The sequence below is a fragment of the Vitis riparia genome, chromosome 16, assembly GCF_004353265.1.
Source record: "Vitis riparia cultivar Riparia Gloire de Montpellier isolate 1030 chromosome 16, EGFV_Vit.rip_1.0, whole genome shotgun sequence".
Classification (NCBI taxonomy): Eukaryota; Viridiplantae; Streptophyta; class Magnoliopsida; order Vitales; family Vitaceae; genus Vitis; species Vitis riparia.
Window position 1 is genome coordinate 1,098,965 of NC_048446.1, and position 144,179 is coordinate 1,243,143.

Here is a 144,179-nt window from a genome sequence, read left to right on the forward strand (position 1 = left end):
AATTAGCCAGGTGGCAAAGCCTATGACAACCCCAATACATGAATCAGCAGTCATTTGGCCAGGTGTCAAAAATAAAATAAAATAAAAATACAAAATGGAAACACATGAATCACTCAAATGCGCTCGAAAAACCTCAAAATTTTATTCTTTTATTATTAGAAAAGTAGGCCAAAAAAAAAAAAAAAAAAACATATGGAAGAGAGGAAAGGAGGACACATCACTTCCTTGAAAAAAACGCATCTCTCTCTCTCTCCCTCTGTTGGTTTGGGCTTGGAGGGAGGTTCGGTTGAAGACTTTTATGCAGATAAGCACAAACCAAACCAAACCAATCCCACCCCATCCACCACCCACCACTACAAAGCCCTCCTCCCCACCTTCTTCCTCCACCCTTTTGCTCTCTCTTTCTAAAAAGGAAAGTCTTCTCTCCTCTCTCTCTCTCTTTCTCTCTCTGTATTCCTCATTTTCATTCTCCTCCATCTCCAAACTGGCTATAGAAATGAAGCCCAAGAACAGAAGAATCATGGTAAGATTGATTAATTGATTGATTCCCACAGCAACATTTCCTTGCTTCTGTTGAATCCTGTGATTTGATCTGGTTTTGTTTTGTGGGTATTGATGGAATTGTAGGGAGCTGGAGGGCCAGTGGAAGAGGAAGGTGAGGAGGAGGAGAGCAAGTGGCCGCCATGGCTGCGCCCTCTCCTCCAAACAAGCTTCTTCGTTCAATGCAAGCTCCATGCTGATTCCCACCGCAGTGAATGCAACATGTACTGCTTGGACTGCATGAATGGAGCCCTCTGCTCCCTTTGCCTCAACTTCCACAAAGATCACCGCGCTATTCAGGTCCTTTCCCCCCTCCCTCCAATAATGGATTGTACCCCTCTGTGGGTCAGAATGATTCTTTTATTGGTTGTATCATCTCTCGGCTGAAATGATACTTCTATTGATTTCCTCGTCTTTATAATAATAAAGGGTTCTACCCGTCTCTGGTTGGAATGATGCTTTTATTACAATTTTGATATGATTGATGAGAAAATTATTCATTTTTTTTTTTTTTTTTTTGCAGATAAGGAGGTCATCATACCATGATGTGATTAGGGTTTCTGAGATTCAGAAATTTCTGGACATTACCGGAGTCCAGACCTACATTATCAACAGTGCCAGAATTGTGTTCTTGAATGAGAGGCCTCAGCCCAGGCCTGGAAAAGGAGTCACCAACACTTGCCAAGTTTGTGAGCGCAGCCTCCTTGACTCCTTCACTTTTTGCTCCCTTGGTTGCAAGGTATATTTCTATATACAACTTCAAAACCCTAATTGCTTTGATTCAATTCTTGCCCCAATAACAAAATGCAGGATAATTGAGATTTGACTTTTTTGTCTTTTTCTTTTTTTTTTGGGAATTGTGATAAATGAAGATAGTTGGGACATCAAAGAGCTTCAGGAAGAAGAAGCTGTGCATGGAAACAGAAGGCTCCGACTCGGAATCCCTGAATGGAGCCAGCAGCGGCAGCAGCAGCAAGAGCAAAATCCCGAGCTTTACGCCCTCCACGCCGCCTCCCACCGCCGCCGCTACTTACCGGACGGCCAAGAGGAGGAAGGGAGTGCCCCACAGAGCCCCATTGGGAGCCCTTATCATACAGTACTGATCAGAAATATATCTCTACTGATAGTTCACTACAAAAATATACCCAAAAAAAAGTGATAAGAAGCATGAATATACAGCAGAAAAGCCAACATTCCGAGCTGTTTCGCCATGGAGGCCGGTGTTGGAAGCTGAAGGTCTAAAGATCTTGACTGGGATAATGTATATAGAAGAAAGGCAGAAGAAATAAAATGGTGAAGAAATTGGGGGAGAAGATGGTGATGAAGATGAAGTGAAGGTATAGGCTTATTATAATAGTTGATGATAATGTGATTAGGTTATGGTGAATGTAGTTGTATGATGAAAATTAAAATGTAAATATATTTTGTAGAAATTAAATGGGATAGGATGGTGTATATTGGCATATTGTAATGTGATATGAATAATATGTGGTGTTTATACTATATATGGGATTTTCCTACTTGGATTAATCTTGCATTTTTCATTTTCTTGGGAAAAAAATCCTACTCAAAGGGTTTTGTAGATGGGTTGGATTTGCCAAATTTGTTAACTAATGTACTTGAATTTTTTTAGTGGGGTCACAATCCGAGGGTCATGGGCTGTTCATTTGGTACATGAACATGACAATTGGAATCGAAGTAGGATAAGAACGGAGGGGAATCATAGTACCAAGTAAAAGGACAATATGAATTCAAATAGAATAAGAACCAAGGTGAAATAAAAATACTAATAGTGAGAGAGGAATGTGTATCAAAATTAGGTTAGTTTCCTATTCTCATTCTCCGTTTCAACTTTTCAAATATGGTTAAATTGAAAATATATGAATTCGTTAGTATGAAACCAAATCTCGCTTTTACTAAGATTGATTTCTCTTTTTTTATGTGATATTGTAATTCCCGATGGTTGTCGTCTTATTTCCATTCTTATTCTTATGCATCAAAAGTATTTATTAAGGTGTCTTGTACAAGTTATCGTATATTTTTATCGAATCATAAGCTTTTTTTTTTCATAAATACTTAGGTTATGCACTTACATTATTATTAAATGAGGTAATATAATAATAAGCATGGCCATAAGCGCTGACGGAGACAGAAATGTAGGACAAGAGGGCAAAATAGAAAAAATTGGTTTCATAAGGGGCAATGTCATATAAAGAAGTAAATTTGGCATACTTGTTAAGCCATATTTTCCTCTATCTTAGTAGGAACTACCAATGAGCATGAGTACATTGATTATGTCCCTACCATCCATTTTTATGATCCGATGAATAGATAATTATCAAAGTTTATAATTTGAAGAGATTTTAAATAATTAATTATTTTTTTAATATTTTCTAAAAAAAATTATTTTTTTTAGGGCCATAAAACATAATTATGCCCTTATATAAATTTTTATTTTCTACACATAATTAAAAAAAAAACATAAATCACAAGACTTTTCAAGTGGGAAGAGTTGAAGATGGAGACACCCAAATTGTCCTATTAGCAAAATAAATTTAAAAAAGAAAAGAAAATTTTACCGGTAATACCGGTAAAGAAACCTACTAGAACAGGTGACAGCGACCGAGTACACGCGACCCTACCGAGTCTACGTCCCTTAAAACACGCCCACAATTATTTTATTAAATAATATTTTATTCATTTAATTTGAAAAGACCAATAAAGACATTCCACGTATCATAATGCTCCAATAATTGAAGTCTGACCCGCCCTCGGCCGTCCAATTCATCTGGACTCTTCCTTTTGCATTGTACTTTGCAAAAGAAGCTTTTTTTTTTTTTTTTAATTATTAAATTAATTATATTACTTTTGAATATTTATTTATTTGGGTTTGGTGGGTGGGTGGGTTGAATTTATGCCATGGCTAACGTCACCAATATATGACAAGTACAAAATGGAGCAGGAGAAAAAAATAAACTGTATAGCTTTTTTGTTTTTTAATTGTAAAAGGGTTATTTTTGGGTTTTAAAAAAATCACTAATGTGTTGTTTTATATGTAATTATTTATGGAGAAATCATTTTTTATTTATGTGTTAAAAATGAAGAAATTAAATAAAATAATTTTTTATTTAATTATTGTAAAACTAAAGTTTGTCTAATTTTGGTTTTGATGATAATACAATAAAAGTTTGAAATTGATAATTTATTCTAAATATGTTTAAATAAGATGATTTTCAAAGTGACCATAAAAAAATAAATCTAAGTCAAAAGAAAATCATGAAAAATAAAATTATCTCAAAGAAAATATCAATGCAAACCATTTGTTAAAGATTTTTTTGTAAGGTTGTTTATTTTCAGGAAATCAAAGTGAGACATCACTTAGTGTTTACCGAGTGTAAGGTATCACTTGAGTGTTCAAGAGTGAGGCATCTCTTAAAGTATTCATAAGTGTCCATAACAATTGATCCATCCAATTGTAAAGCTTGAAAGATCATATTAAAAACCTTATATTAATCTGAAGTTTGAAATTGAAGGTAAAGAAGAATGGACATATGTCGAGATTGAGTCAAATCACTATAAATCTTATATTTGCTTTATCTTCTCCCTAATCTCTTTAATTTATATGCAATTATTTTTTATTATGTTTATTATATATTTGTATATAATTGTCTCTTACATTCATATAGTTTAAATTTGTAAAAAGAAACTATCACTCTATTCATCCCTTCCTTCAAGGGTGATTACCTTATGTTGGCTTAGGTAAAATCCTAACACATAGTTAAAAAGGCTTTCAAAATAACAAAGAATTATTTAACGAGTTTCCTTAGGGATTTTATGTTAAAAATGCAAAAGTTGATAAAGTCCATTTATACATCTTTGAATGATTTTTATAAAAATTGAGATTAATTGTTTCAAGGATAAAAACTCATGTTTTGACATGCATTTCATTATTAATCGAGTTGTTAAAGGTCATTTGTGCATCATTTTCTTACTTTTCTATGAGGTTAACTTGCATTTCATCAGTACACCATTCAACTCTAATTTCTCTGTATTCCATTATGTCAAATAGTAAATTAGAAAGTTTATTCTTATCAAATCTTTCCTTATAAATCTTGTGAGAACAAGTGTAGGGAAAAAAATTTCTAAGTATGACATACTACTTAGGGTTTTTCAAGTGTAAAGTATCACTTAGGGAGTTTAAAAGTGAGACATTTTTTGAAGAAAATTGTAAATGTTCATTAATGTTGGTTACTCCAAGTATAAAGCTCAAAGGTTTGACTTGAAAGCCTTGGTATAATAGAACTTTAAACTTGATATTGAAGTTATAGGAAAGTAGATATAGATCAATATTGGGTTAAACTATTTTAAATCTTGAATTTACATTTCTTTCTTTCTTATTATCTTTATTTATATGCAACCGCTCTTCTTATAAAAGTACTCATCATCTTATTCATTTTCAAGGTAATTATCAGAGGTTAGTATAACTAGAATCCTAGCAATCATATATATAAATAAAACGGGTGAGGTAAGACAAGGCCATATCCAAACCTATCTCTAATTTAAAAGAAAAACAAAATTCTAAACTCGTCTTTAACATATTTATTCTTGTCTCAAATTTATCTTATTATAATTGAGTATTCCAAAAAAACTCATTTCATTATCATTATTAGTTAAAAATGATAGTTTAAATTTAAAAAAAGAAAATCTTTTAAAACATAAATTTAAATTTAATTAATCCATTAATTTTCATATTTTTTAAAATTTTATAATTATTATAAAAAAGTATAAAAAAGACTAAACATATGTTAACACGTGAGAATAGAAATGATAATAAAAGTGAATTATATATCATATAAGTGAAAAAAAAAATCAAAATTTTAATAAAAATGAGTTTGACATCCATTAGAATTTCTATGAAATTACTCAAATACAATAAATAATAATAATACATAGAAAATTAAAATAAATTTTTTATTCTAATTTTCTTATTTCCATTCTTTCAAATATGCTCTATAAGGCTATAAATACATTTCATGATAATTTAAAACGTGATGATTAATTTCTCAATTATCATGAAACCCTCCAACTTACTTCTAATAATTCAATAATTATGTCACTAATAATTGTATATAAATTATTATAATTTTTTTATTGACATAATTAATTATATTATCATATTCACATTTGAAAAGTATATGTTAAACATCAATTGCCAAATCATTTTAAATTAAAAACATTTCCCTAAGTCCCATCATATGACAAAGGCAACAATAGTAAATTTATAGAAATCATTTGACTTTCAAATTTGTTAACAACTCCATTAATCATATAATATATCTTTAAAATATAGAATATAACTTTAAATATTTAATAGAAATAGATTGTCATTCAGAACTTACCAAATGATCTTGACAAATATAAAATCTATTCAATCATATATATATATAAAGTGGTTGAACTTTTTATATGAAATTGAAAAAAGTATAACATTGTTACAGTAGGAAAACATTCGGATTACCTTTTTGAAATATTCAACCTTTGAAAAAATAGTTGTTTCACTATTCAATTTTTCACCCCCAAATCGTGAATGAAGCTATACTAAAATCAAGAATCATTTTCTTTTATAACACAAAAGTCTTTCACCTTCTTCATCGAAGAATTTTTCTTTTCAAGTTCTCTTAGTCAAAGTCTTTTCCACAAAAAAAAAAAAAAAAAAAAAAAAAAAGTTAGAAGTAAGAGAGAGAGAGACTTACTTTTTTTTTTTTTTTAATTGAGGTGGTTTTTGGATAGTTTTTTCCCGTTCCGGCTCTTAGAAATTGCTTCCCCTTGATCTTTTATTTGGTTGGATCAGGTTGAGTTAGCCTGACTTAAGCATTCACTCAACTCCAACAATTATAAATGAAGCATTTTAGTTTTTTATTCAAATCATATTTTCCTTTTAATAAATAATTTCTATTTTTACTCTAAACTAATCTCAATTTGTTGTCAAAATTACAATAACATCGTTTTATTTTAAAAACCAATTTATAATACATATATATTTAATATCATATTATTAATCACTATTTAGTTGTTAGATGAATAATTAAAATAAAATTTAACAAAGGACATAAATATCGAAAGTCATAATTTAGATTACAATCATACCGCTCTATTTAAATGATAATTAAAAAATGAGCTCAAATCATTCCAATTTATAACAATTAAAAGACATTTTTGCAATTTAGAAATATAAAAAACAAAAATCTTTTTTCTTAAATGATGCTTCTAAATATGGACGCAAACTAATCTAACTAAATGACATTTTGATGTTTTAAGAATATTTAAAACAAAAATATGTATAAAATCATATCTATATAAAATATGATTTCTATTCCACCCTAAAATAATCCCCACAAATAAATCTAAAATATATGCCATCAAACTAACAATAACTTGACTAGAGACATAGTGAATTATGTGGGTGTATGTCATCCATGGCTCCATTAGGCTCCATTAGAAACTATACATATATATATATATATATAAATTTTATATTTTCCACCTTCTCCACCATAGACAAAGCTAGGTGATTGAGGATAGAGAAGGGTCCCACATAGCATGAAGCTTGGGTAGGCAATGACGTAAGTTAGTTTAGTATCCTGTATCATATGATGCTATGTGTATAATAAATACAATGAGGCTACGAGGCCTTTAGACCTCATGAAACTTCCCACATTGCAACCCCACAATAATTCATTGACCCACATTGTTTGTTAGCTTACCCACATCACCAACTTTTTTTTTCTCAAATCTCTAGCTAGATTTAATACAATACTATTTATATAGTTATATATTATTTTTTATTAAAATTTTATTTCAAAGATATGTTTCAAACAAAATTTTTAATGACATGTTATCTAAAAATAGGATGTGTATTTATAGTCAATTTCGAATAGAAATATAAAATTATTCTTTTCAAAGATTCTCCTTTCAAAAATTGGTTTATTAGTCATTTAAATTATTCAATAAACAACATTATACCTCTATGAGACTATAATAATTATAAATGAATTTTAGTGATATTTTAAAATATTTTTTACGATATTTTAGCCATCAATGTAGTTATTTTCCATTGAACGTAATAACATTAAATCGATGTTTTTAAAAATATATACATTTTTATGATAAACGCTTTGTGATTAATCAATCAAACTCGTAACCCTTGTCACCCTAAGTTCATGAACCAAGTTGGAGTTGTGGTCGAACCATTTGACCATGGATTTCAATCTAGGGTGGGAAAATAAATGGGAAAAAAAAGGGGGATTTGGAGTTTTTTGAATAATGTGACAAGACTATATAGACCATGGTAGTATGCTTTTGAGGTTTTTGTTTTAAGTCCTTGGTCATTGTGGCTCCTATGTTGTCCAAATTCATTGGTAGATTTGGTTATTTATATGACCATTCAATGTCTAGACTTCTTCCCTTTGCTTTGATTACTAACTTGTTTTGTTGACCATTTCAAAATGAAGAAGTCACAAACATCTTCCAAGGACACCACCCAATTAAAAATGAAGAAGTCATATTCATCTTCCAAGGACACCACCCAAAATGTAAATAATCTATCTTTTAAATTGTCCCCTTTGTTTGTTCTTTTCAAAATAAGACCATAGATGAATTCTAATTTGTTGACTATTACTCATTAATTCTTGTTTATTTTGTAGTCCAAATAATCTCATATCATGACTATCTAAAATAATAATAATTAGTGGAGTAAAAATGTTTATACAAATTGTCGAAGTAACCCATTTCCATCCGTCCAAATATAAAAATCTTTATAATTTTCTAAAATATTTATTAACATTAGAGTATATATACTTCAAATATTCATAACTTTTATATGAATAAGAAGTTGTACCATAGCTACAAATTAGAAGGTTATGACGAATATTAGTTGGATTAAGAAAGAAAATGATAAAAAGGTAAACAAGGACATTTTTTTAAATTCAATAAACCTTTGGGTTGTATAATAAAGGAATGAAATTGGTAGCTTTTTTATATTTTCAAGCTTTATGAAAAACTTTTCATCAATTTTGAATCTTCAAGTCTTTTTGAAAAGAAGTTTCTTACAAAATAAAAATAAAAATTTAAAAGAACACTCAATTTTTTTTTTAATAGAAGTTTCTTAAGAGAAATTTACTTAATGGTTAAGAAAACTTTTCAACCTAATTATTGTAATTCTTAATTGGTGGTTAAACATATTTGACCACCACAACATAGAGGAATATATATATATATATATATATATATATGTAGAAAGGTCTATAATAGTCAAGGAAAGACACCCATTTTTGTTTCTAACATTAAAATTTTTTAAAAATGTATAAATTATAATCTAAAAACTATTCATAAATCAAATATTAAAAATAATAAAATAAAATTTAAACACTCCAAATTTCAAGCTTTATTAATGGAAAGGCTTATTTGGGAACATGGCTACATGAAGGAAACTAATTGGAAACTAAAATTCAACAAAAACTTGATGGTCACCAAATATGATGGAATTGTAGGTCATCATATGGCCAAAATGTCAATTTCTTCCCACAACTAACATTTTTATAGTTTGTAATGAATGATGAGTTAGTTGAGAAATTCTAATAATGGGGGCTAGTGGAAGTCATTGTTTTCCTTTAATATATGGATTGAATGAAATCTTTCGAAGTACCAATAAATAAGATCTTGAGAGGAGTTCCATTATGGGTTTTAATGGAAGTCAAATTTAGTTAATGCTCTCAAAATTATCTTCCTTTTTTTCAACCCGAATCTAATCCAAACTTAACTCATTGTCAGTGATTTTACATTGAAGATCTTGTATCTAATATAACCTTTTATATGTGGAGAAGTTCTTTTATGTATTTAGAATCTTTTGAATGGCTAGTTATAGAGGTAATATGATCACACTTAAAAGTAGAAAAAATATGTTAAAAAATCAGGACTCTATTTAAAAAATATTTTCAAAAATAGTTTTGAAAATTGAAAAGCAATTTTTTAAAATAGTTTTTGAAAACTGTTTCTTAATATTTTATTAAACAAAAATCTATTTGGGACTAAAATGTTCTTAACCTATTTTTTATGTTTTTGGATATGTTTAAAATTACTTTTTTATTATTTTATTTTAAATTAATCTATTTGGGACTTTAAGAGAGCTTTGTAGGCCATGTCTTTACAACTAAAGAACTTCAGAGTAAGAGGAAATCAAATTCCATTTTCATTTATTAATGTGTTTTAGATTGTTACAATTGTGTCAAACAAGCCTACAGAGTGAGTTTTTGGTTTTTGCAATGGAAAATCCCAAAAAAGCTCGACCGATATTTCCCGAGTTAAACTAGCCAAGCCTGACCTAACCCAACCTAACCTAACCTAACCTAACCTGACCATATTGATGTGCCATGAACCTAATCTCCAACCTTGGCTCAATTATGACCGACCAACCTGGACCCTTCTTACTCAGCTGCTAATGAGAATGTATGTTTGGATTGATTCATCCATGAGCCCATTGAATTGACAGGTAGTGAAATTAGCAGACAAATTGAATGGGAAGTTGCCAATATTTTAGGTTCTCTCTCCTCTTCACTGCCTAATACTCCTCTTTTTACCTCTTTTTGATACCATTGAGATGGAACCGAACCCACCTGCATTTAAATTCTCCACTACAAAGGTCATCAATCAATGAATCATTCACCATCCTCAAACCCCAGCATCTAAAAATATGCCAAAACTTTATGAGGAATCCTGAATATTTGCATAATCTGCAGAAGGTGAGTTTGGGGTTTACAGGAGGATACTTCAGGAAAGCGAGACAGTAAGGTTCTATTTTATATTCCTGTGGCAACTAAAACTGGTAGAGAGTATAAGATTCTTACCAGAAACTGAAAAGGAGGGTGTTGGGGGAGAGTATAGGATTCCCATGAACTATGTGTTTAAAAAACCTGAAAAGAAAGAAGTTCCCTGCAGAAAGAGATAATATTAAGAAAACTAGAAGATTTACATTATAGAATCTGCATATGATCCACAGAGCAAAGGATGGTTCCTGACATACGGTAATAATACAAAAGGCAGCTAAAGTTCCAACTCTGGAGAAAAAGAAAAAAAAAAAAAAGGGGGCCAAAGAACAGGTCAGAGATACAAAAATTTAAACAAGTTCGAATAACTTCACCAGTGGTGTCTTCCACCAGCAATCACCCTCTAAACAAGTTCTTGTGAGGCTATTCTTATTCGAGGTCATCAATCCAGTCACCATAAATCTTACTGATCTTGTCGGGCCCTTTCCATTTCTGAAGGGGCCTTTGGCCAGGCTTGGGGGCCACTACAGAAGGCCTTTGAGATGGAACTCCCACTCCCATGTGAAAAAGATCAGTAGCAGGAGCAGAAAGGGCTGGTGCTACCATGGTGTCTGTTGTTGCCTTTGGAGGCCCACCGCCCTGTTGCTTCGGTTCTGGAGGTACTGAAGAAGAAGAGTCTCCACCTTCCTCCACAAGACCCCCACCATATTTATGCAGTTCTGATACATAGACGTTTAGCAGCATGAGTTTAACAACACAGGAAGAGAAAAGGACACTACAATTACATAAATTTACAATGAAATTATGGATGAATCACAATTTGAACTTATTTTTGAATATTTCACAACCATTATGCACCACCAACCAAAAAAAAAGGTTCCAGAATGCCAGAAATTTACAGTACTGGTATTTCACTTCACTTGGAACATAATATTTAAGGCCAGAGGTTTTCCAGTAATATAACATGGAGGCACTCTTTAACATTCATTCTGAATAGGGGAGGTGCCATGGGGAATTCAACAAAGGTAAGGATGACAAAGAACTTTTTTTTGATAGGTAAACAAAGCAAATATATTAAAAGCGCTTAGAAAAGGTGCAAAAAGTACACACGGAGTATACAAGTAGCAGCCAAATACAAGGAAAGGGAAAAAGAAACAACAAACTAACACCCGATACAAAAGACTCCACCCTAAAGGCTAGAATTACATAGAACCCAGACTTAACAAACACTTGGGTGAGTCCAACCTGAAACAACCCACTACTACTACCACAACCACTCTTCCTTGCCTGAGAGTCGAAACAGCTAGCCTCTAAAATCTCCCATTTGAGTTTGTTAGCTAAAGCTCAAGGAGGAAGCCTGGCACTTTAGAGAAAATTCTATAGAGAACGTTCACTGGGCACCCTGTGATCTATAGAAAATTCTATCAACATAAATGTTTGATGATCTATCAGTGGGGAGACCCTAAATATCATGCCAACCTGGTGATCCAAACAACCAAAATTTCATGGTTTCAATCCATTTAATAGCACAATTCTAATTCCTGATCACACCTTAAGGTAAGTGTCTCTTCCACCTCACTCCTTTACCAATTGTATCTAAGAGCTAACAAACCTCCAAATGTAGAAATTGCTTGTTGTGTGGGTGTGTGGGTGTTCAACTAGCAGACATGAAACCGAGAAGGAAAGGGGAAGGCTGTATCAGGTTAGTTCCTCGGCTAAATTTTTGTGTAAAATGTGTTATCTGGAGTGCATGATAGAGCAAGCACCAGATATGATTCCTTGCCTAGCAAGTCACAATCACCTAGATGTTGTCTATATGTCATAAATCATAGTTACACGGTAAATCTATAGGAAGGTTGGTCTATCCATCCAAGTGGCAGCAAAAGGGGTGCAAAAATTCTTGCACCAAACTACATTGACAATGGTGCTTGTCCAATGAAATGGGTTAAATTTTCCCAACATAAATAGAAATACTTCAGAACAGGAAATGTAGGTTTATAAAATACTATGGTGAATCAAGCATAAGAAAAATATATAAATGAGTACTACGGGAGACTAATAGAAAGTATCTATGGTGTGCTGGAACTGAAAAACCTTCATCTTAGGTCTTTGTTTCAGTGGCCTAAGGTTGTCCGAAGGAGAAGAGGATTTGGTCTACAAGGCAAAATTTAATCCCAATAGACAGGTTTGGAAAAAACAATTAATTGAATAATTTCAAAAGATAAGGCAACAAAATGCTATCATTTCAACTAAATTAGGTGATAAGATGATCAACATAATCAGCAGTTAGGGGCTCCAGGGAATGAAGATAGCATCAAGAAGGGGGTTTTGGGTGAAGATGGACAACAAATCCAAAAAAATCCTGCTGACGAGGATATTTACAATAGGTTGCCTGATGATCATGAAGGATAACAAAAGGTAAGATAAGAGTATATTGATGGTAGACCAATGATTAAAATAAGAAAGGATATAATTCTTGCATAATGTTGTAATAGAAACTTGACTCATACCTAAGAGGGAAATACATTAAGAAAACAAGATTCACTTCCAAAGAAATAAAACTACAATAACTAATCCAAACCAACATAAAGAAATCTGATTGTGAATAAACCCACATAAATTTGAACCGCATACTTACTAAAGCTCACTAACCATAACAGATCCCAGGGACTTAACATCAATTAGTACTAGGCGAAGATTACAAAATTTGTATATATATATATATACATACTGAGGAATAAGAATGGGAGAGCCCAGCATATTTGAAAATAGTTCAAAAGCCAAGTTGCATGTGTGTATGTGTGCATATGCTGGGTAGAAACTGACAGACTTCAGCCTTAGGTTATTGTTTAAGCGGTCTGGGGATTCTCTAGTGATTGTTTGTTTCAGTGGCCTGAGAGATATAGGAAGAATAATCAAATTTAGTCTACAAAGCATGGGAGAGCCCAGCATATTTGAAAATAGTTCAAGAGCCAAGTTGCATGTGTGTATGTGTGCATATGCTGGGTAGAAACTGACAGACTTTAGCCTTAGGTTATTGGTTAAGCGGTCTGGGGATTCTCTAGTGATTGTTTGTTTCAGTGGCCTGAGAGATATAGGAAGAATAATCAAATTTAGTCTACAAAGCAAAATTTAATTCCAATACACTGATTTGTTAAAAACCAACTAGTTGAACAATGCTGCAGGTACCAACAGAAAAGGCAATATAATGCCCTCATTTAAACCAGTTTGGGTGATGAGATGATTAACATAGCTAGCAGTTAGGTGCTCCAGGGAGTGAAAATAGCATCAAAAGGCAGGTTTGGGGTGAAGATGGAAAGCAATCGAAGAAACCCTGCCGAATGAGAACATTTACAAGAGATTGCCTCATGATCATGAAGGAGAACTCAAGGTACGATAGAGTGCACTGATGGGAGCCCAATGATATAGAAAGGAGAAGGGATACGATTTTTAAATCATGTTGTGACAACAATGTTAAGACATTTAGAAACCAAGATTCACTTCCAAAAAACTAAACTTAGAGAAATTAATCCAAACCGAGTATGAATAAATATAATTGCAACTAAACCCTCAAAAATTTGAACCAAGTACTTCCTAAAGTTCATTAACTAAAACAAATCCCAGGGACTTAATATCAAGTAGTATAAGGCAAAAAAAATATTTTGTGTTTATATATATATATATATATATCCATGAATGTGTGCATGTGTTTATGCATTTATCAATATTTGTATCTGTGTATGGAACTGGTGTGCATTGTGTACTGCGTGTGGGAGCTAGTGGCACCTTGGCCCCATGAGTGACCTAGGAAAGTAACAAGGTGGCATAAGGGCGCAATGCCTTGTCCAAGGAGATGACTTGGTGAGTCATGGGCACAATGCCATGACTTGTTGCTGCACCAAGAGAGGATGGACATGGCACGGTGCCATAGCAGCAACATGAAGACATATGGGCTTGAGACATGAGCAAGGGGTGTTAGTGACCCTTGCTAAAGCACGCAGCCAAGGGCAAGGAGCTAGGATGCGATGCAACCCATAGGTGCAATGACATGGGGCTTGGGCACAGAGACGGATGGAAGCCTCAGCATGGATATGACTCAGATGTTTGGACCAAAGGAGAACTTGGAAGGCACATGAGCTAGATATAGAGGCATGGGCAGCAACATGAGGAGAGAGACTCCCGATGCACAAGACTCCTAGTCTGGATGGGAAGCAAAGTCCTAATGCATGAGAAGATAAGAGTCCTGAGACACAAGAACTCAAAATTGAGTAGGAGTCCCTATTTTCATTGTAATTGTAGTCGACTCAGAGTCCTAATGGTAGTGGTTGGTGCCACAACCTATGAGGGAGAGTCCTAGTTGAACAAGGATAAGGAGTCCTAGTCCAACAAGGAGTGGGTGGCAGCCACTCTATAAAAGGGAGACAGGAGAACCTCCTTGAGTACATGTACATTCACACACTCATACAACGGATCTAGAGAGGAAGATCTTGAGAGAGCATGAGCTCGCCAATGCTATTGTGGGAGCTTTGCTAATTTGTGTCTTGTATTCTTATTCGGTATAGTAATAAAATACAAGTTGGGGTTGGTGCCCTATAAACTCGTGTGTGCTTGTGTGGGTTCCTTGATCTAATCTCGTGTGGGTTGTTGGAAGGCTGGCTTAGAGCGGTGGCTAAGGGCCGCACATACGCAAAACACCTTCCATACCTGTTCTACTTCTTTCATGTCAGCTTTTGTGAGTTTCAGTCAATATTTGGAAATTGGGACAAGTATAAACCATAAGAATCACAATTGCACAGACTTATCAAAAAAAAAATCACAATTGCACAGGTGGGAAGATATTTTATGTTTGATGATCAAACAGCACCCCAATGCAATCACATCTAAATCCTGTTCAATCAACCACTGGAAGGGAGAGCTTGGGAAAAATCTTCCCAATATATAGACCTGGGCAGCTGAAACAGATAGTAATTGAGTCTATATCATTGCATTTCGAACAAACTGAAGGGAAGGAGTTATGTGACACTAATAAGGCAAACCATGCCAAGAACTAGATGTCAAAAGATGTGTGCATACAGAAAACTCTAGGGTTAAGCATAATCTGTCCCTAAATATCCTAATTTGGGTATTGTTATTAATCAATGAAAATATTGTTTAAACTTTAAAGTTAGACACTAAAGACATACTGGTAGTGGCGAAATTCCATGTTAATTTCACAAATAATGGGAATATATATATAAGAGCAGCATTATTTTCAAGGGAAGAGCCACATATTGCTATAATAAAGTTTAAAAGAACAAACAATGTAAGAATATTATAGACAATTTGGGAGCAACCACAATAATTTCATACCCTTTGAATTTCTCACAAGGTCTGTTCCCTGTTCTTTTCAACCTTAGAAATTATGCTGTTGCTTTGTTTGTACATTTTGTTAAATCTGATGATTTTTCTGCAACATTATCTTTTATTTATACTAGAAAAATTGAATGCAAGGTCATCAACATGTTGATAGCAAATACAACTTGAGGAACAAATTTGATGGTAAGTATAACTCAAGAATAACAATAACTCAACTGAAGGCACAGATGATAAAATCTTCTCAAAATAACTTTAGGTGTACCAAGAATAAAAAATAATACATGAGAAATGCAATAAATAGCTTTCTGATAAAAGAAAAATGAAATAAAAAATAAATAAAAATAAAATAAACCCTTATTTTACCCTTTTGTTGTACAGCAGAGGTGCCCTACAATTTGAAACTAAGGCCAAAGTCACTGGAACAGGATCAGAAAGCAAAACATACCTAATAAGGCAGGCCAAAGGATATGTGCACTTGTGCACACACAAGTGTTGCAAGAGGATATCCTCATTGTAAGCAAAAACTTCTAATTTTTTTCCCTTAAATGAGGAAGAAACTTCCGCATAGTTAACAAAACAAAGGAAGACATTTTTCCAAATAAATGAACAAATTTCCCTCTAATACTGTACAAGAAAAGTTTCATTGTAGACAGCCCCTAGTTAACCACATTTTTCTTCCTCAATATTTACACCTTTCGTAAATAGAATCACCTAAATTTTTAACCAAGAGACAAACTACAAAACAACATGGGAACCTCATTTTGTACTTAATAGCCTCATATGTTGTCATTTATAAGTTTAGTGCATAGCATGTGGACCTTTCTAGGTCTCAATTAATATATTAGAAAATTAGATGCTAGAAACATGACTATTATGGACAATCACCTATTTCATAAACAACACTTTAATATTTATTCAATACAATGAAAAACGAAAGAATTAATCAATACTTCCATACCCATGAGCAAAACTGCAATTACTCCCAAACTGAAATGTCCCACCAGATGCCCACATATAACAGATCTTTGTTTTCCAATTTGATAGATTTTGCTTCGACTTACTCTTATTATTCTCATGAGCACCATTACTGTCAACTAATGAAGTGAAATTAATCACCACACGTTCCCTCTCTTTCAAATATTTATCATGCAATAAAGTGCAACTATCCCCCATTTAGGCACACTTCATCTCAACAATATTTTAAATGGCTCACTTCATGTGACCTCTGTGATCCTCCACACAGATCTGATGAATAAATTGTAGGTATTGCTTGTATCTCACTTAATACCACCACATTACACTCCCTATTGGTGGCTACTGAAATTTGTTGCCAATTTGGTGGGGGTCGACGAAGTTCTTCAATTCTGTGAGCAAAATTGCAATTTGTGTACGGGCACACCCCAGTGAGGAAGTTATGACATAATTTGGTTTTGAACAACATTTTTACTTTGGACTTCGAAGGACTATTCGCTAGCCCTAGGAAATCATCTTGAGAAGTTCTTAGTTTCTTGTCAGAAGGATCACTCTCGGATCGACATTGAGATGGAAAAGGACAACTCTGACCTTTGACTGTCTTAACTGTTTGGTCACTCATACTTGGAACTCAATTGCCTACACCACTAGACTTAAAAACTCTCGATACCGTCGTCATTGGCACATCTTGTAGTTCAAACAACTTGGTTTCACCAATGAAAAGAACCATCAGCCCAAATGTTCAAGAGAAGGGAAGAAGTTGAAACTGAGGGGAGAAGAAATGTATGAGCCAAAAGAGCAAGAAAATGAACCTAGCTCTAAGCAAGAGTGACAGAGATTTTTAGTAGATGAAGCAGAAACAACGAAATGCCCAAAAGGCACAAGAAAATAAACCTAGATCCAAGAGAGAGTGACAGAGTCTTTTAACAGATGAAGCAGAAACAAAGAAATGCTCAGTAACAGCGCTATGGGGGTGAAATTAGGAGGAATTGCAAGGGGAAAAGGAAAGTTAAAAGCATCTTTGATACAAACGAGATAGAGGTGTTTAATGCTCTAGTTGCCACATCCATTTCAATCTTAAAATATTCATTATATGACACAACGCTTAAGTATCAACGACACTTTGTTATAATTATCAATAAAATTTAAATCTAATTTAAAAATAAGAATTAAGTATTTTTTACCTTATTATAGTCCATAATCTATTAATCTTTAATATCTAATATTTTCTCAAACAACAAGCTTGAATTATATGGTTTACCACTAATACTTATTATCAATAACATTTTTTCAGAATATTTCCATACAACATTAGCAAGAGTGGCACACAAGATGCACGTGCTCCTCATCTTACATAGTTTTGCTGCTTTTACCCTCAGCTATTTTTCAGTTAGTGTTAATAAAATTTATCTTGTAAAGTACAAAATGAGTTGGCAAAGTATACCTCTTGGTTTTGCCTATCAAAAAAAAAAAAAAAAGGAAAAGCAGACCTCTTGGTTTTTCTGTTTTACTTTTTATGATTCAACTAAGAAAAAGCAGTACATACATTTAATAATTCAAGTTGTGCATCTATAAAAAGAATTCACGTAATATAAATGTAGATATAAATATATAGGAGTATACTTCATATAGTGACATAATTTACATTAGATATGTATAAATGTTTATCAAATTATACTTTTACAAGTTGGTATCCTCTTAGAAGGAAACCAAAAGGCTCATTTCGGGGAATAAATATTATTAAGTTACTTTCCTTAAAAGACAATAAATACAATAACAATTTAATTACATGTGTCAAACGAAAAAGGTTCTCTTCGTATTTGTTTCAATAAATCAACTATTAAGGAGGTAAGGTGCTTTGGGGATTTTTCCCCCATTTTTTAGTCTTTTCATGTTTTTTTAATGATATTTACAATGAGAGTGACTCATTCTCTAATGTTCCACACTGTTATAACTTATTAAGGGACCTCCTATATCACACAATACACTAGAACCAATCTTCCATTTTATTCCCTTGGCTGAAATATAAGGAGATGTTATCTCCAGTTTAGAGCAGGACAATGAAACATAGGTTATATCTTCATCAATATGAGCAAAAAATTGAAAGGGCCAAAGGGAGAAGTCGTATTGTCTTTGAGATAAGCAAGATATAGTGCATATGTGTGTGCATTGTTTTTTTATGCTTCTATGCTTGTTCCACACATGCATTTCAAGATTTCAACATCCTTTATATAACATGTGCCTCAATTCTTAATCTATTTTTGAAATTACGGGCTTCATATAGTTATATAATATATCTATAAAGAAAGATGAGATTTTCTCTGTAAAATCCTGTTTTAATTCTCTTGACCACAGCAGTGCAGTCCCGTTTCCATGGAGAATTATTTGGAGTACGTTTGTTCCTTCCAAGGTGGGCTTCTTTGCTTGGGAAGCTTCTTGGGGGAAGGTGCTCACTCAAGACCAACTAAAGAGGAGGGGCTGGAATTTAGCTAACAGGTGCTCCTTGTGTTGTGATGAAGAAGAGACGATAAATCACATCCTTATTCACTGTTCTAAGGCGAAGGTTTTGTGGGACCTCTTGTTCTCCTTATTTGGTGTTAATTGGATCCTCCCATTTTCGGTTAGAGACACTCTTTTAGGTTGGCATGCTCCCTTAAAGGATAAGAAGCATAGTAAGGTTTGGCGGGCAGCTCCTCTTTGCTTATTTTGGATGGTATGGAAGGAAAGAAATAGGATAGTTTTTGAAAATGAGGTCCTATCACTTCAAAGATTGAAAATTATCTTCATTTGTAATCTCTTATTTTGGGCTAATTCTTTCATAGTTGAAGGCCCCCTTTCTTTGTTTAATTTTGTGGACTGGTTGGGTTCTTATTGAGGGCTGGTAAGGGTTTGTCTTTTTTGTTTCCAGTTTTTGTAGGTGATGCTTGTATACTCCCTGTATACTCTGGGTCGCCTTTCTTGCCCCTTTTTAATATTTTTCTGTGCGTTTATCTATCAAAAAAAAAAATATATATCTATAAAAAAAAAAATATAGTTGTATTATAAAATTTATGTTAAACTTAATAATAGGCATTTAATTCCCATTTATCCTCTTATAATTAATGATTTATAAACTAATAGCCTCTAACACCAAATATTTTCTCAAGGGGTTACTTTGGTTCCATAATTTACAACTAATTTTCTCCAATAATTACTAATTAATAATATTTTTAGAATATTTTTACATACCATTACTTCGCTTTACATTTTTTTTTTAATAAGTAAACGCACAGAAAATATATATATATATATATATATGAAGAGAGAAAAGGACGCCTTAAGGCTAATCCAAAGCATACAGGGGGTTTCAAGGGGCGCCAAAAAGCAAGAACAAAAAGAAGAGGGGATACAAAAAATCACCAACCCTCATCTAGAACCCAACCCATCAAAAAAGTGATTAAAGGAAGAGGTCCTTCATCACTTATCGACTTAGTCCAAGAACAAAAATTACACACAAAAGAATTTTTCATCCTATGAATCGAAAGCTCCTCATTTTCAAAAGCAATTTTATTTATTTCCTTCTAGACCACCCAAAAAAGAAATAAGGGGTCTACCATCCACACCTTACTACGCTTCTTGCCCATGTTGATACCATGCCAACCACGAAGGGTATCTCTAACCAAATAAGGAAGGACCCACATCACTCCAAAAAGAGCAAACAATAACTCCCATAAAACTCTTGCCTTGGTGCAATGAATTAGAATATGATCAATAGACTCTTCTTCCGCACAACGAAGGAAACATCTATTAGCTAAAGTTCACCCCCTCTTTTTAAGTTGATCCAAAGTTAACACCTTACCCCAAGAGGCTTCCCAAACAAAAAAACCCACTTTAGTAAGAACACAAGGGCTCCATATGATGCTCTTTGGAAACTAAACAACACTTCTTGAATCTGGAGCACTATAAAGAGATTTGATAGAAAAAATCTCGTCCTTAGTCTCTTTCCACAAAACCCTATCTTCCAAATTAAAATTAAGCCTCCTTCCTTGTATTGTCATAAGTAACCTCTCCACCTCCACCTCCCAATCATTGAAGGGCCTAGAGAACCTAGGACTCCAACCCCCTTCCTCGCCCGTTGAGTCCCACAACTCCACTAACCAAGCCTCTATAGAAGTCGTTAAGGCATACAAAGAGGGGAAAGAATCACAAAGAGCATTGTTCTAGCACCATTTGTCTTTCCAAAATTCCACTCTTCTATCATCCCCCACAGAAAATACAACTTTGTTTTGTAATAGAGACCCTTCCTTCCTAATTTCCTTCCAAAATCCCACACCAAACCCCTCCATCACTTCCCTAGTACTCCACCCCCTTTCTTCCTCCCCAAACTTCCTACTAATAACATGCTTCCAAAGAGTCTCGCTTTCATTCGCAAAGCACCAGTTCCACTTACATAAAAGGGTCCTATTGAGAGTAGAAAAACGTCTAACTCCCAAACCACCCTTCCTTTTGTCCAAACAGACAGTATCCCACTTTGTAAGATGAGGCTTCCTCTCCAAAACTCCCCCTCTACACAAAAAATCCATTTGAATTTGCTCTAATCTTAATCTAACCACTCTTAGAATACACAATAAAGACATCAAGTAGATGGACATACTAGACAAAGTATTGCGAATCAGAGTGATTCTAGAGATAAATTGTCTCTTCCACATGGCAAGCCTTTTCTGAAATTTCTCCTCCACCCCATCCTAAACAGCCACAGACTTGTGTTGCGCACCCAAGGGAAGCCCCAAGTAAGTAGTTGGGAGCCTTCCCACTTTACAACCAAACTCGAGAGCCAAAGCCTCCAGATTCTCTACTCTCCCTACTAGCAAAATTTCATTCTTATCCAAATTGATTCTCAAACCTGATATGGCTTCAAACCACATCAACAACCAGCTTAAATAAGTCATCTGATCTTGGGAAGCCTCGCAAAAAACTAGCGTATCATCAGCGAATAGCAAATGAGTGACCAAAACCCCATCACCACTTCTGCCCTTTATCTCCCCCTTCCCCCCACCTCCCCTTCTCACTACTCTAAAGATGAGCCTACTAAGAGCCACTATCCTGATCACAAATAAGTAGGGTGAAAGGAGATCTCCTTGACGTAGTCCCCTTGAGTTGTTGAAGAATCCCGACGGAGTGTCGTTGATCAAAACAAAAAACATTGCAGTGGAAAAACACCAAGATATCCAACTAGTCCACTTCTCTCCAAAACCCATTCTCTGCATCACTAACATCAAAAAATTCCAGTTTAAGTGATCATACACCTTCTCTATATTCAACTTGCACAACACCCCACTCTCATTCTGTTTCAGCAAAGAATCTATTGCCTCATTGGCAATTAGAGCAACATCAAGAATTTGTCTACCCTCGACAAAAGCGCTTTGAGCTGAAGACACCACCTTCTTTAACCTATTAGCTAACACTTTTGTCAACAACTTGTACAAGCCTCCCACCAAACTAATCAGTCTGAAATCTCTAAGGTCCTCCGTGCCTACTTTTTTTGGGATTAAAATCAAAAACATAGAATTCAAACTCCTTACAAATCTTCCCTGCTCATGGAACTCTTTGAAAAAACCCATAACCTGAACTTTCACATTCAGCTACCTTTTAGATACCTTACTGTGAGACTAAAAGTAAAGCAGAATGTATACAGCACAATGGTGAATGAGTTGACAAAATTTTGAACTCTTTGGTTTTAATATTCTTACCATTTTTATTCAATTAAGAATAAGTGGCAACAAGTATTTAGAAATTCTAGTTGTGCATCCATAAGGAAAGTTCCCTTGATTCACGTATAAATAATAGCGTACTTTCCTAAGGAGAATTGTATGTAGTTACACAACCTACACTACATATGTATAAAGGTTCGTCAAACTATAAGTTCATAGCTAATCCCCTGTTATAAGAAAACCAAAAGGATTAACATCCACACCTTGCATTTGGCCCCCACACCAAGTCAGCTAAGCTACATGTCTCTAACCAATCAGAGGTGAACTCAAGACACTCCGAACAAGGAGAAAACCCAAGACGTCGACCAGAAGCCCACTTGTAAGAATAAGAATATATTTTCACCATGATTATGAGTTACTAGAAGGCCTATTATATCATACACTGGCCTCTTAAACCTATGTCTACACTAGAACCAATCTTCAACTTCATTCATTCTGCTAAAATACAGATGATGTCAGCTCTTGAAGGGTAGTGCTATCAAGAGGGCAACCTTATTTTCTTGTTATGAGCTCCAAAATTCATTTCCTTAGCACAATATCCTTCTTATTCATTGAGTAAAAAAAAAAAAATACAAGACCATGGGTGCATGTTGAATGATGAAGCCGAATAATGTTTCCATCATTAATAATTAGGCTAAAGAGAGAGACCATTCAACTTAGTAATGAATAATAACACCAGAGGATAATCCAACTCAAGAGAGATAAAGATGGCAATACCAACCGACCCCCACCACCACATCCACACCCCCAACCCCATACACACACACACACACACACATATATATATATGGGAATACAATCAAGCTCTTTTGGGATCTAAGAAACCACTAAGGAAAAGGGTAAATAATTAGAACGAATATTAATTTCTCTTGTTTGGTTTAACGAAAAATGTCAAAGGAAAATGAAATATAATGCAAAACATTTAAAGTTTGCACATTTTTAAACTTAATCTCTGCTGAAGAAAGCAAATAACATTGCAGAGGGTTAGATAAAAATTTATTATTGTTCTTATTGTTGTTGTTGTTATTATCATGATTGACCTAAAACTTGTTTTTCCCCCCCTTCATATTTTCTTTCAATTAAAGGAAAAAAATAATTTCATGTTCATGCTAGTGTTTGAAGTGAGGCCAGAGTCATGTAAATAGGGGCAGCAAGCATAATCACCCAGTAGAAGCAAGACCCAACTGACACAAAAGGTTATAAGTGGAATTCCACAAAAAGGGAAATCTCCTCTCTTTCTATCTTGAGCCAGGCACCATTAGCAACTCTACGCTGGGACATCACCAGCTCCACATTACAATTTCTAATTTTTGATAATTAAACACTTCACGTGCATGGCATATTAACCATTGTAGTCCCTGACTCAATGCAGTAGCAGATTTAAGCTCTAATAGAAGTTATAACATAGAAGTTATTCAGAGGTTTAAATATTCTTTTGTTTGTAATATCTGGGGTTGGGCTAAATTGTATATGGAAGAGGTGCCGCATTCCCTTTTAGATTTCCTGGAGTGGATTGCCTCCAGTTGAGGGGTGGTTTGTTTTTTGGTCTTTTTGCTTGTTTTGGCCTTTGCTGCCTTGTATACGTCCTGTATACGTTGAGGTTTTTTGCCTCTTTAATGAATTGTGCTTGCTTATCAAAAAAAAAAAATTAACAAAATACTCACACAGGTTACTAACTCGATAACTCTAACTTCTACATGAATTATTACCAAACAAAATATTTTGCATGGTGTTAATAAGTATGCTAACTCAATAACTTTATATGTCAATGCATTAGTAACTTTAGGCACCTAAGACAAGGCCATTATGGATAATTCTGCACCAATACTTTAAGCACATTTAGAATTTAGAACAAATACTTCACATGGCATTACTCCCTCAACAACTTCAAATGTCAATGTATTAGCAACTCTTGTTTCAAACTCATTTGGAATCATTACCCGTCCCATGTTGCAACTCCTAGTTTTCAACAACTAAACACTTCACACTACCAGAATTTAGAACAAAATATTCATGGGGTTACTAACTCAACAACACTTAAATCTTAACGAAGTAGGAACTTCAGGCACCATCAAAGCATTCTAGCTTCTAACTCAATTATTACCAATTTTAGCCTGTAATAGAAATTACCACATCATTTCTACATAGAGAACAACTTCATCACCTCCCACTCCATGGGATTACCAAGTCTATAACTCTAAATGTTAATGCATTAGCAGAGCTGATTTCCCTGTTTGGAGTCATTATATGCAGCAACTTCTCATCTTCAAACTGAAAACTTCACATGCACAGCATGCAAACCATTTCTGGTTTCAAACTCGATATTCCATATATGGTTGAGACATCTATATTCTCCTACTTCATAAACAATTTCATATTTATTCTTACGCTAAAAAAGAAGCTGAAAATTGATCATTACCTGCAACTCCATGTGCAAAATGGCACTTGTTTCCAAATGGGCAGCTGCCCGTGGTCTCCCACTTATTGCATATCCTTGTCTTCCAATTCGACGGCTTCTGGTTCGGCCCATTGGCGCCGCTGCTTCCGTACCCGCCACCGCCCACCGTTGGGCTCAAGCTTATCGCCACGCTCTCCCTCGCCCTGGACTGTTCATCGTGCAAGAATGTACAACTATCTCCATACGGACACCCTTCTTCTGTGTAGAACTTCTTGCAATGCCTCCCCTTATACGACCTCTGCGACTCGCCGCAGCGCATCTCCGACAGGCTCAGTATCGGAATCTGGTGCTCCTCCCTTTGCGGCGGCGAAGGGGGAAGTGGCTCCGCCTCGTCGTAGTTGTGCTGCGCTGCCACAATCTCCTGCCAATTCGGCGGCGGACGGCGGAGCTCCTCCATTCCGTGGGCGAAGTTGCAGTTGGTGATATACGGACACACGCCGGCACGGAATTTGCCGCAGAGTTTGGTTTTGAAGAACATTTTGCCCATGGATTTAGAGGATTTTTGGGAGTTTTTAGACTTTTTGGCCGGAGAGATGTCGGGAGCGGTGGTGCCAGAGGAGAATTTGGGGGTCAGGGTGAAGGATCTGTAGTCATCGTCGGTGGCCCAGAGGTTCTGGTCGGCAGCGGACCAATGGTCGGGGACGGCGGTGCCGGATAGGTCAACGGCGTCACCGGCGGTGAAATCCATGGGCGGAGGAGAGGAGAGTCAGGAGACTCGGTGATCGAAACATTCAAATGGAGCCCTCGATTTTCATGGGAGGGAGAGAGCTTCTCCTCTCGAGAGAGCAAGCACCGTGACACTTAAAACGACGTCGTTTTTATTTCAAACGACGCCGTTTCAAGTTTGAAATCTTTGTAAACGTTGTCGTTTCAATTTCAAACGTTGCCGTTTAGTTCACATTCTTTGAAGACAAAGCCAGGAGGCTGCCGACTGGCTTATTGCTTCTCTGTTTCAACTTAAAAGCTATTTTTTAAGCCAGAGAAGAGATCTCATGTCCACTAATTTTATTTAAATAATTTATAAATTAAAAAATAATTTAATATAGAAACTAAAAAAATGTTCATCTTTTGTAAAAGTTTAATTTTTTTTATGGGTAATTTTTCCTTCATGATTAATAAAAATTTTATGGTACCAATTTTAAAAATCATTATTTTGGTTTTAATTTCAATTTCTAGCTAAAGTCATAATAAAAAATTATCTCAAATACATCTGCATTAATTAAAAAAAAATACCCAAAAAAATCATGTTAGAATTATTATAGAAAATATAAAAAATCAAATATAATTAAATTTTATTCATCTTCAAATTATTTAATCTTTATATATAAAATAATTTATTCATTATAAACCTATACTTTACTTTTTCTTATTTCTATTTTAATCCCTTATTTTCTTTCTTTCATTTTTTTCCTTTAAAATTTATGAAAATCAAACATCAAGTGTTTGACTTCCTAATTTCTTCAAAGAGATTGATTACTTTTAGAATCTCTTAATTAAAAATGAGATTTTTTCCAAATTTAAAATTATAGTCCTTGATAAATTTGATTCAAACATATCTTTTTATTTTAGACTTAAAGTTCATTTGGTAGTAATTTTAGGAAACGTTTTTTAGTCTAAAAAATATTTAAAAAAAAATAGATGTTTGTTAAAATTTAAGAAACACTTTTAAAATTTTGAAAAATTATTTATAGTGTTCAAAAAACACTTGTAACGTTTTATGGAAAAACAATAAGGTAAATCTATATGCCTTGATCTTATATAGTGACTTTAGATTTAAGGTCTTAGACCCCATAGTTTTTTATGTCATAGTTAGTGTAGGGGTTTTATATGTAAAAATTCCTATGTCTCTTGATCTTGTGATTGATTTTGAATATTTTGTTTATCTCTAATATTTCACATGTTAAAATTAGGTTAAAGATTCAACTTCCTATTTAATAATTTTTAAATACACCCATTTATCCCCCCTGATTTGCATTAAGGGTGATGGAACTAAGCGTATGTCACTCAAGTTCATTTACACTTATAAGCTCTAGAAGAGCGGTGAAATTATTGTTCAACAAGTAAGATTAAGTCATAACTTAACAAACTTATTCATAAAGACATTATCAACTCCAACACTTAAAGTTTATATATAACATTAGAATGCAATGAATTAAGGATCTTTATGCTAAGCCATAGGAGAAAATATAATCATATTAACATAAAAGAGAACAAATTGATAAGAATGTCACTACATTGGACTATTTTTCAGTTCCCTTAGGTTTTGTCCCATTGAGTTTTATTGATAAAGTTTTTAATGAGATAGTAATATCGATTCAAACTAATAATATACTCTTTTTATTTTACTAAGGTTTTTTCCATTGAGTTTTTTTTAGTAAGTTTTAACGAAACATGTTCTTATAACAAAAATACCCTATGGAAGCACCGTGTGATGCTTCCTAGGGTATTTTGGAGGAGTGTTACAAAATATAAGAATTTGTTGCATTGTGAAAACTTATAAATGATCATCCATAATGATGTAAATCTCTTTGTAACTTCTTATAAAAGAGAAGACTTCTAATGAAATATTCATGTCATTTCTTTTTTAGAATTTTATTTTTCTCTAAGCATTCTCATTTCTTCTTTTAATTCTTTTATTTTACAACATAATTATATTTTTTATTTTTTCTAATTTTTTATTTTCTTTTTCTTATATTTTCCCGCGAATTTTTTTAATCTTAAACATGCCCTCAAATATAAGGAGATAATCTTTTTCATTAATCTACAAGAATATGTTTAAATAACCGAGACATATTGAGACAAGAATGACTTGTCCAAAACCGTTGCCATCCCTACATCAATGGCCTTCATTGCAAACTTGGGAAGTTATTCCATTTTCCCTCGTTTCCCATTTAGGTTAAAACCTGCAATTTTTGCAATACAAATCTTGCAAGAGATCAAAGTGGGCAAATCATACCATGAAAATTTGGCAATTTTCCCTTCATTATAATCAATTAAGGGGGTGTTTGGTACACGAGAATAGGGAATGAGAATAGACATCTCATTCATTTTCTCCCTTATTCCTATGTTTGGATAAATGTTAAAAAAACAAAAATGGAATAAAAAAGCTTTTCTTTTTTACAAAGATAAAGACTCATTCATCATTCACTTCTATGCAATAAGTGGTTCTCTCAAACTGAATTTTTATTTCCTCTTTTGGAAATAGTAAAAACATTTGCTAGGTTTGAGAATTTAAATATTATAATATATATATATATATATTTTGGTAAAATATAATTTTATAACTACTTAAACATGACAAATTATTCAAATTTTTAATAAAAATAATAATTAAATATTTATACATTAGGGTTGTATGGTTTTTTATGATTAATTTTTTATTTATTGAGTATATTTATTTTTTTAGTCTTATTATTTAATAAGAAAAAACTCTCAAATTTTATTTATTTATTTATTTTTAAAAAATATTTTAAATTATATGAAAGGATATTATTATAAATTTATTTCTTTTTTATTTCCATTCCTATTATTATTATCAAACATTGGAACAGAAACGAATAATCATTCCAATCTTGCATTCCTAAGTTCATCCCAATGTTAGAAATGAAATCATCAAATTCATTTCTATCCACTAAGAAATGGGAATGAAAACAAAATATTCATTTCCATTCCCTATTCCGTACCAAACACCCCCTATATGGAGCATCATGTACAGAGTTGCAAAATGTTGTGAATTCAGTCTAAAAACAATTGACAAATCGACCAAGAATCGCCAGGGAATTATGTTGGCACCAATGCCTGGTCACGTTCGAACGGTGGAGCCGTTGTGGTAGAACCGGATCACAGACTAGAAATATGGTCAGAACCAATGTCCGACCGGATGGTGGAACTGTTGAGATGGAATGCAAATGACTCCGCCAGTTCAACGGCGTCATGAACACTAAGCCGGGTGCCCTGTTGGTGAACGACGGTGGCTGCCACCTTTGCGGCTAATGTGCCCATGCCCTTCACATCAGACACTCCCCGGAGAAAACTGTACAGAATACCGGAGGCATATGCATCGCCAGCTCCACAAGTGTCCACTGGCACACACGGTGAAGGAGGGATATATACAGCTTCTCCTTTTATGCCAATATACGAGCCTCTTGGGCCGTCAGTGACAGATACTAAGGGAACAAAATGGCTAAGATACCTAGTAGCCGAGGCCGGGCTTTCCTTCGAGGAAAAATGGCACAATGCTCTTGCTTCTTCGCTGTTTGCAAACACGATACCGGCGTAGTTGCCTATGATTTCCCTGAGAACAGAGGAGACAGGTATGATTCATTTTGGTTTTTTCAAACCATAGCGTTCCATAACAATCGTACATGCCCTAAAGTTGTTTCCCCAGCTATAAGTCAGAAGAAGTACGTAAAATAATTCATTAACTTTAAATTTATTTTTTATTTTTCTTCCTTTTTTCTTTCATTTTTTATTCTCTGACATTTTCCTCAAAATTTTCCAAGAACCAAACATCAGACTAAAGATTCAAATCCTTGTATCGAATGAGAAATGAAGACAACCTAAATCTAATAAAGCAAGATGAGTTAGAAGCTCACCAAAAATCGTCGTAATGCCTCTCAATGCAAGAGACGTCCGATGCTGTCACTGCAACTAAAGAACCATTCTGATGCGCCTCCCTGCATGCTTTTGTAATTGTTCTGATAGTGTCAGGAAGTTCAAACAAATATCCTTCGACAACAAGTATGTTCGTCTTTGAAATTGTGCTAGCCAAGCATGCATCATAATCAACAGTAGAAGATGTGCCCTGAAAATGGTAAAGATTTAAGCAGACATATTAGGATAAACCGAAAAAAGACATGTCAAAGTTTAATATGAAAATTGTAAAAGGCCATAGGCATTTAAGGATCCTCCCGGTTTTACAAGAAAGAACACAAGCAATTCCCAGTAATCTGGGAATGATCATGGACAAAAATTCTACAGTTAAAAATATTGGATAGATCAAAGCATGTATCTTCTCCAATTTGATCAGAGACAAAAACAGTTTAGTTTTTTAAACTCTTGAATAGCTGGTGGCTGAAATGTATGAAATTTCTTATCTTTATTCTTCTCCATCTACCGGGATATGTGAGAGTCCTCAAAAAAGTGTCTATGTCACTTCAAGCAAGCGGCGGAACAAATTTTAGACCACATGATTTGCTCTTCAAAATTTTAAGGCCTATTTGAAAACGTTTTCAAAAACAGTTCTCAATTGATTTCAACATCGAATTTCTATTTAGGAATTTAAATATTAAAATAATTTTCTCGACTTGTTCTCTATAAAGGTACAGTACACCTATAACCTGTTTTCAGAACAAATTCTCAAAAAACTGTTTTCCATTAACAGATTAAACCTGATATGCAAGCATCGTACGCTGAGCATCTGGAGTCGTGAGAACTATCACTGTCCCCGTTGTCCCATCCTTAACAGGTGCAGAGAGAAAATTCACATTTGCCCGACGCAATTTTGTTCTACAAACCATATCAAGACAGTATATAGTTAGTTAAAGAAGATCATTGGAGCCACACTTGTTCTTATCAGCAACCGAGACATCATAATTGAATGTATCTCTAATTGAATAGGTCACTGATTTTCTTTTAGTATATTTTCCTAATCAGATCAGATCGGCCAATCTCACCAGCTAGAAACATTCTTCACATGCTCTTCTCTTTTTCCTTTTTTCCCTCTTTTTTTATTTTATTTTTTTTCTAAAAAAAAAAATCATAGAAAACTATGAGAATGAAGTGTAAGCCAAGTGAGATCCCAACCTGTAGAAACCGCCCAAGGGATCACTTCCTATGCTGCCTGCCATGGCAACATTTAAGGGGGGGCCTCCAATGGACCGACCGCCAAGTCTTGCTAAGGCCACAAGGCTGTTGGAAAGGGATCCACCAGCAGCAGCCTTGTAACTGCAACCGTCCATCGCCTGCAAGACTCTACCCCTCTCCTCATGATTCACAACTTTCCTCGTCCCCTTCTCTAGTCCCAATCTCTCTAAAAATTCATCATCCACCATTCCAGAAAAATCTACCTAGAAACACAAATCAAGGAAAAAAACATACAAAAATTAATTGCTTTGTTCATGCTCCATTATGGGTTTTTCACTCCTCAATAACTGCATATACCGGAAAAAGAAAATTGAAATGAAAACAACAATCAGGTAAATAGATAACACATATTGCAAGAAGTTCTCGATTTGTTGAGAAGTCATCACTACATTACATGGATATAGCATGATTAGAAGCCGACACTTCAAAGCTCAAACATCACCATCAGATTCTACAAAAAGTAGGGGAATAAATAGCATAAGAATAGAATATATCCCCACCCTCCTGGAATCCCACTTAATTTCCACAAAATTCAACTAAATTCATTATATGGATGGCCCTAAACAGAAAACTGAAAATTTTTAGAGCAAACCATTCTTTATTTCCCCAACTTATATGCATACCTGTTCACCATATTATCCCAACTGAATCTGAAATTTGTCAATAAATTCAAAGGGCGAGGAAGAAGGTCACATTGGCATACACTAATTTGCTGAAAACCCCATCCTTTAAACAGAGACATGATCTTTCAACAAGTTAAAATTTTTCATGATCCCAACAAAACCCCGTCTTCTTTTGGATGTCCCTTGATGCGCTTTAGACAATACAGGCCTGATTGGTAACATTTCATTTTTCCCCCTTCCTCTACCATGAAAATCTTCCTTTCTCTGCTATTTCTGGTTTTTTTTTTGTTTTTTTGTTTTTTTGTTTTTTGTTTTTTTTTTTCCGATTTATCTGGTACAATCTTTATAGACTTTACCAGTAACCTTTTTGGCACCTACTCTTCTCCTATCATTTTTCTAAGGAATCACATTAAATCTAAATTCATTTTCTTAATCATTTCTATAACAGAAAATATATTTAAGAAGGAAATCCACACAAGCCCTAGCCTTTTATTTTCATTGTTTTTGGTAAACTATATAACTCAAAATTGTATCTTGATTTTCTTTCATTTTCTCCTAAATTTTCTCAACAACCAAGCAAGCCTTAAAGATTAATAATAATAAAAATAAAAACAAGAGTAAAAAATGGTAAGATTCAGTTGTTTTCTGCTATATTTTCTCAGACCCAATAATAAGGGGCAAAGATGATCACACTAACAATAAAAAGAAGACAATACTTTTCCTTTCTTTTCTTTCTTTCCCTTCTTTTCTTTTCTCCTAATTTTCCCAGCAACCAACCGAAGGCCCTAAAGGCAATAATGGTAAAAACAAGGCACAACATTGTAACTATCTTTTCGTTTCTCCTTTATTTTTTCACCAACCAAACAGAAAGCTAAAATTAAATTGTAACTTTTTTTTCCCACTCCCCAACATTTTCACCGGTCCAGACAAAAGGGCATCTGGATAACATCACTAAAAGCAAAAAGAAGACCCGAAATTTATAACTTTCCTACATTTTCTCAGCAATCAAACAGAAAACTGAAATAAAATAAAATTACCATAGCCTGGCCAAGACCCAACACATCCCATCTCTCAGGCACCACAGAAGCACCCATCTCTTCCTCCTCTGCTACTTCTTCTCCATCCTCATCCTCATCGTCTTCTCCTCCACCACTCAACCTTGAAAATGAACACCTTGGGGCTTTCATAGTCCTTGTAGAGCAAGAAAAAAGGGAATATGTGGTGGGGATTTGGTGGGTTTTAAGGGAAGATGAAGGGTGGGGGGAAAGCGAGAAAAGAGGAACGGTGGAGAGTAGAGCCTTGGTGGTGGCGCAAGGCGGAGAAGTAGGAGGAAGGATAGAGAACGACATAGTTCCTATAAATGACATGGAAATTTTGTACTATTTTTGAGGGTGGCGGTGGCCGTGGTGGTGGTGGCGGGGATGGGTGGAGGTCGCTTCCTCAGCCCACCTCCAGGGGTCTCCAAATCTATCCATTAGAGGCCTTTTATAGACGCACATTTTCATTTCCATTTTAGGTTGTGTTTGGATACGTGGGATGATGGTCAACCACAAACATTTTTTTTTTCAAAAATAAAATAAAATTAGGGATTCAAATATTGAAAATAGTGAGCAAGGAATTTCTAGAAAGATCGAATATTTTTTTTTTGATTCCTAATAAATTTCTATGATTGTGTTTCAACTTTCAATGCATGTAAGAATATAAAATTGTAATGATAATTTGTTTTTAGAAATAATCTAAATGTCTTATTTAAAAAAAAATTGTTTTTAAAAATTTATATTTTATTGTTTTTTGAAAACAAGTTTTAAAAAATAAAGAATTATTCTTTCGATATTTTTTATTACAAAAAAATGAATTTCAAAAATCAAATGAGATTTCGTATTGAATTTATTAATAATTTTAAAAAATAATTTAAAACTCAAAAAATATATATAATGACTATACAAATAATAGACGTAATTAATATTTTGAATTCTTTAATAAATTTTTTAATTTTTAAGAACAAATTGAAATTAAAAAAATTGATTAATTAATTATAGATTAAATGAAATAATTCATAACAACAACAATAACCTAAAAATGGCCATTAGTTCCAAAAATTGAGTGAAAAACAGTGAGCTGGTGTTGAATTTCAGATCCAAACCCTAAAATTTCAATCCAGAATGGATTGCCACCACCCCACCAACAAGATTTTCATATTCAACCTTCTGAAACCCTGCATCCGCGATCATTGAAGCAAATTTCTCCTGCAACCACAAATTAGAAATCGATAAAATTGTCGATTATAAATGCACTTATGTCACAATCTATTTTTAGAACAGCAAAAATCCGCTCGACTGATCATTGCAGAAGCTTTCCGAAGACGGTTGGAACATTTTAGAAGCTTCTAGAACAACTTGGTCCGTTCAATACAGAGTATTTAAGGCCGTGTTTAAAAAACTGTTTTTCAAAACTGTTTTCTATTTTCTAAAACAATTTTTTTTCTGAAAATTTGCTCTGAAAATTTTCAGTTTACTAGAAAAATAAGTTTAATGAAATATGTAAGCAATGCCAAAATTTTCTTTCGATGTCCGGGCAACAACCAGGCATCTTAGAGGATACACCGGCTTTGCAGAGCCCCAAGGTGCCTAGGCAGAGCATGCATGCATGCATGCTAAATGCTATTAAGATGTCAGGAGTAGGGATTGTAACCTGTGGTGGAAAACGGCGAATACTCTCAACTAAATATTGGTACGATGCCCGATCACCTGCTACTAGCTCCCCCATGGCTGGAATGACTGAAAACGAGTAGTAATCATACCTGCAAAAGGAAAAGAACATCCCTAAATTTCTGGGTAACCATAGAAAACAATCCTAACCAAAATGAATATATTTGTATCACAAAAGGGACTATAATTGGAGGTATCATTGTTTCCGGTACAAAAGTTTATGGAGAAACGGAAAATGCTCTATCTCTGAGTGTGGTTTGAACAAATTGATCTGATTAACGGAAATAACTAGTTATGTTTACAAATGAGCCAAGAAATCGATCACTGATCCAATTTGAATATCTCCACAGGATAGACCTTTCAGAAAACTGAAGAGTAATGGCAGCAAGTGATTTACTCCAGTATTACTCCCAACCATTTAAGATTAGGTGGTGATGCAGACAAAATAGTACAAGAGGAAAAGAGGAACAATCCTTAAGAGAGAGCAAGAGAACTCCACCCTAATAAGAATAGCCGGGGAAATTCATCAAAACAATGGCATGAAGAATATAGGTTGAGGAAGAGACGTTATATGGTTTAGGTGGAGGGTTCTGCAAGAAATGAGAGAAAATCCCATAAAGAAGAAAAAAAAAATGGCATTGAGTAGTGAGAATCACACACTGGCCAATGGATAGAAAATGTGCCCCTAATAAAGAGGATGCCAAAACAGAACTGTCCCTCCAAAACTGTTTGAACTTTTCTTGTACTAAACCTTGCAGCACCACGGCACTTCATGAATAATGGGGTCAAGGTGACTTCAAGGTAATTAAATCTAAAGAATTTCAAACCAGCATAGGCAAAAGTAAACCATAGAAACAAAAATAACAAACACTCCAGCCAATTCTTGTATCAAAAACCTAGGTGGCAAGGCAATCTATTGGGTACATAAGAGTTCTTGCATAAGTGAAAAGCAACAGTGATACTCACAACTCCTTAAATACAGGAATTTCCACATGGCTGAGCTCAAGGCAAAGGAATCTTCCTCCCCGTTTTAGTACCCTGGTTAACAATTGATGTTAGTTAAAACTAGCACAATAAAAATAAGAGCAACACATCAAAAAATAACTGACATTAATCAGATGAACCTAAAGGAAATTAGATGGAAAGGCTCTATGATAAAGTGCAACTAAATGTTTGTTACTCTTGATACCACAAATTTCTTACTCCAATACCATCAGCTTCCCAGAAAATTTGTAGTTTAGTACTAAATAAACACAAATGTTTTGAGTGAAGATGAACTCATTATTTCATTCCTGTTCTTTGCAATGGCAAATGCAAGCAAATTCAAAGTAGCTGGTAAGTCCAGGAAAAGAAACATTAAGATTAAATGACCAACCTAATTGACTTGATCCTCTGTCTCTCTCTCATGCTGCTTACTCTAAAACCAGAGAATTTACAGCCAGACATAAAAAGTCATACCCAGTAACAAGCACAGGATAAGTTTGCTCATAAAATAACAGTTTACACACATAAAACTGCTTTTGGTCCCAGCCCCATAACTCATACTAAGAGTATGGTATCTGCAGAGTTGGATTAAATAATTAGGATAACTATCATGATGGAATGGCATCTCTCTCTATGGTCATTATATCACTAGTTCTTCTAATTTCCCATATTTCAATCCAGATATCTTCAAAAAATTAGCCAACCTAATTGAGTTGATCTTCTCTCTCACTCTCTCTCTCATGCTGCTTACTCTAAAACCAGAGAATTTACAGCCAGACATAAAAAGTCATCATACCCAGAAACAAGCACAGGATAAGTTTGCTCATAAAATAACAGTTTACACACACAAAACATCATATCACTAGTTCCTCTAATTTCCTATATTTCAATTGAGATATCTTCAAAAAAATTGCCTATGAAACTAGGTGACATGTTCATTTGGAAATGTAATTGACAAAAATAATTTTAAGTTTTTAAGAATGGATTAGATAACAAAATACCGCTTACTCATTCCATTGGGATTGGAAGTTGCTGGTTACCAATTTAGTTTAGCAATCTTTTGCCTGTATCAGTATTAACTGCTCAGCTATTTTAAAGCTATTACTAGACAGAACAACCAGAGGCTTACCTGTAAGCTTCAGAAAGAACTTTTTCTATGTGTGTGACATTCCTAATCCCAAAAGCAATCGTATAACCGTCCATTGAATCATCATCAAAACTTAAGGCTTCTGCATCTCCCTCCAGCCATAAGAGAGTTGGGTCTTTTCCAAGACCTGTAGATATAAAGAGAAGTTTCATAAACGGGACGTTTTGTCCATAAGAAACAAGCAATTGAAGATTTCTAATACAACACTCTAGTGTGTATATTTAAGATTCTCTAATTTTATTCCACCTTGCTCTATGGCGCGCTTTTTACCAACATCTAGCATTCTTGGGTTGATGTCACATATGTATATCTGAGTTTCTTCCTGTAACTCGTCTTCAGGGACATTGTGCATGGTTCGGAGCTTCATTTTGTTTATGGTTTCTAGGATCTTGAAAGCAACATCCCCTGTGACAAAAAGAATTGTGGTGTCGAGATTATAATATAGGACTTACTTAAGATCTCACAGAGGAAGAGAGGGGGGGAGAGTGAATGTGCTCCATCGTAGCTAGCAAATTCACATTCAATCTAGAGAAGATAGAGAATATGTAAAGGTCAATTTACATCAAAAGAATAACATTTCTCTTCACTCCACAACTTCATTACTTATTAGTTATTACTATTACCTAAAGCAAAGGGCATCACATGCCTTTGACCACTGTCAAAGCAGCCTATTCTTCATATAACATGTCTGGGATGATTGATAGCTGTTTTTTTTTTTTTTTTTTTGATAAGTAAATAGCTGTTAAATGGCTCAAATCTCAATCACATATAGTTTTATGAACATTCTGATGCATATGTGTGAGTTTGTGTGCACAAGCATACTGTATGCACTTGACCTTCTAATAGTGAATATTTAATAAACTAATATTCTTTAATAACGACAATTTTATAGAAACAAACTTCATTCAACTTTGCATAATTCATACTCTTTTTTAGAAAATTTGTTCTACAACATTAATTAGTCGAGCAGAAATATGCTTGGGTTGTGGAATAAAATTATTAATAACACAAAATAAAAGTCACATATAAACAAGTCCTGGCCAATTCTCAGACAATCAAACCCTATGTCACAAAGATAAAAGCAAATAATTGTTTAATCAGAATTAGCCAAGCCAGACAAGATTCATCTTCTTCTCATTCCTTTTTCTTTTTTAAGAAATGCTGCCTTAGACTTTGAGCCTGTGACAAAAGACCCAAGAATTCCTATTAAAAATAAATAAAGCCCCAAGATTAACCATTGAAGCAATGGATTTTATCTCCTCAGGTCTACAGGTCGTTTCTCTAATCATTATGGACGCTTAGTCCACAAGCTTTCCTTTATTCACACATACAGTTGTTTAGAGGGAAGTTGCATACCATTATTTTTTTTTGCAAAAAGGTCAAAATATGGTTCCAAAAAATGTATAAAAGCTTCTCTCTCAATTCATTAAATTGCATACTTAGACACAAGTTTTGGTCAATGAAAGTTTAAAAAAAAGTATTTAATATTTACATGAACTGATAACTACAAACCTCCTACTGTTATTAACCATTAGAGTGTCAACTGTATACAAAATACAGTATATGATAAGATTGAATCTTATTAAAGATGTAGCTGGCAGTCATCACTCATCAGAACCGTCTAGTTCAGGGTGAGGATACCTTAAACATAAGACATTTCTAATCACAGGTCCATGTTCAAAAGTTCTTAAGCGAAGCACAAAAATAAAAATCTTTGACCTCAGTAGCTATCTGAAAAGGGGAGAAAGTCCTTTGCTCCCTAGGTAAAGAACTCACAAAAAGAAAAATCTAATTAGAAAAAGGCATTTATTTTCCTTTATAGTTTGCTCTGCTTCTTGCCCCATCCTTGTTGAGCTCCCTCAGTCATTTACCCTATCTACCTAAAACACCAAGCAAAAAGACTACATATAATAATTGTACAAGGTATGCTAACCTGTTCCACCAGCCACATCAAGATGCTTCATTCCAGGAAATGGATGCAATTTAGAGACCAACCTGTTAAGGAAAAATAAACTAATATAGAAGCAAAGCATCGTAATTTGAAATAACCATTTGAGCGCAACAAAGATTCAAACCTATCCTTCCATAATCTATGCAATCCAGCACTCATCAAATCATTCATGAGATCGTAACTTGAAGCAACACTGGTGAAGACATTACCAACCATCTGGCTTTTTTCTTCTTCTTGCACTTCTTTAAATCCTGGAAATATAATTTTGGTTACCAACCAGTCTAAAATTGTGAAGGGGAAGAAGGCTGCTTGTAGACAACATCTAATACATAGAACAAATTCTATTTTACCAAGGATAGCAAAAGCATGCTGTTTCAAATAGTTAAACTAGGTTCCCAGTCTATACAATTTGGCAATTGGATTTATGGATTTTCTCAGCACTTCAATATACAATAAAACAATAATGTGAGACTTTTCATTTTTTAAGACCATGTTTGGTTGGTTAGATATAGCATGGGATAGGGTAAGAGAAGAGACAGCATGAGCTAGGATAAGAGGAGATATTATGTCATATGCCATGTTTGGTTGAACATAAGATACAATAAATGATGGGATAACTTATCCTATCTTATACTCAACCAAAGTAGGATACATCATCCAACCTCTTTTTTATATCCATTGTAAAAGGGATATGTTAATCCTAAGCCAAGATATATGATATGCATATCCCATGTATCATAATTTTTATTTTTTAATCAATTTTTACTTTTTTATATTACTTATTTTGCAAAATAAATTTTTTATTATAAAATAAATTTATGCTTAAAAAAAAAGAACTAACAAAATATTTATAAAATATATTGTAAAATAATATTAATATATATATTATTTTTATATATTGAATAGTATAATATAAAATTTTTTTGTTAAGGTAAGAGAAATTTCATTTTTTTTAAATAGAATATATTGAAATCTATAAAAAATTTTATTTTAAACATTGAAAAATAATATATATTTTATATATTTTTTTATTCATTTCAATAACGAAATATAAACATGACATAAAATAACATATCTCATTCGATATGTTACCTTAGAATATCATGTTCATTAGATATAATATTCAAAGATATGCATATCCTAGGTTATACATTTCCTATCCAATGTGATATGATATTTTAAGATATACATATTCTATCTCACCAACCAAACATAACCTAAAAGCTTTGTAATGCAAATAGTTGTATGTATCAGTATGTTAACTAAAAAGAAAGTCAATCACTTACCTTTCTTGTGTTCTCTCTAGGATTAAGTAGATTGTATACTTTATCTAACCTTACCCCCTGAGTGTAGGTGTCTCTTAGGCTAACTGTTCTGAAAAGAGGACATCAATATCAATAAGAAAAGGTTGTTTTATGTGTGTTTCAGAAGGATGAATTTAAGGAAAAAAGTAGCAAATGCAATGTTTTCTAATACATCAAAGTGCCAAAGCACATAAATGATCTTGGCCCCTACCCTTGATAGGGATGTAAGCACATAGACTTCTTTACCAACTTTTAATTTCTCATGATACAAGTGAAATAAATAACACGTATTGTTTCTCCTTAATGATGATATAACCCAGCTGATAGTAGCTTTCCAATTTCAAGCATTCCTTGTTGCCAGTAGATATGTTTTAGGCTACTGCTTCTTATCGGCCAGTGTTTCTGAGTAGAGAAACTTCATTTATTATCCCCTATGGTACAGACAAACAAGTCAAAGCAAGAACCATGTAATTCCTAACAACAAAATCAGTCTTTCTTCTAGGTACCTTTTTTTTTTTTTAATATATATATAGGCAAATGAGAATATTGTTGATAGTGTCTATTCAAAAGAAGGTGCACCAAAGTACACAAAGAGTATATAGAGGTGCCCACCCCAAAAGGCAATGAGATGGAGAGAGTAACAAAGAGCACCTCTCCCATCAAAAAGAGCACAATAAATCAACAAAATGTAAAATAGACAAAGAGGCTTCATCTAAAAAACTTTCTAGCCCAATGCCAAAGAGGGCACAAGAAAGAGTTTTTCAGAACTTGGTTTGTTTTTTCCAAATTTTCAGATGTTGTACAATTCCTATCCCTCCAAATGGTCCAAAATAAGTATAAAGGGGCAGTCATTCATGCCTTCCTACACTTCTTCCCCACAAAGGTCCCCTACCAACGTGATATAATCTCTCAGATCATAGAGGGCAACATCCACTCAACCTTATACAACAAGCATAATAAGTGCCACAAAATCTTCATTATAGCACAAGGAAAGAAGACATGATCAGCTAATTCGCCAACTTTACAAAGATTACACTAATCCGCCAAGATCCATCCCCTTCTTTTTAACAAATCTAAAGTCAAAATTTTGCCCCAAACTACTTCCCAAATAAAAAATCCCACTTTTGTTAGCACCCATGAGTTCCAAACTAAATTTATTGAAAAAGTCCCTTCTCTTTCTAGCTCTAAGCAAGAGTAGAAGGCTTTGATTGAGAACAATCCACCCTTTGATTTCACCATAACAATTTGTTTTATGTGATTACTTTTGCAACTTTGATAAAAACGACCTCAATACTCTCTAGCTCCCAATCATTGAACTGTCTTGAGAAGCATGGACCCTAATGTCCTCCCTCCCTTAACTGCTCCCATATTTCCACAACCCATGCATGCTTTGAGATGGCTATAGCGAACAAAGCCCACTTACCAAACTTCTCAACAACTCTTTTTTGAGCCTCCACTTCTTTAGTTGACATGATTGTTTCTCTTTCCTTTAAATCCTAATAACCAATCTGAGCTATAGTTTTTTCTTTCCCTATAGCCACATTCCCAGATACCCCTTTATTCTACACCTCCATATCTCTGTTTAGAGCTTTTAGCTTACAGGCAAGAATGAAATTGGATCATCCCCTAAAATTGTAACCCATCCAGTAATTTTTTGGTTACTCTTGAAACCCCTCCACCTTTAGCCACATATTTTCAAACATGAAGGTGGTTTTTCTTCCCTTATCCTACCTCCATCGAATAGAATGGGAGAGTGATTTGAAACTTGACTAGGTAAATAGCTTTGCAACAGACCATGGTAATGGTTCTCCCAAACTTTTGACACCAAGAATATGGTCAACCTTGGTGAAAGCTGGTTGTTCTAACCTCCAAACCACATATAGGGTCCCCCTAGTAGGGAAGATCATGCATATTTAGCTCTTCTATCACCTTAGAGTATCTCATAGCCAGAGACAAACTGACACAATTCCTTCTTTCCCTCAGTACCGAACCACATTGAAATCCCCTCCTATACATCAGGGTCTTCCCACAGCCTTCTGATATCCCCTAACTTTGTACAGAACTCTTCTTAGTCTCTCTCTTGAGTGGCCTATAAACCCCTGTGAACAGCCATGTAAATTTATCCAACATGATACCAAATAGACACCTTCCATTCCAATTAGTTCCAACACTCTGTTATCCTAGAATACTACAACACCACTAGATGATCCCATAGCTTCCATGGAACCCCACCCTAAGAATCTCCCAACCCCTAAGCTCCTAGCTAATTTCAGTCATCTCCTGCACCTTGGTTTCTTGCAAACACACCAAATTTGCTTTATGTACCTCTAACAGTAATTTAGAAGCCTCCTATCGCATAAACGTTCACCAAATGGGGAATGGTACTGAATGACAAATTTACCTCAAACCATCACTGTTAACATTCAGCTCGGTTTTTGGGTTAACAGTCAAGAGCTTTAACCAAATATAAAATTTAAAATTTTAAGGATCTATTTGATTTAAAAAATAAAGGATGGTTATCATCACTGCCACCAAACAAGCTCTAAACACTTCAAAATCTTATACAACAATTCACACAGTATTTCCATTACTGATTCAAAAACTCAAACTTCTTTAACATCACATTTAGAATCTGACCGATCAAAAGAAGTTTGATTCTGTAAGAAATTTTCAAGCAATGCAAATCAATTGAAAGCTTGAATGAATGACTCTGAAATGAAAAAACAAATATCTGAATCTCATCTAATCAATAGCAAAGGATAAAGAGAGTTACCAAAGCTGGTGGCATGTGAATGCAACAAAGAAGTTGCAGAGAACATGGGCAATAGCTTGTTCCTCATATTCATTGAAGCAGTCCTCAACGCCATTGATGCTACCAAACCCTTCAAATTACAACCAAATAATTTCATTTTAATACGTGTAAAATTCACGAGAAATTGGGTTTCTTCCAAACGCATAAATTTTCCTATATCATACTTTTTCTCCATGTGAATCACAGCCAAACGAGGAAAACTGGTTTTTCCATCGTGTAAAAAGTTCAAAGAAATTGGGGATATGATTTCCATGAATTTCTTCGAATTTTGTCTACCCAACCAAACAAGAATTTTTTATTTTTCCTGTGTGTAGAAGCTAAAAAGACATTGGGGTTTTTTAAAACAGAAAATGGGGTTTTCTTTTCAAAAAACCAAAAAAATTCCCCTGAATTTCATCGAATTTTATTTTCCAGACATTTCCATCAAACCAAACAAGAAAACAGGCGAATTCCTTGAAGAACTCTGAGTAGAAAAGCTTTGTGCATTTACCAGGGCAGTGCAGAGAACTGACAGCAGGGTTTTGGAGGAGAGGCACAAGCGGAGGTCAATCAGGCACAGGGAAGGGAAGGTCACGTGCAAGCAACCATGGATTGAAAAATCGGAAAATGTCGCCGATATTTCGGAGAAATATCGGATATCGGGAGGCACCGAAACGATAATCGGCACCGATTATCGATCGACGGAAAAATGGGCCAAAAATCGGCAAAATCGCCGATATATCGGCGAAATATCGGTCAAACACCGATAAATCGGAAAAAAATCGCGAGTGGATCTGACGCGCGGAGCAACCGGGGGAGAATTTCAAAATATCGCCGATATTTCGGTATTTTTACCGATTTTTCGGAAATTTTCCCGACATTTCCTACCAGTCCAGCCCGCACACAGGATACAAAATCTGGCTCAAAAATCGTGGATTTAGGGTTCCTGAAATTTAAATACAATGGCACAACAGCAAAGAGACCCTTAAAACAGATCCAGAAAACACAGGGAGCAAAAGAAAAGCAATTTGTTTGGTTTTCTTTGGGGGTTTTGAATGGATTTTCTCGGTAGTCAAACGAGGATGAATTTTCCCGGAAATCGAATGGGGATGGATTTTCTTGGGAATCAAACAGGGGTTGCAAAAAAATAATATCAACGTGATTAGATTAGTACCTGTGAGGATTGAGAGTGGCAGAGGAAAATCGGTCTTTTTTAGGACTTCTCTCGGCTGGAGGGCAACTTCAGTTCAGAAAAGGGGAATTCTCTCGGCTGGAGGGCAACTTCAGAAGTGGGTGGGTGGCCTTTTAATTTTTAGATTTAGTAGAGGTAAAAAAAAAAGATAACAATTTTCCTCTATCTATATAAATAATTATTAATTATCGAATTTTATTTTGATTATTAAATAAATTAATATTAATAAAAAAAAGTTGTTACTATATATTTTTAATAAAATTTTAAAAATTAAATCTCAAATAAAATATTTTATATAAATTAATTTAATTTTCATTTAAAATATAATAAAACATGTTTTAATAAAAGTATTTTAAATTTTTTTAAATAAATATTGTTTTCAACAAGTTGGGTTCTCTTCATCTAACAATATAATGAAATTATATCGATCTCTTCCTTAGTATAATGACTATTGCAATCTCATATGTATTATATTTATGTATAAATTGTTTTTATTTAATAAAATCAAATATTTTTTAACTCAATTCTAATTTTATACACTTTCAAAATTCATATATATTATTTTTAAAATTTAAATATCGAATCTACCAATATATCTTTGTTTACGATATTTTTCTTCTTAATTATATATATGTCAATTACACTTACAAGATAATTTTAAAATGTATATTTTTACTTATTTTATCATTTTTTGAAGTTTTTTCAAGCATTCCTATTAATTTTAAATAATTTTCACTCTATCGATATTTATGAAAAAATATCCACCGATATTTCTCCGATATTTCCGATATATTCGTAAAATCAAAGTACCGATATATTCGTAAAAACCGATATTTCAATCCTTGCAAGCAACAGATCATGTGAAAAATATTTTAGATCTTAAAAGCTGTTTTCAAATCGAGAAAAACCATCGATCTAGTAGGTACCGAACATGATTTCAGCCGTTAGATAGGCGCAATCCTAGCCGTTTATGAAAAAATGACCATGTACAATAGCCGTTAGATATGATTAAAAAAATTATTTTGAAAAAAAAACATTAGCAAATGCTTTCAATTTAATGATAGTGTTTTCTAAATTTTGTTAAATATCGTTTTTTTAAATTAAAAACGATTTTTAAAAACACTAACTTTCTTTTTATGATTTATTATTAAATATCAAATATCATTAGTTATTTAATGAATACACAACCCTTTAACTTAAATAAAAAGAAATCTTGCCCAAAATAAAAATAAAAATTTAATATGAAAATTAAATAATTCTTTACATTATTATTCATGACATTTTTTAATTTTAAATTATATCTTTATCATAAAAACAAAGATAATTTTAAATTATATCTTTATCATAAAAAATATATGAAAAAAAATGTTTAAAAAAAAAAGTGATTGAGAATATAAATAATGTGAAAAATGGTACAAATAATAAAAGATAGTCTATGATAAATATGAGAGATGATACAAATAATGTAAAAGACGATAAAAGTATATTTGGTGGTATAATTTAAAAACAATATTTTATTTTTAAAAATAAAAAATTACTTTTAAAAATTATTAATATTGTTTGATAGTTATTATTTATAAATAATTTTTAAAAACAAAATGAAATAGAAAACAATTTTTAGAAAATAAGTAGAAATTGTTTTTACTGATTTATAAAAACAAAAGAAAAACATAAAAGAAATCAAATAAGTTTCAAATTAAGTTAGACTTGAGATAAATAAACTCTAAATTAAGTAAGACTTAATGATTCATTAATAAATCTAATGATTTTTTTTTTGGGAAAGTTAGGTTTTGGGCTCTTGATATGGAATATATATGGTTTTGAAAACCCAAGTCTATAAAATATGAGATGTCACTGTTAATTGGTAAAATAATATACAAAACATGCACTATTTCCTGTTTATTTTTATTCTTCCCAGATTGCCCCTAAATTTCTCCATCTCATCAGCAAATCCTTTCCATGTCAGCAGAACAATTTGAAACTTGAACTCGTTCTCAAAGCTGAAACAAACCCGACCCGAGAACCAAAAGTAGTGAGTCTCTCTCACTTCTGGTCATTTTGCCCTAACCCCATCTCATGAAATTCCCAATTTCGATATTCCATTTCCAGTTTTTGGGAGCCAATGAAAATCGTAAACCTAATGCTCAGTGCATCCACTCAGTTATCGTTGAAATCAATTTTGTTAGGGTGTATTCAGCGGAAGAATGCGAAGAGCATTTCGAAGAAGCTGTGCGACACCGTTTCGGAGTTGGCGTCGTCGATTTTGCTGGAGAACGGGTGGCCGAATCTGTTGTCGTTTATATTTCAGTGCGTGACCTTCGATTCGACGAAGCTTCAGGAGGCAGTGTTCTTGATTTTTGCTCAGTTGGCGCAGTACATCGAGGAAACCCTAGTTTCTCATATCAAGCATCCATACTCAGATGTTTTTGCAGAGTCTGACGTCGTCGTTGAGCTCCAATGTGAAAATCGCGGCCTTGAGCGATGCAATTAATTTCATTCAGTGTTTGTCGAGTTCGACGGACCGGGATCGGTTTCAGGACTTGTTGCCGGCGATGATGCGCACGATAACAGAGGCGTTGAATTGTGGGCAGAAGGCGATGACAAAAGAGGCTCAAGTTGTTGATCGAATTGGTCGGGACAGAGCCGTGGTTTCTGAGACTGCAGTTGGTGGATGTGGTGGGGTCTATGTTACAGATTGCGAAGGCTGAGACCCTGGAGGAGGGAACGCGACATTTGGCGGTGGAGTTCGTGATAGCTCTGGCAGAGGCGAGGGAGCGCGCACCTGGGATGATGAGGAAGTTGTCGTAGTTTATAAGTAGGCTTTTTGCTATATTGATGAAGATGTTGTTGGATATTGAGGATGATCCAGGGTGGCATAGTGCGGATAGCGAGGACGAGGATGCGAATGAGAGCAGTAATTACAGTGCTGGGCAGGAGTGTTTGGATAGGTTAGCTATTTCATTGGGTGGGAATATGATTGTACCTGTTGCTTCAGAGATTTTGCCGGCATATTTGGATGTGCCGGAGTGGCAAAAACACCATGCAACTCTGATTGCTCTTGCTCAGATCGCAAAAGTCTGTTCAAAGGTATTGGAATTGTTATTTTCTTTTTAATTTTGCTTTGTTTTTTTTTTTTTTCAAAAGTACTTTGATTAAAATCTCATAGGATTTTCTTGGAGTTGTTCTTTTCTCTTAAATTGTTTTTTCTTTCTTTCTTTTTTCCAAAGTACTTTTATAAAAATCTCATAGGTTTTTTTTGTATTCTAACTGCTCACTTGGTGGAGTTTATCCGGAATTTAGCATAATTCTGGTAATTGAGTTTGGTTGTGAAGTATTTAACCCAATTTTCATTAAGGAAAATTATTTACTACCTTTGTTAAAAACACATACTTCCCACACTAAGGAAGGTGAATATTTAACATTTTGGAGTATGGGTTGAAAGGTGGTCAATTTGTTTTGAAATGAGAGGAAACAATAATGGGAATACATTGTTAATATGGTTTGTTAGTATAGGTTGTTAGTTTGTCTGTGTTGCTTGTTTGTATTTATTAGAAATAAATCATAATAGTCCCTACATGCTACTATAGTTATTCATTCTGACTATTTTATTTTCAGGTGATGATAAAAAATTTGGAGCAAATGGTGACAATGGTTTTGAATACATTCCCAAATCCCCATCCTCGTGTGCGATGGGCAGCTATTAATGCCATTGGGCAACTGTCCACAGACATGGGCCCAGATTTGCAAGTTCAGTACCATCATCGAGTGCTACCAGCTCTAGCTGCATCTATGGATGACTTCCAGAATCCACAGGTGTAGGTTCGTAATTTTTTATGCGTGTTTTTGTCTATATCTTAACCAGTTATGAATGTTATCTTGCTATATTTTAACGGGCAAAAATTTTATCTTGTTCTCATGGATGCAAACTATTACGTGGTTATCTTATTTGTTTCTTTGTTTGTTTGTTTATTCGATGGCTACATTATGCCTTCTAGATGCCGAGTCACTTATATTTTTCTTTTTTTGAATTTTGTAAACATAGTTATAATTTTTATGTCTGGATCAATCTTGGTAGCTTTTTTCTCATAGGCAAAATGCTTTTCTAATTTTATTATCTGTAATGGGTGATTTTGTCGATGTAGAAGTCTGGATATTTCGGCACTTAGAACTAAAATAGGAAATGCCCCCAAGAGTAGTGAATAGGTTCTTTACAGTTTGGTTGACTGGACTGTGGTTGCTTTCCAATATTTGAATTTTTTGCCATCAGAATAAGTAGGTATTTCTGATCTGGTATGCTGGTGGTCCTTTTCAAATCTCTTTACGTATTTGTTAAATCTTGTTAACACAACATAACTTATTCATTTTACCTCCAATTCCATGAGATGAATTGTGGCAATAACTGATTATGCTCTTTATGAGGTGAGAAACCTAAAAGGAAATGTAATTGCCATATGGATTATTTTATAAGAGAAGATCATAGTGGGAAAAAACAGCACGTGGGAATCGTGGTATGGATGTATTTGATTGTGTTGTTGGAAAATTATGCTTTAGTTTTGAATGATAACGGGTTTGAATTTTTTTCCTGTTTAAAATTTTGGAACATGGTATGTTCAGAAATTATGGGGAAAAAGATTTTTTTTTTTTTTTTGGGTTTAAGTTCCTTTTGTCGGGGAGTTGGAAGCATTTGCAAATCAAGAGGACTGCCAAAGGCCTAATTGATTGATAGATGATATCACATTGCAAAGGGTGGAGGGTTGTATACTTGTATCATGCAAGATGTATCTATTCCTATCAAATCAATAGGAAAAGTAGGTTGTATTGCACAATATCAAATATCGTGTTATATATTATTTCATATCATGTGATATAACATGACACATTTTCACAAGATAATCCAAACTGTCCCTTTTCTTTTAGGTTTTCCCCCCTTTATATCGTAAATTTTCAAATAGTTCTCTCCAAGAAGCTTCAAATCCAATTTTATTTTGTTCCATATCTTTCTTTACATGGAAAATATTTTTTTGGACACAAGTTTGGAAGGATTTCAAGTCTTTTTGAGGTTCCCCATTAAATGTAATTTTCTTTATTTATTTGTTTTTTATGGGTCTCCTTTGGTTACCTTCCATTTCTCTTCCCTCTTGTATAAAAAATGAGTTGATAAAAGGTGCTTTTACACGCTTATAGTCTTCTTTCGATATATTGATTAGGTAATTTTTGTATGTATGTATGAAATATTTTTATGTGTGAGATAGTTGATAAAAGGTGTTGCACATTTTATATGTGAAATTTTTTTTTTCTCCTATCTAGTTTCTAACTACAGATTGGATTGCTAGGGTCATTGAACATGTTAGAACCAATATGACTTTATGAAAAAAATTACATAGAATTAGATAGGTCATTCATTAGAGAATTGGTTGCTAGAGATTTTGGTTGCAGTTGTGAATTTTTTGTTAATAGGAAAATAAAATTTTATTAGAAGGCGTCTAGCAAAAATGGAAGTACACCATGAACACAAGAATTATGAAGGGAAAGTTGTGTTTTGGGGCCCCATTTCCCAATAATATTGTTTTCAAAACCCAAGTTTGCATAACCCAAGATATGTCCACTATTTCAAGAAAATTTTTCCTTTTCATGCACTCTGGTCCGAGGTGTTATTTCATACCAAAAATGCCTTCCCCTTGGGCCAGCTCAACAGACTCATATGTGAACCGGAACAAATTTCTCCCGGATTTTGCTTCTTGGGTTCCCCTTTGTGACCCTTAGAGCATCCCATTATGTGGTTCTCTTGAGTGCTCAAGAGGTCCACCAAAGGTTTTTTGGGACTGTAACTTAGGTACTACCTTAAGGGCCCTTAGGTACTGCCTTAATGGCCTTTAGGTACTACCTTAAGGGACCCTAGGTACTACCTTAAGGTAAACATGAACTAAACCTCTCCCAAGCCTCAAGTCTTCCTTTGTGACCCTTAGAGCATCCCATTATATGGTTCTTTTGAGTGTTGAAGTGGTCCACCAAAGGTTTTTTGGGACTATACCTTAGGTACTACCTTAAGGGCCCTTAGGTACTACCTTAATGGCCTTTAGATACTACCTTAAGGGACCTTAGGTACTACCTTAGTTAAACTTGAACTCAACCTCTCCCAAGCCTCGAGTCTTCCTTTGTGACCCTTAGACCATCCCATTATGTGGTTCTCTTGAGTGTTGAAGTGGTCCACCAAAGGTTTTTTAGGATTGTACCTTAGGTACTACCTTAAGGGCCTTTAGGTACTACCTTAATGGCCTTTAGGTACTACCTTAAGGGATTCTAGGTACTACCTTAGCTAAACTTGAACTCAACCTCTCCTAAGCCTGGGGTCTTCCTTTGTGACCCTTAGAGCATCCCATTATGTGGTTCTCTTGAGTGTTGAAGTGGTCCACCAAAGGTTTTTTGGGATTGTACCTTAGGTACTACCTTAAGGGCCCTTAGGTACTGCCTTAATGGCCTTTAGGTACTACCTTAAGGGACCCTAGGTACTACCTTAAGGTAAACATGAACTAAACCTCTCCCAAGCCTCGAGTCTTCCTTTGTGACCCTTAGAGCATCCCATTATATGGTTCTCTTGAGTGTTGAAGTGGTCCACCAAAGGTTTTTTGGGACTGTACCTTAGGTACTACCTTAAGGGCCCTTAGGTACTATCTTAATGACCTTTAGGTACTACCTTAGCTAAACTTGAACTAAACCTCTCCCAAGCCTCGAGTCTTCCTTTGTGACCCTTAGAGCATCCCATTATGTGGTTTTCTTGAGTGTTGAAGTGGTCCACCAAAGGTTTTTTGGGACTGTACCTTAGGTACTACCTTAAGGGCCTTTAGGTACTACCTTAATGGCCTTTAGGTACTACCTTAAGGGACTCTAGGTACTACCTTAGCTAAACTTGAACTCAACCTCTCCCAAGCCTTGGGTCTTCCTTTGTGACCCTTAGAGCATCCCATTATGTGGTTCTCTTGAGTGTTGAAGTGGTCCACCAAAGGTTTTTTGGGATTGTACCTTAGGTACTACCTTAAGGGCCCTTAGGTACTACCTTAATGGCCTTTAGGTACTACCTTAAGGGACCCTAGGTACTACCTTAACTAAACTTCAACTTAACCTCTCCCAAGCCTCAGGTCTTCCTTTGTGACCCTTAGAGCATCCCATTATGTAGTTCTCTTGAGTGCTCAAGAGGTCCACCAAAGGTTTTTTGGGACTGTACCTTAGGTACTACCTTAAGGGCCCTTAGGTACTACCTTAATGGCCTTTAGGTACTACCTTAAGGGACCCTAGGTACTACCTTAAGGTAAACATGAACTCAACCTCTCCCAAGCCTCGAGTTTTCCTTTGTGACCCTTAGAGCATCCCATTATGTGGTTCTCTTGAGTGTTGAAGTGGTCCACCAAAGGTTTTTTGGAACTGTACCTTAGGTACTACCTTAAGGGACCCTAGGTACTACCTTAGCTAAACTTGAACTCAACCTCTCCCAAGCCTCGAGTCTTCCTTTGTGACCCTTAGAGCATCCCATTATGTGGTTTTCTTGAGTGTTAAAGTGGTCCACCAAAGGTTTTTTGGGACTGTACCTTAGGTACTACCTTAATGGCCTTTAGGTACTAGCTTAAGGTAAACATGAACTCAACCTCTCCCAAGCCTCGGGCCTTCCTTTGTGACCCTTAAAGCATCCCATTATGTGGTTCTCTTGAGTGCTCAAGTGGTCTACCAATGGTTTTTTCGGACTGTACCTTAGGTACACCTTAAGGGCCCTTAGGTACTACCTTAATGGCCTTTAGGTACTACCTTAAAGGACCCTAGGTACTACCTTAAGGTAAACTTGAACTCAACCTCTCCAAAGCCTCGGGTCTTCCTTGGTGACCCTTATAGCATCCCATTATGTGGTTCTCTTCAGTGTTGAAGTGGTCCACCATTGGTTTTTTGGGACTGTAACTTAGGTACTACCTTAAGAGCCCTTAGGTACTACCTTAATGGCCCTTAGGTACTACCTTAAGGGACCTTAGGTACTACCTTAACTAAACTTGAATTCTACCTCTCCTAAGCCTCGAGCCTTCCTTTGTGACCCTTATACCATGCCATTATGTGCTTCTCTTGTGTGCTAAAGTTGTCCACCCTTTGTTTTTGGGACTGTACCTTAGGTACTACGTTAAGAGCCTTTAGGTACTACCTTAATGGCCCTTAGGTACTACCTTAAGGGACCCTAGGTACTACCTTAGTTAAGGATTCCCCCATCCTGTGATACTGTAGAAAGACCTTTGAGGGCTTTAATATTTGATAGGTATCTGACTCACACATCATGGTTGAACTTCTCAACATTCATGAACTCAAGTTCAATTATGCTCTAATGGTCTGTCACTTGTCCTGTATAATGCATGGTCTCTCTTCTCTTATTATTGAATGAAAGTTTAGATCACATTCAATACTAGTATTCTTACATAATGAATAAACAAATGCATATCATACATGCCAGTTAATTATGTTATAATCTTAGTGATTTTATTGAACATGCAAGCTAATGAGTTTGCTAGCTTACATGACAAATTTTTTTATAGATACACATTTTCCAAATAGAAATTGACTACCATATACTTCTTATGGTGATACAAAAGGTTGTGTAAAGGTTGAACTTGGAAAAAGGAAGCTGTGTAACCTTGGCAATTCAGAATCCATTTCTAAAAGTCATGCCTTGTACATTGCATTTCTGAAATGTCTTCATATTTGAATTAGCTGAAACATATCAATGAAGTGGAACCTTGGATGATGCAGAAATTGATTTTTACCTTTTTCGATAGGCGTAAATCCGAAAGTAAACATAAGCATGAATGTGGCTGCTAAGAAAATAAATGAACATTTGAAAGACTGAAAGGAGAAGAGGCTTTTTTTCTTGCCTTTTTTATTTGTGTTGGGGGGTGGGGTTTGCTTTGGTTTGTTCTTTTTGGATTGAGATATGCGTAAAAAGAGGGATGCTGGTGCAAAATGTTGCGTGTCCAACTCTTGTGAATTTATTGTGGAATTAAATGCTGCTGTTGTCTAAATAACAGCTGATGTAAAAGTTTCAGAAAACATTTATAAAATTATATTTTCACAACATAAATAATAAACTTTCATATTTTGGCCCAAAATTATAGGGCTTTTTAATGTTGAAAACAAATTGTCCTATTCCATGCATTCTTCTTTTGTTTTCTCTTTGCTATTTTAATTTCAGCATATAACATATTAGCCTTTGCATTATTTGAGTGTGTATAAATATCATTTCTTCAAACCTTTTCAGTTACTATGATCCATATAGAGGAGTGATCGTATATTTTCGAGTCATTGATGGGACTATAAAGAAAGGTGACAGGATTTATTTTATGGCTAGCAAGAAGGTAAAGTAGTTCTTTCAAGTATTATTTGTTTTTTGTCTTTCTTTCCGAACTCAATTAAATTACATTGGCAGGCATTATTTTCTCATTGTAGATATTTGCACATGGTTCTATACACCACGTTCCATTTTCCATCAATGTAGTGTTATTCAAATAATTAACTTTGAAGAATTGTTGTGCATATTAAAGTTTTCTTTAGTGGTCTTTATGATCACTGTTTTGGTTTGAAAGATTCTAAATATTCGTGACATCCTTTATGCTAATTTCTTAACTGCTTAATCTTTGATTGCAGGATTATTATGCTGATGAAATTGGAGTTTTATCTCCCAATCAGTTCCAGGTTGATGAATTATATGCTGGTGAGGTACAATAATACATCTCAAACATTTGGTTCTTTATATGATTTCTTGGTTTCTGCCTTTTTTGATTCTTGATTGAGGTTTCTCTTATGTTTAGTTTTTGATGTGAAAAGTTGGTATGCATTTTCTAAGCGTACCATTTTCTGACTTAAATAGTAAATGTATATAGGAAATTGAGAAATGGTTCATGTAGAATGATGGCACTTTCCATTTGCAAGGCTCATTCAAAGCAAAGTTCATACAATAAATATACTTTAGGTAAAAGAGCAGACTAGGTTTAATGTGGGCTTACCCTTACTAGATCCATTTGTACATCTGAATGAATCATCTGGTTTGCATCAGACCTAGCTCATCTATAGATCATTAAATGTATGCTCGATTTGATAATCCAAATGAGGGATGATCCTGAAATCGAGGTAAAAGGGATATAGAGTGAAGCTGAGAGAGTAGTACATCCTGAAATGGAAGCAGGATGCATGGCTGGGAGTGACCAAAAGATTGGCTGGTAATTGGATCACTGCCTGAATATTGATTTTACCTTATGAGGAAGAATGTATCCACAATTAGAATCATCATTTGTTAATTTTATGAATTTGTATTAGATATTTGTTGTTGTTATTGTTGTTATTGTTGTTGTTACTGTTATCAACCAGGTGCAATGACACTATTATTTGATCTTGTGATGGTGTAACAGGTGAATAACTATGCACTCTCAATGCACCTGAGGCAGGCTCAGCAAAGTAGCTCCATCCCTGGCCATTTCCATCCAGATGTCTTCTAAAGAACATGCTATTGTGCTTTTCAGGAGACAACTGTTGGGAAGCACTAAGAATATATAGACTGGCTTTTAACTTTGTAAGGTGTTGTCTCATACACAGATTATGCCTACGATTCGAAGACACTTAAATTAGTCTAAACTTACATTGTGAAGGGGTGCTTTTTGCCATCGTTCTCCTTGATTTGAAAATGGATGTGATGCCCATAAATGTTTGAAACTAGATGTTCAATGGTAAACTTCGTTTTTTTTTTTGGATAAAGACACAATTACCATATTTGTTTCTTCAACTACTTTTGTTTTGCCCCTTGATAGCCGTCTTTCTCATTGAGAGTTCGCCAGAGCCCATATTTATTCTCATGAGTAAGATTTTGCCTTCTTTTTTCCCTGGTGGGATCCACACTTGTTCATGCCTGGAATGAATATACCCTGAATGTGGGGTTAGGGTATCTCTTTTTACACAAGCAGAGCTTTGATTGCTCACATCACGAGCTATACCCTTGTTGCGCATTACGCGTGAGGTGATTCTTGAGATGGGATGATCACATTTTACTGTGTGTTGCCACAGGCATGCCATTGTTCTGTTTGGGTGCGAGTGAATTCGGTTTTGAATACTTTGCCCTTGATGCCTTTGCCTGAAGTGGTAATGAAGAGGACTGGGTGGGGTTGTGGGAGGCTTAAGGTTCCGAGTCCACCAGGAAAAAAATGTTACATACTAAAACGATCGTATTGAATTAGCTCATAATTAACTTTAACTATACATCTGGATGGTTCTTGGGGTTCATTATCATACAAATTCAATCAATACCTAGGTAAAAAATAGTACCATTTTGTATAAGAGGCTTCAGATATTAATGGTCCCATTTGTGAGACCTGAGTTCATCCAAATAGATCATCTCATCATAAGCATCTGTAATCAGTACTTATAGGTCCATCGTTTTCACAGGATACTTGAATGCTCATTCTGGTGTTTGATTTAATGCAAGTTCAACATCAATTTTTTTTTTTAATGCACTAAGGGTGCCCCTTTTGCTTATGTATACAATGGAGAAGCCAACAGAAATAGCAGACAAGATTAATATATATATATATATATATATAGATAAAAGTTTTACACCACAATGTACGGTATCACCCAACCTTAAAAAGATGGAAAACTTTCCATGCCAAGCTGGTTGATTTGTCAACATTTTGGGCAGTACCAGGCTGTCCATCACTCCAAATTTTCAAACCATATTGTATTGCCCTGCATATCTTATCCCTAGCTTCAGCTTTGTTCAAATACAAAATCACAAGAGCAAGTTCTGCTCGAGTTGCATCCGGAGTACTCATCTTTTAACCTAAATTCACCTGCTAAGTCAAAACATCAGCGTTCATTTCAAGAGAAAAGCAAAAAAAAAAAAAAACATAATGAGGTTATAATGTAACATTAAATAAACATAATATACATGTAGAGAAAATTACATTGACCAAAGCAACAACAATAAAAAAATTAAATAAGAACCAAATGAAAAATCATGCTTTCTTGCCATTAAATAAAATGATATTTATTGTCCAAATCAAATGAAGCTAGCACGAAGTCAACTTGTTCCCAGAATCAGATATACAATCAAAGCTATTCTTAATAACAGTAAGCAATATTTCCATGCTATTCAAAGTGAAGTATTAGACACTGCAGGGTACAGAAAAATGCTAATAGCCTAGTTATTTATGGTCCAAATAACATATTCCAAATCATGGTTTACTCTCATTCCCACAACATAACTAACAATCAAAAGAATCACTCTCCTTCAGAATCATTTTGAGAATTAAAATATATTAAAAGTAACAAATTGAAATATAATAGAACAGAGAGTTTCATTTTAAATAAAATGTTTTATTAATCCACTTTTTACTAATGGAAAAAGCAAATTGATATTTTATTTGAGATTGTTTATTGTTTTCTAAATAAATACTCTAAATGAACCTACACCATCATGCCACATTTCAACGTACTGGTGCAACACACACCACATTGATCCATTTTCTAGATCAAAAGCCTGTGAAACCAGAGGCAAAATCCAAGTGTTTGGGGGAAACCCATGTCGAGTCTGCTTTCATAGTCATGTTTTGCCTAGAGCAACATTATCAACATTGTCACAACCCCAATATTTTGGAGCTACCCTGTCTTACTTCTGCTCTTTATCTCCTTATTCTCCCTATCCTTATTGTTTACCATTAATTCTCTGAGAGCCTCGAGAATCCTTTTAGCAAAGGTGGATAGGCAGATTCTATTTGATCAAATTCCTAAGAAATTATACTAACTTACCATTGCTTCATTCATAAATTCGTATAAGCTAGTAAAAAAGAGATATTTGATCCCTGTATAAGTAAGGAGACTTTTGAGGAACATTGGACACGTATCCAAGAAGTTTATAGTCTGAAAATGTTAGACCTAAACACGACGTGTAAGAATCAGAATAGTTCCCAATTCAAAAAATGTCTAACATCAATGATGGATCCCCAAAATTACTCTATCAACCAATTAATAAGGATTTTCCAAACCACAAAAACGTAATAAATCTCGATTCAATCTTCTAAAGAAAAACTAGTTCAGCCCTATCGAGAATATTCTCCACAAACTAAGGACCATTCGGATGAAAGAAAAATAAAATGCTTCAGAATGGTCCATTTTGTTAAGCATTTTCTTCTCTTTTACTTCAAAAAATCCCCAGGTGTCATGTAATCACAGATTCAATAACCAGAACACACCAATTTCATAGCACCGACTGAGGAAAAAGAATACCTTCTGGACGAGTTTCTTCATATTCTCGGAATTGTTTGCCAAAGTATACATCAGATCAATCGGGATTGAGACATAGAAAGCGAACTTTCCGATTTCCAGGATTCCCTTTGAAGTTCCGATGGAAGACATTTTCGTGAGGAAATTACGCAAGTGAAAATTTTTTTGGGCACTTTAAAATTGGAGCAAGTGAAGCAGGCGTATTAAAAAGGGAAAGTTGTGATTGCAGGCTGCTATGGACGATATATGGTTTTGAAAACCCACGTATCTGAAATATGAGAAAGATTTGATTGAAGGGTTGTCGACCGAAATGCCGCGACATGAAGAGGTAGCTAGCAAATTCAACGAGGGGCTTGTGGGAAGAAGATGAGAAATTTAGAAATTGGGAATTTCCTGAGATAGGGTTAGGGCAAAATGACGGGAAGAGAGAGAGATTCCTGGTTCTCGGGTCGGGTTTCTTTGTGTTATGCTGACATGGGAGAATTTGCTGATGACATGGAGAAATTTAGGGGCAATCTGGGAAGAAGAAAAGTAAACAGGACATAGTGCATATTTTGGATATTATTTTACCAATTAACAGTGACATCTCATATTTTATACACTTGGGTTTTCAAAACCATATATATTCCATATCAAGAGCCCAAAACCTAACTTTCCCTTTTTTATTTTTTTATTTTTAGATTTAGTGGAGATAAAAAAAATAAATAAATAAAAAATAAAAATCATGAGAATAATTTTCCACTCTCTATATAAATAATTATTAATTATCAACCTTTATTTGGATTATTAAATAAATTAATATTAATAGAAAAAGTTGTTATAATAAAATTTTAAAAATTAAATCTCAAATAAGATATTTTATATAAATTAATTTAATTTTTCATTTAAAATATAATAAAATATATAAAAAAAATCATGAGAACAATTTTCTACTCTCTATATAAATAATTATTAATTATCAACCTTTATTTTGATTATTAAATAAATTAATATTAATAGAAAAAGTTGTTATCACATATTTTTAATAAAATTTTAAAAATTAAATCTCAAATAAGATATTTTATATAAATTAATTTAATTTTTCATTTAAAATATAATAAAATATGTTTGAATAAAAATATTTAAAAATTTTTAAAATAAATACTGTCTTCAACAAGATGAACTCCCTTCATCTAATAATATAATGATTCCTTAGTATAAGAACTATTGCAATCTTATATGTATTATATTTATATATAAATTATTTTTATTCAATAAAATTAAATATTTCTTAACTCAATTTTAACTTTATACACTTTCAAAATTCATATATATTATTTTTAAAATTCAAATATCGAATCTACCAATATATCTCTATTTACGATATTTTTCTTCTTAATTATATATATATATATATATATCAATTACACTTACAAGATAACTTTTAAAATGTGTATTATTACTTATTTTATCATTTTTTGAAGTTTTTTCAAGCATTCCTATTAATTTTAAATAATTTTCACTCCACCGATATTTCTCCGATATTTCCGATATATCCGTAAAATTGAAGTACCGATATATTCGTAAAAACCGATATTTCAATCCTTGCATGCAAGCACCAGATCATGTGAAAAATATTTTAGATCTTAAAAGCTGTTTTCAAATCGAGAAAAACCGTCGATTTAGTAGGCACCGAACATGATTTCAGCCGTTAGATAGGCGCAATCCTAGCCGTTTATGAAAAAATGACCATGTAAAATAGCCGTTAGATATGATTAAAAAAATTATTTTGAAAAAAAAACATTAACAAATGCTTTCAATTTAATGATAGTGTTTTCTAAATTTTGTTAAATATTGTTTTTTTAAATTAAAAACGATTTTTAAAAACACTTTCTTTTTATGATTTATTATTAAATATCAAATATCATTAGTTATTTAATGAATACACAACCCTTTAACTTAAATAAAAAGAAATCTTGCCCAAAATAAAAATAAAAATTTAATATGAAAATTAAATAATTCTTTACATTATTATTCATGACATTTTTAAATTTTAAATTATATCATTATCATAAAAAAAACAAAGAAGTGAAAAAAAAATGTTTAAAAAAAAGTGATTGAAAATATAAATAATATGAAAAATTGTACAAACAATAAAAGATAGTCTACGAGAAATATGAGAGATGATACAAATAATGTAAAAGACAATAAAAGTATGTTTAGTAGTATAATTTAAAAATAATATTTTATTTTTAAAAGTAAAAAATTGCTTTTAAAAATTCTTAATATTGTTTGATAGTTATTATTTATAAACAATTTTTAAAAACAAAATGAAATGGAAAACACTTTTTAGAAAATAAATAGAAATTGTTTTTATCGATTTTTAAAAACAAAAAAAAATATATAGAAAAAATCAAATAAGTTTCAAATTAAGTTAGTCTTAAGATAAATAAACTCTAAATTAAGTAAGACTTAATGATTCATTAATAAATCTAATGATTTTTTTTAGAACAACTTAAAACTTAATTTTTTTTCTATATAAAATCATTATTTAAATGTTGATTCTCACCATTGAATGTGTAAATCCAATCATGACCATCCATTAATTGAAGAAAAAATTAAAAAAAACAAAACCTAACCGTTGACGGCATAGCAGGTTTCTTCTTGACGCTTCAGCCGTCAACAACAGGCTTGAAGTCAGATCCGCAAGAGCTTCGAAAACTGCCACATGCGAACTGATCTTCTCCTCGTGATGCGACTGTGGTTGATTTTCTCCATTTTTTTTCTTGTGAAAGGAAGGTTGTAAATCAGTTTGGAGACGGGAAATAAACCATAACTTTCTTTAGTTTGGATGACATGAAAAATACGATGGAAAAAAAATATAAAGAAAAATATTATTCCTACTATTTTCCTTAAAAAATAATGGGAAAAATAAGAGAAAAGCGAGGGGAAAAGTTGGGGGAAATTTTATCGGGGAGGGGGTGGGGGGTATCGGCTTGCTAGACGTGAAGGCTTTGCAAACAAAGGGACCGAGATCTTCATTGTTGCTAATGGCGGAGGAGAGGAGAAGTTGATCAAACTTCTCAGATGAGTCGCCGGGACCACGTTGCAGCGCATTTTCGACGACTCCATCATTGTTTAATCATTGGAGACGGCGAAGGAGCAGTGGTTGTATCGCTCTGGGTTTCATCAGGAAACTCATTTTCTCGCACTTTCACTTTCTGGGTCTCTCTGATTTCCTAGAAACCGACGTTTCGTGGTTCGAAATGCAGACGCAAGTGCCGGAATACCCCGGTATAGGCGGTTCTGATCCGTGAAATCCTGCCGGTGATGAAGTTCGGGGAGGCGGTTTGCGGCGGCGACGCGCCGTATGTCTGTACAACTTCGAGGTAGGAGAAGAGATCAGGCAGTTGACCAATTGTAAACACATTTTCCACCGGAGCTGTCTGGACCGTTGGATGGATCACGATCAGAAGACCATCTGCTTTGTAGGACCCCATTTGTGCCTAATGAGATGCAATATGAGTTTAATCAACGGCTCTGGGCTGCCTCTAGGATCACTGATTTTTACAGTGAATACGGTACCGTTTTTGGCTTGTAGGTCGGAGATATTTCATGGGTTTTATTTTATTTTTAAAATTTTGGTATGGTGAGGGTGAGAGGGTTGAACTTTATATACACGAAGAAAAAAAAAAATTTGCCAGGTACCATTAAAAAAGGGTAAGTTTTCAATAGTTATTGAACAATGGACTCTCACAAAATGCATTCTTCTATAATTATTTTTTTGAAAATAAGAGCACAAAATTTATTTTATTATTTAACAAATTGATAATCATTTAAGACAAATTCTTGATTTTGTTTTCCTTCTATTTTTTCCTTTTAACTTTTTTTTATGGTTAACCAAACAAAAGAAAATTTATATTGTTTTCCTTAGTTTTTTCTTTTCTTCTATTTTTCCTCCCAATTTTCTTTCTCTCACATTTTTCGGGAACCAAACATAACCTAAGACAACTGCGTCAGTTTGCATGTCTTCTTAGTCTGACCTGAGAACAAATCTTCTACTAAAACTTCCCTCTTGTGGCCCACCAAAGATTTTCAAATGTTTGTTGTTGCATGTTCAAAACCATGTAGGGTCGGCTTCAGTTTAAGCCAAATCCGTGCTTTTAGTGGATCCCATTGTCTGGGCGAATCCAACTCCAATGCAAAACCGATCACATGATATTGACTTAGTGTGTGTGTGTGTGTGTGTGAGAGAGAGAGAGAGAGAGAAAGTTGTATCCATTTGGGCGGTATTGTATGGGGAGATGATATTGGCTTAATGTGAGAGAGAGAGTTGTATGTATTTGGGCGGTATTGTAGTGGCTTAATGCGTCTCTAATGAGCCCCACATGTATTTGACGTGTATATATACCAGAGCCTCTGGAATTGTAGGAGTTGTCCATCTAAAAAGCGCACATGACATAGTCTGTACAATTGAAATTAATTTTCAATATATTGTATTTTAAAATTTTTTTTAAGAGAGTGAGGGGGCGGCCCGCCATGATGTTGACCACAGGGGATTGGGAAATTAGGGAACATATCTGCATGTGTGGGGAGCTTGGGTAGGCATCTGCATCAGTGGGGTTCCTCATTAATGTGAATGGGTACGTACATGTCCTTATTTCCCAACACCCTTTTTAAAACCCAAATTAGGTTTGAAATGAAAGCATGCATGAAAACCCTTTAGGCATGAATTAGAAGAGTTTGTCAAATTTGTGATATACTTTCCGGACAAGGACGAAGGAAACAGTTGGTTCAAACTTTTGTGTGAGGAGAAATGCAAAGAAATGGTAAATAAATTGACATAAATGAGAGAAGTGAAAGCAAATATCAAATCCCATATAGGACTTAAAATCAACAACCTCATTCTCTGATTCTTTTCCTGCTGGGATGTTGAAGACCTCATCCCATCAAGGGGGCTTGTCATATCCTCCATTCACAAGCAAGCCAAGTGCATTTAACATAAAAGTGGGAGATAAAAGAGGAAAGGGGTTTAACATAAAAATGTTGTTAATGATTTTCCAGTCTAGTAAATCATTGAATTTGTATATGTTGATTCTCACCATTGAATGTGTAAATCCAATAACCAAAAAAACAAAACCTAACCCTTTAACGGCATAGCCTTCAACAACAGGCTTGAAGTCAGATCCGCAAGAGCTTCGAAAACCGCCACATGTCAACTGATCTTCTCCTTGTGTTAATTTTCTCCATTTTTTTCTTGTGAAAGGAAATTTGTAAATCAGTTTGAAGATAGGAAATTAACCATTTTTTTGCTTGCCAGCTTTTCTAGAAACGGCAAAAGGAGTTTGCTTTCAGTTTGGGTGCCGTGGTGGTGGAATTGGTCCTTCAAGTCTGAAATTTTCCTCCTTTGTCAGTTCCATGCCACCTATTATAATCATTTGGGTGTTTAGATTTTCGTGTAACAGGGCCTGTTGGAATATGAGAAAGATGGTATACTATTGACTATCCAACTCTAGTATGCAACTTATAGTCTTATACTAACTAATCACTAAGAGAAAAATCCAAAGAACAAATCTGATTGATTAGACTGTGTCCGCTGGCGTCAGTTTGTTTCAATCTGACCTGAGAACAAATCTTCAGTTAAGAAGTCCCTCTTGTGGTCCATCACAGATTTTATTTGAAATGTCTGCGACTGCATGTTAAAACCATGGAGGGTTGGCGTCAGTTTGGGCCAAATCCATGCTCTTAGCGGATCCCATTGTCTTGGCGGATCCCATTGTCTCTAATGATTAAATTTCAACTCAAAAGTTTGCTAAAGGCATCTCCTCGGTGAGATGGCTTCAGTTAATCTCCTGAAACGGATCATCAACTGAAGGGCACTCTCTTGTATATAAATTTCCCTCACAAAACTAACCACTATATATATGAAGCAAGCTCAGCCAAGCATTGGATATCAATCACATTGTTTCTTCAAGGTCTCAATCTCCTCTTGACAGCTTGCTTTTCAATGGCGCTTCCCTGGTTTTTAAGCACTCATCGTAATTTCTTCCATCTTTGCAGGGAAATCCACCATGGCAAGACCAGAGCAGCAGAGACCACGATGGACCGAAGAAGAAGACCGGGTGCTCTTTGAATGTAAAAGCAGAAATAAGAATCAACCGTGGCCAGATATCGCAAAGCTGGCAGGGCTGAGTAGGAGTGGTAAGAGTTGTAGGGAGAGGTGGAAAAACCACCTGGAGCCTAAAGTCAAGAGAGGCAACTTCTCCCAAGAGGAAGACGAAACCATCATCCGCCTACATTCAAGTCATGGGAATAGGTAATTAATGAGAATGACCCATTATGATATATATGATATGATATGACAATGTGGTCAGTTTGAGTTTGAGCTAGGAGTTGGTTCATGTGTTGTGTTGCAGCTGGGCATTTATAGCAAAGCATCTTTCAGGGCGAACCGATAATGCTGTCAAGAACCACTATAACCACCATTTGAAGGATAAGCTAATTGGGAGAAGTACTGATCATCAGAATATTCCTCATCCACAAAGTAGCACCGGGGATCAGCCACATGCCACACAACTCTTTGATTTCAACCACAATATTGATCCATATGCAAGCTCAGGCTCCATTCCTACACCAGTTTCAGCCTCACAAGAAATCGCCAACCCTTGGTCCACTTCTCAATTAGCCTACCCAGAATTTCCAAGGGGGTATCTCCCGAGTGATGATGAGACTATCCATTACTCTTTCGGGGGAGATTACTTTGGGTTTGAACCCACACAACTCTTTGATTTCAACCACAATATTGATCCAAATGCAAGCTTGGGCTCCATTCCTACACCAGTTTCAGCCTCACAAGAAATCGCCAACCCTTGGTCCACTTCTCAATTAGCCTACCCAGAATTTCCAAGGGGGTATCTCCCAAGTGATGATGAGACTGTCCATCACTCTTTCGGGGGAGATTACTTTGGGTTTGAGCCCACACAACTCTTTGATTTCAACCACAATATTGATCCATATGCAAGCTCAGGCTCCATTCCTACACCAGTTTCAGCCTCACAAGAAATCGCCAACCCTTGGTCCACTTCTCAATTAGCCTACCCAGAATTTCCAAGGGGGTATCTCCCGAGTGATGATGAGACTATCCATCACTCTTTCGGGGGAGATTACTTTGGGTTTGAACCCACACAACTCTTTGATTTCAACCACAATATTGATCCAAATGCAAGCTCAGGCTCGAGTCCTACACCAGTTTCAGCCTCACAAGAAATCGCCAACCCTTGGTCCACTTCTCAATTAGCCTACCCAGAATTTCCAAGGGGGTATCTCCCGAGTGATGATGAGACTATCCATCACTCTTTCGGGGGAAATTCCTTTGAGTTTTAGCCTTGGATTTCTGGATAGGTTTCAGCCTCACTGGAGAGCGAGTTCATGCCAACGGAGGAAGTCACCATAAAATGGTCCGATTGAAAATATATATATATATATAGGCGTGTGTGTTTGTTCCATGTTCATGAATCCATCTTATAATAAAGCTGTGTTTTGTATTATGTTGAAGGGTGTGGACCCGCATTTTTCACGTGCGTCCCCACTCGATCGGCGAGACTCGCTTTTTATTTGTGAAAAATTAATTTTTAGAAAAATTGGAGTCGCCACTTATTTTATTTTTTATTTTAAAGGGAAAATAAAACAAGAAAGAAAAAACCCTAAAATGTGACTCCATAATTTTTGGAAAAAAGGCATGTCTTTGAAAAACCCGAGTCTTGGTCCGGGGATCAGGTTACTTATTGGGAAGGTACCTCTAAGAGGTAGCACCCCTCTAAGCCCTAAAAAGGTCTCTACTGACTAAGTTGAGGGAAAGGTGGCAATTAATCGGTTAATTATGGATACCTAAGTAGGCTAGGCGATTTCAAATATATAACATGCCAAACAAGATTTAATCATAATAAAGGAGGGTTAGGATGCGTACCCGGATCACTTCTCGAGCGCTAACACAAGACATCAAAGATTAGTTTGGAAATATGACACATAGTATGTATTTTCATCAAGGACGATCAAACAAGCATCAAGGCAATCAATTATGGCATCAAACATGGTCATGTCTCATGAAAACATACGCATTCATAGAATTTTAGGGTTGTGGGGTAGAAAGGGCGTACCTAATTTGCAAGCATCCACATCTTTATGGGAAGCAAGGATATCTCAATATTAAATATAAAACAAATTCATGTATGCCATCAAGGGAAGTCAAAAATCAATCAGATATCAAGCAAACAATATGGAAGAGGATATCATGAATGTCGGGCCCCCACCAAAGCCCTAATTAATTTCGCATGAGTTGATTTCATAAATTCCATGATTTGGAATTATGAAGTTTATTCATGCTTGTTGAAAATCAAGAAAATCACGAAAATAGTTAAAAATCAAAGAAGATAGTGCACGGCCGAAGGAAAGTGGCAGCAAATAGCATGTTAAGATTTGGATTCTATACCTAGAAGCTCCTAAGGAATTTTAAAGAAAACCAAAGTTATTTTGATGAAAAAAAGATTTTGAAATTCATATTTAAGATGTATAAAATCTCAAAATAAAGGAAAAGAAACATTAGGAGTATGACATGTGGCAAGGTGGCAATTATGTGGGTGGAGCCTGGAGATGTGATTGAGGCTATGACACTGGCATTGAATCCCAAAAACGCATTCTGCCTTTTTCTGGCATTTTCCGAGGCTGATCAAAATTCGTATACTGGATTACAGGGTTTATGGTCAGAAGAATTTCCATGTATAAGGTAACTTGGTCCGTAAGCTCAAATGGATTCTTCCCAACATTGATCAAACACTGAACATAAAATTCAAAATCCCCAATTTTTTTTGTATTGACAGATTTCCTGCATTCTGTGTTAATTTCTCACCACCAAGATTTGATTCAATGGTTCTACTAGAATATGTACCCTTGTCGTTGTCATCACCAAGCAGACTCCTCATTGTTGTTTTTCATCCATAATCGGACCGAATCTGTAAATAAATGATTTCCTTCACTTTGCGAAATTCCTTCACATTGTCGCTGCTCTGTTCCCGCTGCATCTATGAGTCCTTGTTGGCTGCTTCTATTCCGGTTATCCCTGTCAATCTCTGCAGCCAATGGCGTGATCCACTGATCGTCAAGTCTTCCGTTTAAAGTTGTGGATTTTTCTTGTTCAGACCATCAGACTTGAAGACTTGATCACTCAAGAATTCTAGTTAAGCACTGAACCATTCCTCCATCTATCGTTTTTTTTTTTTGCTTTTTATCTGGCAATAAAATACTCTTCGAAGAATTGCACTCCAGCTTTGAAAACAAAGATAATGCTTTAACAAGTTCACTGATCACTCGCCCATACCCTTCCTTAAGACGACTGCATAGAACGACCAGAAAACACGAAGCTTTTTCAAACAATTTGTCTCTCCCTTCATTAGGCCTTGCAGTCATACCTTAACGAATCCTGTAGATTGCTTGGGATGACTATCTGATCCTTTATGCTATGTATGTCTTCTTTCAGTTAGTATTCAATCGTTTCTCTTCTGGTTCAGATTTAACAAGAGACTTTCTAGGTAATTCTTTCTACTGATATTCTGATACGAGTAGAAAAGTTGGTGCTGATAATCTTCTGTTCTAATTCCTTCTTGCAGTTTGTTGAAATACCAAGCCTACCTAACTTAGCATTGTCTTTGATCCTTTTCTTTTCATCTCTTCTTTGCCTTTCCAAGATAACCTCAAACTTCATCCCCTTTAAGCCTTTCATTCATCACCATAAAATTGAATTCTTCAGTGAACTACGCTGTAGATTTCTTAGGCTATTGAGCAGAGGCTGGCAATGGTAATAATTGTGCTTGAAATGCTGGAGTAGACATTGTGCTCAAAGTATTAGGTGATGTTGATGTTGAGGCAACCTTATCCATTTGATCAAGGTATGCTCTCTGTGAGGAAGAAAGAATGGGTGACATAGGCTGTGCTAATTGATCATGAGTTAATAAAGTTGGTGGTAGATTCAGCACCATTTTCCACTACTTGATCCTCATTGCCAATAGCTTCTTTCCCATTATACACAGGTTGTACTCCATCAACAACCACCTTTGTAATAGGCTCATTCCTCGTGGCTTCAGGATCAACTTCTGGTTTGGTTTCTGTTTCTTGTTTCTCCTCATTATTAATCAGACCAGCAGTTTCGCTTCTATCAGTACGAATATCCCCTTTAGTACCATCCTGGTTATCAACCGTAACAGCAACTCGGACAACAGCACAGTTTCTTTTACAGTCATTGCAGAAATAGATGAATTGTTTCCTTTATATGTCAGAACTGGACCATCCTCTGTAGTTGATTCTGTCACATCATCACCTACGCTGTTATTGCAAGCAGCTACTGCGAACATCTCAATGCCAGAAAAGTCTTCATCATCGCCAATCTCTTCATTTGTCGCCTTTGAAGAATATTGACTATCTACGAACTGTTCAGAATCCTCATAGGGAGGAGAAGGAGTTCATGGGGGTGGTAATGAAGACTGAAATATAAAGCTCCTTTTCTTAATCGGTGCATGCTCTACTTTATCACTGAAACGTCTCCCAAGAATGGCAACACCAAGCTTCTCAGATTCGAAAACTGAGGCATTCTCTGTTTTTTCGATGAATTTCCATTACTCTGACAGCATCATTGCTGTTGCATCTTGAGATAAATTCATCTTATTGCTTAAGCATACATCTTCGGCTCGAAAGCTTCTCATTTTCGTCCTTCATGTTGGTCAGTATTTCTTCACTGCTCGGCATAAATTAAAGATTAAAACGATCAGGCACATATTGACTTGAAAAATAAAGAAAAGAAGTGAACCATCTGCACTGATACTGGGCTGCATAGCTGAATAATCTTCACTAGTTTCATATACAACATCAGGATTTAGATAAATGCTGAACTCTGTATGATTGACATTGGGTGAAGACATATCTGTATCTCTGAGGGATATTGTCATAGATGTACATGAGTATTTTCCTCCCGTAACTAGGTTCCCCGTACTCTTTTCAATTGCAGGTCCATGACTCCCCGAGCCTATATACGAGTTTTCTATGACTATGCTGTGAACCGGTTAATTCATTCTACAATGAACCTTTGATACTCTCCACTTTATCCAGATTAATTAAAATTTCAGTTGAATCACATTCCACAAGGATTGACATCTGTGTAACAGAAGCTTCTTCACCAACATTGACTAGACCACAAGCTGCATATGATAATTTATTTGTCACTTTATAAGATGATGCAAATCATTGCACTGAGAACTGCCCAGATTGACGGTAATAGGTGATGGACAGAGGTGGAGGAAGACGCTAAACTCAGAATCATTTCCTGTCGTGTGAACAAATTTAAATCTCCCAGATTCTTCAAAGTATTCACAGGAGCAAACTCATGACCTTTCCTCTTGAATTTATTTCTGGTCCTTAAATCCTCTGAAGTAACTAATAAACTTGGTTTTCTTTGCTATTCAAGGACCAACCATAGGTCTCCTCTACCAAAGTATGTTAATGATTGAAGAACTACTTATTCTGTTAATGGCAGAGAGAATTCTATGAGCGGAAAATTCATGCCTCTACACATCATAGAAATCAACCTCGAGGAAAGATAGATCGCCTATGTCTCGCTCTTCCTGTTGGACCTCGAACTCCTCAAAACTGAATCTAAGAACCTTAGGATCCACCAAAAACTCGAAAACGTCCTCTACCAGTTCCCCTCTTTCTTTGCTTTGTTTCGTCCTGAAAGGACCAATCTTTGAGAAGAATTGCTTGGCTTCCACTGAGATGAGGACTCGTACTGCCAGTCCTTCCCTCTCCCTTTGTGCTTCTCCTCAAGACAATCCCCCCAAAAATCACCAGAATTCCTTCTCTCCCTGTTCTCAGTGTGTCCTGCCAGTCCCCTCTGTGCTTCTCCTCAAGATAATCCCGGAATCTCCCAAAAGAATACTCCTTTCTCCCTCTTTGCTTCAGTCAGATCACCCAAAGCCTCCTCCAGTTCTTTCTTCAAAACCACCACATCTAGATCCTTGGTATCTGGTGCATCTATGGCTCTTGGTTCATCACTAGATGTATCAGTATTTTCGGTATGGCATTCATCAATCCCTTCCCTAAGCACAGTTTTTTCCCAAGGAAAGTCTAGTGTGATTCTCTATAGACTTCCTCAGCATTGCAGGCAGTGTGTATAGATGTAGAAGGATCTCTTAGTGCGTAAGTTACATCTCCAATGCATCCATGTGTGGTATTGAAAGGTGGCAGCCTTCAAGTTTTGAATGTTGCGGCTGTCTTCGAATTTGAGATGGTGCGTGGTGTAAGTGGATGCAGCCCATGAAGAAACCTGTGCATAGAGTCCATTAGTGCTCACAGCTTCTTAAAAAAATTCTGGGGGTTCCTTTAGAAAGTGGACTGTGCATGTACGTGTGTTCTCTGAAAACCAAAACTGTGCGTGGACTTCTTCATGCGGCTGTGAAGACTTCCCGAGGTGGCGTGTTTCTGTTAGTGCATGGTCTCCATGGGAGTGCAGGCTGCCCCTCAATCCGTGCTCTTGGATTTCAAGTGTCCATCCAAAGTGGCAACGTGAGATGTTTGCTTCTCTCAAAGTGGGTTCAGATTTTTTTGTTTCTCTATATTGATGATGCGACTGTTTCTTAGAAAATCCTCACTTGGTACCCTCTCCTCCATATTCAGGTACGGAGCAATGAACCCTCAAAGACTCCTTGGGATCAAGCTTTAGGAGACTGAACGTGAATACCAGAAATTCTGATAAGCTATGACATTGCGTTTAAGTCTTTTGGAAAGTGACTTTAGAAAAGACTTCAAGGCAGAATTCTGAACCGCAATGTAACGTGCATGACAACCTTGGAAGTCTCATCAGAAAAAGTTCAAATTTCTTCCATTGGAGGCCTCAAATTCAACTTCTTGATTCGTCAAAGAGGGTACCCTCATCACTAGAGCTTTCCATTACACTTTGAGAATTTTCTAGTCCGTATTAGCTTTGAAATTTTTCTGGTCCATGTTCAGTTGAATGACGTACAGTGTGGGACTGATCTGGTACTGACCTTCCACAGCAGTAATGGCTTTACAATTTGGTCTGCGTAAGTGTCAAATTGTAGTCTTCCCACCATCAGCTTCGCCAACAAGAAGGATGGGCTCACACACTCTGTAGCAGAGCTCAACAAGAAAGTACAACCCCCACATAATTTTGTCTAGATAATATCTCCAAGACTTTCAGAAGCTCACGCGTGTTTGCTTGAACTGAAAACATTGTTCCCTGCACCAAGTTTCTGATAGTAGAAGTTATCTCTGACAAGTTTAACCCGGAGATGTTTCTCTAAAACAGTCAGAACAACCTTTTTCTCACCCTCATCTCTGAGTCCTTCTGTCAAAAGATAATAATCATCTCTGGCCAAATCTTCATATGAATTCCTAAAAGTCCTGAAATGATCAGCCCACCAAAATGAGTCTCTAGAAATTATAAATCCATGTTTTCCAGCATTCTTTTTCTTTGATCCACCTTGAAGATTTCAAGAGTTGGATATTTGTGATCCAAATGAGTGAATCTTCCAGCAACACTTCAATACTAAAAAAAGAAGAAAAGAGATCAGAATGTTCTGCTTCCTCTCAATTGCAGTGATTTCATTTAGCATTCCGCTAGTAGTGAGTAGTTGAGAACATTATGCTTGAAGTGCTTGAATTGAGGACACTTCGACACCTTAAATCAAGGTAAGTGGCTGCAAAATAGGACATGTTCAGTCTTGTTTTGAAGCTGAGGATTTCACATCAGTTTTCACATAAGACTACTGCACACCTATAGGCAATGGATACTCGGAATGGAGAAGTATTGGCATAGCCACCAACAGATATAGGAACTGTAAATTCTGCTTCAAATATATGCAACGCTCCTAAATTCCTAGAGAAGATAAAATCAAACAAAGACCACAGCTCAGCCAGCTTATCCTGAATTAGCGTACTAGTCACTATTACATGATGAACAATCTGTAGCTGTTTACAAATCATGGTAACTTCAGCATTCGGGTTCCAAATTCAGTGTCCTTCACTCCTGGGAATTCATCTAACCTTTTAAGATCCCTACCCCGCCAATCTGATCAGAAGTTTTCTCCGAAGCATGACCCTCATCCACAAACATGCTAATCAAGTTCTGATTAAACGACATGCATCCAGATTCTGTTTTGAACTCTGCCATCAAAGCATTTTGCTATTATGAGCACTAGGTCAGAATCTTCATCCTCCCAACAGACTGCGTGAAGTTGTAGGGCTTTCCATTTTATTCTTGTGCATATGAGATCAAAACTCTTCACAGAACCTGCACAGCCAGCTGCATAATGCCTAATGGTCGATAGAATAGCCAATACATTGCATAATTTGGCAATATTTTCAATCTTTAGAAGTGTCTGCCTACCTCTTTGCAGTAGATCTGGAGGAAGAACAGGAACTGGTAAGAGTTCTGCCCTTAGGCACCCAAAGAAGGGATCAATGAAGTCCAAACCTAGAATGTGGACCAAGAGAACCTTGTCATTACTGGTGAAACCATTATTCAGGATCTCTGAGAGGTAGTTGAAATGCTCTGCGCAGATAGGGACTCAGCTTGTTCACCAAAAATACTGTTTGAACCCATCCATGTTCTTCCATCAATTGCTGCTTCCCAAGTAAACTTGAATCACCACAAATTCTAGTAATTGACTGGAACTTAGTATCCCTATCAATGAAGTATGGACTGTAATACATAGGCTATTGCCTCCTATCAACAATTCTGGATGAGGCCTTTTCTCAATGTGGTTTCACCAATATTGTGAAATTCAAAGATACCCTCAAATCAACATCAGTAGAAAGACCTTGGTGATCAAGAAACACCCGAGCAACATTGACACCATTACCAACAATGCCATTCCAAAGGGAAGGACACCCATTGAAATCTATAGACTCCTCATTCCAATAAATTAAGCACATAACCAGTTGGATCATGCTGGATCCCCTTCTTGAATTCGAGCAGTGCCACAATGTCCTGTGATGGAAGCTGCCTCATTGCAGATACAAACAGTAGGGACACCAACAGAAGTGTACAGAGCTCCATCATTAACCCTAATGGGCTCAATGAAGTGAAATTGCAAAGCTTAATGCAGTGAACAAAACGTGGCCTTCAATCATTGTAATCTAAAAATTCAATACAAACTTAGCTAAAGGGTTGTTGGGCTTTCAATCAGCAAATTTGAACCAGACCATTCATAGCGAAACGAGATAAAAACCTAACATCAATGTCATGAAAAATCACCACTATGCAAAGCACAAATAAGAACTTGGCAGCACACACTGACCCAAACGCCCCAAATATTTTTATATGCTCAGCACACTTTTCTGATGCTCAAAGATATCAAAACCCTAAAAGATTAAAAGAAAACAAACCAGATCTTTGTTGGAGGCAAATGCTTCAGGAGATTGATCCCTTTACATCAAGAATCGGTGGCAGAACCACAAACAGAGCCAGAACATTAGATGTGTAGACATCCAGGGAACAACACAAACGGAGTAGGCATGGGAGTTTCAGCATTTGTTTGCCCAGAATCGGAATCATTGGGATTAAGGGTGATCGATCTCCAGTAACACTTGAAAGCTCTCTGGGTATTAACGGATATCCTTGCATAATAATGTCCCAAATATCTAAAAGTGTTCCCTTTCTGCGGATTTAATTTGGCTGATCTTTCAAAATGCTCCGTAGATTTCTTTTTTTCTGCCACTCTTGTTCCTCCTTTTCCCACAAGAAACCCTGAGATTAAAATGAAAGGAGGTGTCTTTGGCTCTGATTTTCCCACTCTACTCCACCACGATGCTTCAATTTCAGTATCGATTTCTAGTTATTATAAAAGGCGCTTCTGAAACGATTTCTGCTGGATGGAACACAAAGTCCTCTCTATTTTTATCTTCCCAAAAGAATCGACTCATATGGAATGTTTATAGACAATCACCAGGAAACTTGGAGGAATGATCCAAAACGGAGAAAACGAGGAGAGAACCAATAGGCATCATAAAATCCAAACGATAAACAATAGAAGGAAGTCGATAAAGCCACATCTCATGATTTTTAGATAGGCTCAAGTTAGTGGGAACAGGCATGGAGTTATATGCTTTCGAAGACATTAATGACATCCAAAATCAAAACAAGGCAAACAGGCAAGTAACCAATCTCAACAAAGCAAATTGTGGCCCTTTTCGTCCACACAAAAATCAACAAAACAAATAAATATTCAAGAATCGGACACACGGAAAGAAAATCAAATATAGGTAAGAATTCCAAAGGCAACGAGGTGCATACCTGGACAGCTTTGGTTGCAATGGCTCGGCTTCTGACTATCTTTCCCTTTCCTTCTGAAGACAATTCCCAGATAAAAATCCTCTTTTTTTTTGTTCTTTCTTCCTCCTCCTCCCTCTCTAGACTCCGATACCTGTCTTTTCTTTCCCAAAGGCCTAAATCTGTTCTTAAAAAGGAAAATTCTCCTATTTCCTTTCTTCTCTTCTTCCTTTTTCCTTTTTCTTTTTTTTTTAAATCTTCCAATTCAAATTCCCCTCCAAAACCTTCCAAGGAGAGTCCCACCTTCCTTAAACTCCAATGGTAATTTTCCTTGCAAAAACATGAAATTTTTTGAAGTTAAATAATTGAATGAATAGATAAGTAAGTAAATAAATTAGGAAACGGTAAAAAAATAAAAAAATAAAAATAAAAAAAATCAATAAATAAACAAATAAATACAAAAATGGGCCCCACTAGCTATGCAACCACACAAGTCATACAAGTCACGCTAAAAATGTCCGAATAGGCCAAGTGTGCCTAAACGGGCCTATGATGAGACTAAGTGGGCCTAGGGTGGTGCCTAATGGGCCAAGTGTATCTAAGAGCTATCCTAAAAAAAAACAAGAAAAGTCTAAGTCTAAGTTAGAGCTATCAAAGGTCACAATAAGGGATCAAATAATCCCTTAACCAAAATCTCCAAGGTGACTCAGAAAAAGGTAAGTGGTGAGTAGTACTGGGCCACCAAAGAACTACTGTGGAGCACTGAAAACGAACTTAAGGACATGTGTTAAAGGGACAAAATTGAGGGTCTACAAAGGGTTATTAGACCGTTATCAGACCCATTAATGTTATAAAAGTCTTTGATTTTATCTTCTGTCTGTTATTGTTGTTCACCGGTCAAACATAGAATTCTCTTCGATTCAAAAAGTAATAAATAGACAAGTAGTGTATGTTTTGCATCTAAACTAGTACTATTATTGGCTTAAATAGCATACCCAGTGGATGGTCGAAGAAAACAGAGAACTTTGTGAGAATTTAATTTCCTGTTTGAGAAAATGGTTGACTTCCTCATGTACTAGAATGAATCCAAACTCCCAAATAAAAACAAAACAAAAGACGATCATGTACCATTAGAGGACCCTTCCTAGTAATTTCCCTATTGATCATATATAATATAATATAATAAATCAATGGAATTGAATTATATAAACCTTTAGTCCAAACATAACCCAAACTTAATTCAAATTAATATTTTTTATATATAATTAATTAATTAACTAAATCCCACCTCCTTTATTCTTAATTTAATTCAAATTTGAACCCCAGTGAAATCCACTTATACAATGATTTTAATAAAAAGTTTTATAAATTCGAGGAATATTAACATTAGAATCAATAATGAAAATCAAAGTCATAATATTGATGTATTTACGCTAATGTTTCAACACTACTCAAAATTAATTCAAAAAAACAATTATTTTTTAACTCATTTCAATTTACTACAAAATATCATTAATCAAAATGAACAAAAAAATTCTTGAAGATATTCCATGGATAATCACACTTATTTCAGCTCATATATCTTCCATTCAATGTATATGCCTAAGTAACCAATGATATCAAAACTGAAAATAAATCAAAGAGTAAAGTGAAAGAAAGAGACAATTGACATCGGAATTTAACGTGAAAAACCTCCGAAGTGATAAAAAACCATGGGCCTATAACCTATCGAAAACATCCACTATGAAGAATAAAAAACCGAATACAAAGTTTTATCTAACTCAAGTCAACCAATCCTTCTCGAACCACTTAACTAGTATCTTTCCCTTTCAGCTTCTCACCTTCTTCTTCCGGAGCACATTTGGAGTCCACACCAAGCTCGATCTCAATCTCTTCTTGAATCCATACAAGAAGAAAATGGGTTTTTGCACAAAACCAAGAGAACAAGAGATTAATATTTTAGAAATCAACCCATGTTCATTTTCAGAAAATCCATTTTAAAAAATTTTATTGGAAAACTAGGATGGGATTTCTTAGTAGGCAAACACCCTCAAAATGGTAAGGAATGGGAAGCTTTCCCTCACGACTGCTGTTGTCTCTCCTTATCAGAAATAGGAGAAGTTTGTATTTAAAAAACAAAAGAAACCCTTAATCTAATGGCTGAAATTTGATCTTAAAAATAGGTTAGTTGGTTTGATCTGCCTCTGCACCTAGATCGATCAAGAAATAGGGGAACAAAAACCTTTTAGCAAAAATGTTTCTCCTAACTTTCTTAACGATTTTTAAAGATGAAAAACAAGGTTAATTCACTTCATTCAACACACACTCGGCTACAAACCTCGGCCTCTTAGCAAATCCAAAGGCTTAATTTCCAAAGGTCAAGTAGTCCAAAGAAGAATTGGAAAATTGAGTTAAAAGACACTTAAGATTTTTGTTTGAAATTGCCAACCTATCTAAACACTCACAGTCTCCTCCTTTTGCAATTCTAGGACAAAACCCTTTACAACAAGAATGAGTACAAGTAAGTAAGCCCGACCCAACTCTTATACAAGGCCACTCACTCACACCAAAGATACTACCACACTTGCAATTAAATCTCAAGAAAACCATTAATAGCATCTGCAAATATTACCAAGAAACTTCACAAGTTCCAAATGAATGTATCCACATTCAATCGTAGAACAATATCCATTAAAAAATGATCACATGTCTAAAGATAACAAGCATGCATTTAGTACCATGTCAAATATCCATATATATATATATATATATATATATATATATATATATAAATGATCACGATCATCATATCAAGTATCTACAACAACAAAACACAAAAATACTGACCATGATCACTATCAAATATCTAATATAGCAACATCCATGTATAATGTCTTCCCATTTTTGTCCTAAAAAGAGATAAAGGTCACATGTGAGCTGTCCAAAACTATCGAAGTATCCAAAACAAACAAACCAATCATGATACCAAAAGTAAGTTGTCCCAAAAGATAACTAGTTGTAAACAAAGCTAAGGGAGATGCTTGTGGACAAAATCTTCAAAAGCTTGTAACTGATCCATGTTGCAAAGCATTTCTCCATCAATTAGAGAGAACCTCTTTTCCATATAAGATTGAAGTTGGGAAATTTGCTCAGAAAATAAAGTAGACTATACAAAAATTTTCTCATCCAATACATCAAACTCAGCACAAAGTTTAGCTAAGACACTTGATTTTCACCAATTTGGACCTTAGTTCTACAACGACACACCTTCTTCCTAGAAGAAAGAGCACCCTCAATTTGTTCCTGACTTCGACTCCATGATGAGGTATTAATGGAACCCATTGGTTTGAGAAATGAATAATTTACAGGAAATTCAAGAAATTCAACCCTAACCCTTTGGCAAATTTTTGTGATTAAAATGCCATAGGAAAAAACCTCCTTCTTGAACACAGAAGGATTTTTTCGAACAATTATGATATCTAATTCTCCCATTCTCTCTAAGTTTACGTTCTCTCTTTTTCCAATGAAGAGCAATTCCTATATTAATAGAGATCAATAGATAAAAAAAGGTTGAGACTTTATCCATATCAAAAGTCATAAAGTGATGTTGTCTCATCTTTCTTTCTTCTTCAAGATCTTTTACATTCACCTCTCTTATTGTTTTTAATTAGGCTTTTCTTCTTGTTTTTGGTTGAGCTTTTTGTGTTGGGATATTTTGGTAGTTGCATTTGAAATTCCACAATATTGAAGATTTGATCAAATAGAAAATTGTTGTTGGCTAATTCCCCAATCCAACTTTATTTTCTTTAATTTCTATTATTTAAGTCCATATGAACATTCTAATTAAAAAATTACTTTTAATCAAATTTTTATAGATGAAATGGGAACTTAATCCTAATTAAATCATCTTTTTAATGAAACTTAACCGTAATATAATTTAGATAATTATTATTAATTTTTTCTAGATGCAACAAAAATTTAACCTCGGTTCAATTATAAAGATATTTAAGTTGAGATGCTACAAAACCCATAATTGGTTTGTAATAATAATACATTGGAAGGCATTGTTTGGCTTATAAGGCTTTGTTTTACTTTGAGTTTTGCATACCATTAAATAAGGCATTGTTTAACTTTGAGTTCCACATATTATTTTAAATAAGACATTACTTAGCTTTGGCTAAAGTTGGCTTATTACGATAAGTAGTGGTCCACCTTATCAGCGTAGACCTTCTATGTGAAATGTATACCTCTTGCTATAGACCAAATGTGATCTACACACATTTTTATCATTTTCTGAAGTTTTAATAAATTTTCATTCATTTTTATCAGAATTTTTTATGATATTTTTCGACATATCTATAAAATTCAACTATTCATATATTTGAGAAAATCAATATTTTTATTCTTAGGCACCACCATTGTCATAGCTTCACCTTGACAAAAATGTTGGCTGCCACTCCATTGTTTATGGCTTCAAGAGACATGGGTAAATTTGTTTAGATCTTACCGTGCATGTTTGTGGATATGGGCTTGAGCCTATTTGCATATTGGATTTTTTTCCTTTTTTTAAAATGAATTCTAGGCTTTATTTGTATCATGGGTGATTATTTAATTTTGGATATTTGGACTTTAATGATTTAATTGAATTAGGCTTCAGTTATTTATTTGAGCTTGTTTACTGATGTTGGGCTTGGGATCTGAATTGCATTATTTTTGGGCTTAGTTTGATCTTCATATGGCTTTGGACTTATATGATATTTGATCCTCATATGGGATCTCGGCTTTTATGCTATCTTTTTGGTTATCTTGGGTTTGGGTTGGGACTAATTTGAGGCATTGAGATGGGCTTTAAGTTAAGGATTTCTTTGGGGCTTATTGTTATTTTATTTGATTTGGGCTTTCAATTGACTTGTTAGGTTGAGCCCAATATTGGAGGCATTTGAGAGCACACAAATCTTTTGAAGCTGACTACCGGAACCGATGCACCTTGGATTACCACTTGCCATGCGCTACCACTAATTTACTCTCCAAGGCCAAGAGAGGACAAGGTGGAGAAAATCCATAAAGCCAAGTGTTATCATCCTCTCCATTGAGAGCTCTACAAGAGGAAGGCACTGAGATTGTTTAATTGGACAAGGCATAATTTTCTAAGGGGAGAAGGAGAAGATGCCGCCAGCCTTTCTCCCCGGCAACAACACTAAAAGGAGTGTTTTTGTAAAAATCCCTCTTGAAGATATTATTGGCTAACTCGTGACTTTAAACTTGTGTACTTGCTTATATATATATACATATAATGTCAAATGTGTCTCCTAGGATTGTAGTGTCGAATAGACATATAGTCCTTTCGAAACTAAATAAACTCTCACAAGGGATGTAAGGTTCCAATTTCGTTGGGCCCAAAGGTGCAATGCCTCAAACCCAATTTAGGAGTAAAATCGTAATTTATAAATTATTAATTAATTAAAGTAATTAAATAAAAGTAAAAAAATCTTTTCGTATTTAAAATCTCTAAATATAAATTAGATTTTTCATATCTTCTCTATTAAGAAAACCTTTTTATTCAAATATCAGAAAGATTTTAAGGTTCAAGATTTGAAGGTTTAGGGTTTAAAGATCAATTTTTCTAATAAGATTTTAATCCTTAAATTAATATTTTATATTGGTTAATTAGTTTTAAAAACTTTAGATATTTTTTTAAAGATCTCAATCTAGATTAGGGTTTACTAAATTATTTTTTAGATTGAAAATTTATGAATGTGGATTAATTTGTCATGAAAATAGGAAAATTTAAAAAATTTCAATTAAATAGAAAACAAAATCAATGAAATATCAAAGGAGGAAAAAAATTTTAGATTTAGAAAATAAATAAATAAATTATTTGTGTAGACTTTAGATTTGAAAAAAATATATATGTACTATGTGAAAAATTAAAATTAAAATAAATAAATAAATATAATAAAAGGCGTATAGGTAGCTCTGTACAATGTCATGGAATTAAAAAAAAAAATGAAACAATGGGAGTACGCGTGTGTTGCTAAGGTGTTACCTTACTACATATAAGGTTTTTCAATCTATATTATATTAAAATTACAACTACTTGTAAAACTTTTGATACCTAAAAAGTCCTTTAAAAAATGTTTATTGTCTTAAATGTCCAATAAAAAAGCTTTTCAATTAATACATACCCAAAAATTTAACGTTCCTCCAACAAAAACCCTTCAATCATCATGTACACAAATCCAATCACCATGTTGCCTTTTTTACATTTCCATCATTAATTCAATTAACAACAGTTCATTACCTCTATTGCATTGTCTTTTGGAAATCTCACTAACATTAAAGTGAGGTTTTTTATTCTCTTTTTTTTTTCTTGGTTATATTATGCATTCTCTGTTTTCCTTTCGTATTCTATATTTTCCCATTCACTTTCCCTCATTCCAATTATATGTTTTCTTTTCTCTATTTTTCCCTCGTTCCATATGTTTTCCATTTTTAAGGTTTTTTTTTTTGTTTTTCCCTTCTCTATCTATTTTCATTTTTTTAAGGATGTGAGTTTTCTTATTCTAAGGAATTGGTACTCGGTCTTCTATTTTTTTTCTCTAATGATATTGATGCTCGCTCTTTTTAATAGTTTTGATTTTTCTCTAATGCTACTAACATCCTTGCTCCATTTTTTTTTAAGTTACTACCATTTTTGCTCCATCACCCAAGTTGGAATGGGGTTTTTCATGCCTTCTTTCTAACCATGCTCAACTAAAACACTTAGTGAATTGAGTTTTGATTGGATTGATGTTGATTGTATTGGATTTCATTTTTATCGAATTTCATTTTTAAATATTAAAGATTGTACTTTATTCATTTTAAGGATTATATTAAATTTCAGAATTTGCATTATTTAATAAATAAATAAATAAATTTTAAATACTTATTAATTATTTTATTTTTATAGAAATATAAAAATTATTAACAACAAGAAAAAAATCTTTAATTTTCAAAAAATAAATTATCTTTTAAGAATCGAATATATATGTTTGAAAGCACATAATAAATACCTTATATTTTTTTTATTAGACTGAATTATTAAAAATGAATATATTTTATATTAAAATAATTTATTTGATTAATTTAATTATAAATATATCAGAAACTTTTATTAAAGTATTTTAAAATTTAAAAAAATAATGAATAAATGCAATATAATATTAAGGTGTATAAAATACAATATATGCTATAATAATATATAAAAAATAACTATTATTATTATTATTAGTACTACTACTACCTAATATCACATTATGTATCTTATAAAAGAAATAATATTATCGAATCTAACAATAGATGTCATGACATATAAATTATATAAAATTTTACTTATAAATATTTTCAAAAAAAGGAAAAATTAAATGAAAGCTAAAATCAAAATAGAAAATTAAAACTAGAAAATGTTGTTCGAACCAAATACAATTTAATTATTAAAATCAATTTTCAAACATTAAAATCTACATCTCTATAATTACAATAATAAATTTTAATTTATGTATAAAATCAAATATTATTGGATAATATATTTGATATCTTTAAATATTATTCATTGATTAATATCATATTCTTAATTGAACTGTTAGTATATTATATCGTTTTATATATTATTTTAATTAATTTAAAATATTTAAAGGAAATAATTTATTTCACATTAATATTTGTTTAATAATGAATATATCTATGAAAAATTCTCAAATCTAATTTAAATTATTTCATTATGGTCAAAAAATAATTTACAAAAGTTCATTTATTTAAAATAATAAAACTCAATCTTCATCATGGCCAACTCTACCTATACCACATATGACTAATGCAAAAATAATTTTTTTTAATGAATAAAATAATATTTTAATATCTGTATTACTAATTTAAAGAATATAATACGAATTTTTACTAATTATTAAAAATTAAAAATTAAAATTAATTTTTAAATATTAAATGATCTAAAATCTAGAGTTACCATAATAAATTTTGGATTTAAACAATTTGGTCGAGACAATGATTAAACAAAAATCTATATGAGTATAAGAAACAAATGCATAAATTAATTTTAGTTTTTATATTCTAAATTTATTATTTAGAAGTGAAACATCTGCATCCTATGTGCATGACATGTGTTCACCTAGTAATTTAAAAAATGGGTAAAACAAGATAATTTAGATAAAAAGGATGTTTATTAGAAAATAAGATTTCTTTCTATTTATCCATGGAAGCAAAATTAAAAAGCTTCATTTTCATTAATGGCAAATATGCATAAAAACAAGGGATTAGCTTGCTTGAATTGAATTTCACCTCTCTCTAAATATCATTAATGCTTGGGTAAACTACTTTTTAATCAAGGGTTTTATGTCATGTGGACTAGGTAGGGATAGCAAGAGAGTTGTATAGAGAGGTGGACGACGTAGACAAAGTTGTTGAGATAAGTTTTATTCAACCCAAGAAAAGTTTTCTAAGTCCACGGGCTATTTTTATTTAGGTATTCACTAGGCTCAAATATAAATAGCATTTGAGTTTTGGAATATTGGTGAAAGGTGGTAGAGAAAAAACAAGAAAATAAGGTTGCAGTATTCTAAGTGATGAAGGTTCATGTTCTTTGATCAACTTTTTAGAGAGACTCATGTGGTATGATTTTTTCTTGATTTCTTCATGTTCTTTATTTTTTTGTAATGGATTCCAATCTTAAGTATTAATACATGTTTCTAATAGTTATCAAAATGAAGAAACTAGTGAGGATTTATTTATATTCCTATTTTTATTGAAGTGGAAGAAATTTTTTTCGACATGATCATCAGTTTTAGGACTTTTTGCATTTCCAATTACAATATGAATGTTTATATTGTTTCCACTTTGAGCCTTTAGGCTTAAGGTATGAACTGACTGTCATGCCCTTGGAGCGGTTTTGGGGCGTGACAGTGTTGCAAGTGGAATCAAGCTCATTCCAATTCGACCACTCTAAATAATCGAAGAGAAAGCCCAAATTAAACAAGAACATGTTCTCCATCAATGATTTAACCCAAACCATGAACTAAGTCCAAATTAGATTTTGAACTCAAAACTGAGCTAGGAATTTGGAACAACCATCTTTATAGAAATGAACCTTAATGTCTCTAATATTAACATCACAATATACAATTTACACTATAAAATCCTGTTTTTATTAGCATTAATTTTGTAGTAATTACTTGCATAATCAAATTCTAATTCCATTAGTATCAATTATATGGTACTCAATTCATGAAGTAAGTTCTAATTTTCTCATACAAATCTAAGAAAAATTAAATTCTAAGTCCGTTATTATATATTCAATTTCATACCAATCACCTTATAAGAATCAAATCTTAATCATTTAAGTTTCTAAAAAAAAAAAAAAACTTTAACTATTTATAAGTATATTTTTGGAAATAAACTCTAACTTCATTAATTTCTAGAATGGTAAGACAATTTATGTAATCAAAATTTTATTAAAATGATCAAAATAGTGAAAAAATACATTTACTTTTAAGGTAAGTTTTTACTTAACCATTTGTAGTTTTTTTTAATTCGTTAGAAACATATTTTATATTTTGTAAATATAACTAAAGGTATTATTATAAATTTTGAATAAAAAAGGCAAATACGAGTCACAATAAAAAAGATTGTTGGTTTATCATTCCTTTTAATAATGTTTTAAAACTCGAACTAATAATTAAATTAAAAAAGTTACTAATTCAAAATTCAATGATCAAATCAATAGAACTCATAGTCGAACGTTTTAAATATATAATTTATGTATTATTACATTTTTAAATAATTATAAAATTTTTAAATATATATAAATAAATGAAAGATAATAATATTTATTTTTATATTATCTAATTCGTATAAAAGTATTACAATTTTAAATTTTATTAAATATTATATATATAATATTTAAATGTGAATATGTTGAAAATGAAAAAAAATTTAATTATTTAAATTTAAATAAGTTTTAAATTTTAAAAAATATTATATTATTTTTATTTAATATTATAATTTTTTTAAAAAAGAATATGTTGTTTTTGTTTGCTATGTTTATCAGTTCATAGACTGATCTTTAAACTAATATCATCATGCCCACATCGGACGGTGACAAGGTCTTTGAATGCATCATTACTCATCCAAGCGAAGTCATGTCCGCTAGTTCAGGCGATTCGTGCCCAGTTCGAAAGCTAAGCGATTCAATGAAGGAAAACCGAAAAGGCCATTGGTTGACATCCGATCCAGTATTAAAAAAAAATGAAAACCTCATTAGTCATAACCACTTACCAGTCTATCATCACCCCACCTTTTCCCCTTCCCCAGTATCTCTCTCCTTGACATTAGTCTTTTCCCATTTTCTTACTTTATCTCTCCCCTTACCCATTCCCTCTCTCTTTCCCACCATTTTCCACATCTCCACCCACTGCATCCTCCCCTCCCACCTCCCTCACTCCACCACCATAGGGATGACAAGATGACGGAAGCATGAGAGAAGTGAGATTAAATATTAACGTAAATTATATGAGTAAAAATTCAATTTTGGGTCCCTTCAACCCAAGAAAATAGACGCATTAGTCATGTTTTAAAATTATTGTTCAAATTAGCCCTTTCAAGAGGCTCTTTTGAACAAAAATCTCATAGCATGTGTAGAAGGGATGGTTTGTTTAGTAAAATTAAAGATCATTTTGAATCAAAACCCCACGTTTCTATAGGACTACCTTGGTTTTAGGATTTGGTCTCATGCTTTTTTACAAATAGGTCAAATTCGGCCCACTTTAAGAGGATTTTTGTGGTAATAAGGAGACTAATAATGATGAATTTGATCAAGAAAATCAAAGTAAAAAGATAAGTTTTGAAGAAATGTAGAGTATTTCCTTAAAGAGGGATGAGATGCCAAAACATTTTGTCAAATCATTATTTAGGAATGTTTATAAACACGTAAAAGGTCATTTGGTTTGTTTTTTATATAAAGAAAAAAATTATGATACATATTTGGTTTTTTAAATGAGTATAAGATATAAATAAATATATTAAATGGAAAATAATGAAAATATTAGAGTGCCCAAATAGGATTGATCGGACTCGATTCAACAAAAAAAAAGATGAAGGGAACAATTAGTGAGATTTAAAATTGTCCAAAAATTATCCATACATATATATCTTTCTCTTTTAATGAAAAGGTTAAAAGAACACATTTATACAAAAATAAATAAATAAACAAACCTTTTTTTTAAAAAAAAAATTTATTCATTTTCTTTTCTTCTATTTGTGCTAGTTCCCAAATTTTTGTAATTTAAGTAATGATTTGGGGTAGAATTCATTAGTGGAACAACCTATTCGAAATTTAGGCATTTTAAAACGTAATCCAAAACCTTTTTTTCCACACATGTTATATAAAGTAATAAAAAATGAGATTATATAACACCTCTTGATTAATTGTCTTAACATGCTATTGCATGCAGTTAAACCCTTCCTTATACGATAAACCGCATTTTGACCTTTCAACAGAGGTGGGGTGGGGCCCTCCATGCCAGCCTGTGGGGGTTGGTTGACTTTTGGTATGGCCTAAATTATTTATCATTAAAGGTCCCAATAGATAGAAAGTTTCATGATTCGGCTTCTTGATGTTAAAAGTTTTTCAACACAAAACAAAATTAAGGATGGTTCTGCTTCATTTCTAGGTTGGTTTGATAAAGATAATGAGTATTCACTAGGCCCCACATGATGATGATTGTGATGAGTATTTGATTTGTATGCTAACTAAATCTTCTCATCATCATCTACTGCATCAACTCCAACAGGATTCTTCTTAATTTTAACTGTTAACTCCACCATTTAAAAAATTATTTCATAAGAAAATATTAAAAAATGATGTTTTTTACAAGTGTCGTTATTAACATTCGTCAAAGATGATGCTTATTTAAGCGCCATTAAAAGCATTTATTAAAGATCATGTCGTCCAAAAATATCATTGTTGACTAATATATGTAATGACAGGTTAGAAGATGATGTTTTAAAATAACATCATCTTTTACCTTTTTGACACATAGAAAATGTCACTGATTACATTTTTTCTTGTAGTGTGATTACTTGTATATGTCATAAGCATAGAAAATGTCATTGATTCCGTTTTTTCTTGTAGTGTGATTACGTGTATGTTACGTGTATATGTCATAAGCATAAAAAATATCATTGATTCCCTTTTTTTCTTGTAGTGTGATTACGTGTACATTACATGTATATGTCATAAACATAAAAAATGTTATTGATTCCCTTTTTTCTTGTAGTGTGATTACATGTATATTACATGTATATGTCATAAGCATAAAAAATGTCATTGATTACGTTTTTTTTTATTACACGTGTATGTCATGGACATGTAGGTCAAAATCACCCCACCCCAAGGCAGAGAGAAAAAGAGAAAGTCAATTGTACTCTAAAATCACCCCCACCACAAACACAAAGAGAGAAAGGGAGGATCAAGTATGTCATAAGCATGAGGGCCAAAATCACCCCACCACAAGGTAAAGAGAGAAAGAGAGGATCAAGTCTACTATGTCATAAGCATGAGGGTCCAAATCACCCCACCACAAAGCAAAGAGAGAAAAAGTAGGGTAGAAGAGGCTGGCTTTTTTTTTTCTCCATCTTTACTCAACGTACATATGGGTAAAGATAGTCTATCTTTCCCACATATAATGGAGAAATTAACCATTTTTTAATTGAATTATCAAAAGAATTGTAGTATTTAGCTTTTCCTACCCCTTTTTCAAAGCCCAAAGTTGATTTTGAATGAAATTGTGGAACCCTTTAATTATGAATTAGAATTGATGGTTTAGTTTGAAAATTTAGAGGTTTATAAAAATTTGGTGTGAATTTGATGCATTTTCCCCTATTGTGACAAGGATGAACGTAAGAAACGAGTGGCTTAAACTTCTTAGGCATTCATGTTATACGTGCAAACTTGGTATCTTTTTGTCTGAGAAGAAATAAGCTAGATTGATATAAATGAGAGGAGTGAGAAAATATTAAGACCATTTTGAGCTCAATTTTGGTTCATCTATTTATGACTTTTTCTGTGGAGACCTTTCACTCCACTAGCATACGTGCATCCTCTCCATGCATGGTAATGGTCATGAATCATATAGAAAATTAAACCTGTGTTCAGTGTTATGATGAGGGTGTATTTGGACCCTTTTCAACACAAAATAAAATAATGGATCGTTTCTGCTTCATTTCTAGATTGGTTTGATAAAAGACAATGAGTATTTATTGGCCCCACATGATGATGATTGTGATGAGTATTCGATTTGTATACTGCATCAACTCCAATATTCTTCTTAATTATAACTGTTGACTCCACCATTTAAATGGGCTTGTCATCTTCTCCATGGTCATGAATCTTATAACAAACCTTGTGGCCAGTTGCTTCTCCTTAAACAGACCTAAATGCATGCCCTTCATTAGAACAAATCTTCTATCAAAATTTCCCTTGTGGTCCACCATTTAAATGAGAGTAATTATCCTCAAACAACTTTGCCTCTTCAACTCTTGTTGGAGCCCATCTCCAATGAGAAAATTAATTTCTATAAATTAAGTTATTACACATCTATACATAATCCAATCTTCCACCAACGTTTTGTAGATCAATTCATGAAGTAATTCTAAGTTGTCCTTACTTTTTTCATATATCAAATCTAAGAAAAATTAAATTCTAAGTCCATTATTATCAACTTTGTAAGAACCTATTCAAGTAATAAATTTTCATTTTTTATTTTTTAATTTTAATTTCATGATAGTTCATTAATAATATAAAAAATCCATAATTAATTTCTTTAACATCCAATTTGGTAAATAACGAAATAAAATTTTCATTTCTTCAATATCTAATATCATGGTAATTAATCAATTTTATGAAATAAATTCTAACTTCATTAATATATAAATTAGAAGACAATTTACATAATCAAAATTTTATGAAATTATTTGAAAATTTGATCAAAACAGTGAAAGGGTACATTTATCTTGGTGTAAGTTTTGACTTGAATGTTTATGGTTTTCTTAATTCATTATAATTAGATTATAACAAAAAGCTTACATATAACTTTTTCTTTTTATTTATTTAATTGACATTGTCTAATGTTCTATGTTGGTCATTATCATTTTGAAAAAAACACTTAACAATTGTAACATTTGTAACAAACTCTGATGTCTGAAGGACTTTATTTCAAATTTAATACTTTTATGGGAAATTGGAAAAAATATTTCTTTTTTTTTTTTTAAAAAAAAAACTTGAGATTATTATTTTAAAAATATCTAGAGATCAAAAACTTTAAAATAAAAATTGACAAAAATTAAATATTTGCTCAATTGAGTATTTGTTTTTAAACTTTTTTTAAAAGAAGAAAAACCTTAACATTTAAAACAATTGTGAAAGCCGGTGTTTTTTTTTTTTATAATTTGAAAGAAAATTTAAAAGATAAAGTTATAGAAATTAATTTGATTTTGAATTAGAAAAAAAACAATTTTAAATGAGATATCAATACTTGTAACTCATCACCATCCTATTCTTCTTGTTCAAATCTAACCACCAAAGATTAGTAAAAGACTGTTGAAAAAATCATTGAATTTTTCCTTTATATTTGTTTTTAAAAATAAAAATACAATTAGAAGTGTAGTGATTAAAATATTACGATACATCACCAAAATATCGAGTTTTGGTGGACCTCAGAATATTGTTACCTCAATATTTTGATAATTTATCGAGAATTTCATTGATTTTTCGACTTTTATTGACATTTTATCAAATTTTCACAGATATTGTGGCAATATTTACACCTGTCAATGCAAGTCAACACAGGCAGGGTGGTCAAACTTAAAAAATTTTCCAATATTGAGGGGAATTGAACCCCTGGTTCATCGAGCCACTAGGCCAAGCTTGCCCTTGTTATATATATATATATATATATATATATATATATATATATATATATATATATATATATATATACTAAAACTCATTATATAAACATAATATTAAAAGAATGTTTTATACAAAAAATTAATTATAATTATTTTATAATTAAATAAATTTTTTATTTAATTAATTACCAAAAATATAAAAATTATTGTGATAAATTTTTTATAGTGTTTTTAATATTATTAATATATCAATTAAATATTAAAAACTATACATATATCATAATTCATTTTATATCATTTAATACAATTGAATTAAATGAATTATAATTATAATTTTAATATTAAATATATTTTTAAATTAAACATATTTTAATCAAATATTATAATATTATTATTGAATAATATTTGATATAATTTAATAATAAATATATATTTATAAAATTCATATTTATTTAAGAAATTGATACATGATATAATTTATGATATTTGAATGACTTGGGTGTATTATAAACAGTACTAAGTGATTAAACTAAGGTGGTGTTTTTTTTTTACTTAATTCTAAACAGAACCTTAATGCTTAATAGTGAATATTAAGTTGTTTGTTTTTGTAGTATTTTATTTCTATTAAGTATTAAAAAGTAAAGAAAAACCAATATGTTATTTTTTCTATTCAGAAAAAGCTACATATTTTGGTTTTTTCTATTTACTAAAAAGTATATAATAAGTCATAAAAATATAAAAAAACAAATAACCTAAATTCTGAAAACAAATTACTTTTAATAAATAAAAAAAAAATACCATCTTGGCGTTAGTTTCTCTCCCCAATCTGACCTGAGAACAAACCTTCAATTAAAAATTTTCCCTCTTTTGGTGGTCCACCAAAGATTTTATGTCCAAAACCATGTCCATTGGTATTGGCTTATCTCCTCAATCAGACATAAATCCATTGTCTCCAATTATTGGAATCTTGTAATGGGTTAATTGATAGAGGTTTTTCGTCAATATGATGGACTTTTTTTTTTTTTTTTTTACAGTCAAAATGATGACCTCAACATAACCCTTCTTAACAATCTTGCCCCCACTATCTCTTGGTGGTCCACCAAAGATTTTATGTCCAAAAGCATGTTCGTTGGCATCGGCTTATCTCCTCAATTAGACATAAATCCATTGTCTCTAATTATTGGAATCTTGTAATGGGTTAATTGATAGAGGCTTTTCGTCAATATGATGGACTTCTTTTTTTTTTTTTTTTTTTTTTACATTCAAAATGATAACCTCAACATAACCCTTCTTAACAATCTTGCCCCCACTATCTCCCAATCCCTTTTTGGAATGAGAGCATGGAAACCCTTTATGAGTGGAGAAGAGTTTAAAATTTTAGATATGCACTCTCTCTGTTTGTTAATCGTATGCAGGCTTTTGAAAGCTTTAGCATTGAAAAGGAGAAAAATGAAGCAATGAATTATTTTCTCTCTTGGAAAGTTTAATAAATGTCACAGATATGATTCTTCGGCTCAATAACATCAATGTAGGAACACAACAATGTAGTTTTACGAAAAATTTAAAAGGTATCGAATCAATAACTATTGAATTAATTTTAAATCTAAATTTTTTAAAATACTAGATTATTAAATAATAATATAAATATTTACGATAATAATATAAGTAAATGAGACCATAATGGTACTCAATTACAAAATAACGAACCCCATTTTGAGGAACAAATTATGAGAATTGGGTACAAAATGATGAAATTCGTGGACACGCATCCCAAAAAAAGTACATTTACATGCTATACTCACGGTCGGAACTTCGACTCATTAGGCATAGTCCCAGCCACATAATTTAACCCTTGAGTTAGAGCTCGGCAAAAGATGACCAGCAGTTGTGTGTTCTGGGTGGTTGGTACAGTTTGAGGAGCTTGTGTTGAAGTGGGCTTGGGATCCTGGGGCTCTAACGCTAAACAGTAAAGCATTTCCACCAACCACTTACCAACAGATACTTCTAAAGCATTGTGTCATCATGCATGCCTTCTTGGTTGGGGTTGCCTCGCTTTTGAAAGATTTGAATAACTTGATTTGTTTTTCCTTTGCTTTTTGTTTTTTGAAAATAAAAATACAATTAGAACTATCAAGAATATTTATAAAAATTAAAACCACATTTGTCTATTGTGGTCTGCCATCCATTCTCATATATCCAAAAAAAAATAAATAAACAAAATATGGACTTCATTATGATATGTGTAATGAAAGGCTAAGACTTCTCTAAAGTAAAGGCAGCTCTATGTTTCATCTCAAAGTAATCTTTTTACTGTTGCTAAAAAGAGTCGTTTTTCTAACAAAATTCCATGAACATATAGGTCATTTTGAGATCAATTTTTCGTTCGCATGTAAATGGTTTTAAGCATGTAAATACATTATCTTCATGTACTCACATAGATGAACACATTTCAATGTCATCCTCCCTTAAAATATTTGTGAATCTCACTCAAATTTCATCTCAAAGTTATCTTTTTTATCATTGTTCGAACTATCATTTTCCCAACAAAATTCCATTAAGGCATGGGTGACTTTGAGCCCAATTTCTCATTCACCTATAAATGATTTTGGGCATGTAAATATACTATATTCATCTACTCGTAGAGATGAACACATTCCAACATAGACCCACCTTAAAATATTTGTGGGGCGCACTCAAATTTCATATCAAATTTATCTTTTTCCATGAACACATAGGTCACTTTGAACTCAATTTTTCATTCACTTATATATGGTTTTGAGTATGTAAATACATTACGTTCATCTGCTCATGGAGATCAACGCATTCTAATATGGTCCGACCTTGAAATAATTGTGAGGCTCACTCAAATTTCATCTCAAATTTGGCTTTTTATCATTGTTTAAAAAATCATTTTTTTCAACAAAATTATATGAACAAGTAGGTCACTTTTGAACTCGATTTCTCATTCACTTGTAATGGTTTTTAGCATATAAATACATTATATTCATCCACTCACGGAGACGAATTCATTGCAACATGGTGCCACCTTAAAATATTTGTGGGACTCTCTCAAATTTTAGGTCGAAATTGTCATTTTGTCATTTCTTTAAAAACCATTTTTCTAAAAACAAACATATAAGATCATGGTATAAATAAACAAGACCAAGATATAAAACAATGAAGCTCAAATGAGACCCAAGTTAAGGTATAAAACTTTTGACTTCGATGGATCCATCATGACTTGGTTGGAAAAGGGGCTATCTTCCATATGAAAAGGAGCTATCTTCCATATCTACCACGCACCTCTTAAATTTATTAATTATATGGAATTCTTACTGAAGAGAAAGGACCTAATGACTGACAGAAGCCTAGCCCAACATGTATAAATCCCACATTAGTGAACTGCTTGCTCACATAAACATCCTCTTCTTCTATCTTCAAAGGTCTGAAACTTCAATTATTCTTTGCTCATTTCTTTGAAACTTAGCAGTCTTTGTACAAATGTTCAGCATTTCATGCAAAATTTATAGGGTTTTCTTCCATCTTTGCAGGTTTTTTATCGATGACGGCAAGATCACAGGCACATGAGCAGAGTGATAGCGAGAAGCGTCAATGGACTCCAACGGAAGACGAGATACTCACTAAATATATGAGAAGTAGTAGGACGCCTGGACGGTGGAGAAGTGTCCCGGCTAAGACAGGGCTGAAACGGACTGGAAAGAGCTGTCAACAGAGGTGGACAAAATATCTGAGGCCTGATATCAAGAGAGGGAACTTCTCTCAAGACGAAGTGGCCACCATCATCGGCCTCCAATATAGTCATGGCAACAAGTAATGAGAATCTCCTCATTTTGTTCCATCTTTTTCCATTACGAAAGTTTATATCATTTGAGGAGCTCTTCTTGTTTTTTTTCAGGTGGGCACGTATAGCAGCTGATCTTCCTGGCCGAACAGACAACGAAATTAAGAATTACTGGAACACCCGTCTGAAGAAAAAGGTTCTGCCAAAGGAAACCCCCGTTGTCACTCAGGCAGGGTCGCAACAGTTATTAGCCGCTGCAGATTTATTGGCTTCTGCTGCGACTTATGTAAAGAACTACGCCCTGGCGTTGCACTCAGCTGCAGAGCTACCCAATCTTCACTTGCTGCTTAGTTCAGTACTGCAAGGCTTCGGGTACGCTATACCCTATCCTGAGGCTCAACTCCATGGACTCGGTTTCAATTCAACAGGCCCTCAGGATCTCTCAGGTACTCTTCCTCAAGGAACCAATTTCAATTACCAGGCTATGGAACACCCAATCCCACAACTAAACAATAACCATGGAGTGGAGTTCATCAATATGTCTACAGACCCTACTCGATCCAGTCTTCCTCCCCAAGGACCCGGTTCCAATTATCAGGTTATGGAGGACCCAACAGTCCACAACTATTCAGACATGTATGGTCCTTCGATTGCTGACATTCCAAATACAGGTTCTATTCCTGACCCACAAGTCAACAACAACTATGCAGCCGATCTTGATTCTTTATTTGTGAATGTTTCAAATGAAGGTTGTATTCCTGCTTTAGAGGTTTCAGCCCCATTGGAGTCCTTTATGACTAATCGAGTGGAAAACGGGATTATCTCCCCTTTCTCCACTCCTACCACCTTTGAAGCCTGGTCAGACTTTCCTATCTTTTCACCGGAGTTCCACTAATCAAGTGGAAAACGATATCATCTGCGGAGACTGCCCGAGTAGCTCTCCTGCATTACGTTGATTGTTGAGGGCCAACTAGAAAGACATGGTTCTATGTAAAATAATGGCCCAAGGCTTGGTGATTTAGCTTTCTGAGTAAGTTATTGTGCTAGGGTTTAAGTTGAGTGGACTACTACGTGTATGATGCATGGGCCCATGGTGTTAGTGCACCTGGGAAAAGCATTTTCCTAAATAATAAAATAATATAATTGCGTTCATAAATAATCATTTTAATTAAAATCATAATTTTACATGAAAAATGTATAAGCTTATATGGATAAATATATCAGGAAAAGTGACAAGAATTTAATTTTTATAAGGAATGTGCTCTTGTTAATTCCAAAATTAGACATAAGGCCTTAGATATATTGATTTGAAACTATAGAATTTTGGTCCTACCCTAACCGTCCATTACAAGTTTTGACTCAGCTGCAGTGAGAGGAGCATCCACGGCTGTCCTCTCTCTCTCCCTCACTCATTTTTAATACCTAGTGCTCTTCCTCTCTCCATATTCATATTCCTCTTTTTTCAGCCAGTGCATACCCTAAAATTCCGGCAGTTGCATTTGATTTTATCATTGATTGTTTTTACTCTTTATAAAGTAAAATATAACGTAAGCCTATATATATATATATATATATATATATATGTTAATGATAACCCCATGTTGTTGAAATCGAATTGAGAGGATACGGGATGTTGACGTATATAATTTTAATAATAAAATAAGAAAGAAGATTCCACAGAGAGGCTGTCTCAGCCCTCGGGCTTATCGGACGGATGGGAAAGAGTGATGCGCACACAATATATGTTATTTTTAAAGCTTTAACTTAGACAAACGGATTTTTTTGTTGTTTCCAACAGGAGTTGGGATAGGATTTGGGTGGTGTTTTTCCCCCTAAATTTCGTCCTCGTCCTCCCCCATCTTCCTTTTTCTTTTCTTTCTTTTTTTTTATTTTTTTTTTATTTTTATTTTTTTTATTTAGAAAAATAAAAATATTTTTTTTATTTTAATAAAAAATAAATAAAAATATTAAAAAATAAATTTCATGGTATCATATCATGAAATTTATATGTCAAACTAAACTTTAATTATAATTATATATCACCATTGAAAGTTTTGTATAAACCTTCAATGACCTTGAAGAAGTATATTTTATTGGTGATTCATGATTGTCCCAAAAAGTATGAAAATGTATTTTATTGGATATATTTTCAAATTTCTTATACATATTTTTCAAGAATGGTTATGCATAAATAAGAATAAAATGTTTTTATCAACTAGATAAGGAAATATACATTTTTACATAAGCAATCAAGATGAGCAAATTTTTTTCACATGCATAATATCCCAAGTTTGTAACCTGCAACAAAACAAATGAAATAATAATTATATTACTATTGCAAAAAAAAAAAAAAAACAGAAATAAAATAACATTAAAATTTAAGAAAAAAAAAGAAGAAAGCATAACATATTTTTAAGATTATCTTCTATTCATTCATGTATTTAATAGGATTAATTTTTTTAAAAAAAATTATGAATATAATTATTTTAAAAAAAAGAAATATTTAATGGAAAAATTTTGTACAAAAAAATTGAAGTGAAGAAAAATATTTAAATACCAATTGCTTTTTCAACCATGATGCTCCAAACTCCCTTGGACACTTTGACAGAGAAGATATGAAAGAAATGAAGAAAATTTTAATAAATAAAATAATTAAATTGCTTTGCTAAAGAGAAAAATAATTCTAAATGGAAATAAATAATAATAAAATATATAGGTAAGATCTTTTAATAAAAGAAGTTTTTTTTCTCTTTTATTAACATTTCTCTTGACTATAACATAATTTTTCTCCCCACATATGAACATAGTTGTAGAATAGATATTATATACATTATTATTGGATAATTATCTTTAATCAAAATATAAATTAATCTTTTAAGTCATTATAAATATGACATACTAATTAGAGCCAAAATATGTGTTCTAATGGCATATATTCTATATTATTTATACATCATAAATATGACATACTTAAATATGACATACTTAAATCATACAACTTGATCTAAATCAATGTTAAGGCCCCAATCATGAGTTTAACTTATATTTTGGAGATTCATCTCAAGTTCAAGTGAAGAAAATGGTGCAAGTTCAATCATTTTAGATTTTGAAAGATCAAGAAATGGTTAAATAAGGAAATGAGTAAGTCAAGACTCATGAACTATGAGAAAAGACAAGCTGAAGATATCATGAGTTTGGGAGATGAGAAATGACCATCATGGAGTAAGAAAGAAGGTAAGCGAACATGCATAATGAGACATAAAGCAAATTCATCAAGTTGCATGAAAATTTGGAACTCAAAATCTGGTGGCAACATGTACACTAATTTTGAGGCAAAATTTGGAGTACTTTCCAAAGTTCATTTTGGTCAACCTATATATCGTTTTAAAGCTCTAGAAATCACAAATCCAACGCTTCAAATAGTACGTAAATTGGAGCTAAAACAAGGAAGTTATGTGCATTTAAAGTAAACTAGTTAGAGAAGAATACTGAGTTCTAAATCATTGTGCATTTCGAACTCAATCCCTTGATTTTGAATTAGGCTTCCTTTTTCCACTTATGAGTTCAAAATTGACTCCGGACTTACCCAAATTTTGAACTCAACTACTAGTAATAGAGTTTGAGCCTTGAGACATGTCAAAACAAGTTTCAAATGCCTTCATCTAATTTGAAATGCATTGTACTCATTTAGAACTCCTAATTTTTTAAGCTTTTTAGGTTGTTTGTGACTTTTCCTTGTAATAAGTAGCTAATGAAAGTGTGTCACATATTAGTTCATTGATGATACTATATAAACTCTATTAGTTCTAGGATTTAGGGATCATTTTCCGAAAATTTGATAATTTTGAAGGGAAGAGGACAAGAACTTTGGTTTAATTGTTTCTTTTCTTCTTTGTTGAATATATTGCTTTTAGTGTTTTTTTTTTTTTTTCAAGTTATGAATTTTTACCCTATTATGGATTGTGAATGTAACATCACCCCCATGAGAGGCTAAAAACTCAACTTGTGGTTTGAAGCATGAAAACCTAAGGTTATAGTTACAATGGATAAATTGTTATAACAATAAGATTAATTATTGGTTGAATTAAAATTTATCGATTTCGTTTTTACCTTATTCTTGTAAGTTAGTTTAGGGAATGATACGATAGGTTATTACCCAATATTAGTGATTCTTAATAACTTTTGATCATTAATTATCCTAATCTTTCCAATAATTACCTGCCCCATAACAAAGTTATAAGGAGTAGAAATAGTTAAAAAGTCAAATCTTAAATTGGTAATTCATCTCATTTATTTGATGGTTTTAAGAGTCTATTTTAAAAAATAAAATTAGGGTTCTGATACAATCTTGAGTTTTAGAGCTCAGAGTGACCGCGAACGACCAATGATCCAAATTGGTTTGGTAGAGATAGTGGGTATTGGGCTCCAAAGGATGATGATGATGACTCGTTCTCATGCTAGTTGATGGGACCCAACCCTTCAACATCCAAGGGAAAATAGTCAAAGAATTAAGTAGTTGATTTTCAATGATCCATTCTGCATTTTTTGTCTTCCCTGTTTAATTATTTGTTCTCATTATGGTAATTCGTTATCCATGAAACATTATTTGTTAAAATAAGGTGGTGTTCTTTTTTTTGGCTTTGATTACTACTCAAAAAGTGCTATTTCATAGCTTGTAATTAACTCTTTTAAATACTTTTGAGTAGTAGTTATCACCTTTTAACCCAATTAACATGTTAAGGACTCTTGCAATCAATTCTAATCAAATTGAGCTAAGTTTTGGTGTTTTGATAGCTTTTTGATCATCAAAGCAATCCAAGATTGAGGAGAGTTCTTTGGAATCCATGGCAAAAGATGTCCGGACAGGGCGTCCGGACACACCATCAAAGAGCGACGGAACATGAGTTGTGGCAGGCTGTCGGAATGACGTAGCAAGGCTTGCTCACTTTAGTCAATGATCCGGACAACATATCCGGATAGGATATGCTATCATCCGGGGTATGATGTTCGCGAGTGCCGTGTGCTTCTCCCTAAGGAAGCCCGGATAGGGGAGTGCTGCCATGTGTCCTCTTGAGGAATCTGGATGGAGTTGCTCCGGATAGCGATGCACGCTCCGTGTCATCAGGGGGAGGGGTCCCTACACCTTGCACACGCAGACGGTCCCCCTTGAGACGCGATGCATAGCTCATTCCACCAAGGGGTAGGAATTCTGTCCGGCTGAAGTTTCACCTTCTCCAGATGTCTCACATCCGGAATTCTGTCCGCCGACATTCCACCCTTATCCGAATATTTCACATCCGACACCTGACACCGGATGGGAGAGGAAGCGTTTCAACTTCCTCGGACAGACATGTCCGGATCCTCTGATAGCGCTTACCCGGAGAGTTTCGCAGCCATTTTGCACAATGCCGCAGTATTCTCCTGAAGCTTCCCAATATTTGCGACCGACATTTTGGGATATTTTGCTTTAGATATTTGATGTCTAAATCCCCAAAGTCTCCTTGTAGCCCACCTATCATAGGATTCCTTAGTCTTTAAGTAAGAACAAGGGGTAAATAAACCCATATATATAGTTTGTAATCTTCTTTAGAAACACATTCTGGAGAGCTTGTTCTCATAAACAACCTTTTGTATAAGTAATATATCTACAGAGCACTTGCTCTGCTTTTCATATATATATTTTTGTTTTCTCGTTCTTTTTATTTCTAGCTAAGCAAGCTTTGAGGAAGTTTTCTCAGAGAATGAGTGGCTAGACTTTTAGTTCCTTGGAGCTAAGGTTGCCGGGAAAGGTTCCAAGTGCAAGAATTTATAGCTTTGTGGTTTCAGCCATTAATGAAGAGAAAGTGTGATCCTTTAATGATTTCTATGTTTTTAGTTAACTTAAAACACCTTCAATTCACTTGAGCCAACACTTGGTAAGGCAAGTGATCTCCGTCCATGGAGATGCACTAGTTTATCTCTTGCGAGCTTTTGGGAAGTGACTTGAAGGTAGGATTTCTAGAATTGCCAACACTTGGTAAGCTTTTGGACTCCAAGGAGACATCCATTAGTTATCTCTTGCAAGCTTGAGAAGAGAAGTCCAAAGTTAAAGATCACCTTGAGTGGCAAATGCTAAGTGAGAGGCACGAGCCATTGCAAGTTGCATCAGTGAAAGAGAATTAGAGCTGAAATCCATTTAAAGGATACATCTGTAAAGTACCGGTTAGAGAATTGACTATATGTTAATTCTCTAATGCGAGGAAATGAACCAAATGACCGGAGGTCTGTTTTTGCATAAGGAACCTCCCCTGTGAACCCAAACCTCCAAGGAATGTTTTTCTTCATAAGTAATTTCCATTACTTTCTTTTTAGTTAGCTTGAAACAAAACCTCATTTAACCAAAGTTTGTGTTTTATTTCTTAAGTTAACCTTGAAATGAAAATGCACCAATTTAACTTTGAATTAGTATCAGTTGTGAGTTGAAAACCCTTCCCAGAGAACGATCCTAGAGTCACTATGCTATATTAACTAAAGCTATCCTAATGCATGGTGATATAGGTTATAAATTTTGTTGATTACTCTCTCAATCAAAGAGCATCAGCTGGACATGAATCAGTCGAGACACCAATTGAGAACGAATCAAATGGCGCCGTTGTCGGGGAAGGTGCCGACTTCATAGTGATATTATTTCAGTATACTTGTGGTTTTCATCACAAGTTTGGTGAGTTTTCTGTCATTATACTAACTCTTTTAGTTGTTTTGTTTACTTGTTTATATTCTAGCATAGCTTTTAATTTAGTTTTAGTTAAGCGAACTCTTTTTGGTAGTTTTGTTTTTTGTGTTTTCCTCTGTTTTCGTTTTTTTTTAGTTACAGTTGATACTAGTTGTGTATGCCAAAGTGGATACGAGATAGTGGAGGAAGGCTTGTTAAACTTGAAACACCTCATAACAAGGAGTTGGAATTGAGCTTGAACATCATGGAAATTACACCTGAGGATCAACAGAGTCAAATGGTCATCAGGACAATCCCAATGAATTCAGATCAATGAGGGACCGCATGCATCCACCTCATATGAGTGCACCATCATATATAGTGCCCCCTACAGAGTAGCTAGTGATCAAACCCCATATTGTGCCACTTCTACCAACTTTCCATGGAATGGAAAATGAGAATCCCTATGCCCATATCAAGGAATTTGAAGATGTTTGTAATACATTCCGAGAGGGAGGAGCTTCTATCGACCTGATGAGGCTTAAACTATTTCCTTTTACTTTAAAGGATAAGGCTAAGATTTAGCTTAATTCTTTAAGTCCAAGGAGTATCCGTACTTGGACTGATTTACAAGCTGAATTCCTCAAGAAGTTCTTTCCTACTCACAGAACAAATAGCTTGAAAAGGCAAATTTCAAATTTCTCAGCTAAAGAGAATGAGAAATTTTATGAGTGTTGGGAAAGATACATGGAAGTCATTAATGCTTGTCCTCACCATGGCTTTGATACATGGCTGTTGGTGAGTTATTTCTATGATGGGATGTCTTCCTCAATGAAGCAACTCCTCGAAACAATGTGTGGAGGGGATTTCATGAGTAAGAATCCTGAGGAAGCTATGGATTTCTTGAGTTATGTAGCTGAAGTCTCAAGGGGATGAAATGAACCGCACAGAGGAGAAGTGGGAAAGATGAAGTCTCAACCAAATGCTCTTCATGCTAAGGTTGGGATGTACACCTTGAATGAATATGTTGATATGAAAGCAAAATTTGCAGCTATGACAAGAAGAGTGGAGGAGCTAGAACTGAAAAAGATGCATGAAGTGCAAGCTGTTGCTGAAACACCAGTGCAAGTAAAGCCATGTTCTGTTTTTCAATCTTATGAACACTTGGTGGAGGAGTGCCTTACAATTCCAGTTGCTAGAGAAATGTTTGGAGAACAAGCAAATGTCATTGGACAATTCAAGCCCAATAGCAATGCTTCGTATGGCAATACTTACAACTCAAGTTGGAGAAATCATCCAAATTTTTCATGGAAGCCAAGAGCACCTCAGTACCAACAGCCGGCTCAACCATCTCAACCATCTAAACCATCCTGATAAGCTTCAAGTCTTGAACAAGCAATAGTGAATCTCAGCAAGGTTGTGGGAGATTTTGTTGGAGACCAAAAATCCATCAACTCTCAACTCAGTCAAAGAATTGACAGTGTAGAGAATACTTTGAATAAAAAGATGGACGGGATGCAAAATGACTTATCTCAGAAGATAGATAATTTCCAATACTCAATCTCAAGGCTCACTAATTTGAACACAGTGCAAGAGAATGGTAGATTTCCTTCTCAACCTCACCAAAACCCCAAGGTTATCCATAAAGTGGAAACTCATGAGGGAGAATCTTCACAGGTGAGAGATGTTAAAGCCTTGATCACTCTAAGGAATGGTAAAAAGGTTGAGTCACCAACACCCAAGCTATATGTTGAAGAGAAGGAAGAAGAAGAGACAAAGAAGATGGAGGAAATGAAAGGAAAGAAGAAAGATATCAGTGAAGGGAAGGAGGACCATAATTCAACAGTAAATGCAAATCCCGAGAAAGAGCTTATTAAGGAAGAATTGATGAAGAAACGCACGTCTCCACCTTTTCCTCAAGCTTTGCATGGGAAAAAATGGATAAAAAATGCATCAGAAATCCTTGAAGTATTGAGGCAAGTGAAGGTCAACATTCCATTATTGGACATGATTAAGCAAGTTCCAACATATGCAAAGTTCCTAAAGAACTTGTGTACTATCAAAAGAGGGTTGAATGTGAATAAGAAAGCCTTCTTGATTGAGCAAGTGAGTGTCATCATACAATGGAAATTTCCTTTGAAGTACAAAGATCCAGGATGTCCTACCATTTCAGTTATGATTGGAAGAAAGGTAGTGGAAAAAACTTTGTTAGATTTAGGAGCAAGTGTGAATTTGTTACCATACTCTGTTTATAAGCAATTGGGACTTGGTGAATTAAAGCCAACATCAATCACTCTATCTTTAGCTGATAGGTCAGTGAAAATTCCAAGGGGGATAATTGAGGATGTTTTAGTTCAAGTTGATAATTTCTACTATCCAGTAGATTTTGTTGTTCTTGATACTGATCCGTTAGTTAAGGAAACTAATTATGTTCCTATCATCCTTGGAAGGCCATTTCTTGCTACTTCAAATGCAATCATAAATTGTAGGAATGGACTTATGCAACTCACTTTTGGCAACATGACACTTGAGCTTAATATCTTTCATATGTCAAAGAAGCTAATTACTCCGGAAGAAGAAAAAGGTCCAGAAGAGGTATGCATTATTGACACTCTAGTGGAGGAGCATTGTGATCAGAATATGCAAGACGAGTTGAATGAAAGTCTTGAGGATCTTGAAGAAGGGTTGTCTGAACTCGCTGATGTCCTTGCTACTCTACAAGGTTGGATGAGGAAAGAAGAGATCCTACCTTTATTCAATAAAGAGGAGGGACAAGATGATGTAAAAGGATTATTCTCGAAGCTCAATTTGAAACCTCTGCCTATGGAGTTAAAATATACGTACCTGGAAGAAAATAACCAATGTCCTGTTGTTATATCTTCATCTCTTACCGGTCATCAGGAGATATCTCTACTTGAAGTTCTTAAGAGGTGCAAGAAAGCAATAGGATGACAGATATCTGACTTGAAAGGAATCAGTCCTTTGGTTTGTATGCATCACATATATATGGAGGAAGAAGCTAAACCAATTCGTCAACCTCGAAGAAAATTGAATCCTCATTTACAAGAAGTGGTGCGAACTGAGGTACTGAAGCTACTCCAAGTGGGTATTATTTATCCCATATCTGACAGCCCTTGGGTGAGTCCTACTCAAGTGGTCCCAAAAAAGTCAGGGATTACTGTGGTTCAGAATGAAAAAGGAGAAAAAATAGCTACACGCCTCACTTTAAGTTGGAGGGTGTGTATTGACTATAGGAAATTAAATGCTGTGACAAGGAAATATCATTTTCCACTCCCGTTTATTGATTAAGTGCTGGAGAGAGTCTCTGGCCATCCTTTCTATTGTTTCTTGGACGGGTACTCAGGGTATTTCCAAATTGAAATTGATGTTGAAGATCAGGAGAAGACCACTTTCACCTGTCAGTTTGGAACATACGCCTACAGAAGAATGCTTTTTGGTTTATGCTATGCACCTACAACATTCCAAAGATGTATGTTTAGTATCTTCAGTGATATGGTGGAGCGAATTAACATACTGTAGGTGCTTAGGTATTAAAATTCATTTTCAAAAGTCCGGGGTAAAATCCGAGGAGTTAGTGGTTGAAAAATCCTTAAAGCTTGATGCCCTAAACCTTAATTGGTTGGGAGTCATCGATGGACCCCCATTACATGGACAATTTATAAAAGAATACCTTTAAGCCTTGTACTCCTACAATGAAAAAAATTGTGAAACAAGAGGTGCGTTCTTAGCCTATTGGAGGTTGATCAGTTTGCTAAGCTTTGAAAAAAAACTAGTTTGGGGGGAGAGATTAGTTCAACATACTATATTCGGAAGCTAATAAGTAACACTTAGATTTTTGTGGAAGAGTAAGGTTTGGCCCTTTGGGAGTGGAAACTCTTTTAAAAGCTTAAATTTGCATAATGCCTTCTCTTTAAGAATTGTGATTAGACAAGTTATTTGATAACTCTTGTTGAAATTTGAGTTTTATTTCTTTAATGTTCTATGTGAGAGTTAGATCATCATGCCACCTGAAAATTGTTTTTTGATCAGCATGATGTTGTAAATTATAATACTTTTTATTTTTATTTTTCCCTCCTTCATTGCTAAGGGACTAGCAATATGTCGGTTGGGGAGAGTGATTACTACTCAAAAAGTGCTATTTCATAGCTTGTAATTAACTCTTTTAAACACTTTTGAGTAGTAGTTATCATCTTTTAACCCAATTAACATGTTAAGGACCCTTGCAATCAATTCTAATCAAATTGTGTTAAGTTTTGGTGTTTTGATAGCTTTTTTATCACCAAAGTAATCCGAGATTGAGGAGAATTCTTTGGAATCCATGGCAAAAGATGTCCGGATAGGGCGTTCGGGCACACCATCGAAGGGCGGCGAAACGTAAGCTATGGCAGGCTGTCGGAATGACGTAGCAAGGCTTGCTCACTTTAGTCAATGATCCGAACAACATATCCGGATAGGATATGCTATCATCCGGGGTATGATGTTCGCGAGTGCCGTGTGCTTCTCCCTGAGGGAGTCCGGATAGGGGAGCGTCGTCGTGTGTCCTCTTGAGGAATCCGGATGGAGTTGCTCCGGATAGCAATGCGCGTTCCGTGTCATCAGGGGGAAAGGTCCCTACACCTTGCACACGTAGACGGTCCCCCTTGCGACGCACTGCATAACTCATTCCACCAGGGGGTAGGAATTCTGTCCGGCCGAAGTTTTACCTTCTCCGGATGTCTCACATCCGGAATTCTGTCCGCCGACATTCCACCCTTATCCGGATATTTCACATCCGGCACCTGACGCCGGATGAGAGAGGAGGGCGTTTCAACTTCCTCAGACAAACATGTCTGGATCCTCTGATAGCGCTTACCCGGAGAGTTTCACAGCCATTTTGCACAATGCCACGATGTTCTCCTGAAGCTTCCTGATATTTGCGACCGACATTTTGGGATATTTTGCTTTAGATATTTGATGCCTAAATCCCCAAAGTCTCCTTATAACCCACCTATCATAGGATTCCTTAATCTTTAAGTAAGAACAAGGGGTAAATAAACTCATATATATAGTTTGTAATCTTCTTTAGAAACACATTCTGGAGAGCTTGTTCTTAGAGACAACCTTTTGTATAAGTAATATATCTACAGAGCACTTGCTCTGCTTTTCATATATATATTTTTGTTTTCTCGTTCTTTTTATTTCTAGCCAAACAAGCTCTGAGGAAGTTTCATCAGAGAATGAGTGGCTAGACTTTTAGTTCCTTGGAGCTAAGGTTGCCGGGAAAGGTTCCAAGTGCAAGAATTTATAGCTTTGTGGTTTCAGCCATTAATGAAGAGAAAGTGTGATCCTTTAATGATTTCTATGTTTTTAGTTAACTTAAAACACCTTCAATTCACTTGAGCCAACACTTGGTAAGGCAAGTGATCTCCGTCCATGGAGATGCACTAGTTTATGTCTTGCGAGCTTTTGGGAAGTGACTTGAAGGTAGGATTTTCTAGAATTGCCAACACTTGGTAAGCTTTTGGACTCCAAGAAGACATCCATTAGTTATCTCTTGCAAGCTTGAGAAGAGAAGTCCAAAGTTAAAGATCACCTTGAGTGGCAAATGCTAAGTGAGAGGCACGAGCCATTGCAAGTTGCATCAGTGAGAGAGAATTAGAGCTGAAATCCATTTAAAGGATACATCTGTATAGTACCGGTTAGAGAATTGACTATATGTTAATTCTCTAATGTGAGGAAATGAACCAAATGACCGAAGCTCTGTTTTTGCATAAGGAACCTCCCCTGTGAACCCAAACCTCCAAGGAATGTTGTTCTTCATAAGTAATTTCCATTACTTTCTTTTTAGTTAGCTTGAAACAAAACCTCGTTTAACCAAAGTTTGTGTTTTATTTCTTAAGCTAACCTTGAAATGAAAAGGCACCAATTTAACTCTGAATTGTTATCAATTGTGAGTTGAAAACCCTTCCCAGAGAACGATCCTAGAGTCACTATGCTATATTAACTAAAGCTATCCTAATGCATGGTGATATAAGTTATAAATTTTGTTGATTACTCTCTCAATCAAAGAGCACCAACTGGACATGAATCAGCTGAGACACCAATTGGGAACGAATCAGACTTTTTGCTAAAAGTAATTTGTTTTTAAAATTTAGGTTATTTGTTTTTCTACTTTTTCATAATTTATTATAATTTTTTTACTAAATAGAAAAAGCCAAAATATGTAACTTTTTCTAAATAGAAAAAATAACATATTGGTTTTTCTTTACTTTTTAATACTTAATAGAAATAAAATACTAAAAAAACAAACAACCTAATATTTAACAATATTAAGCATTAAGGTTCTATTTAGAATTAAGTAAAAAAACAAACACCACCTAAGTCTCAAGTGATTGATTTGAACAATTCAATGACTTTGCAACAATCAAAACCATTATAAAGCTAGCAATCTTGTTAATGATTTTTCAGTCTAGTAACACAATAATATAATTAGAAGTGTATAGGATACTAAATGAGTATATACCTAGCGAATTTTAAATCTAAATCTTTTAAAATTCTAGGTTATTAAATAAATAAAATCAAAATATAAAATGATGGAACTTGAGTACAAAATAATGAGACCCAATTTAAGGTATAAAGTAATAAGATTCCAATGAGAAATAATGAAATTCTTATTACACATGAGGTTGAAAATCAAGTTGATTGGTACTCGATCAAATGATATTCAATCTCGACCTATCAAACAAGCATTCTGGAAAAGAGAAAAAGTTTTTTCACCCCTGGATTAGTGAAGTTGATCAGGTTGACGATTCTTTATCTGATTCAATCGGTTAAACCGTTTTTTATTTAACAACCATATTTTTCAACTTAAAACATTTTAAACAAATTTAAAAAATATTTACCATAAGGTTTTAATTTAAAACCTTATGTTAAGCTGATCAGGTTGACGATTCTTCATCCGATTCAATCTGTTAAACCGTTTTTTATTCAACAATCATATTTTTCAACTTAAAACCTTTTAAACAAATTTGAAAAATATTTAACATAAGGTTTTAATTAAAAATATGAAATCATCAAATTTAAAATAAAATTACTTTTAGATGATTTTAGTGTATAAATAAATAATATAATAAATGAAAAATCTAGTACATTTACGGCCTTACACAGATATCTTATCAAGTTTAAGTCTTTAAAAACATAAATAAATCAAGGAACAAGAAGTGCCGTAATAGGGATGGATGAGACATCTACTATTATTGTTGCACTGTATTTATCTGTTTAATAAGCACTGAATAAGGAATGAGATGTGAAAAGCTAGCATGTTCCTAGAAATCAAGATGCCATAACTTTCACTTGAGGGATCATGATCTGTTCGGTTTGCTGCCGTGGTAAGCAAGAAAACACATGGACACTAAGCAAGGGTCGCTTGACTTTTGGTATGGCCTAAATTATATATTATTAAAGGTCTCAATAGATAGTTTCATGATTCGGCTTCTTGCTTTGAAAGTTTGGATCTTCAGAACAATATTCTTGATGTTGAAAGTTTTAGATATCCCACGATTTATTTCCTAGAAGAAGGAATATCATGCGTCAAAGAATAAAACCGTGGAGCCACTGCTTTTAAGGATTGTTTTTGTTTTTGTTTTTTTGTTTTTAAATAAAAAAAGGTAAAATAGTCAAAGAATTAAAACCTCTTTTGACTCGTTCTCATGCTAACTGATGGGACCAGCCCTTCAACATCCAAGGGAAAAGAGTCAAAGAATTAAGTGGTTGATTTTCAACCGGAAACACATCTACAAAACCTTCGCATGGGAATCCATAAAGAAGCGATCCAATTGATTTTACTTTTTTGTTCTCATTATGGTAAGTCGTTATCCATGAAACATTATTTGTTAAAATAAGTCTCAAGTGATTGATTCGAACAATTCAATGACTTGGGCAACAATTAAAACCATTCTAGAGCTAGCAATCTTGTTAATGATTTTTCAGTGTAGTAACACAAGAATATAATTAGAAGTCTATAAGATACCAAATGAGTATATACCTAGCGAATTTTAAATATAAATCTTTTAAAATTCTAGGTTATTAAATAAATAAAATCAAAATATAAAATGATAGAACTTGAGTACAAAATAATGAGATCCAATTTAAGGTATCAAGTAATAAGATTCCAATGAGAAATAATGAAATTCTTATTATACATGAGATTGGAAATCAGATTGATCGTTACTTGACCGAATGATATTTAATGTCGACTTATCAAACAATCATATTTTTCAACTTAAAACATTTTAAACAAGTTTGAAAAATATTTAACATAAAGTTTTAATTAAAAATATGAAATCATCAAATTTAAAATAAAATTACTTTTAGATGATTTTAGTGTATAAATAAATAATATAATAAATAAATAATCTAGTGCATTTACAACCTTATAAAAATATCTTATCAAGTTTAAGTCTTTAAAAACATAAATAAATCAAGGAACAACAAGTGCCTGAATAGGGATGGATAAGACATCTACTATTATCGTTGCAGTGTATTTATCTGTTTAATAAGCACTGAATGAGGAATGAGATGTGAAAAGCTGGAAATCAAGATGCCATAACTTTCACTCGGGGGATCATGATCTGTTCGGTTTGCTGCCGTGGTAAGCAAGAAAACAAATGGACAAAACATCACTAGCACGAATGTATAAAGATTTTGTAATCGAGATTTAATGAAGAAAAAGTTATCATTATTAAATATGATAATGTTTAATAAAATGTCTTGCTGTCTAAGAAAACTAACCAAATACACGATCAACAATCATCACTTTCATCCAAGATCCCTGTGCACCTAAAGTCACGCCTAGATGTTGAAAGCGCTTTTACTCTTACAACAAATTTGCGGGCCTTTTTAACTTATACGGATATTTTTAAAAATAATTCTTAAAATATGATACTTTGAAAAATAATTCCAAATCTACGATTTTTTTTTTGTAATTTTAAAAGGTATTTCTTGAAGAGACATCTTCTATATTTTCCATATCAACCATAAATATTAAAAATAAATTGAATTTACACTAAAGATGTCTCTTCAAGCGACACCTACAATTCCATAAAATTGAATTTATATTAAAGGTGTCTCTTCAAAATACACTTTTTCATAATTTTTTTTATTAGTTATATGCATTAAAAAAAAATTGAATTTGTACTAAAGAAATATCATTTTCACAATACCACAAAATCAAATTAATACTAAATCTGTCTTTTGAAAAGATATCTTTAATAATTTTCATATAAGTCACACTATGAAAAAAATTGAATTTACATTGAAGGAATTTATACAATTTCATAAAATTGAATTTATACTAAATAAGTCTTTTGAAAAAACACTTTCAACAATTTTTATATTAGTCATCTATCAAAAAAATTAAATTGATATTAAAAATGTCTCTTAAAGGAAAACCTTTTAATATAAATTTAATTTTATGAAATTGTGGAATTTTAGTATAAATTCAATTATTTCAATATATGACTAATACAAGAATTGTTAAAGGTGGTTCTTCAAGAGACACCTTTAATGTAAATTTAATTTTGTGAAATTATAAAAAGTGTGTTTTAAGAAGACATCTTTAGTATAAATTCAAATTTTTTTTTATTATGAAAACTGTGAAAAATATCTATTTAAAAGACACTTTTAATATAAATTCAATTTTGTAGAATTATAAAAGGTGTCTCTTGAAGAGACACATTTAATGTAAATTCAAAATTTTTTAACATGTGTTATTAATATAAAAATTGTGGAATGTGTCTCTTCAAGAGACATCTTCAATGTAAATTCAATTTTTTTGAACGTGTATCATTTATATAGAAATGATGTAAAATATCTTTTTAAGAAACACTTTTAAAAGTGATAAAAAATACCGTAGATTTGGAAATAGTTTTTATTGTACTATATTTTTTTAAAATTAATTTTAAATTCACCGTAAAATTATCAAAAATCCCAAATCTGCAAATTGGGTAAGTAAGGTGGGGCCCTCAGCACTATATCTTGATGTTGAAAGTTTGAAACGAGCTTCACTGTAAGAAATTATTTTATTATAACTCAAAATACTAAAAAATAAAATACAATAAAAACTAAAATTTATCGTAAAAAAAAAAAACTTACTTTTCGAATAAGTTTTGAAAAAATATTGTTTTTTCATCGAAGTCTTTGACAATTGAGATTGCTTTATAGAATACTTACGAAACAAGGATCAACCACAAAAGTGAAATATGTTTGGCCGTTGCACCTTGATGAAGAAAACTAGATCAAAACTCACTTGAAGAGGACTTTTGAGAGCATACGACTAATAGTCAAAATAGGAAAATGCGAAAGTGTAGTAAGGAAAAACTTGACCAGGAAAATCAAGGTACAAATGTGAAGTTTTGAATAAACGTGGAATATTTCCAGGGTGGTTTGTCAAACTCTCCATTCACAAGCCATGTCAAAAGTCGTTATCCAAGAAACATTATTCCTTCAAATAAGTCACAAGTGACTGTGCAACAATCGAAAACATCCTTCAGCTAATTAAAAGTCTTGTTAATGATTTTCCAGTCTTTGTAAATCCAATCACGACCTTCCATTACACTGTGTCCGTTGAATTTGTTACCCATCTTGTGGCCCGCCAAATATTTTATTTGAAATGTTTGCAGCCTGCATGTAGGGTTGGAGTCAGTTTGAGAAAAATCCATGCTGATTAAATTTCAACTCATGACTTTGCTCTTCGTGAGCATGGCTTCGGTTACCTGTCCTCAAAAGGTTCATCAACCGACGGGCACTCTTTTTTTATAAATTTCCCTCATAAAACTAACCTCTATATATATGAAGCAAGCTCAGCCAAGCATTGGATATCAATTAATCACTCTCTGTTTCTTGAAGGTCTGAATCTCCTCTTGACAGCTTGCTTTTCAATGGCGCTTCCCTGGTTTTTAGGCAGTCACTGTATTTATTTTTATAGTAGTATTTCATGAAAAAATTATTGGGTTTAATTACTTCCATGTTTCCAGGAAATTCCATGGCAAGACCAATGCAGGAGAGACCGCGATGGACAGAAGTAGAAGACTGGGTGCTCTTTGAATGTAAAAGAACAAATTTGGATCTACCTTGGCCAGATATCACAAAGCTGACAGAACTGGACAGAAGTGGCAAAAGTTGCAGGGAGAGGTGGAAGTACCACCTGGATCCTGATGTCAAGATAGAGAATTTCTCCCAAGAGAAAGACGATTCCATCATCAGCTTCCAGTCGCTCTATGGGAATAGGTAATGAGAATCATCCTCATACTTTTCCATTATCATATGATATGATGGTTTGATCAGTTTAAGGAGTTTTTGTGTTGTGTTGCAGCTCAACTTCCTGGGCGAACCGATAATGATGTGAAGAACCGTTGGCACAACCATTTGAAGAAGAAGCAGCTTGGGAGAAGTACCGGGGATCAGCCACATACCACACAACTCTTTCATCTCAACCACAATATCGATCCAAATGCAAGCTCAAGCTCGATTCCTACACTGGTTTCAGCCTCACAAGAAATCGCCAACCCTTGGTCCACTTCTGAATTAGCCTACCCAGAATTTCCAAGGGGATATCTTTCGACTGATGATGAGACTGTCCATCACTCTTTCGGGGGAGATTACTTTGAGCCTTGGATTTTTGGACCATTTTCAGCCTCACCGGAGAGCGAGTTCATGCCAACTGAAGAAGTCATCAGATTTTGGTCTGCTTGAATATATATGTACACATTTCCCTTCTGCTAGTCATTACTAGTAGAAAGAGAATATGCATATATATAGAACTTTCTCTATATATAGAAAGTTCCACATATAGATATATAGACACACAGGCCTGTGTGTTTCTTCAATGGTCTTCAATCGGCCATGCATCTTCTAATAAAGCTCTGTTTTGTATTATTTTTATCTTCTAATAAAGATCATATCTTCCCTGTCTACTCAGCTCGCTTCCAACAAGACATGTCCGCTATGGTTTCAGCTCTCACTCAAGTCATTGGAAACACTGACAAAAACCCACTTCACGCGCTTGGAAACCCATCACCAATCTCCGCCACAACCCCACATGATCCAACTTCTCAGCTTCTTCAAGATCAAGGTACTCGTAGCCTAAGTGCTCCATTAATTCATGTTATATAATAATCAAATCCTTTCTATCTTTCATTAACTATTGAAGATAATAATAAAATTTAGACATCAAGGCTGCTGTAGTCAGGATTAATGAGCTGGGTATATATATATACCAGTCGAATGACCATACCTATGGCGTCCAACTCGTTTTGTATCATATGTATATTCCTATCTTGGATTTTACAACTCTTTGTGAAGTTTTTTTCTTTATATTTTTAGTCAGAAGAAATGGTGCAGGTTTGACTGATTTATTTTCATTTGCATATAAAATTTTTAGCTGCATGCATGTTACTGTGTTGTTTGTCTGTCTTCTTTCAACCCAATACGTTTTTCTCCTCCTCTCACGCCCCATTAGATTTGATTTGATTTCCACTGTTTCTAGAATGTAATTGTTTGTGGGCAATCACATGTTTTGGTCGGTTTGGAGGAATCAAGACTGTAAGCTTTGTATAACACAATGCATGAAGATATTTAGGAAGCAAAAATTTCATTTAGGTTTCTGAAAGGGGTGGAGAGAAGAGAGGATAGAGGGTGGTGTAAGTTGTAACCTAAGTTTGAATATGAAGCGATTTGTTAGATTACAATTAATTAAACAAAAGAAATGTAGTTTTGTGTGAATGAAGGGAACCAGCTGAGGAGAAGACACTATAGGGGAGTAAGGCAAAGACCTTGGGGGAAATGGGCAGGGAACCAGCTGAGGAGAAGACACTATAGGGGAGTAAGGCAAAGACCTTGGGGGAAATGGGCAGCTGAGATACGTGATCCAGATTTCTAAGCTAAAAAGACCACTTAACCAGCCAAAAGCATCATGCAACCTTTGAATTTCCCTGATTAAAGAGAATCAAAAGTATCTGCACTGTAATTTGAAGCCAAAAAGAAGCCACAAGTCTCAATCCAACCACAAGAACACTCACTTTTGCTTAGACAATGATATATTGCCAGTGACCACCCTCTTCTTTTGAGTTGATCCAAAATACAAAGGTGGAGTTTTGAAGAAATGTAGAGTATTTCCAGGGTGCTTTGTCATACTCTCCATTCACAAGCCATGTCAATTTTCTCATCGATCTAAATGCCGTTATCCAAGAAACATTATTCGTTCAAATAAGTCACAAGTGATTGATCAAATAAGCCACAAGAAACAATTCAATTACTGTGCAACAATCAAAACCATTCTTGAGCTAATTAAAAATCTTGTTAATGATTTTCCAGTCTTTGTAAATCCAATCATGACCTTCCATTAAACTGTGTCCGTTGAATTTGTTACCGATCTTTGGTGGAAAAAACTTCAATTAAGAAGTCCCTCTTGTGGACCACCAAATATTTTATTTGAAATGCTTGCAGCTGCATGTTCAAAAGCATGTAGGGTTGGAGTCAGTTTGTGCAAAATCCATGCTCTTAGCGGGTCCCATTGTCTCCAGTGATTAAATTTCAGCTCAAGACTTTGCTAAAGGTGTCTCCTACGTGAGATGGCTTGGGTTTACCTCCTCAAAACGGTTCCATCTGCCCATGGGCACTCTTTTGTATAAATCTCCCTCACAAAACTAACCACTAAATGAAGCAAGCTCAGCCAAGCATTGGATATCAATCACACTGTTTCTTCAAGGTCTCAATCTCCTCTTGGCAGCTTGCTTTTCAATGAGGCTTCCCTGGTTTTTAGGCAGTCACTGTATTTATTTTTATTGTAGTACATTTCATGAAAAAATTATTGGGTTAATTACTTCCATGTTTCCAGGGAATTCCATGATGGCAAGACCAATGCAGGAGAGACCGCGATGGACCGAAGTAGACGACTGGGTGCTCTTTGAATGTAAAAGAACAAATTTGGATCTACCTTGGCCAGATATCGCAAAGCTGACAGGGCTGGGCAGGAGTGGTAAGAGTTGTAGGGAGAGGTATAAGAACCATCTGGATCCCTGTGTCAAGAGAGGGGAGTTCTCCAAATGGGAAGACGACTCCATCATCTACTTCCAGTCACTCTATGGGAATAGGTAATGAGAATCAACCTCATACTTTTCCATTAACATATGATATGAATCAGGTTTGATCGGTTTGAGGAGTTTGTGTTGTGTTGCAGCTGGACAAGGATAGCAGCAGATCATCTTCCTGGGCGAACCGATAATGATGTCAAAAATCGCTGGTACAACCATTTGAAGAAGAAGAAGCTTGGAAAAAGTACCGCGGATCAGCCACATATCGATCCAAATGCAAGCTCAAGCTCGATTCCTACACTGGTTTCAGCCTCACGAGAAATCGCCAGCACTTGGTCCACTTCTGAATTAGCCTCTCTGGACAGCGAGTTCATGCCAACTGAAGAAGTCATTAAATTTTGGTCTGCTTGAATATATATATATATGCACACATTCCCCTTCTACTAGTCATTACTAGTAGAAAGAGAATATGCATATATATAGAACTTTCTACTAGTCATTATGCAAAAGTTCCACATATAGAGATATATAGACACACAGGCCTGTGTGTTTCTTCAATCGAATTGAAAACTTTGAAAATTGGTCCAAAATTCATGATGGATAAAAAGATAAAAATATCATTCCTTTTTCTTTATTTTATCATTTTCTTCTTTTATTTATTATTTCATTCCATGTACTACTAATCCTATTCAATGAGGAAAATGTCACATACGAGAAATGGGATTTGAACCTAAACCAAAAGGTTTGAGGGCTAATTTTCCCTTATTATATAATATGCACTAAATTATATATACTTAAACTCATTATATAAAAAAAAATATTAAAAAAATATTTTAAATAGCAAATTAATTATAATTATTTTATAATTAAATACAAAATTTTCTTTTAATTAATTACCAAAAATATAAAAATTATATAATTTTCTTCATAATGTTTTTAATATCATTAATAATTAATTAAATATTAAAAATTTATATATATATATCATAATTTATATATTAATATATATTTTAAAATTAGACATATTATAATCAAATATCATAATATTAGATGTAATTTAATAATAAATGTACACTTATAAAATTCATATTTTTATCGATGCATACGATATTATTATCAAATATGATAAATCATGTTATAAATATATCAAAATTTTCAATAAAATAATTTTAAAATGTCTATTATACTTCTAATTATATTATTATGAGGTTTTCCTTACATTTTCATGAGTTTTTAATAATTTTAAGCTTACCGATATTTTTTTTCAAAATATTTGTTGATAAATCCGATATATTCGTAAAATCGAAGTACCGATATATCCGTAATTACTGATATTTCTTTTTTTTTTTTATTATTATTATTAAGATTACTATTTATATTAATTATTGTTGTTCACTTGGGTTTAAAAAGTAATAGATAGACAAGTCGTGTATGTTTTGCATCATAAATAGCATACCTGGTGGATGGGTCGACTTCCTCATGTACTAGGATGAATCCAAACTCCCAACAGAAGACCATCATGTACCATTAGAGGACCCTTCCTAGTAATTTCCCTATTGATCATATATAATATAATCTAATATAATAAATTAATGAAATTGAATTATATAAACCTTTAGTCCAAACATGACCCAAACTTAATTCAAATTAATATTTTTTATATTTAATTAATTAATTAACTAAATCCCATCTCCTTTATTCTCAATTTAATTCAAATTTGAACCCCTATGATTAATTAAAGTTGATATTTTTTCCTTATTCTTAATATAATTCAAGTTCCAAGTTTTATTTTGGGTTGTGGATTGCAAATTAACCTCTAACCCTAGTTAAAATATTAATTTGGGATGATATGAAGAATTCATTTGGTGGTGATTTTTAAAAACATTTTTTTGTCTAAAAAGTGTTTTCGAAAAAAAAAACAGGTATTCTATAAATTTCTAGGAAAAACTTCTAAAAATTTTAAAATCACTTGTCGTATTTTTTAAATAAATAATTAATAGGTTATTTCCTAAAAATACTTGTAAAAAAATACAGTTTCACTCAAAACATTTAAAGTAAAAATACAGTGAAACGCACTATAAATTCAAACTGTAAATTAAATCCAATCCAAAATCGGGTTCTGTTGGGTCGAGCCCACCCAAGTTGTTGTACTATGAAAAACCAAACCCGACCGGCCCAAGTTTCTTCCAGGCCCAAGACAAGGCCCAGGCCTATTCGAAGCCCGGCCTCAATCATTGATGTGCAAAACGCCAATATTCTCAATATCTCGCTCCTTCCTTTCTCTCTCTCTCAAAATCTTTATTCTCTCTCTAGATTTTCACTGAATTCACTGAATTCACTGAAGGGGGCGTTTGGTGCTCAGATGGGAGACCTTGGACTGCTGCAAATTGTTCAGAGTCTGAAAGCACAGGCATGGAGTGATGAGGTAAGAGAAACCAGAAAGTTCGTACTTCTTTTTACTGTTTATTGTTCATATATTTATTTAAGCTATCAATTTAAAGGAGGGAGATGATGGAATTTTGATCCTTGAGTATTTCAAGGATTGTCTGTTACATCCTATATGGCATGTGAATTCATACATTTACTATGATCAAATCACATTACAGTTAGCAAGTGCCTTGACTCTGATACTAAAATAATAGAGCCATTTGTTTGTTAAACCATTGGACATCATGTATTTGCTTATTGCCTTGATCCAAGTTCTTCTTGGGGCTTCTCTTTCTCTTTGTTTTACATTTAATTTGAGTAAAATGACTCCTTGCTGGTGCAGTTGTTCATCTTTCTTGCACATGGTTGAACTATCTCAGAAAATGTTCTCCCATTTTATCCTTAATTATTGCTACCCTTACCTTCTCATGTACCTACCCATTTCGTATACTATCTTATTTTGAGTTACTCTTCATCCATCTAAAAATTCTCACTTCAGTAATTCTCATTGTTTGAACTCATTTTTTCTTCATCGCCTAGCATTTGATACCATAAAGAATGACTTGCTTTGTATCTTATTGGTTTTTTCTCCTTTTCTGGTATTTATTTCTAAAGAATTGTGTATAAAAGAAAATAAGAAGTTTTTCCTATTAGAGAAAAACAAAGAAAAAGAAAAGAAACAAAGGGGTTTTCTGATATAAACAATAGAAGTGTTGAGTTACTTCTGTAAATACAGAAATGAGTTAATAAAAATAGAAAATAAGACCGCTTTCATAAATAAGGTGAACAATGATGAAAGGGTCTTGACCTACATCTATATGTATGCAGTATGATCTGAGTATGTGGTTTCAGAGTTTGAATCCTTTGATAGTAAGGGAAACTCACACCAATTTCCTTTCATTCCCACCTTCGTTTATTCATATTTCCTTTTATTTACGCATCACTTGCCAAAATGTTTCTGCTTTTTCTTTCATTTTGAAAATATAACCATTAATTTAGAAGCCTCCTAACACATAAATGTTCACCAAATGGGGAATGAAATTTGCCTCAAACCATCACTGTTAATATTCAGCTCAGTTTTCGGGTTAACGGTCAAGAGCTTTGACCAAATATAAAATTTAAAATTTTAAGGATCTATTTAATTTAAAAAATAAAGGATGGTTATCATCACCACCATCAAACAGGCTCTAAACACTCCAAAATCTTATACAACAATTCACACAGTATTTCCATTACTGATTCAAAAACTCAAACTTCTATAACATCACATTTAGAATCTGACCGATCAAAAGAAGTTTGATTCAGTAAGAATTTTTCAAGCAATGCAAATCAATTGAAAGCTTGGATGAATGACTCTGAAATGAAAAAAACAAATATCTGAATCTCATATAATCAATGGCAAAGGATAAAGAGAGTTACCAAAGCTGGTGGCGTGTGAATGCAACAAAGAAGTTGCAGAGAACATGGGCAATAGCTTGGTCCTCATATTCATTGAAGCAGTCCTCAACGCCATTGATGCTACCAAACCCTTCAAATTACAACCAAATAATGTCATTTTAATACGTGTAAAATTCACGAGAAATTGGGTTTCTTCCAAACGCATAAATTTTCCATTATCATACTTTTTCTCCATGTGAATCACAGCCAAACGAGGAAACCTGGTTTTTCCATTGTGCAAAAAGTTCAAAGAAATTAGGGATATGATTTCCATGAATTTCTTTGAATTTTGTCTACCCAACCAAACAAGAATTTTTTATTTTTCCTGTGTGTGGAAGCCAAAAAGACATTGGGGTTTTCTTTTCAAAATACCATAAAAATTCCCCTGAATTTCATCGAATTTTATTTTCCAGACATTTCCATCAAACCAAACAAGAAAACAGGCGAATTCCTTGAAGAATTGTGAGTAGAAAAGCTTAGTGCATTTACCAGGGCAGTGCAGAGAACTGACAGCAGGCTTTTGGAGGAGAGGCACAAGCGGAGGCCAATCAGGCACAGGGAAGGGAAGGTCACGTGCAAAGCAACAGATCATGTGAAAAATATTTTAGATCTTAAAAGCTGTTTTCAAATCGAGAAAAACTGTCGATCTAGGTACCGAACATGATTTCAGCCGTTAGATAGGCGCAATCCTAGCCGTTTATGAAAAAATGACCATGTAAAATAGCCGTTAGATATGATTAAAAAAAACATTAATTTTCAATTTAATGATAGTGTTTTCTAAATTTTGTTAAATACCCCTTTTTTTTAATTAAAAATGATTTTTAAAAACACTAACAAGGTATACAAATATTTCAATTTTCTTTTTATAATTTATTATTAAATATCAAATATAATTAGTTATTTAACTAATACACAACCTTTAACTTAAATAAAAAAAATCTTGCCAAAAAACAGATAATAATTTAATATGAAAATTAAATAATCCTTTACATTATTATTCATGACATTTTTTAATTTTATATTATATCTTTATCATAAAAACAAAAAATGTGAGAAAATGTTAAAGAAAAAAAAATGTAGCTGCATGTTCAAAACCATGTAGGGTTGGCTTCAGTTTAAGCCAAATCCGTGCTTTTGTTAAAGGTTCCTTCAACTTTTACAATGATAGAAAAAACAAAGAAGAATTTAAGAGACTGTTTGGATAGGAGAAATTTCTGTGGAGGGTCAAGAATCAATTCAAGCAACTCTGAAAAGTCCACCCAACCATTTAACAGGTTTTTGTATGGTATAAGGTAATACTGATAAGACAAAAACCCTGATTCAGAGCTTTAATTCGCTGAAGCAACATTTCTGGCACTAAAGATAATCTTAATGATTTTAATAAAAAGTTTTATAAATTCGAGGAATATTAACATTAGAATCAATAATGAAAATCAAAGTCATAATATTGATGTATTTACGCTAATGTTTCAACACCACTCAAAATTAATTCAAAAAAACAATTATTTTTTAACTCATTTCAATTTACTACAAAATATCATTAATCAAAAGGAACAAAAAAATTCTTGAAGATATTTCATGGATAATCACACTTATTTAAGCTCATATATCTTCCATTCAACATATATGCCTAAGTAACCAATGATATCAAAACTGAAAATAAATCAAAGAGTAAAGTGAAAGAAAGAGACAATTGACATCAGAATTTAACGTGAAAAACCTCCAAAGATATAAAAAACCTCGGGTCTATAACCTATCGAAAACATCCACTATGAAGAGTAAAAAACTGAACACAAAGTTTTACCTAACTCAAGTCAACCAATCCTTCTCAGACCACTTGACTAGTATCTTTTCCTTTCAGCTTCTCACCTTCTTCTTCCGGAGCACACTTGGAGTCCACACCAAGCTCGATCTCAATCTTTTCTTGAATCCATACAAGAAGAAAATGGGTTTTTGCACAAAACCAAGAGAACGAGAGATTAATATTTTAGAAATCAACTCATGTTCATTTTCAGAAAATCCATTTTAAAAAATTTTATTGGAAAACTAGGATGGGATTTTCTTAGTAGGCAAACACCCTCAAAATGGTAAGGAATGAGAAGTTTTCCCTCACGACTGCTGTTGTCTCTCCTTATCAGAAATAGGAGAAGTTTGTATTTAAAAAACAAAAGAAACCCTTAATTTGATGGCTAAAATTTGATCTTAAAAATAGGTTAGTTGGTTTGATCTGCCTCTGTACCTAGATCGATCAAGAAATAAGGGAACAAAAACCTTTTAGCAAAAATGTTTCTCCTAACTTTCTTAACTATTTTTAAAGATGAAAAACAAGGTTAATTCACTTCATTCAACACACACTCGGCTACAAACCTCGGCTTCTTAGCAAATCCAAAGGCTTAATTTCCAAAGGTCAAGTAGTCCAAAGAAGAATTGGAAAACTAAGTTAAAAGACACTTAAGATTTTTGTTTGAAATTGCCAACCTAGCTAAACACTCACAATCTCCTTCTTTTGTAATTCTGGGACTAAACCCTTTATAACAAGAATGAGTACAAGTAAGTAAGCCCGACCCAACTCTCATACAAGGCCACTCACTTACACCAAAGATACTACAACACTTGCAATTAAATATCAAGAAAACCATTAGTAGCATCTACAAATATTACCAAGGAACTTCACAAGTTTCAAATGAATATATCCACATTCAATCGTAGAACAATATCCATTAAAAAATGATCACATGTCTAAAGATAACAAGCATGCATTTAGTATCATGTCAAATATCCATATATATATATATATATAAATGATCACGATCATCATATCAAGTATCTACAACAACAAAACACAAAAAGACTGACCATGATCACTGTCAAATATCTAATATAGCAACATCCATGTATAATGCCTTCCCATTTTTGTCCTAAAAAGAGATAAAGGTCGCATGTGAGTTGTCCAAAACTATCGAAGTATCCAAAACAAACAAACCAATCATGATACCAAAAGTAAGTTGTCCCAAAAGATAATTAGTTGTAAACAAAGCTAAGGGAGATGCTTGTGGACAAAATCTTCAAAAGCTTGTAATTGATCCATGTTGCAAAGCATTTCTCCATCAATTAGAGAGAACCTCTTTTCCATATAAGATTGAAGTTGGGAAATTTGCTCAGAAAACAAAGTAGACTGTGCAAAAATTTTCTCATCCAATACATCAAACTTAGCACAAAGTTGAGCTAAGACACTTGATTTTCACCAATTTGGACCTTAGTTCTACGATGGCACACCTTCTTCCTAGAAGAAAGAGCACCCTCAATTTGTTCCCGACTTTGACTCCATGATGAGGTATTAATGGGACCTATTGGTTTGAGAAATGAATAATTTACAGGAAATTCAAGAAATTCAACCCTAGCCCTTTGACAAATTTTTGTGATTAAAATGCCATAGGAAAGAACCTCCTTCTTGGACACGAAAGGATTTTTTCGAACAATTATGATATCTAATTCTCCCATTCTCTCTAAGTTTACGTTCTCTTTTTTTCCAATGAAGAGCAATTCCTATATTAACAGAGATCAATAGATAAAAAAAGATTGAGACTTTATCCATATCAAAAGTCATAAAGCGATGTTGTCTCATCTTTCTTTCTTCTTCAAGATCTTTTACATTCACCTCTCTTATTGTTTTTAATTAGGCTTTTCTTCTTGTTTTTGGTTGAGCTTTTTGTGTTGGGATATTTTGGTAGTTGCATTTGAAATTCCACAATATTGAAGATTTGATCAAATAGAAAATTGTTGTTGGCTAATTCCCCAATCCAACTTTATTTTCTTTAATTTCTATTATTTAAGTCCATATGAACATTCTAATTAAAAAATTACTTTTAATCAAATTTTTATAGATGAAATGGGAACTTAATCCTAATTAAGTCATTTTTTTAATGAAACTTAACCGTAATATAATTTAGATAATTATTATTAATTTTTTCTAGATGCAACAAAAATTTAATCTCGGTTCAATTATAAAGATATTTAAGTTGAGATGCTACAAAACCCATAATTGGTTTGTAATAATAATACATTGGAAGGCATTGTTTCGCTTATAAGGCTTTGTTTTACTTTGAGTTTTGCATACCATTAAATAAGGCATTGTTCAACTTTGAGTTCCACATATTATTTTAAATAAGACATTACTTAGCTTTGGCTAAAGTTGGCTTATTACGATAAGTAGTGGTCCACCTTATCAGCGTAGACCTTCTATGTGAAATGTATACCTCTTGCTATAGACCTAATGTGATCTACACACATATTTATCATTTTTTGAAGTTTTAATAAATTTTCATCCATAGATATTCTTTATCAGAATTTTTATGATATTTTTCGACATATCTATAAAATTCAAATATTCATATATTTGAGAAAATCAATATTTTTATTCTTAGGCACCACCATTGTCATAGCTTCACCTTGCCAAAAATGTTGGCTGCCACTCCATTGTTTATGGCTTCAAGAGACATGGGTAAATTTGTTTAGATCTTACCGTGGTTGTTTGTGGATATGGGCTTGAGCCTATTTGCATATTGGATTTTTTTGCTTTTTTTAAAATGAATTCTAGGCTTTATTTGTATCATGGGTGATTATTTAATTTTGGATATTTGGACTTTAATGATTTAATTGAATTAGGCTTTAGTTATTGATTTGAGCTTGTTTACTGATGTTGGGCTTGGGGTCTGAATTGCATTATTTTTGGGCTTAGTTTGATCTCCATATGGCTTTGGACTTATATGATATTTGATCTTCATATGGGATCTCGGCTTTTATGCTATCTTTTTGGTTATCTTGGGTTTGGGTTGGGACTAATTTGAGGCATTGAGATGGGCTTTAAGTTAAGGATTTCTTTGGGGCCTATTGTTGTTTGATTTTATTTGGGCTTTCAATTGACTTGTTAGGTTGAGCCCAATATTGGAGGCATTTCAGAGCGCACAAATCTTTTGAAGCTGACTACCGGAACCGATGCACCTTGGATTACCACTTGCCACGCGCCACCACTAATTTACTCTCCAAGGCCAAGAGAGGACAAGGTGGAGAAAATGCATAAAGCCAAGTGTTATCATCCTCTCCATTGAGAGCTCTACAAGAGGAAGGCACTGAGATTGTTTAATTGGACAAGACATAATTTTCTAAGGGGAGAAGGAGAAGATGCCGCCAGCCTTGCTCCCCAGCAACAACATTAAAAGGAGTGTTTTTGTAAAAACCCCTCTTGAAGATATTATTGGCTAACTCGTGACTTTAAACTTGTGTACTTGCTTATATATATATACATATAATGTCAAATGTGTCTCATAGGATGGTAGTGTCAAATAGACAGATAGTCCTTTTGAAACTAAATAAACTCTCACAAGGGATGTAAGGTTCCAATCTCGTTAGGCCCAAATCTGCAATGCCTCAAACCCAATTTAGGAGCAAAATCGTAATTTATAAATTATTAATTAATTAAAGTAATTAAATAAAGGTAAAAAAATCTTTTCGTATTTAAAATCCCTAAATATAAATTAGATTTTTTATATCTTCTCTATTCAGAAAACCTTTTTATTCAAATATCAGAAAGATTTTAAGGCTCAAGATTTGAAGGTTTAGGGTTTGAAGATCAATTTTTCTAATAAGATTTTAATCCTTAAATTAATATTTTATATTGGTTAATTAGTTTTAAAAACTTTAGATATTTTTTTAAAGATTTCAATCTAGATTAGGGTTTACTAAATTATTTTTTAGACTGAAAATTTATGAATGTGGATTAATTTGTCATGAAAATAGGAAAATTTAAAAATTTTCAATTAAATAGAAAACAAAATCAATGAAATATCAAAGGAAGAAAAGAAATTTTAGATTTAGAAAATAAATAAATAAATTATTTGTGTAGACTTTAGATTTGAAAAAAATATATATGTACTATGTGCAAAATTAATAAATAAATAAAATAAATAAATAAATAAATATAATGAAAGGCGTATAGGTGGCTTTGTACAATGTCGTGGGATTAAAAAAAAATGAAAAAATTAGAGTACACGTGTGTTGCTAAGGTGTTACCTTAATACATATAAGGTTTTTCAATCTATATTATATTAAAATTACAGCTACCTGTAAAACTTTTGATACCTAAAAAGTCCTTTAAAAAATGTTTATTGTCTTAAATGTCCAATAAAAAAACTTTTCAATTAATACATATCCAAAAATTTAATGTTACTCCAACAAAAACCCTTCAATCATCATGTATACAAATCCAATCACCATGTTGCCTTTTTTACATTTCCATCATTAATTCAATTGACAACAGTTCATTACCTCTATTGCATTGTCTTTTGGAAATCTCACTAACATTAAAGTGAGGTTTTTTATTCTCTCTTTTTTTTTTTCTTGGTTATATTATGCATTCTCTGTTTTCCTTTCGTATTCTATATTTTCCCATTCACTTTCCCATTAACATTAAAGCCTAACCGGCATGGCAGGTTTCTTCCTGACGCTTCAGCCTTCAACAACAGGCTTGAAGTCAGATCCGCAAGAGCTTCGAAAACTGCCACATGTCAACTGATCTTCTCCTTGTGTTAAGTTTCTCCATTTTTTTTTTTTTTTGTGAAAGGAAGGTTGTAAGTCAGTTTGGAGAACCACTTTTTTGCTTGCCACTTATAGTAACTAATCATTAAAAGAAAAACCCTAAGAACAAATCCGTTGGCGTCAGTTTGCACGTGAGAACAAATCTTCTATTAAAAATTCCCTCGTGGACCACCAAAGATTTTCAAATATTGTTTGTTGCTGCATGTTGAAAATCATGGCCAAATCCTAATCTAATATCTGTATTACTAATTTAAAGAATATAATACTAATTTTTACTAATTATTAAAAATTAAAAATTAAAATTAATTTTTAAATATTAAATGATCTAAAATCTAGAGTTACCATAATAAATTTTGGATTTAAACAATTTGAATGATTAAACAAAAATCTATATGAGTATAAGAAACAAATACATAGGTTAATTTTAGTTTTTGTATTCTAAATTTATCATGACATGTGTTCACCTAGTAATTAAAAAAATGGGTAAAACAAGATAATTTAGATAAAAAGGATGTTCATTAGAAAATGAGATTTCTTTCTATTTATCCATGGAAGCAAAATTAAAAAGCTTCATTTTCATTAATGGCAAATATGCATAAAAACAAGGGATTAGCTTGCTTGAATTGAATTTCACCTCTCTCTGAATATTATTAATGCTTGGGTAAATTACTTTTTAATCAAGGGTTTTATGTCATGTGGACTAGGTAAGGATGGCAAGAGAGTTGTATAGAGAGGTGGACGATGTAGACAAAGTTGTTGAGATAAGTTTTATTCAATCCAAGAAAAGTTTTCTAAGTCAACAGGCAATTTTTATTTAGGTATTCACTTTCTTTAAGGCAAGAAAAGTTCTAATGGCAAGAAAAGTTTTCTAAGTCAACGGGCAAGAAAAGTTTTATTCAATTAAGGTTGACATCCGATTCAGTATTAAAAAAAATGAAAACCTCATAAGTCATAACCACCTACCAGTGTACCATCACCCCACCTTTTCCCCTTCCCCACCATCTCTCTCCTTGGCATTAGTCTTTTCCCATTTTCTTACTTTATCCTCCCCTTACCCATTCCCTCTCTCTTTCCCACCATTATCCACATCTCCACCTACTGCATCCTCCCCTCCCACCTCCCTCACTCCACCACCACGCCACCCAAGACCCTCATCCCATGACTCTTTCCATCTCCATGATTTGCTGCTAATTAGGGTGAATTCGATGTAATTTCTCTTATTATATAGGACAAGATGACGGAAGCAACGGGCCCAAGTACAGACTTTAATTTGTTTGAATGACACGGAAAGATTAGGTAATTATCCTTTTGTCTAAGGATAGAAAATTGACATAAATGAGAGAAGTGAGATTAAATATTAACGTAAATTATATGAGTAAAAATTCAATTTTGGGTCCCTTCAACCCAAGAAAATAGACGCATTAGTCATGTTTTAAAATTATTGTTCAAATTAGCCCTTTCAAGAGGCTCTTTTAAACAAAAATCTCATAGCATGTGTAGAAGGGATGGTTTGTTTAGTAAAATTAAAGATCATTTTGAATGGTAGGACTACCTTGGTTTTAGGATTTGGTCTCATGCTTTTTTACAAATAGGTCAAATTCGGCCCACTTGAAGAGGATTTTGTGGTAATAAGGACACTAATAATGGTGAATTTGATCAAGAAAATCAAAGTAAAAAGATAAGTTTCGAAGAAATGTAGAGTATTTCCTTAAAGAGGGATGAGATGGCAAAACATCAATTGATGTTTGCCAAATCATTATTTAGGAATGTTTATAAACACATAAAAGGTCCTTTGGTTTGTTTTTTATATAAAGGAAAAAAATTATGATACAAATTTGATTTTTTAAATGAGAATAAGGTATAAATAAATATACTAAATGAAAAATAATGAAAATACATATTGTTGGAGTTGGGTTAGAGTGTCCAAATAGGATTGATCGATAAAAAAAGAGATGGAGGGAACAATTAGTGAGAGTTAAAATTGTCCAAAAATTACCCATATATATATACATCTTTCTCTCAATGAAAATGTTAAAAGAACACGTTTGTACAAAAAAAAAAAAAAAAAAGGAACAAAACTTTTCTTTTTTTTTTTTTAATTTTATTTCATCCATTTTTTTTCTTTTGGGTGAAAAAGAATAAGACTAAGCTATTTGTGCTAGTTCCCAATTTTTTGTAATTTCACTAATGATTTGGGGTAGAATTCATTAGTGGAACAACCGATTCGAAAATGTAATCCAAAACCTTTTTTTCCACACATTTTATATAAAGTAATCAAAAATGAGATTCTATAATATCTCTTGGTTAATTGTCTTTAACATGCGATAGCCAGCCGGTGGGGGTTGCTTGACTTTTGGTATGGCCTACATTATTTATTATTAAAGGTCTCAATAGATAGAAGGTTTCATGATTCGGCTTCTTGCTTTGAAATTTGGAATGCATCAAAGAATATCATGCATCAAAGAATAAAACCGTGGAGCCACTGTTTTTAAGGATTGTTTTTGTTTTTGTCTTTTTTTTTTTTTTTTTGGTATTTGTTTTAAATAAAAAAGGGTAAAATAGTCAAAGAATTAAAACCTCTTTTGATTCGTTCTCATGCTAGCTGATGGGACCAGCCCTTCAACATCCAAGGGAAAATAGCTAAAGAATTAAGTGGTTGATTTTCAATGATCCATTTTGCATTTCTTGTCTTCCCTATTTACATTTTTGTTCTCATTATGGTATCCTTTGTATCGTTAACAGCTACACAGAAGTCCTGAAGAGGACTGGGATTCAATCTTGCATACATTGTACTCTTGGCTACGGCATTTTCTGTTGCCTCTGCCTCTGATCCCAGTCCTCTTCAGGACTTCTGTGTAGCAGGTAACGATACAAAGGACACCGGTAAAATACTCATACTCTCTCTAGTATTCTCATCTATGTATATCGATCTTTCTAAGGCTACATAAGTCCTAATATATTTGTTGCTTTGCAGTGTATTTATCATCCGATTCAATCTGTTAAACTTGATAAAACACGTTATATTAATATCAGTAATGAAATTGTTTTCGAAATTCTTGAATTTTATTTGGCACTCAAATATTAAAAACAATTTTCTTAACTTATATTTTAGAAATTATTTTATTATAACTCAAAATACTCAAAAATAAAATACAATAAAAACTAAAATTTATCGTAAAAAAACAACTTACTTTTCGAATAAGTTTTGAAAAAAAATTGTTTTTTCATCGAAGTCTTTGACAATTGAGATTGCTTTATAGAATAATTGCCAAACAAGGATCAACCACAAAAGAAAAATAGATCAAAACTCACTTGAAGAGGAGGACTTTTGAGAGCATAGGACTAATAGTTAAAATAGGAAAATGCAAAAGCGTAGTAAGGAAAAACTTGACCAGGAAAATCAAGGTACAAATGTGAAGTTGTAAACGTGGAATATTTCCACAGTGGTTTTCCCAAGAAACGTTATCCCTTCAGATAAGTCACAAGTGACTGCGCAACAGTCAAAAACATCCTTGAGCTATTCACAAGTGACTGCGCAACAGTCAAAAACATCCTTGAGCTAATTAAAAATCTTGTTAATGATTTTCCAGTCTTTGTAAATCCAATCACGACCTTCGATTACATTGTGTCCGTTGGATTTGTTACCCATCTTCAGTTAAGAAGTCCCTCTTGCTGCCCGCCAAATATTTTATTTGAAATGTTTGCAGCCTGCATGCAGGGTTGGAGTCAGTTTGAGAAAAATCCGTTGCTGATTAAATATAACTCATGACTTTGCTCTACCTGAGAATGGCTTCGGTTTACCTGTTCTCAAAAGGTTCATGAACCGACGGGCACTCTTTTTTTATAAATTTCCCTCACAAAACTAACCTCTATATATATGAAGCAAGCTCAGCCAAGCATTGGATATCACTTAATCACTCTCTGTTTCTTGAAGGTCTGAATCTCCTCTTGACAGCTTGCTTTTCAATGGCGCTTCCCTGGTTTTTATTCAGTCACTGTATTTATTCTTATAGTAGTATTTTTCATGAAAAAATTATTGGGTTTAATTACTTCCATGTTTCCAGGAAATTCCATGGCAAGACCAATGCAGGAGAGACCACGATGGACCGAAGTAGAAGACTGGGTCCTCTTTGAATGTAAAACAACAAATATGGATCTACCTTGGCCAGATATCGCAAAGCTGACAGAACTGGACAGAAGTGGCAAAAGTTGCAGGGAGAGGTGGAAGTACCACCTGGATCCTGATGTCAAGATAGAGAATTTCTCCCAAGAGGAAGACGATTCCATCGTCTGCTTCCAGTCGCTCTATGGGAATAGGTAATGAGAATCATCCTCATACTTTTCCATTATCATATGATATGATTGATCAGTTTGAGGAGTTTTTGTGTTGTGTTGCAGCTGGTCTAGTATTGCGGCTCATTTAGCTGGGAGAACCGATAATGATGTGAACCATTATCATATGATATGATTGATCAGTTTGAGGAGTTTTTGTGTTGTGTTGCAGCTGGTCTAGTATTGCGGCTCATTTAGCTGGGAGAACCGATAATGATGTGAAGAACCGTTGGCACAACCATTTGAAGAAGAAGCAGCTTGGGAGAAGTACCAGGGATCAGCCACATACCACACAACTCTTTCATCTCAACCACAATATCGATCCAAATGCAAGCTCAAGCTCGATTCCTACACTGGTTTCAGCCTCACAAGAAATCGCCAATCCTTGGTCCACTTCTCTTCCGAGTGATGATGGACTTCTCTTCCGAGTGATGATGTGACAGTCCATCACTCTTTCGGGGGAGATTACTTTAAGCCTTGGATTTTTGGACCGGAGAGCGAGTTCATGCCAACTGAAGAAGTCATCAGATTTTGGTCCGCTTGAATATACATGTACACAGTCATTACACAGTCATTACTAGTAGAAAGAGAATATGCATAGTAAAGAAAGTTCCACATATAGATATATAGACACACAGGTGGTCTTCAATCGGCCATGCTCCAATCTCCTTTTTCTTTATTTTATCATTTTCTTCTTTTATTTATTATTTCATTCCATGTCGGCAACTACTAATCCTACTTGAAATCTTCGGAGGGGATTTGAACCCTAAACCTTTTGGTTTATAGTTCACTCCACTTGCCATCCAGGCTAATTTGCTCTTATTATATAATGTGCACCAAACTTATATATACTTAAACTCATTATATAAAGAAAATATTAAAAAAATATTTTAAAGAGCAAATTAATTATAATTATTTTATAATTAAATACACATTTTTTAATTAATTATCAAAAATATAAAAATTAAATAATTTTCTTCATAATGTTTTTAATATTATTAATAATTAATTAAATATTAAAAAATTATATATATATCATAATTTATTTTATATTGTTTAATACAATTGAATAAAATGGATCATGTTTTAATATTAATATATATTTTAAAATTAGACATATTATAATCAAATATCATAATATTAAATGTAATTTAATAATAAATGTACACTTATAAAATTCATATTTTTGTCGATGCATATGATATTATTATCAAATATAATAAATCATGCTATACATATATCAAAATTTTCAATAAAATAACTTTAAAATGTTTATTATACTTTTAATTATATTATTATGAGGTTTTCCTTACATTTTCATGAGTTTTTAATAATTTTAAGCTTACCGATATTTTTTTCCAAAATATCCGCCGATATATCTCCGATATATCCGTAAAATCGAAGTACCGATATATCCGTGATTACCGATATTTTCATCCTTGATCCTATTAACTTTGAAAATGTCGTGAAGAGTGAAAAATTGTGGAGAGCCATGGATTTGGAACGGGAAGCAATTAACAAAAATGGCACTTAGGAATTGACGAAGTTACCTGAGGGAGGAAAGAAGGTTGGAGTGAAATGAATTTATAAAACTAAATTTAATGAAAATCGAGAAGTGGACAAATACAAGGCTAGGCTTGTAGTGAAAGGGTATACTTATTGTTTGAATACTTAATAAAAAAAAGTGACTAGTTTTTAGTTTAAACAATTATTTTAGTTTGAGGTATAAAATAACTATTATGACATTAAAGTGGATCTTAGGATGTAACACATACAACTAAATGGAGCATTGTTAAAGATAGAAATAAAATAGATATCATAGTATTTCCTGGGGTGTGAAGCTCATTTTTCATATTTGATCATTATATTGAACCACCTGCAAATAACACGATACGCAAATATTCAAATTGTATTTTTACTTTTCATAAATATCCCAGATAGTTCTAATTAATGTTTTTTATTTAAAAAAAAAAATCATCAATTTTTAAAAGATATTTTACTAATTTCAACGATTTATGGATAGGACATAGACGAGTTACAAGTATTAATTTTTTATTTTACAAATTTTTTAAGAAGTTTTAAAATCAAATAAATTTTTATACCTTTATCTTTTATTTTATTTTTTAAAATTATAAAAGTACAAATTAACAAACAAGAGTATGGACTTCTAATTTTGTTCCAATAAGTATGACATTGCTTCATTTACATTTTTTAAATATCATTATATTATTTTTAATTTAATTTAATTTTTTAATTCCATATTTAATGCTTTTGTTTCCACTTATCCTTACTTTCTTTTCTTGAATGACAATAAGGTGAACTTTTTTGGCCACCTGCCCCCACCTTTAATAAACCGAATTTGGGATGAAGAGAATCATGTTAATGGTGGGTTTTGTAGGGATCCCTCCCCCTGACGACACGTGGCACACAGTTCCATCCGGATCAGTTCCATCCGGATTCTCCCAAGAGGACATGTGGCGCGCTTCTCCTATCCGGACTCCCTGAGAGAGAAGCACACGGCACTCGCAAAACATCACATCCGGACCACCGCCATATCTCATCCGGACGACCGTCATATCCTATCCGGGTATGTTTGTCCGGATCATTGACCAAAGTAAGCATGCCTTACTAAGTCATTCTGACATCCTGTCACAGTCCACATTCCGACGCCTGCAGAGTGAAAAGACAGAAGTGACGGTAAGTCACTTCCCACGATCTCTGACAGTCACGGCGCCTCCCAAGATCTCTGACAGCCACCCGTAGGGTGAGGATGTCCCTACCACCACCTAGTGGCATCATGGTAAACCAAAAAGCCTTCCATCATTAAATGAGGAGAGAGAACTTCTGGTACTATATATATAAACCTTCGCACAAAGAGGAAGGTAAGCTTTCAATACCTAGTAAAAAGCCGACTGATTTATCTCTCTTTCCATGGCTGACAAAACCATCGGAGGGTGTGTCCGGACACCCTGTCCGGACGCCTTTTGCAGGAACGATTGAGTCAAGAACCTATATTGGTTGAGATCGTGCGTTCATCCACTTGGCAACTACGTGGATCACCAGGGACGTGAGGCCTCAACATTGGCGCCGTCTGTGGGAACTTTTTCTCTGATTCAGTCACCAGCAAAGATGGCCACGCCTTCCAGAAGCCATTCATCTGCTAGAGGAGAAGAAGATAATTTTGAATGGCGCGAAACTATTGAAATGAGACAGTTAGCAAGCGAGCGACAACTGCAAGCTCTCATCCAAGAGACGACAAGATTAAGAGAGGAAAACGCAATATTACGTATTCAGGCATCATCGACGGGACCTCCTCGTCGTCAGCATTCAAGAGGCCAAGTAGCCAATTCAAGGCCTTACCCAGAGTCGATATACCTCGGAACAGCGGGAGTAATCCCTGAAACGCGCAACGCTAGGCCACATGAGCCACACACACCCATGCCTCGAGCTCCTCGTGAGGAAAGCTCGAACTCTACTCGTTTCTCATCTAAGAGACAACGTGACAGAAGATCCCAGTTGTCGGGCGTGATGCGTGCGAGACTGGGTCCCTAGGAGCCTGGCAGGCCCAGGCCGCCGATAGCCACCACATGGGGAGTGCACCGTGATCCTACGGTCACCCCCATACCACAGAACGTTCTCCCGTACCGTGACCCCTTGGTCACCCTTATGGTGCAAAATGTTCCCCCGTACCAGGCGGTACGACAAACTGGGAGAAATCCCCTAAACGAGCCACCCATTGGCTCTATCAGCAAAAGGCTGGATGACATGCTTTCCACGCCTTTCTGCTCTCATATCATTCATTACGAGCCCCCAAGGGGATTCCTCGTACCAAAATTCTCCATATACGATGGGTCCAGCGACCCCTTCGACCATATCATGCATTATCGACAGCTCATGACTCTCGATATTGGCAACGACCAGCTGCTGTGCAAAGTATTCCTCACCAGCCTACAAGGGCAGGCTCTCTCATGGTTCCATCGCCTACCTCCTAACTCTGTTGATAATTTCAGAGACCTATCGGAAGCCTTCGTAGGACAATACTTATGCTCCGCTCGACATAAGCAGAATATCAGCACCTTGCAAAACATAAAAATGAAGGATAATGAATCCTTGAGGGAATTCATGAAGCGATTTGGCTAGGCTGTCCTCCAAGTGGAGGCTTGCAGCATGGACGCTGTCCTACAGATCTTCAAGCGAAGTATTTGTCCAGGCACGACATTTTTTGAGTCACTCGCTAAGAAGCCTCCTGCGACGATGGACGACTTGTTTCTACGTGCGAACAAATACTCAATGCTCGAAGATGACGTGCGGGCAGCTACCCAGCAAGTCTTGGTTGCCGGACAGCTGTCCAAGGGTAGTACAGAAAGAAGTGCCAAACTTCTGGACAGGCCAAGGCCATCCGATCGAAGGCAGGAAGGTCCAAGTCGCCCGGAAATGCCAACCCTCACACCTCTTTCCATAACTTATGAGAAACTTCTCCCTATGATCCAAGGCATGTCCGATTTCAGGTGGCCTAGACCCCTTGGATCGGACCCATCCAGAAGGGATCATAACAAAAAATGCGCCTACCACAAGGAGCATGGCCACACAACGGAGACATGCAGAAGCCTCCAGTATTTGGTGGAAAGGCTTATAAAGGCAGGACATTTGAGGCAATGCCTCCGCTCAGATACCGGAGATAGAGACGCCCCCCGGAATCACAACTCTGGAACCCCCGTGGCTCCAGCCGCACCCAAAGCCGTCATAAACTACATTAACGGAGGCCCATTGGATGAGGAGTTCAACTCCAAACGAAAAAGACAGAAATTATTGCTGGAGGCAATGGTGCGTGAGCGTGTCAACTCCATCCGGCCTGGGATAACTGGGGGGGGGGGGGGGCCTCGCCCCATAGACGGAACAATAATTTTCCCACCAGTAGACCCCACTCGGATATTGTGGCCGCACCGTGATGCCCTCATTTTATCCTTAGGAATGGGCAAGTTTGACATAAGACGCATCTTAATTGACCCAGGTAGCTCAGCCGATCTAGTGCAAGCATCGGTCATAAGCCACATGGGACACAATTTAGTTGGTCTCGAAAACCCTGGAAGGATCTTGTCCGGATTCAACTATTTCCTTAGGAGACATTATGCTGCCAGTTCAAGCTGGCCCAGTCACTCTCAACGTTCAGTTTTCGGTGGTACAAGATTTATCACCCTTCAACGTTATCTTGGGACGCACATGACTGCACTGCATGAAAGCCATCCCCTCCACGTATCATCAGATGGTAAGCTTTCTTACCGAGGATGGGCAAATCAACCTGTACGGCAGCCAGTTAGCCGCTCGCCAATGCTACCAGATAGCAAGAGAAGCAGGGACCACTTAGGAGAATGAACCCCTCCTTGAGTCTACTCATGCACTTGACCAATAGCAGTCACTGTGTCTGGCGAACAGAGATCCCCCGGTAGCAAATCCCTTGCAAACAATCCAAATTTCGAAAGAGGATGCTCACCTTACTCATATCAGTTCGCTCTTAACGCCTGAAGAAACCCAGAACATCCAAGACGCCCTTCGACAAAACCATGACGTTTTCGCATGGGCGCATTCTGATATGAAGAGAATTCACCCCTCCATCGTCTCTCATAAACTTAACGTCTTACCAACAGCAAAACCCATTCGGCAGAGGGTTAGACGTTTTCACTCGGACAGACAAAAAATCATCCGGAATGAGATTGACAAGTTGTTGGAAGCCGGATTCATCAAAGAAGTGGAATATCCGGACTGGTTGGCAAATGTAGTAGTGGTACCCAAAAAAGAAGGCAAATGGAGGGTGTGCGTCGACTACTTCAACCTCAATAAAGCATGTCCAAAAGATAGTTTCCCTTTGCCACGAATAGATCAAATTGTGGATTCCACTGCTGGGTAAGGGATGCTCTCCTTCCTGGACGCTTTCTCCGGATACCACCAAATCCCTATGGCCCCGGATGATCAAGAGAAGACAGCCTTCATAACGCCACATGGACTTTATTGTTACAAAGTCATGCCATTTGGCCTAAAAAATGCTGACGCCACTTATCAGAGACTGATGACAAAGATATTCAAACCTCTAATAGGCCGCAAAGTAGAGGTATATATTGATGATATCGTGGTTAAGAGCAAAACCCGAGAGGAGCATGTTCTCCACTTGCAAGAAGTTTTTCACCTCTTGAGAAAATATGACATGAAGTTGAATCATTCTAAATGCGCCTTTGGCGTAAGTGCTGGAAAATTCCTGGGATTTCTGGTCAGTCAAAGGGGGATAGAGGTTAGCCCAGATCAAGTCAAGGCAGTTATGGAAACATCACCCCCCAAGAAACAAGAAGGAATTGCAGCGCGTCACAAGCAAACTTGTTGCCCTAGGGCGTTTTATAGCCCGCTTCACTGATGAACTGCGACCTTTCTTCCTAGCAATACGAAAGGCCAGAGCAAGCGGATGGACAGACAGTTGTCAAAACACTTTTGAAAAAAATTAAACACTGCCTCACGCAACTACCCATCCTGAGCAGCCCCCTCCCTGAAGAAAGATTGTACATGTATCTGGCTGTGTCAGAATGGGCAATTAGCGCTGTTCTATTTCGCTGCCCATCACCAAAGGAACAGAAGCCTATCTACTACGTTAGCAGAGCATTAGCGGACGTAGAAACCAGATATTCAAAAATGGAACTAACGACCTTAGCTCTTCGAAGTGCCGCCCAGAAACTCCGCCTCTACTTCCAAGCCCACCCGGTGGTCGTGTTAACTGACCAACCCCTTCGCAACATTCTACACAAGCCAGATTTAACCGAAAAAATGCTTCAATGGGCCATAGAATTGAGCGAATTTGGAATCGAATTCCAACCCAGATTATCCATGAAAGGCCAAGTGATGGCTGACTTCGTGCTGGAATACTCCCGAAGGCCCATCCAACACAAGGAACCAAGTGAAAAAGAATGGTGGACTTTGCGGGTTGATGGAGCCTCCCGGTCGTCCGGATCCGGAGTAGGGCTCCTGTTGCAATCCCCAACCGGAGAGCATCTGGAGCAAGCCATCCGACTGGGATTCCCCGCCTCTAACAATGAAGCAGAATATGAGGTCATTTTATCCGGATTGGACCTCGCCCTGGCTCTATCCGTCTACAAGCTCTAGATCTATAATGATTCCCAACTCGTGGTAAGACACGTCCAGAAGGAATACGAAGCTAAGGATGCGCGCATGGCGCGATATCTAACTAAAGTAAGGGACACCTTACAGTAATTCCCCGAGTGGACAATCGAAAAAATTAGGCGAACTGAAAATGGGCGCGCTGACGCCTTGGCAGGCATAGCTGCCTCCCTCCCTGTCAAAGAAGCTATATTGTTACCTATATATTTGCAAGCCAACCCTTCCGTCACGGAAGTCCCCACTTGTAACACCATTGAGGTAAATCAAGCAGACAGCCAAGAATGGGTAAACGACATTATAGGGTACCTCCGGACAGGCACTCTGTCCGAAGACCCCAAACAAGCACACAAGGTCCGGGTACAAGCCGCCCGTTTCACCCTGGTTGGGGGGCACTTATATAAACGGTATTTCACAGGCTCCTACCTTTGGTGCCTAAACCATTCAGAGGCCCTGTATGTGTTAACTGAATTGCACGAGGGAGTATGTGGAAATCATTCTGGAGGGCAATCTCTGGCGTATAGGGCCCATTCGCAAGGATATTACTGGCCCACAATGAAGAAGGACGCAGCAGCCTATGTCAAAAAGTGTGACAAATGTCAAAGGCATGCTCCCATTCCACATATGCCATCAGGGGAATTGAAACTAATTTCAGGACCTTGGCCCTTCGCGCAGTGGGGCATGGACATAGTAGGACTTCTCCCAGCCGCACCCGCCCAGAAGAAATTCCTGCTCGTCGCCACGGATTACTTCAGTAAATGGGTAGAAGCCGAAGCATATGCTAGCATCAAAGACAAAGATGTCACCAGATTCATATGGAAAAACATCATTTGTCGCTTCGGAATCCCCCAAACCATTATAGCCGACAACGGTCCACAGTTTGATAGCATCGCATTCCTGAATTTCTGTTCGGAACTGAACATTCGGAATTCATACTCCACACCGCGTTATCCTCAAAGTAATGGGCAAGCAGAGGCCACAAACAAGACTCTAGTCACTACCTTGAAGAAAAGGCTCAAGCAAGCCAAAGGAAAATGGGTGGAGGAGCTACCCGGTGTCCTATGGGCTTATCGAACCACACCCGGACGTCCAACAGGAAACACTCCCTTCGCCCTCGCATATGGTATGGACGTAATCATTCCTACTGAAATAGGGCTACCCACTATCCGGACCGAGGCAGGACGGCAGGATGATGAAAATGAAGAGTTAGGAAGAAACTTGGACTGAGTAGAAGAAATAAGAGAAATTGCATCCATCCGGATGGCAGACTATCAACAAAGGGCATCAGCTCATTACAATCGCAAAGTAAAAAAGCCTAGAAGCTTCAAAAATGGTATGCTGGTCCTTAGAAAAATTTTTGAAAACACTGCTGAAATAGGAGCTGGAAAATTTCAAGCCAACTGGGAAGGCCCCTATATAGTATCTAAGGCAAGTGAAAGTGGAGCATATCATCTGCAAACACTAGATGGAACTCCATTACTCAAACCATGGAATGTGTCCAATTTAAAGCAGTATTATCAATGAAAGAGAGAGACAAGTACAAATTGGGCAAATATGTTTTATTAATACTTGTGAAGCTGTGTACAGAAAGTCCTCTGGACTGCGAAATACAGAGAGAAAAAACAAAAAGTATGACAAAAAGAAATACTCTCATTGAGCAGGCTTGCCGCGCAGCTTCTCCTCTTCACCCGGGGGAAGGGACATCCCGCTTGATCCATGTTTCTTCATACAACAGCGATAGCCGAAGAAGTACATTTCATCTACTTGCTTTTGGTAGTCCGCTTCAAGTTCCCCCCTTTCTGTAGCAAACTCAGCCTCCAGCTCTTCTTTTTGCGCTGATAAGTGCAACTGCAGATCTTCTCTCTGCTTTTTCTCAATGGATACCTTCGTCTGGAGTTGCCTCACTTCCCCCCTTAGATGATCCATCTCATCTTCTGCCTCAAGCAGCCGGGCGTCCATAGATTCCTCCCGACTCTTTGCCTCAGCAAGCTCTTCCCGGAGAGCCTCGTTGTCCTCTCGAGCGGCGGATAAACTGGCTTCGGCCTGCTCCAATCTCAAGCGCAGCTTCTCTTCGTCATTTTTGCGCTGGGAGACGAAGGCCTTTGTATAATCAGCAGTTCGCAGCAAGTCAGAAAAAAGATCACGTTGTCGAGCCATGCCGTGAATGCCACTCATCAGCTGCACGAAAAACACACAAACAAGAAAAGCAAAGTTACAAACCATGCAACGAACACATCAGTATGGTGAGAAAAATCAAAACAGGTAGACTATACCATTTCCACCTCTTCGAACATCTGGGCTGAGGGCGCAGCAACATTTGAGCCGGATGGAATCTGTTTCAACTTCTCTTCCATCTCCGCATAGCTGAAAGGGCTAGCGGAGATGCAAGCTGCATCATCAACAAGAATTCCCCCTAAAGAGGCATTTGAGAGTGACTCCTCCTCCGGGTCCAAGGCCCCATCTTTCTCGGCCGGCTGGGTTGCTCCGGGTGAACCCTCATCCGGGACCAGCATTGGGGTGGCTGGGTTCTCTTCTGCCATCTCCGTCTCACTGCCCTTTGGGTGACCCTCCTGGACGGACGAGCAGCTGACTTCGATGGTTTCCAAGAACCGATCCTGAAACCGCCTAATGAGGCCAGACTTCAAGTCACACGCCGGACGTGACCTCCTTGTGGCTAGTCCCTCCATCGGTGCAACGGCACGAGCGCTTGGCTCGCAAGGAGGCAAAGCCTGATTTTCTGCCCCCGTTTCTTCCGTTGGGAGTACCGAGGGGGGCAATGTTGCAGCCGCATCCGGATGGGGAGAACCGGACTGATTTATCGAAGTTGCTTCCTCAGCCACAAGAGCCAGGCGCCCAGCCGCTGACATTGAAGGCCCAGAAAGGTTTAGACCCGCAAGATGTCCGGAGCCGCTTGAAATAGAAGGCGGAAGGGGGTTTTCTGACTCTCTTATTGTTACTTCCTTTTCATAAGCTATAGGGGGTGGTACAAACTCCTTCGGAGGAGTTGGGACCTTTATTTCCTTTCCCTTATTCAGAACCAGTTTTCTCTTCTTTTTCGCTGGAGCATCAGCAGGTGGAGAGGACGCGGACCGTTTGCTACCCGGAGCCTTCTGCAGGAGCCCTTCTTGTCTTTTCTTCTCCCGCTTATTGAGACGGGTTTTGCGTTTTCGGGTGTCTGCCTTCAGCACCTCCGCATAGAATGGAAGGTCTTTCAAAACATAATGCTCCCCAGGAACTACCTTCTTTGACAGCTTCCTGGGGAGAATATTGATAATGTATGCTTGGGGCTCCCGGACAACGGCCAGTAGGTTTCGCGCAGTCAGCAGCGTCTCATGATGCCTCTCAGTGGTAGCAATCTCAAATAACTTGTTCAGTCGAGCGAATGACGCTTTTTCTACCCACTCGACTACGCTACCCCTCTTGTCCGAACCTACATTACCAGCAACCAAAGACATTAAGCCATATGATAAATCCCAACAAGAAGAACAATAGGACGAATGCAAGACAACCCCGCAGCTGCCTTACCCGGAAGCACCAACGTATGGTTGAGGGAAAATGGCCTCTTTGGATGCTCTAGTAGCCCCGCCCAGGCACCCCGGACAAGCACATGTCCCTTTGCTCCTCCATTCGTCGAATTCGGCAGCTCAGTCACCAGTTGAAGGGAGGGCAGATGGGCAACCATGCTAAAAATGTCGTTTTTTCCCTTCTTAAGGGAGTAGACGAAAAGAACCTCCAGTAGCGAGAGGTCTAGGTTGAAAAGAATACGCAAAATGCTACATCCCATCAGCACCCGGACCATGTTGGGGTTGATGTAGGCTGGTGGAATCTGAGTAAAGTGAAGGAATTCCTTAAATAGAGACGGCAGGGGGAACCGGAGCCCAGCATTAAACTGCTCCTTGGTGAACACCATAACATGGTCCTCCGACTTATCAGTTAGTACGGCTTCTCCATCCAAAAATTCCACGAGCACGCTATTTGGGATGAAGAACGGTTTGCGGAACTCCTTCACACTCAGCTTATCCACAACTTTTTCGGCATGAGCATCGCCGGGCGAACCAGGTGAAGTAACTTCCTTGGTTGTAGACATTTTTTAGCCTAGGGCTGAAAATAGAATCTGCATGAAAGAAATACCAACAGTCAAAACACAGACAAAACCCCCCTCCTCAACACTCAGTTGCAAGCAACTTGCCCAAAGCAAGCCAACAACAAACCACAAAGCAAACACAAACAAAGCAACAACAAAAATAGCGCACGTTCCGAGTGTAAAACAGGGAAAAAGGATCTATGGGATCCCCACTAAAAAGTGTCACGTGGCTCTCTCCTCTTTTGGCCACGCGGACAACTCCCCTCCGAACCCATGGCATAGCTAATTCCACCCGGACGGGAGTCATCGCCCATTCCATCCGGATGACTCACAGCCGCCATTATATCTGATCGACGTTCCACCTTCTCCGGATACTTCACAACCGGGTGGAGAAGGATGACGATTCGACTTCCCTGGTATACATATCCGGCTACTCTACTGATAGCATACCCAGGCAGCTTAACTTGCCAGACACTCGCGATTTGCCGGGTCCATCCCTATCCATAATAAAAAAGATAACTCTGACGACACTGACAACCAAGTCCCCAGAACTGTCACTCATCATAAATGCAAGATACATTCAACAAGACATTCCCATGTCTTTTCAAGCTTCCTAACACACCCCCGATATTTAAAAGTCGTAAATTGCGGCGACGTCCACCGCCAGAATATCTTCCTGACAACCCCCACCCGACATCAGAAATGTCATGATTGTTTAGCCTCCCTATGAGCCACAATCATGACAATGGGACCCGCCAACAAGGCGGTGCCATACTTTCTGACACTATATAAAAGAGGCTTCACAAAGGGAGGAAGGTAAGCTTGCTATCCCTGAGAAAAAGAAGGTTAACTCTCTCAAGAAACAACCTGATAACTTGATCTCTTGATCCATGGCTGACAAAATCATCGGAGGGTGAATCCGGACATCCCGTCCGGATACCTTTTTGCAGGAAGAAGGAGGAATTGCTACTCTGCGTTGACCGAGATTTCACTGCTGTTGACGATCACTGTAGCAGGGGAATTTCGCCACCAACATTAGCGCCGTCTGTGGGAAACGTCTTCTCTTCTTAGTAAATCTTAAACCTTCCAACTGTAAAGATGACTTCACCCTCAAGGAGTCGAGCTTCAGTCAAAGGTGCCGAAAGTCACTTTGAATGGCGGGACACCATGGAAAGACGACAATGGGAGAACGAACGACAGATGCAAATTCTGCTCCAAGAAACAAGGAAGCTCAGGGAAGAAAACAATGATTTGAGGAATCGAAGTTCTCCTCAACCTCAACACCACCAGTGGAGACAGGGCCCCCATCATAGTCAAGGAGCTCCACTCCCCCGAGAGGCAAGCCCAACCCTCGAGGCACACCAAGTATGGCCTGTTGAAACCCCGGTGCACGCCCACCGTGTCCAACGAGACGAAAGCTCAAGCTCCACTCGAGTTTCATCCAAACTACGACATGAGAAAAGGCCCCAAATATCTGACGTCATGTATGCGCGTCTAGGACCTCAAACATCTCACAAAAACAGGCCTCACGCCACCGTATTGCCAGAGGTACGCTCCGAGCCCTCGAGCTCGCCTACTTTACAGGGATATACCGCCCGCCCCCCAGTGGGGCGGAGTGGTAAAAATCCCTTGCACACAGCCGCTCCAGGCTTTATAAGCAGGCGTCTGGATGACATACTCTCCACGCCTTTCAGCTCGCGTATTATTAGATATGAGCCCCCTCGAGGGTTCATCGTCCCGAAATTCTCCACATATGACGGGTCTAACGATCCCTTTGATCACGTAATGCATTATTGCCAACTCATGACCCTTGACATAGGGAACGATATGCTATTGTGCAAGGTTTTCCCAGCCAGCCTACAAGGCCAGGCTCTATCGTGGTTTCACCGACTGCCCGTGAACTCGATTGACAATTTTCGGGATTTGTCCAAGGTCTTCGTGGGGCAATATTTATGCTCAGCCAGACATAAGCAGAATATCAGCACCTTGCAGAATCTCAAAATGCAAGAAAACGAAACTTTGAGAGAGTTCGTGAAGCGCTTCGGACAAGCTGTCCTTCAAGTCGAATCATACAGCATGGATGCAATTCTTCAAATTTTTAAGCGGAGCATAAGCTCAGGAACCACCTTCTTCGAGTCTCTCGCCAAAAAGCCTCCTACAACCATGGACGAATTATTCCGACGAGCAAGTAAATACTCCATGCTAGAAGATGACATCCACGCCACTACACAGCAGGTCCTGGTAACTGGCCAGACTGCTAAAAGTGAAGTCACCAAAAACTTCAAAGCGCCCAACCATCCTGGGTCATCCAGCAGGGGGCAAGAGGAGCGGCGCCCATCATCCGTTCGAACACCTCTCACCATATCGTATGAGAAACTGCTTCCTATAATCCGCAATCTACCTGGATTCAAATGGCTAGTACCAATAAGATCGAACCCCTCAGAAAGGGATCGTAACAAAAGATGCGATTATCATAAAGATCATGGGCACACAACTAAAATGTGCATAAGCCTCCGTTGCATGGTAGAGGATCTCTTAAAGGCAGGACACTTGAAGCAGTACATCCGAACAGCGCCTAAAGGTGAACAATCTTCCCATAGTCGAGGCCCACACACCCCAGCAGCTCCTATTAGAGCAATGATCAACTATATATATGGAGGACTCTTGGATGACGAGTACAATTCCAAAAGGAAAAGGCAAAGACTGCTGCGAGCAGCTACAGTTCTAGAACACGTGAATTCCATCCGGTCGGGATTAGCCAACGGGAGCATCCATCCCATAGATGGAACCATTGTTTTCCCCGCTCTAGATTCAGCCCGAGTGTTGCAACCACACCAAGACGCTATCATCCTAGCAATAGGGGTGGGAAACTACGACGTAAAAAGAACCTTGATCGACCCAGGCAGCTTCGCGGACCTATTACAGGTGGCGGTCATCAAGCGAATGGGTTTTGAACCCTCTAGCCTGGAAAATCCCGGAAGGACCCTGTCCGGGTTCAATGGCTCATCCACAACCTCACTTGGGGATATAATACTGCCGATTTATGCCGGGCCTGTTATCCTAAACATTCTATTTTCTGTGGTTGAGGATTTATCCCATTTTAATGCCATATTGGGACGTACATGGTTACATGGAATGAAAGCCATTCCGTCCACATATTATCATCAACGGGTCAGCTTCATCACCCAAGATGGGCAAATTAACCTTTACAGAAGCCAGCTTGCCGCTCGACAATGTTATCAAATCGCTCGTGAGGCTGGACCCAGTACCAACTGCGAGCATCCCTCCAAAGAAGCGAGTACTTCCGACCAATAGTAGCTACAGCACCCAGGAGACAAAGATCCCCCGGTAGTGGACCCGCTGGAGGCCATCCGGATATCGAAAGATGGTGAACGCTTCACATACGTCAGTACCCTCTTACCACCAGTCGAGAAATTCGAACTTCAAAAGGTGCTCCAACAAAATTGTGATATCTTTGCTTGGGCCCACTCGGACATGCCTGGAATACTTCCGAGCGTCACCGCTCACCGACTCAACGTATTAGCCACCGCCAAGCTCGTTCGACAAAAAATCCGACGATTCCATCCGGACAGGCAGAAAGTCATTCAGGAAGAAATGGAAAAATTATTGGAGGCCAAATTTATAAGGGAGGTGGAGTATCCGGAGTGGTTGGCAAACGTAGTAGTGGTCCCTAAGAAGGGAGGAAAATGGCAGGTATGCGTAGACTACACCAATCTCAATGACGCGTGCCCCAAGGATAGTTTCCCACTACCGCGAATAGATCAGATAGTAGATGCAACCTTCGGCCATGAAATGCTATCCTTTTTGGATGCATTCTCCAGGTATCACCAAATTCCCATGGCTCCGGATAACGAAGAAAAAACCTCCTTCATAACTCCTCATGAGCTCTACTGTTATAGAGTCATGCCATTCGGACTCAAGAACGCTAGTGCTACGTATCAGAGATTAATGACCAAGATTTTCAAGCCGCTAATTGGCGACATTATTGAGGTGTATATTGACGATGTGGTAGTCAAAAGCAAAACCCAAGGCGAACACGACCAGCACTTGCAGGAAGTTTTTCGTTTATTATGAAAGTACGGCATGAAGCTTAACCCAGCCAAATGCGCGTTCAGAGTGAGCTCGGGAAAGTTTCTGGGATTTATGGTTACCCAGAGAGGAATCGAAGTCAATCCAGATCAGGTGAAAGCAATCGCTAACATGCTTGTACCAACAAACAAGAAGCAGTTACAACGTCTCACTAGCAAACTCATCGCCCTCGGACGATTCATAGCTCGATTCACAGACAAGATGAAGCCTTTCTTCCTGGCACTCAAAGATATCAATAAATCCGGATGGACGTCAAACTGCCAAAGAGCATTTGAGGAAATCAAGCGGTATCTTTCTCAACCTCCCATCCTAAGCAGCCCGCAACCTGGGAAGAGACTATACATGTATTTGGTAGTTACCGATTGGGCTGTTAGCGCGGTCCTGCTCCGCTCTTTGTCGCCCCGAGATCAAAGACCCGTATATTTTATCAGCAAAGCGCTCGCCGATGCAGAAACAAGATATTCGAGGATGGAACAAACTGCCCTGGTGTTGCGTACGGCCGCTCAGAAGCTGCGTCCCTATTTCCAAGCTCACCCTATAACCGTGCTTACCAATCAACCTCTCAGGAATATTCTACATAAACCAGACATAACGGGCAGAATGCTACAATGGGCAATAGAGTTGAGTGAATATGGGATAGGTTATCAACCTAGGTTATCCCTGAAGGGACAAGTCATGGCAGACTTTATAGCAGAATTGCCTGAAGTGCGTGCCCCGGATGAAGAATCAACACCGGGTGATTGGTGGTCTCTGTATGTTGATGGTGCTTCCCGCTCATCCGGATCAGGGGTTGGACTCCTCCTCAAAGCGCCAACCGGGGAACGACTGGAGCAATCCATCCGTCTGGATTTTCCCGCTTCAAACAATGAGGCGGAATATGAGGTCATCCTATCCGGATTGAACCTTGCAACCACTTTGAACGCCTCAAAAGTCAAAATCCACAGCGACTCCCAGCTTGTTGTGGGCCAAATACTAAAAGAGTATGAAACCAAGGATGAGCGCATGGCCAAATACTCATTGAGAGTACAAGAATCACTCAATCGGTTGGAAGAATGGATCATTGAGAAAATCCCAAGGGGGGATAATGTGCAGGCCGACGCCTTGGCGGGAATAGCTGCATCATTTCCCGTGAAAGAGTCAACAATGCTACCGGTATACCTTCAAATCACTCCCACCATTGCTGAACCAAACGTCTACAATATAAGCCCAAAGGAAGATGATTGGGTGGTTGACATCAGAATCTACCTACAAATGGGGGCAGTGCCTGAAAATCCTAAGCATGCACACAAAATTCAGATACAAGCATCCCGCTTTACCCTGATCGGAGATGATCTCTACAGACGATCCTTCGGAGGTCCGTACCTTAGATGTTTGGTCCAGCCGGAAATTCAGTATGTCCTATCCGAACTTCATGAAGGCATTTGCGGCAACCA

The 144,179-nt window shown here is 35.1% G+C and overlaps 10 protein-coding genes and 1 long non-coding RNA gene across 15 annotated transcripts in view; 7 read left to right on the top strand and 4 right to left on the bottom strand.

Moving 5' to 3' along the window:
• The first annotated feature begins 333 nt into the window (after positions 1-333).
• On the top strand, positions 334-2,060 carry LOC117932871. The gene is made up of 4 exons (XM_034854171.1): positions 334-523; positions 628-840; positions 1,064-1,279; positions 1,413-2,060. Exons 1-4 carry the CDS (start codon positions 497-499, stop codon positions 1,641-1,643), a joined length of 687 nt encoding a protein of 228 aa, XP_034710062.1. The 5' UTR covers positions 334-496; the 3' UTR covers positions 1,644-2,060.
• Positions 2,061-10,515: 8,455 nt separating this feature from the next.
• Positions 10,516-25,820, bottom strand: LOC117933879 (zinc finger CCCH domain-containing protein 56-like). The gene is made up of 2 exons (XM_034855450.1): positions 24,858-25,820; positions 10,516-11,080 (listed from the first exon to the last, which is right to left on the bottom strand). Exons 1-2 carry the CDS (start codon positions 25,582-25,584, stop codon positions 10,791-10,793), a joined length of 1,017 nt encoding a protein of 338 aa, XP_034711341.1. The 5' UTR covers positions 25,585-25,820; the 3' UTR covers positions 10,516-10,790.
• Positions 25,821-28,526: 2,706 nt separating this feature from the next.
• Positions 28,527-32,853, bottom strand: LOC117933997 (uncharacterized sugar kinase slr0537). The gene is made up of 5 exons (XM_034855583.1): positions 32,422-32,853; positions 30,702-30,964; positions 30,287-30,404; positions 29,492-29,700; positions 28,527-29,190 (listed from the first exon to the last, which is right to left on the bottom strand). The coding sequence occupies exons 1-5, from the start codon at positions 32,749-32,751 to the stop codon at positions 28,737-28,739; spliced, it is 1,374 nt and encodes a 457-aa protein (XP_034711474.1). The 5' UTR covers positions 32,752-32,853; the 3' UTR covers positions 28,527-28,736.
• A 552-nt stretch (positions 32,854-33,405) lies between these two features.
• Positions 33,406-43,550, bottom strand: LOC117934284 (2-methoxy-6-polyprenyl-1,4-benzoquinol methylase, mitochondrial). 3 transcript variants are annotated; one of them, XM_034855959.1, is made up of 9 exons: positions 43,444-43,550; positions 42,252-42,360; positions 38,299-38,425; positions 38,157-38,218; positions 36,470-36,628; positions 36,206-36,350; positions 35,059-35,130; positions 34,076-34,184; positions 33,406-33,630 (listed from the first exon to the last, which is right to left on the bottom strand). In XM_034855959.1, exons 2-9 carry the CDS (start codon positions 42,343-42,345, stop codon positions 33,529-33,531), a joined length of 870 nt encoding a protein of 289 aa, XP_034711850.1. In that variant the 5' UTR covers positions 42,346-42,360; positions 43,444-43,550; the 3' UTR covers positions 33,406-33,528. The 3 variants fall into 3 exon arrangements, with proteins under 3 accessions (XP_034711850.1, XP_034711851.1, XP_034711853.1); XM_034855960.1 differs by lacking the exon at positions 43,444-43,550 and adding an exon at positions 42,781-43,155; XM_034855962.1 differs by lacking the exon at positions 43,444-43,550 and adding an exon at positions 39,461-39,548 and having other exon boundaries at positions 42,252-42,340.
• Positions 43,551-46,270: 2,720 nt separating this feature from the next.
• Positions 46,271-54,231, top strand: LOC117933675 (importin-5-like). 3 transcript variants are annotated; one of them, XM_034855149.1, is made up of 5 exons: positions 46,271-46,548; positions 47,077-47,276; positions 52,745-52,841; positions 53,131-53,202; positions 53,892-54,231. In XM_034855149.1, exons 1-5 carry the CDS (start codon positions 46,297-46,299, stop codon positions 53,976-53,978), a joined length of 708 nt encoding a protein of 235 aa, XP_034711040.1. In that variant the 5' UTR covers positions 46,271-46,296; the 3' UTR covers positions 53,979-54,231. The 3 variants fall into 3 exon arrangements, with proteins under 3 accessions (XP_034711040.1, XP_034711041.1, XP_034711042.1); XM_034855150.1 differs by having other exon boundaries at positions 53,131-53,197; XM_034855151.1 differs by lacking the exon at positions 52,745-52,841 and having other exon boundaries at positions 47,077-47,274.
• A 7,517-nt stretch (positions 54,232-61,748) lies between these two features.
• Positions 61,749-117,044, bottom strand: LOC117932984. Its single transcript, XR_004654270.1, has 3 exons — positions 116,961-117,044; positions 116,454-116,562; positions 61,749-62,158 (listed from the first exon to the last, which is right to left on the bottom strand). It is a non-coding gene; the product is annotated as an uncharacterized LOC117932984 (long non-coding RNA).
• LOC117932983 (transcription factor TT2-like) lies at positions 62,060-64,259 on the top strand. Its single transcript, XM_034854324.1, has 3 exons — positions 62,060-62,708; positions 62,794-63,049; positions 63,150-64,259. The coding sequence occupies exons 2-3, from the start codon at positions 62,805-62,807 to the stop codon at positions 64,114-64,116; spliced, it is 1,212 nt and encodes a 403-aa protein (XP_034710215.1). The 5' UTR covers positions 62,060-62,708; positions 62,794-62,804; the 3' UTR covers positions 64,117-64,259.
• Positions 117,045-127,215: 10,171 nt separating the features above from the next.
• On the top strand, positions 127,216-127,837 carry LOC117933889 (transcription factor MYB10-like). The gene is made up of 2 exons (XM_034855461.1): positions 127,216-127,382; positions 127,570-127,837. Exons 1-2 carry the CDS (start codon positions 127,216-127,218, stop codon positions 127,835-127,837), a joined length of 435 nt encoding a protein of 144 aa, XP_034711352.1.
• A 3,727-nt stretch (positions 127,838-131,564) lies between these two features.
• On the top strand, positions 131,565-132,770 carry LOC117933890. Its single transcript, XM_034855463.1, has one exon. It carries the CDS (start codon positions 131,565-131,567, stop codon positions 132,768-132,770), a length of 1,206 nt encoding a protein of 401 aa, XP_034711354.1.
• A 7,348-nt stretch (positions 132,771-140,118) lies between these two features.
• LOC117933891 lies at positions 140,119-141,951 on the top strand. Its single transcript, XM_034855464.1, has one exon. It carries the CDS (start codon positions 140,119-140,121, stop codon positions 141,949-141,951), a length of 1,833 nt encoding a protein of 610 aa, XP_034711355.1.
• A 789-nt stretch (positions 141,952-142,740) lies between these two features.
• LOC117933893 overlaps positions 142,741-144,179 on the top strand; it is a 1,479-nt gene continuing 40 nt past the window's right edge. Inside the window, exon 1 of the mRNA XM_034855467.1 lies at positions 142,741-144,179. This exon is cut by the window's right edge and continues 40 nt beyond it. Within this exon, the coding sequence (XP_034711358.1) occupies positions 142,741-144,179 (1,439 nt within the window).

What these genes read in the sequence shown, in the direction of transcription:
- LOC117933997 (XM_034855583.1), bottom strand. Translation starts at nt 32,751, where the DNA reads ATGTCATTTATAGGAACTATGTCGTTCTCTATCCTTCCTCCTACTTCT. An exon ending in TGGGTCTTGGCCAGGCTATG is followed by an intron (nt 30,965 to 32,421) that starts GTAATTTTATTT and finishes TTGTGTTTCTAG; the next exon opens with GTAGATTTTTCTGGAATGGT. An exon ending in AGGCATTACGACGATTTTTG is followed by an intron (nt 29,191 to 29,491) that starts GTGAGCTTCTAA and finishes CTCTGTTCTCAG; the next exon opens with GGAAATCATAGGCAACTACG.
- LOC117934284 (XM_034855959.1), bottom strand. Translation starts at nt 42,345, where the DNA reads ATGGCGTTGAGGACTGCTTCAATGAATATGAGGAACAAGCTATTGCCC. An exon ending in AAAGCGCGCCATAGAGCAAG is followed by an intron (nt 36,351 to 36,469) that starts GTGGAATAAAAT and finishes TTATATCTACAG; the next exon opens with GTCTTGGAAAAGACCCAACT. An exon ending in TTCGCCGTTTTCCACCACAG is followed by an intron (nt 33,631 to 34,075) that starts GTTACAATCCCT and finishes TTGTGGTTGCAG; the next exon opens with GAGAAATTTGCTTCAATGAT.
- LOC117933890 (XM_034855463.1), top strand. Translation starts at nt 131,565, where the DNA reads ATGGACGCTGTCCTACAGATCTTCAAGCGAAGTATTTGTCCAGGCACG.
- LOC117933891 (XM_034855464.1), top strand. Translation starts at nt 140,119, where the DNA reads ATGTATGCGCGTCTAGGACCTCAAACATCTCACAAAAACAGGCCTCAC.
- LOC117933879 (XM_034855450.1), bottom strand. Translation starts at nt 25,584, where the DNA reads ATGGATTTCACCGCCGGTGACGCCGTTGACCTATCCGGCACCGCCGTC. An exon ending in TTTTGCACATGGAGTTGCAG is followed by an intron (nt 11,081 to 24,857) that starts GTAATGATCAAT and finishes TCTATGTATCAG; the next exon opens with AACTGCATAAATATGGTGGG.
- LOC117933675 (XM_034855149.1), top strand. Translation starts at nt 46,297, where the DNA reads ATGAAGATGTTGTTGGATATTGAGGATGATCCAGGGTGGCATAGTGCG. An exon ending in TCGCAAAAGTCTGTTCAAAG is followed by an intron (nt 46,549 to 47,076) that starts GTATTGGAATTG and finishes TTTTATTTTCAG; the next exon opens with GTGATGATAAAAAATTTGGA. An exon ending in ATGAATTATATGCTGGTGAG is followed by an intron (nt 53,203 to 53,891) that starts GTACAATAATAC and finishes ATGGTGTAACAG; the next exon opens with GTGAATAACTATGCACTCTC.
- LOC117932871 (XM_034854171.1), top strand. Translation starts at nt 497, where the DNA reads ATGAAGCCCAAGAACAGAAGAATCATG. An exon ending in CCAAGAACAGAAGAATCATG is followed by an intron (nt 524 to 627) that starts GTAAGATTGATT and finishes ATGGAATTGTAG; the next exon opens with GGAGCTGGAGGGCCAGTGGA. An exon ending in TTTGCTCCCTTGGTTGCAAG is followed by an intron (nt 1,280 to 1,412) that starts GTATATTTCTAT and finishes TGATAAATGAAG; the next exon opens with ATAGTTGGGACATCAAAGAG.
- LOC117933889 (XM_034855461.1), top strand. Translation starts at nt 127,216, where the DNA reads ATGGATCTACCTTGGCCAGATATCGCAAAGCTGACAGAACTGGACAGA. An exon ending in CAGTCGCTCTATGGGAATAG is followed by an intron (nt 127,383 to 127,569) that starts GTAATGAGAATC and finishes GTTGTGTTGCAG; the next exon opens with CTGGTCTAGTATTGCGGCTC.
- LOC117932983 (XM_034854324.1), top strand. Translation starts at nt 62,805, where the DNA reads ATGGCAAGACCAGAGCAGCAGAGACCACGATGGACCGAAGAAGAAGAC. An exon ending in CATTCAAGTCATGGGAATAG is followed by an intron (nt 63,050 to 63,149) that starts GTAATTAATGAG and finishes GTTGTGTTGCAG; the next exon opens with CTGGGCATTTATAGCAAAGC.